The 136714-nt window shown below is 49.4% G+C and overlaps 9 protein-coding genes across 21 annotated transcripts; 5 read left to right on the top strand and 4 right to left on the bottom strand.

Annotated features, from left to right (window-relative positions):
- Positions 1 to 360: 360 nt before the first annotated feature.
- Positions 361 to 24194, bottom strand: CSAD (cysteine sulfinic acid decarboxylase). Of its 5 annotated transcripts, none has more exons than XM_033116786.1 (15): positions 24068 to 24194; positions 12852 to 12988; positions 12481 to 12607; positions 12311 to 12401; positions 11853 to 11959; positions 11306 to 11421; positions 10795 to 10874; positions 10446 to 10500; positions 4131 to 4247; positions 3989 to 4053; positions 3612 to 3693; positions 2985 to 3184; positions 2777 to 2828; positions 2546 to 2635; positions 361 to 1164 (listed from the first exon to the last, which is right to left on the bottom strand). In XM_033116786.1, exons 2-15 carry the CDS (start codon positions 12975 to 12977, stop codon positions 991 to 993), a joined length of 1482 nt encoding a protein of 493 aa, XP_032972677.1. In that variant the 5' UTR covers positions 12978 to 12988; positions 24068 to 24194; the 3' UTR covers positions 361 to 990. The 5 variants fall into 5 exon arrangements, with proteins under 5 accessions (XP_032972677.1, XP_032972676.1, XP_032972678.1 ...); XM_033116785.1 differs by lacking the exon at positions 24068 to 24194 and adding an exon at positions 23740 to 23853; XM_033116787.1 differs by lacking the exon at positions 24068 to 24194 and adding an exon at positions 14246 to 14383.
- ZNF740 (zinc finger protein 740) lies at positions 24035 to 31860 on the top strand. The gene is made up of 7 exons (XM_033116789.1): positions 24035 to 24173; positions 25022 to 25333; positions 27619 to 27768; positions 28107 to 28196; positions 28646 to 28769; positions 29074 to 29192; positions 30170 to 31860. The coding sequence occupies exons 2-7, from the start codon at positions 25325 to 25327 to the stop codon at positions 30257 to 30259; spliced, it is 582 nt and encodes a 193-aa protein (XP_032972680.1). The 5' UTR covers positions 24035 to 24173; positions 25022 to 25324; the 3' UTR covers positions 30260 to 31860.
- Positions 31861 to 33769: 1909 nt separating this feature from the next.
- On the bottom strand, positions 33770 to 47958 carry ITGB7 (integrin subunit beta 7). Of its 5 annotated transcripts, none has more exons than XM_033118624.1 (16): positions 47634 to 47957; positions 46639 to 46702; positions 41926 to 42129; positions 40110 to 40311; positions 39850 to 40020; positions 38937 to 39178; positions 38429 to 38587; positions 38046 to 38141; positions 37797 to 37886; positions 36661 to 36807; positions 36187 to 36380; positions 35638 to 35861; positions 35191 to 35410; positions 34854 to 35062; positions 34358 to 34518; positions 33770 to 34096 (listed from the first exon to the last, which is right to left on the bottom strand). In XM_033118624.1, the coding sequence occupies exons 3-16, from the start codon at positions 42124 to 42126 to the stop codon at positions 34016 to 34018; spliced, it is 2397 nt and encodes a 798-aa protein (XP_032974515.1). In that variant the 5' UTR covers positions 42127 to 42129; positions 46639 to 46702; positions 47634 to 47957; the 3' UTR covers positions 33770 to 34015. The 5 variants fall into 5 exon arrangements, with proteins under 5 accessions (XP_032974515.1, XP_032974514.1, XP_032974517.1 ...); XM_033118623.1 differs by lacking the exon at positions 47634 to 47957 and adding an exon at positions 46996 to 47013; XM_033118626.1 differs by lacking the exon at positions 46639 to 46702 and having other exon boundaries at positions 47714 to 47958.
- Positions 47959 to 48821: 863 nt separating this feature from the next.
- RARG (retinoic acid receptor gamma) lies at positions 48822 to 69405 on the bottom strand. Of its 2 annotated transcripts, XM_033117815.1 has the most exons (10): positions 69131 to 69405; positions 68323 to 68387; positions 64596 to 64936; positions 53613 to 53761; positions 53246 to 53387; positions 52427 to 52587; positions 52065 to 52241; positions 51472 to 51676; positions 50856 to 51014; positions 48822 to 50115 (listed from the first exon to the last, which is right to left on the bottom strand). In XM_033117815.1, exons 3-10 carry the CDS (start codon positions 64777 to 64779, stop codon positions 49916 to 49918), a joined length of 1377 nt encoding a protein of 458 aa, XP_032973706.1. In that variant the 5' UTR covers positions 64780 to 64936; positions 68323 to 68387; positions 69131 to 69405; the 3' UTR covers positions 48822 to 49915. The 2 variants fall into 2 exon arrangements, with proteins under 2 accessions (XP_032973706.1, XP_032973707.1); XM_033117816.1 differs by lacking the exons at positions 64596 to 64936; positions 68323 to 68387; positions 69131 to 69405 and adding an exon at positions 57959 to 58920.
- Positions 69406 to 82399: 12994 nt separating this feature from the next.
- MFSD5 (major facilitator superfamily domain containing 5) lies at positions 82400 to 84779 on the top strand. Of its 2 annotated transcripts, none has more exons than XM_033118670.1 (2): positions 82400 to 82582; positions 83165 to 84779. In XM_033118670.1, exon 2 carries the CDS (start codon positions 83183 to 83185, stop codon positions 84533 to 84535), a length of 1353 nt encoding a protein of 450 aa, XP_032974561.1. In that variant the 5' UTR covers positions 82400 to 82582; positions 83165 to 83182; the 3' UTR covers positions 84536 to 84779. The 2 variants fall into 2 exon arrangements, with proteins under 2 accessions (XP_032974561.1, XP_032974562.1); XM_033118671.1 differs by lacking the exon at positions 82400 to 82582 and adding an exon at positions 82673 to 82796.
- Positions 84780 to 89902: 5123 nt separating this feature from the next.
- ESPL1 (extra spindle pole bodies like 1, separase) lies at positions 89903 to 109590 on the top strand. 2 transcript variants are annotated; one of them, XM_033118668.1, is made up of 31 exons: positions 89903 to 89958; positions 90396 to 90488; positions 90664 to 91719; positions 92008 to 92112; positions 92280 to 92400; positions 94197 to 94333; positions 95355 to 95548; positions 95859 to 96098; positions 96269 to 96413; positions 96524 to 96662; positions 96852 to 96991; positions 97971 to 98105; positions 99917 to 100036; positions 100520 to 100691; positions 101086 to 101214; positions 101337 to 101493; positions 102000 to 102109; positions 103124 to 104112; positions 104537 to 104891; positions 105085 to 105246; positions 105629 to 105842; positions 105941 to 106131; positions 106618 to 106745; positions 106881 to 107003; positions 107491 to 107646; positions 107757 to 107927; positions 108051 to 108155; positions 108313 to 108428; positions 108585 to 108668; positions 108834 to 108998; positions 109268 to 109590. In XM_033118668.1, exons 2-31 carry the CDS (start codon positions 90408 to 90410, stop codon positions 109467 to 109469), a joined length of 6342 nt encoding a protein of 2113 aa, XP_032974559.1. In that variant the 5' UTR covers positions 89903 to 89958; positions 90396 to 90407; the 3' UTR covers positions 109470 to 109590. The 2 variants fall into 2 exon arrangements, with proteins under 2 accessions (XP_032974559.1, XP_032974560.1); XM_033118669.1 differs by having other exon boundaries at positions 89958 to 90038.
- A 730-nt stretch (positions 109591 to 110320) lies between these two features.
- Positions 110321 to 113294, top strand: PFDN5 (prefoldin subunit 5). Its single transcript, XM_033116865.1, has 6 exons — positions 110321 to 110475; positions 110664 to 110766; positions 111071 to 111102; positions 112030 to 112104; positions 112221 to 112326; positions 113119 to 113294. Exons 1-6 carry the CDS (start codon positions 110404 to 110406, stop codon positions 113190 to 113192), a joined length of 462 nt encoding a protein of 153 aa, XP_032972756.1. The 5' UTR covers positions 110321 to 110403; the 3' UTR covers positions 113193 to 113294.
- Positions 113295 to 113502: 208 nt separating this feature from the next.
- Positions 113503 to 122079, top strand: MYG1 (MYG1 exonuclease). 2 transcript variants are annotated; one of them, XM_033116864.1, is made up of 7 exons: positions 113503 to 113777; positions 113940 to 114052; positions 116397 to 116556; positions 118348 to 118500; positions 118634 to 118756; positions 118876 to 119057; positions 121958 to 122079. In XM_033116864.1, the coding sequence occupies exons 1-7, from the start codon at positions 113565 to 113567 to the stop codon at positions 122016 to 122018; spliced, it is 1005 nt and encodes a 334-aa protein (XP_032972755.1). In that variant the 5' UTR covers positions 113503 to 113564; the 3' UTR covers positions 122019 to 122079. The 2 variants fall into 2 exon arrangements, with proteins under 2 accessions (XP_032972755.1, XP_032972754.1); XM_033116863.1 differs by lacking the exon at positions 121958 to 122079 and adding an exon at positions 119185 to 119405.
- AAAS (aladin WD repeat nucleoporin) lies at positions 119702 to 133037 on the bottom strand. The gene is made up of 16 exons (XM_033116862.1): positions 132285 to 133037; positions 131528 to 131655; positions 128532 to 128587; positions 128125 to 128216; positions 127892 to 127938; positions 127536 to 127634; positions 127091 to 127234; positions 122046 to 122166; positions 121442 to 121566; positions 121195 to 121255; positions 120971 to 121061; positions 120676 to 120769; positions 120526 to 120593; positions 120297 to 120378; positions 120100 to 120184; positions 119702 to 119960 (listed from the first exon to the last, which is right to left on the bottom strand). Exons 1-16 carry the CDS (start codon positions 132405 to 132407, stop codon positions 119736 to 119738), a joined length of 1641 nt encoding a protein of 546 aa, XP_032972753.1. The 5' UTR covers positions 132408 to 133037; the 3' UTR covers positions 119702 to 119735.
- Positions 133038 to 136714: the final 3677 nt, after the last annotated feature.

The following is a 136714-nucleotide window of genomic DNA, read 5'->3' on the forward strand; positions in this document are numbered from 1 at the left end:
TGTTTATTTAAGACAGTAACAATAACAGAAGACATGACAGGGACTTGGTTGCTAGTTTGTTTTTGTTTTTGTTTTTTTAAAACTTAGTTTCTGTTTAAATTAGGAAAGGAAAATTCTTTTTCTTTCTCTTTTTTTTGTTGGTAAGGATTTTTCAAGAATAAGTGGATAAGACTCAACGTCACTAAAGTACAATTACTTTTAGAGTGACTCTATTTTTGGTATTTCCCCTCCCACTAAAGTTTTTTGAGAAAAAAAAAGTTCCTATTTTTAGCCTCTTTTCCACCTGCTTTTAAAAAAAATTAATTTGCATTCCCCATTGTTCGGTTGAAAGGTAATAAACTTCAAAGCATACCAAAGTAATACAGTTGAAATTTTAACTTTATTTTTCTATTATAAAAATAATGCATATTCATTACATAATAAAAGGAGGAGCACAAAAGGCATAAAGAAGTTAATTTTTAAATTGCCTATAATCCCATCCCAGGGAAAACTACTAACATTTTGGCATACTTCATCCATTCTTTTCTATATATTTTTTAATATACGATATTACTATATACTGGGGGTGCCAAAAAAATGTATACGCATGTATTTATCTTTTGTTATGGGTATATATTGAGTATTACAATTTTAATACATTTTTTCCTTTCTTAAAATGTGTATACACTTTTTTGGCACCCTCTGTCTAAAGTATTGTATCCAGCTTTTTCAACATCACATTATATTAAAATTATTTTTTCTCTTATCAATAAAATCCTCTTTGTAAACATAATTCTAAAGGCAGAATAATATTCCATCATAAGGATATACTATAGTTCATTTAAACATTCTCCTAATATCAAATATTTAATAGGAGAGTTAGTGGGTCAAAGCATATAAGCGTTACAACCACTGTTTCCTAGAAAGGCTGTTCTTGAGAACACAGGGAGGGAATTAACAGAGCCAATGAAGTGAGGGGGGTGTCAAGGCCAGCAACCAGAAGGAGGAGACTCAGAGGTCCTGCCCGAGCCTTTCCAGCTCGTTGAGGAGGAAGTCCATATCAGCCCGGGTCAGCGCGGGGTTGGCCACGACCATACGGAAAAAGTTGCCCTTGGTCCCATGGGGCTGGTAGCCAATCATCATGGAGCCCTCCTTCACCATGCGTTCCTTGAGTACTGGTGCCACCTATCAAAGGGGTACAGAGAGCATCCAGTTGCAGCCAGGGGTCAGGAGATGGGTGGGGTGGCTTCCTGGCCAGCAAGTTATCCAAGATGCATTTCCCTTCCACCCAGCCGCCTTCCAGAGGTAGCCCTCATTGCTCTGATCCTGACCATAGCCCTAGTTTACCTTTCCCGGCACATCTAACCTGCTTGGCCTTCTCTACCACCTGCTTTAGTCCTCATCCCGCCTATCTCCAGGTCGTCACATGGGCCATTTTCTGCCACATCCTGAGTTTTCCCTGATTCCCAACACTGCTGTAGTCTAACGTCAAGCCTCAGTCATCCTCAACACCTTCTTCTCCCCTCTGAATTCCCATATTTTTTATCTCTACCCTGTAATCTAACATGGATATTACAAGATTGCCTTGAACACAATTGGTTTCAAATAGATTACCCTTGTTTTCTAAATATTACTCCTTAAAGGCAAGAACATTCTTTTTTTTTTACCCCCTTTCTTTTGCCTCCTCCCCCAACCCCCCCGCTCCCCCCCCCCCGCTTCAAGCCGTTGTTTCTCAGTCCAGTTGTGTAGGACACAGCTCCTTGGCCCATGCTGGTATTGTGAGCCTTGCACTCCCCCCGGCTGAGGCAGTCGGTCACTGGTCAGCTGCTCACGGCAGCTCTCGCTGGCTGCCGGCCACTCACGATGGCTGCTGGCCACGGTTGCCCGCAGCAGCCCACGGCAGCTCACGGCAGCCCACAGCAGCTTTCGCCAACCTCTGGCTGCTCACAGCAGCCCAGTTCCAGGGAGAGCCATTGTTCACAATCTTAGCTGTAGAGGGTGCAGCTCACTGGCCCAGGTGGGAATCGAACAGGCAACCTTGGCATTAGGAGCACGGCACTCCAACCACCTGAGCCACCGGGCCAGCCCCAGCAAGAACTTTCTTGTCCTTTCAGATCATATGCAGCACCTAGTACCAATCTATCCTTAATGATCTATGACATATCTCCTTGCCTCTAGGAGGCATGTGTGGACTGGCCTTACCAGGTTGTTCCATCCCCAGTATCAATGACTCTCTTCCGTGATCTTTCTGCCTCACATCTGTCCTGGGTCTGAGTTTCCAGCAGAACTCCCAGCACTGAGATCTATATACTGTACACTGGTGACTTCCCCTATAACGCCCCTCTCTATCTTCTCACTTTCCAGAAACTTATCATATTCCCCAACCCCATCCCCACAGAAATAAGGACCACTTGGTGGTGTTTTCCAGTTCACATCCCCACCTCAGGAGCAAGAGACAAGCAAAGAGACCTGCCATGCCACTCACAGCCAGCAGGGGGCAGAAACGTACCAGCTGCATCAGTTCCCCAAACCGGGTTAAACAGAGCCAGGAAGAGAAGAAACGTACCTTAGCCAGCCTTTCACTGTAATCAGGACTCTCTTGCTTGCCCCGCAGGCTGGGAGGCACGAACCAGAAACAGACATTGACAAATTCAGGCTGGGAAGAATGAGGGAGGGGAGGGGATGAGCTGAGGAAGGGGGCTGTCCCCCTCTCACTGCCCCTCTTCCATTAGGGCTTTGCATGTATGATAGGCTAAAGGGGTACAGGGAGATGCAAAGAGCACAGAGTAGGTCATACCTCCATGACCAACTCAAATCCTTCCCGCTTCTTCATTTCTTTCACCAAGTACCTTCAAACAGAAGTGAAAAATCACAGGTGGAGGAGGAAAGGTAGAGACACAAAAGAAAAGAGACCCAGAGAATGAGCTGGAGAGGCACTGAGAAGAGGAAAGGGGTATGGGAAAAGGACCCAGGGGAGGGGAACTGGACCCGCTCCCTACGCCTACCGGGTAAGGGCAAAGGCCTGGTCGATACGGCACTCCAGCCCTTGCCCGCCCTGGGCCTTCCACATGAGCCACAACTTCAGACAGTCCACACGGCGGCCACACTGCACCACCTTGTCTCCCGTATCCAGGGCCACATCGTAAAACTTGTCTTGCTGGAAGAGGTAGCTGGCCTGGGATCCATGGCAGTGCTTGAGTAGGTTCTGTGGGCGGGCAGGAGGCTGTAAGACTCCACCTTCTCTACCCAGGTTTCTTCCAGCGCTGTACGTATCACAGGATTTCTTAGCTCAGTCCACCCATTCCTTTCCTAAGAACCAGGCAGCACTGATAGGATGGCTGCTGGCTGACAGACCCTGTTCTCTGGATTTTCTCCCAACACCCAGAGTTCTTCCTAAACTTAACCCAGGATTCCTTCAACTACAACTTCAAGTTGTAAAGTTTTTTCTTTGCATGAAGACAGGCCATGGGGGAGTGAGGGAGCCCACTATAGGCAGTTAGGATGGTCTCAGATATTCAGCTTAAGATGGGATGGTAAGGAGAATACAGTAAGCCCAGGCCCCACTAAGGTGGGATAGAAAAAAAGACAGAGGTCCAGGGTGAGAGATGGGGCCAGGCCTGGGGCAGACCCACCGAGGTATCCTGGAGAAGAAGAGCTGAGCACTGCAGGCCTGCTGTGAGGAGTTTGTGGGGATTCCAGGCCACGGAGTCTGCCCTGGGGTGGACACAGCAAATCTGGGTCAGCTGGCTCTTCCTCAAGCTGCCCAACCAAGCCCCCCTCTCTTCCTGGACCTCAGTAAAAGGCCTTTAGTCTCACCCCAGCCCAGCAAGAAGAGGTGCCAGGAAGAACTGCCATGTCTGTCTGACCTCCCAGCCGCAATCAATCATCTCTCCAATCCCCTTCCCACAAACCTCTTTTCCCCACTCCCATCTGAAGCTCCCTAGACCATGAATATTCTGTGGATCAAGGATTTGAAGGGTGGGATTTAGAGAGCAGGGGCCATATGCACCTCTGGATCCCATCCAGGAGATGTCTATGTGTCTGTGACAGCAAAACACTTCCACCCCAGGCAGCCTGTGGGAGCAGAAGGAATAGCATGGGCTTCGCCTCGGCTCAGCCCATCCCCACCTCAAACCCCTAGTCCCACTTACGTCCACATGCATCCACAGCCCGTGACGCTGGCACACATCAGCAATTGCTTCCAGGGGGTCAAAAGCCCCCAGCACAGTAGTGCCAGAGGTGGCAATGACCAGGAAAGGCACAGCACCCTATTGCAAAAATGCAGAGGAAGAAAGAAGTTGTGAAGTCTTCTCAAAAGCAACCGAGATCCTGGTGATAGAGCCTAACTCAAAACTCTTTGCATACCTGACTTGGGCCCTTCAACCTTACATGTTACTCTCCCCTTTAATTTGCAGCTGAGGACACTGAGATTCAGAGGTGTTAAAAAAAAACTTGCCATCAAGCTGAAGCGCCTGAGCCCAGGTCTGTCTGATGGAATCCAAGCCCAGGTATGTCTGATGGTTTATCTCTAAAGCTCATACTATTTCAAAAAAAATTTTTTTAATGTCTTACTGGAAGATCAAAATACTATTTTAAAAATTCTAACAGTACATGGGGGCGGCCAGATGGCTCAGTTGGTTAGAGCATGAGCTCTTAACGGCAGGGTTGCTGGTTCGATTCCTGCATGGGCCAGTGGGCTGCACCCTTCACAACTGGATTGAGGACGGTGAGCTGCCGCTGAGCTGCCAGAGGGGCGGCTGGATGGCTCAGGTGGTTGGAGCGCAAGGTCTCAATGCCCGCATGGGATGGTGGGCTGCACCCCCTGCAACTGAGATTGAGGACAGCGACTGGACTTGGAGCTGAGCTGCGCCCTCCACAACCAGATTGAGGAATGGCGACTTGGAGCTGATGGGCCCTGGAGAAACACACTGTTCCCCAATTAAATAAATAAATAAATAAAAATTCTAATACTACAAAGTTTATAGGAAAATTGAATTAGTATTGAGGGGAAAAAAAGCCACAAAGAAAAGCCCAGGCCCAGATGGCTTCATTGATTAATTCTACCAAACATTTAAAAAAGAACTGATACCAATTCCAAATTTCCAAAAAACAAGAGAAAGGAACACTTCTGAATTCATCCTATGAGGTGAGTATTACCTTGATACTCCAAAACCAGACAAAACATTACAAGAAAACTACAGATAGTATCTCTTATGAAAATAGATATAAAAATCTAAAAAAACACTAGCCAACTGAAATCGGCAACATATAAAAAGAATTATACACCATGACAAACTGGGATTTGTTCCAGGAGTGCAAGCTTGGTTTAATATCCAAAAATCTATTAATGTAATACATCCTATTAATAGAAAAAAAAGGAAGGAAAAAACGCAACTCAATGTGGTCTACTGGTTATCTCAATAGACACAGAAAAACATTTGATAAAAATCCAACACTCCTTCACAATAAACACTCAACAAACTAGGAATTGAAGGGAACTTCCTCAATCTGATATAAGGCAACTGTAAAAAAAAATCCAGCTAACATCGTACAAACTGGTGAAACACTGAAAGCCTTCCCCCTAATATCAGGAATAAGACGAGGATGCCCTCTCTCTCCACTTCTATCCAACATTGTACTGAGGTTCTAGCAGGGCAATAAGGTAAGAAAATAAGAGGCATCCAGATTGAAAAGGAAAAAAAAAGCTCTATTCATAGATAACATGACATTGTATCTAGAAAATTCTAAGGAATCCACTAAAAAACTATTAGAATTAATAAATGGGTTCAGCAATTTTGCAGGGTACAAGATCAATATTAAAAAATCAATTGCATTTCTATACATTAGCAATAAACAATCCAAAAATGGAATTAAGAAAACAACTGCATTTATAAGAACATCAAAAAGAATTAAAATACTTAGGAATAAATTTAACAAAAGAAGTGTAAGACATATACTCTAAAAATTAAAAAGCATTGTTGAAAAAAAATCAAAGACCTAAATAAATGGAAAGATGGTCCATGTTCATGGATCTATAGATTAGACACAATCCCTATCAAAATCCCAGTTGGCTTCTTTGCAGAAATTGACAAGCTGATCCTAAAACTCATGGAAATTTAAGAGACCCACAAAAACCAAAACCATCTGAAAAAAGAACAAAGTTGGAGGATTCACACTTCCTGATTTCAAAACTTACTACAGAGCTACATTAATCAAGACAATGTGGTCTACAGTATAGACGTGCATATCAACGGACTAGAATTGAGAATCCAGGAATACACCCTCACATTTACAGTTAATTGATTTTAAACAAGGATGCCAAGACAATTCATTGGGAAAAGAACAGTTTTTTCATAAATGGTGCTGGGATAACTGGATATCCACATGCAAAAAACAATGACGTTGAACCCCTTTCACATATCATACACAAAAATTAATTCATAATGGATCACAGAATTAAATGTAAGAGCTAAAACTACAAAATTCTAAGATAAAAATATAGGACTACATCTTCATGAGCTTCGGTTAGGCAAAGACTTCCTAGATATGACACCAAAAGCATAAGCAACCAAAGAAAAAATAAATAAGTTGGAATCATCAAAATTTAAAACTTTTGTGCTACAGAAGACACCACCAAGAACGTGAAAAGACAACTTAGAAAATGGAAAATATTTCCAAATCATACATCTGATAAGGGACTTAAATCTAGAATAGAATAGAATAAGCACAGGACAGGATGCTCAACATCATTAGTCATCAAGGAAATGCAAATCAAAACCACAGCAAGAAACCACTTCACACCCACTATGATGGCTATAATTATAATAATTTAAAAAAACAGGTGTCAGTGAGGATGTGGAGAAACTGGAACCCTTATATATATTTCTGGGACTGTAAACTGGTGCAGTCATTTTCAAAAATAGTCTGGTGGTTCCTCAAAGGTTAAATATAGAGTCACCACATGACTCAACAATTCCACTACCAGGTACCTATATAACCAAGAAAAATGAAAAACACATGCTCACATAAAAACTTGTACACAAATGTTCAGAGCACCATTCTTCATAATAGTCCCAAACTGGACACAACTCAAATGTCCAACTGAGAAATTAATAAATAAAATGTGGTATATCATACAGTAGAATATTATTTGGCAATAACAAAGAATGAAGAACCCATACCTATATTGTCATTTAATCTATGACAAAGGGAGCAAGAACATACAATGGGGTAAAGACAGTGTATTCAATAAATGGTGCTGGGAAAGCTGGACAGATACATGCAAAAAAATGAAACTGGACCACCTTTCGACTCCATATTCAAGGATAAACTCAAAAAAAAAAAATGAATAAACTCAAAATGGATTAAAGACTTAAATGTAAGACCCCACACCATAAAACTCCTAGTAGAAAACATAGGCAGTAAATTCTCCGACAGTCCCCTTAGTGATATTTTTTTCTGACATATTTTCTTAGGCAAGGGAAACAAAAGAAAATATAAACAAATTGAATTACATTAAACTAAAAAGTTTTTGCACAGCAAAGGAAACCATCAAGAAAACCAAAAGACATCTTACTGAATGGGAGAAGATATTCACCAATGATATATCTAAAGGGGTTAATATCCAAAATTTATAAAGAACTCATACAACTCAACAAACAAACAAACAATCCAATTAAAAAGTGGGCAGAGGACCTGAATAGATGACATACAGATGGCCAATAGACATATGAAAAGATGCTCAACATCACTAATCACCAGAGAAATGCAAATTAAAACTGCAATGAAATATCACCTCACATCTGTCAAAATAGCTATCAACAATAAATCAAAAAACAAGTGTTGGTGAGGATGTGGAGAAAAGGGAACCCTCATGCATTGTTGGTGAGACTGCAAATTGGTGCAGTCACTATGGAAAACAGTTTGGAGGTTCCTCAAAAAATTAAAAATAGAACTACCTTATGACCCAGCAAGTCTACTTCCAGTTATTTATCTGAAAAAACACTAATTTGAAAAGATATGTGCACCCCTTTGTTCACTGCAGCGCTATTTACAATAGCCAAGATACGGAAGCAACCTAAATGCCCATCAGTAGACGATCAGATAAAGAAGTGGTACATATATACAATGGAGTATTACTCTGCCCTAAAAAGAATGTAATCTTACCATTTCTGACAACATGGATGGATCGACAGGGTATTAGGTAAGTGAAATAAGCCAGACTGAGAAAGACAAATACCATATGATCTCACTTGTATGTGGAATCTAAAGAACAAAATAAACGACCAAACAAAACAGAAACAGACTCATAGATACAGAGAACAAACCAATGGTTACCAGATGAGAGGGTGACTGGGGGGATGAGTGAAAAAGATGAAGGGATTAAGAAGTATAAATTGGTAGTTACAAAATAGTCACAGGGATGTAAAGTACAGTATGGGGAGTATAGTCAATAATATTGTAAAAACTATGTATAGTGCCAGGTGAGTGGAGGACTTACCAGGGGGTATCAGTTCATAAATTATATAAATGTCTAACCACTATGCTGTACACCTAAAACTGATATAAAATAATATTGAATGTCAACTAAAATTGAAAAAAAATAGTCACAGAGACGTCAAGTACAGCATAGGGAATATAGTTAATAATATTGTAATAACTACGAGTATGTACAGTATCAAATGGGTAATAGATTCATTGGGGTGATCACTTTGTGAGGTATATATATGTATGATCACCATGTTGGTTTGTACCCCTGAAACTAATATAATATTGGATGTCAATAGTAATTGAAAAATAATTTTTAAAAATTAAAAAAAAAAAGAAAGGAAGGAGAAAGGAAGAGAAGAAGGGATAAGAAAGGAAAGAAGGAAAGAAGGAACCCAGATCTTGGGATCATTACACTGCACCACTCAGTTTACAGAACTCATTTAGCAATTCTTAGTTTATTTTAAGGAAGTAATTTATAACAACATTGCAAATTAAAAAAAAAAAAAGAAAAAGAAAGATGCTACAACATGGATGAACCTGGTACATGCTACAACATGGACGAACCTTGAAGACACTATGCTAAGTGAAGGAAGTTCATCACAAAGGCGATGTATAATATTATTCCACTTCTATGAAAAATCCAGAATAGGCAAATGCATAGAGACAGCAAGTAGATTAGTTGATTTTTTTGCATGTATCTGTCCAGTTTTGCTAGCACCATTTATTGATTAGTTGTCTAATGGGAAGTATGGAAATATTGGGGAATTGATGGCTAGAGGGTATGGGGTTTCTTTCTGGGGTGATAAAAATATTCTAGTATGTATTATAGTGACAGTTGCACAACTCCGTAAATGTGTTAAAAACCATTGAATTGTACGTTATAGATGGGTGAATTGTAGGGCATGTGAATGGAATTATATGTCAATAAAGCTATTACCCCAAAAAAGTTTACAATGAAAGTAATACTCCACTGTTCTACTTGCCGCTCATACTGCTACTCAGAGGTAACATCCATGTCAATCAATATACATTGTTCTAAATAACAACAGGCTCAAAGTGTCCTTTGTACACTGCAACTTACTACATATTCACACACACTTATATATGTGTGTATATATACTTAAATATATGGTGGGGGTATTTTCATATGTGTATATGTTTCCACCTTATGCTTTTAAATGACTACATAGTACTCCAATAATAACAACAACAATAATGGCACCTAAAATTTATATAGCGTTTCATGGCTCTTAAGTGCTTTACATGCATTAATTCATTTAATGCTTACAGTAATTCTATGTGATAAGTTCTATATCATGCTCATTTCACAAAGAAACTGAGATACACAGATATACCATAATGCTGATGGACATTAAAAAAAACTTTTTTTTATTTTGCACTTTGCTCCAGTGCACAGAATTTTAAGTACTGTGACGATGATTTATAGAATCAATCCTAGCAGTGGGACCTGAATCAGTGGATAGATACATTTAAAATGGATACTGAAGCTGCCAAAACGCCGTCCAAGATGGCGGCAACAGTTCATGTAGCCCACCACTGTGGAGGAGAGTCGGGTGCCTCCACATTGCCCACTGCTCACACAGCCTGCGCTCCTCACCACTGGCCCACACATGTGCCCAAGCTTCTCTCTGCACAGACCCTCCCAGCCCACAGAAATCCTTCACACTACACTTCAGGCCCCAACACCCTCCCTGTGCTGCTGCCTTGAGACTCTCCTCAGTGACTCGGTTCAGTCCTGCTCCTGCCTCTCGGAGTCCAATCCTGCCTGCGGGTCTCAGCAAAGTCCCTGAGGGGACCAGTGTGTCCTTGCCCCTCAGGTTCCCCAGGGATCACTTCAGCCCATAGGGGAGATGGGCACAGAGATCAAGGAGAGGGATGAGGGATGCCTCGAGCAGGGAGAGCCCAAAGAACCCTCCAAGAAAGGGACAGAGGGGTCCTGCCCCTTCCTCACTCACCTCAGCCTCAGCCAGACTGATCTGCCTCTCCAGATCCTCAGGGATCATTTTCCCTCTAGAAAAGAAAACTGAGTGGGTACAGAAGCAATCGGCTTTCTAGGCTAGGAGGCAGAAGTGTTGAGAGCAGGATAAGTGGGGTTAGCAATGCAGAGGCTACAATGTGGACTTCTCCCTAAGAAGGGTAAACAGATCTCAGGGGACAGGGCACCGAGACAGAAGCAACAATTCTGCAGGAACAGAGAGGGGAGAGAAGTGGCCAGGGGTGTGGACCTGTGGCCGGAGCTTCTGACAGAGGGAAGGTACGCAGGCAGCGCCAAGCCAGGTCAGAGCTACATGGACAGGACCTCACCTCTCATCTGCCTTGACCACTCGGACACTGTCGGTGCCAAGGCCCAGAAAAGCAGCTCCCTTCTTGATGGAGTAGTGACACTGTGTAGGAAGGCAAAGGGCACGTTAGTGTGACGATGGGGAGGAGAGAGTCTAGTAAAAGTCAAGTACGAGCTGCAACAGATGAGACCCTGTAGACCAGGGCTTCTCATGTGTGCCTTCGAATCACCGGGGTGTCTGATTAAAATGCAGACTCAGATTCAGTAGGTGTGGGGTAGGGCCTGAGATTCTGCATCTCTAACAAATGCCAGGGTGATACCGACGCTGCTGGTCCATGGACCACACTCCGAGGAGAAAGGGTGTGGCCCATGTCCCTCCCCCACCCGCAGACAGAAGGCAAGGTGAATAGGAGCCCCCTTGATTGGAAGGAAGCACATCCGCTTGGGGGCAGGCAGAGGACCTGACAGGTCTCAGACTCAGCTGGCTAGAGATTAGAATCAGGAGCCCAGGGTAGGTCTGTGCCTCTTCCTGACCTCCTCTGATGTGAAGAGGGCTAGGGGTGGCAATGCCCGGAGGCCCCTCCTCTTGCAATCTGGGTAGCGCTGATAGCGGGCCAGATTCACAGCATACATGTTGGAGATGGAGCCACCTGTCACAGGGAGGGGATGGAGGCAAAAGAGAGGGACAGTGGGTCAAAACTGGGGCTTACCTCCCCTGACCTCGCTGCCCAGAACTGATCAAAGCAGCACAAGTGATCGGCTCCCAGGCCATGAATTCCCAGGGTTCTACAAATGGCATGATGATAACCCAGAACAGCCCCAGGACGCGCAGATCGCCCTGACTACCCGCCTCCACATCCTGGGCTGCCCCCAGCACAGCACCCACACAGAAAAGGCAGCCATCAGAGCACTGATCCCCTGGACTGTTGGGCAAACATGATGCAACAGGGCATTGGGCAGCCTCTCTCTGGTTTGGCCCCAGCCCAGATGGAGAGGAAATAAAGAGGAACCCCCACTGCCTGCCAGCTAGAACGGTGGGAAAGGAAAACCCCTTAAAAAGTCCCCCTTCCTTCTCACATACCAGGACAGAAGACCCCATCCCCAGAGCTCCAGCCCACCAGCGCCCGGAGTTTCTTCAACACTTCTTCTTCCATGAGTACAAACACAGGAGCTATTTCATAAGTGTACCTGCCAGGAGAGGTTAACAATGAGAAAGGGGAAGAGACAGGGAGGGACTCCAGGGGAGACTCTCAGGCCAGTGGGAGAAAGGAGGTGGTGCGAATGAGAAAAGGGTCCCCAGAGAGGGGGAGTTGCTGACAAAGAACCAGGGAAGCAAGCGTGAGGGAGGAGAGGTCAGGACGCAGGAGAAAGCATGGAGAAAGGTGGTCCAACGGGTCCAAAGGGATAGGCTCTGCAGCAGAGATCGCCAGAAAACAGAGAGGGGGACAAAAGCCATTCTCTCCCTTCCCCCTAGTGCACATCTCCCACAAACCCATATCCTTTCGGGGGTGGGGGTGGGGGTCCTTTGGCATGGCTCACTGGCTGGTGTTGAGGCTCTCGGTGATGATGCGCCCAGCCAGAGCATGGGGATCCAAACCTGAGAAGAGCTGGTTGAAGAAGCGTGGGTGACCTGGGGAGGGGGGCAGGGAGCTCAGAGCGGAGCTGGGGACAGACTCCAGACACTCTCCCCACCAGAAGCCAGGACCCACAGGTCTTTACGCTGTAGCGGATCACAGCCCGGCACCGCTCCAGGATCTGCTCCTGAGGCTCTCCCTGGCTCCGCAGCTCCAAATCCAGCAGCTGCTTCAGCTCCTCCGGCTCCTTCCACTCACACACCTAGAAGAAGCGGGCAATTCTGGTGGCCCTTAGCTACTCCATTAACTGGCTACCCAAACTACATCTCAGTACACACCAGATACCACCAACTTGCATTCAAAGCAACAAGTTAGAAAGATTTTCAAAGAAACACATGAATGGGGGTAAATAAACACAGTGAGACAGTGATGAATTCTGGGGAGAAGCATTGGGGAAAGTTCTGAGCCAGGTCTGATGGGCAGAAGAGGAGGGAGAAAGGACCTACCTTCTCAGAGGCACTGGTCCCTTTCCAAATGATCTCATCCACCACAATCCCAAACACATCCCGGAGCAAGGCTTCTGCAGCCATGGGGTCACCATCACGGGAGAGGAGTGGTTTAGAGTCAGCCATCAGGATAAAATCTGTGAGCAGAGCAGGAGATATTCCCTGCTCAGCCTGTGTACCCTACCTAGATCTAACCACTAAAAACCCCAACCCCTTAATGGGCCTAAGGCCCCAGTCCTGCAGCTCACCTCCAGCTTTCACTGTACATACAAGGGCAAGTGAGAGCGTCCAGGAAGAAAGCCAGTAAAAAGAGGTGGGAAAGAAAAAGGCAGTTAGCACAGAGCAGGTGGAATCTAGTGGCCACTGCCCGCCTAAGGCAATGACGAGAGGGTTATCTTTCTGCTCGGTTCTCTGTGAAGGTGAGCTGGAGGTACGGTACACAATTAGCTTTTCAGAATATTAGAACCAGGGAAGCAGAGGGAGCGAAGTCTGGGCAGCAGTCACGAGACCGTGACATCACTCTCACGCCCTTGCCCTGAAAAAAACCATGCAGAGATTTGGGACAGGGACAGGAAGTTGAGATAAGTTCCCTGAATAATCATTAGCTAACATGAAGAAGGGGGAAATGAGATGAAAGGCAAAAACACATGCCACATTAACTTCAGGATTAAGAAGGGTGGGGATAGAGAGCCAGCAGGAAGAGGGGCTTCACACCATGAATCAAAGGGCCCGGGGTGGGGGGTGGGGTCCATGGGGGATATTTGGCAGGGAGGCAAGGGTGGGGGCTGAGGGTGAGGGGGAAGCCCGGCCGGGGGCCTCGGGGCAGGCTTGTGTGTGGGGGGGGTGCAGGTGCAAGAAACTGCTGCAGGTGACCCTGGAGACTGACGAAAGCCTGATGCTGGTAGAGGTGAAATGTTCAGACAGGCCTCAGACGCCAATCTCTATATCCCAACCCGCAGAGTCTTTTCAGTACTGTCCTGCTTTCTAAAGCCCTCTCCCAGAGCAGAAAGGAAAGGACGTTATGCTGAGGAAGCATTTTGTTAAACAGGTGTAACCCTGTGCCTTCAGGTTGACAGCACTCAATGGACAGGGAGTGGCTGCTAGAAGTGAGCACCGGCTGTGCTCATGCCAGGGGCTGGGTACTGAGAAGGCCTCCCTGTCCCCCTGCAAGCACACAGATGCACCTGCAACAGGTGCGGCCCAGGGCCTGGCTGGATGCTGACCCCAAGCGCTATTCAGGAAAAGAGGAGATCGATGAAGGCTGAAGACTGACTGAGGAAGATCTACAGTAGGACTGGAGCTGAATCTTGAAAATGGGCAGGAGAAATGAGATTGATGAAAGGGAGGAAGAGAGGCATGCAGGGGAAGGTGAGGAACGCCATGAGCTTACTTACATTAGGAATGAGTGTGGCTCCTTCTAAGGCTCCTCCAGCTGGCTGGAGGGAGTGTCTACAAGGGGGATACAGGAGCACCGCGGCATGAGATTATGGAGAGATTATGGAGAGCCTGGAGTGCCAGCCAGGCCAAGGAATCTAAATTTTATCCTGAAGAAAATGGGAAGTCACTGAAAGATTCTGTGGCAATGAATAATGTATCACACTGATGCTCTCAGAAGACCAGTGTACAGCAGCAGGATGCAGAAGAATTAACAGGTGTTACTATAAACCAGACAAGAGGTGAATAAAGATCGTGTTGGCAGGAAAGAATAGCGGAATCTGCAGGCTTGGCCACTCACCGGATTACATTCAATTCGACATTTATGGACTCTATGTTGTAGGAGAAGGGGCAGTCAAAGATAACCCTGGGCTTTCAAGCCCGGGTGACTGAAAAATAAAGGTGCCCCTGAAAGAAATTAGGATGCAGAAGGGGAAGCTGGACAGAAAGTAAAATGGTTATTTCTTAGAGATACTCATCCCGGTGGAGGTGTCCCAGGACTACAGACACCCATAGCTCTGATGAGATGCTAGAACGGAAAGCAAAGCAGAGTCAAGAGTCAGGGCGCCGCGGAAGCCTTGTGACAAGTTCCACTCCCCCTGGGAGAAAAGGTTCAGAGAGATGGTCATGGAGAGAGGGGCAAACACCAAGGCTTGGGGAACCCTCAAAATGAGGGGCAAGAGGATCAAGAAAATGTGGAAAGGGGGAAACCTTCCTCCAAGTGGGCTGTTCTGACGTAAGCCACTGTCCACAGCCACTGGACTCCATACTGATTGAAAACACGTCCAAGGGATCCTGGTGGCCCTATCCTTAAACTTTTCCTCAGTAGATTGGGTTTGGAGAAAATAAGGGAGCTGGCCTAGGCCCAGAGAATGAAAGAGTCAATCCTTCATCAGTGCTCACACTGGCTTCCCTGACAGGTGGCAGCAGTGGGGTGTTTAGGAGAGAGGCTAATAAAACTAGGTACCGTTGAAGTACTCACCATACTCTCTACTTAATATGCATTATTCTAATCTTCACAATCATTTAGGGTAAGTGTATTGCCCACATGTGAAGATGAGGACACTGAGATGTCAAAGACACTTTGTATGTAACTTGTCCAGATCACGCAGCCAGTATGTGACCAAGCTGGGTTTGAACACAGGCGTGTTGGGCTCTGAAGCCCCTGCTCCTAACCATCCCACTCACGCGCAGCTCTCTCGGGCACTGAGTTTGCTGTAGTGGGAAAGCCACTGGGCCAGGACACCTCAGGGCTTCAGTTTCTGTAAAATAAGGGGTTTAAAGAGAGACTCTCCAAGGCATCTGCTGGTGTTCATAGGCGCTCAGGCCCTTGGATATGACAAGCAGGCCAGGGGAGACATAACTTTTACAGCAGGAGGAACAGGCTGCAAGGAGGGAATGATAGTGAAGAAAGAGAGACCCCCGAGCTGGAGGGAAGCCTTTCTCAAAGTTCTGAAGAGAGGGTCTGCAGGGAAGACCATGGCTCCGTCCATGTGGCACCTTCTTTATTCATCCCACATCAGTCATCTCTCAGAAATGAAATCTGGAGGTGAGGGCTCTGAACACCCCCCATTTCCTCCTGGGATAAACAGGGAAGTGAGGCATCACTACCCTTATTCCCCACCCAGAATCCTGTCCTGGGTACCTGAGAGAGGGAAGATCCCCTGCTCACAGAGAGTTTTTCTTTTTAAAAGCAAGAAGCAACCCCCTCCTCCTACTTCCAAAGAAACAGGAGGTGTGTTTTTAGAGAAACTGAAACATGGAGACCTAGACTTAGGAACACCTGGCACAGCCAGAGGTAAAGGTGAGGCATTGCCCTGAAGAAAGGAGGGTCAGGAAGTTACATATTGAAGCATTCCTTTCTCCCAGTCAGCATTCAGAACCAACGGCTAGGGGTAAACCCTCCAGGGCCAGGAGACTGGAGGATTCCTCTCTAGAGAAACTGACCGCCATCGCCCCAGAGAAGAAATAACCTACTGAAGCTCTCATTTCAGTCCTGTCCAATCACCTAGTCAGTGATGCCCACCCGTCAATAAGGCCTATCCATGCACTTGCGCCCTCCAATATGCCTCAGTGCCTCGCTCTTCAATGCGTGCGACCAGCCAGCCAAACAACACCACGCACTTGAGAAAAGCCCCTAAACCTGAACCACAGAGGAAAACACAGACAAACTGAAAAAAAGGCATTTGGTGGAAGAAGAGAAATGCAGTGAGCAGAAGAAAGCCTCAAAAATTCAAGAAGCTATTGCATCCATTAAAAAAAAAAAATAGGTTGCTCTCAAAAAGGAATACTGAAAGAAGAAGCTCTAGGATTTTAAAAACATGGCAACTGAAATTAAAACTTAGACATAAAACGAAAATCACACAGAAAAGATAAAAATATAAAGAGCTGGATAACAAAAAAGAATTTTAGAAGATCAATCCAAAAGGCCCAATAGTCAACTAATAGAAGTTTCAGAAAAAGAAGGAAAAAACAGAGGAAAGAAATCAAAAAAAGTTTTACAGAACAGAAGGACAGATTAAAAGGATCTGCTGAATGACCAACACAAAGATAGATTATTATATTGTTTGGGAACAATGGAGGATCCAAATACTTCTGGAGATAAAACAAACAAGTAAGCCAAAACCAGGTCACAGACACAGGACAGACAATAAGACCACATCAAATTTCTCCATCACAGGATAGAGGTAAAGGGAATTCCCAGGACTGTAATGAAGGTAGTAACCATCTTCAGAGTAAAAAAGCAGCAGTGACTGAGCTCCGCTGGACACTCAGTACTGCCTGGCAACATTACTATTTTGCTATTGTCAGCTCTCCAATTCTCTGTAGCAACTATTTCAAAAATTTCCCACACCTCTCAAATTATTGACCTAGCAACCTTCTCCCTGTTTCTCTCATTTCAAATTTCTTAGAGAAAATAAATAAAAGCCATCAAAACTTACTCAACATTTTGTTACCTGCATTCTAGATCCCACCTCCTCCTTTCCTCTCCCTTCCTTCCTTCAATATTTATTCAGTATTTAGTATGTGCCAAGCACTTTGGTGGCTGTTAGAGGTACAAGGTGTGATTAAAAAAAAAAAATACGGTGCATGTTTAAATTTTTAAAATTACAGTAAAAGACACATTGCCATTAAACTCCCCGAAAATACTCACCCTCACTTCGAACACGCTTATCCCATCGTTCTTGCCACTTTCTGAAGCAGTTCTGGAAGTCCTCTTTCAAGAGTGTCTTTAGTTGTGCTGTCGTGGCTGCCTCAATGACCTGAATCAATTCAAAACGTTACTTTCATGGTCATTTTGATTTTGGGGAAAAGCCAGAAGTCACACAGTGCCAGATCTGGTGAATAATGTGGTTGAGGACACACTGTAATGTTTTTATTTGACAGAAACTGCTGCATACCAGAAGAGATGTGTAACACACATCCTTTCTATTGTGATCAAACAATACAGTGAATGCTGCTGTCCAGTGCCATCCAACGGAAAGGCAGGGATCTTCAATATGGGAAGTGGCACATCAAACCAGAAACAGTGTGTGACAAGTTTCAACCTATTTGGTGCAGTCAGTTGGGTGTGAGCTACGGTTGAGAGAGTGTTTTAAAGCGTGCTGTAAATCATCCATCATCATGATAACACTCTGTGTCACACATCACTTCTGGTATATGGCAATTTCTATCAAATAAAAACATTACAGTGTGTCCTTATCCACCTTATTCATCGGATCTGGCCCGTGCAACTTCTGGCTCTTCCCCAAAGTCAAAATGATCCAGGACATCAAGGCAGCCACGACAGCACAACTAAAGATGCTCTCGAAAGAGGACTTCCAGAACTGCTTCAGCAAGTGGCAAGAACGATGGGATAAGTGTGTTTGAAGCGAGGGCAAGTATTTGGAGGAGGATTAATGGCAATGTGTCTTTTACTGCAATCAATTTTTTTTTTATTTTAACATTCATCATATTGTTTGATCACACCTCATACAATGGGAAGCAGAAGACCACAGCCCTGCCCTTATGAAGTCCACAGTCTAAAGCACAGGTCACAAACTAGAGGACGGTGACCCAACTCCTACCCATAGACAAGTTTTGTTTGGATTACACAATACATTTTAAAACTTTTAAAAATAATTGCCAATACTGAAACTTAGCTTCTTGTGAAAAAAGTCAGAAGACCTAGCAACACTGGGCCTGAATTAATATACAGCAATGATCACCTGTAGTTGGAGTTGCCCCTTTATTGTTATTATAGTTTTACATTCATTATATTTTCTTTTCAACTTTTTAATTTTTGATTAAATAATATATTCAGGTAATTCAAAAATCAAAATATATAAAAAATATTAATAGTGAAAAGTCCAATTCCCAAGTCCATATGCCCCATTCCCGTCCCACCCCCACAGGTAACCATTTTTATTATTTTCTTGGGTAGCCTTTCAGAGTTTTTAATGCAAATACTAATAAATGCAAATGTATATTTATTTTCTCCCGTTGCACTCAAAAGATAGCATATAGTCACTGTTGTGCACCTTGCTTTTTTTGTTAACAATATATGGACAATCTTCTATCAGTACATATAGAACTTCCTCGTTCTTTTTTTTAATGTAACAGCTTTTTTGAAATATAATTTACATACCATAAAATATACCCCTTTAATTTGTACAGTTTCAGTGATTTTTCATATAGTAACAAAATTGTGCAACCATCACCACTATCTAATTCCAGAATATTTTCATCACTCCAGAAAGAAACTCATTAGCAGTCATTCCCCATTCTCCCTTCTTCCCAACCCCTGGCAACCACTAATCTATATTCTGCCTCAGTGGATTTGCCTATTCTGTACATTTCATATAAATGTAAACATACAATATGTGATCTTCTGTGACTGGCTTCTTTTACTTAGCATAGTATTTTCAAGGTTCATCTATATTGTAGCTAGCATATATCAGTACTTCATTTCCTTTCCTGGCCAAATAATATTCCATCATATGGATATACCAATTAAATTTCACCAAATGATGGACATTTGGTTTGTTTCCAGTTTTTGGCTGTTGTGAATAATGCTGCTCTGAACATTAATGCACAAGTTTTTGTGTGGGCATATGTTTTCAATTTTATTAGGTACACCTGGTAATGGAACTGCTGGGATCATATAACTCGGTTTAACTTTTTGAGGAATTGCCAAACTGTTTTCCAAAGTGCCTACACCATCTTACATTCCCGTCAGCAATGTATAAGGGTTCCAATTTTTCCACATCCTTGCCAGACTTGTTACTGTCTGTCTTTTTCATTGTCGCCATCTGCAGTTATAATTTTGTTAAAGACTGCCAACATCCTAGAGGTTGCACCAGTGTACGAAAATGCCTGTGTTCTCAGCCTCAAGAGACTTCTTTTTAATTTGAGAAGTAAAAAATGGTATTTTAGTTGAACTCCTGTATTAGTCAGTTTTGCTGTGGTAACTAATGGCTTCAAATTCCCAATGGCTTACAAACAGAGGTTTATTTCTCTTTCATGGTTTACGGTTGTGGTTGGCTATAGCTTTGATCTATGTGCCTTTAGTCCAAGACCCAAGCTGAAGGAACAGCCCCTACTCAGGACACAATGTTCTCGTGGCAGAAGGAAAAGAGAAAAAGGAAGAGGAAACCATGCACCAATTCTTAAAACTTCTGCTCAGACCTGGTGTATGGCACATCTACTCATACCCCCTTTGACCAAAGCAAGCCCTAGGGCAGTGGGGTGAGGATGCATGTTCCTCCCACAAGAGGGCACTAAAAAACGCATGGCAACGGGTGAAGATGTCAAATCCCAGCACAAGATCACTGGACACACGCCCTTAGAATTTTGCACTCTGTTTCACCTCAATCTACACCAGCCCACCTCGCTCATTTGCATTACTTGCTTGGCCCTATAGATATCTGAGTTGAAACCACTGGTCTAAAGGCGTCTCTCCTTCTCTCTCATGGACATCTTTTTGATTATCCCCTCTCATTTCTTCAACTCTCTCTCGTAATACTTCTTACAACATTTTAAACTGTTTAAACCTCTCACAACATGTTCCCACTCCAGCCATCTCCTCTTCACAGCCAATCTTCTTAACAGAGTTGTCTCCACTCCGTCTTCACTTCCTCTCTTCTCACACTTTGTAGCTTCCACCTTCAACATCACCAAGAATTTCCCTGCCTCCAAGTCCCATGGACACATCTTTAATAGAGGCACCAAATTCTCGTTATGTACACAGTGATTTCTCCCCTTCAATATTGTAAATCCCTGGGGGGAGAGGACTAAGTCTTATCCTTCTTTAAGTAAAGCACCAAATACAAAATAGGCACTCCAAAAAATGTAAGTTTTCATCTTCCCCACTCTCCACTCCTGTCCTCCAAGGTGTTGCACAAAGGTATTCAATAACCATTTAGTGAATCAACCAATTATTTTCAGATACAGAAAAATAATACTGTTCTACTTACATTTAATTTGCATAAACCAAAAATCTGTATTAATTATAACTTAGAAGATTTGCAAAGGGTTTTGTTCTTCTTCTCAAAGCCTTCTCATCTATGACTTCATTTGTTCCTCACAGTAGTGCTAGAAATAAGCCTGAAAAGGTATTTATTTATTCATCCTCATTGTCAAATGAGGACTCTTGGGCCAGAGAGAGTGAATTCATTTGTCCCAGATTACAAAGGTGACACGGGAGCAAGCCTGGATCGCTGATTTCTGACTTCTAGGCTAGCTCCTCTGCCACTACATTAATGGTCCCTTTTAAGTATGGCATGTCTCACTACCTCTTACCATACACAAAAATAAACTGCAGGTGAGACAAAGACATAAATTAAAAATATACAACTATAAGAATACCAGAAGGAAATGCAGGGAAATATTTTTATAATCTTGAGTTAGCATGTCACAAAACCCCAAAAGCCACAGGCAGATTTGACTACGCAAAACTTTTAAAATTCTGTGTAAAGAAAGACACCATTAAAGTGGTTAAAGATAACTCATGGCTTTATTTTTCCCCACTCATTTTACCCACTCAATATTTTCCAAAATGGTTTTTCCTCTCCTTGTAATTATTCCTTTCCATGTAAACTTTAAAAATCAGCTTAAGTTCCATGCAAAGTCTTGTTTTAATAAGAATTTAACTTAAAATACAGCAAAAACTTATGTCTCTACTGTATTAAGTCTTCCTATTCATGGACATGGTAAAACTCTCCATGTAACCAACCCCTTTTTGTCTTTCACTAAAATAGTCTGATTTTCTTAATGCCATATAACTTGCAGTTTCCTGTTAAATTTCTAGAAACGTAATACTTTAATTGTGCATGAGATTATTTATTCTATGACATTTTTATGGTTGGTTATATTGTTATATTTTATTATATAATTTTTCTTTGTTAATCTAATATCTGACCATGCTACTGAACTCACCACTAGTTTTACTATTTTGTCAATCGATTGTCTTTGTAGATGAATATATCATATGAAAATAATGAGACTTTTGGGTGGCCAGAAGCTCTAGTAGAATATTAATTTTGATGGTAAATATTCTCGTCTTGTTCCTACCTTTGATAGGAATATTTCAAATATTTTCCCATAGAGCATAACTTTTGCTCTGGAAAAAAAAAGTTGAAAGATAAATGAAAATCTACGAGAAAATACTTTAAATGCATATGATAAATAAGAAGTTAATATAACATAGAGAAGATTTCCACCAGTCAATAAGAAATGATCTACTTTTCTCCGTAATGGGCAAACGATATGAACAGGCAGTTTACAAAAACAATTAAAATGGTCAAAAAACAAGAGATATTCAATTTCACTATTAATGACATGCAAATTAAAACAATGAAATTACTATTTTTCACCTATCAAATTGGCAACTGGATAAAAATTCACAGCATCCATTATTGCCAAGGTTTAGGAAATGGGGACATTAACACATGGTTCTGAGTGAGGGTATAAATGGCTACAAACTTTCGAAACCCAATTTCACAGAATCTATTAAAATTTAAAATATACATATCCGATCTACAAATAGGATAGATAACTATGTAAGATGCTCGTTATGGCACCGTTTATAAAAATAAAAAAAAACCCACTGGAACTCACCTAAATGTTCATCAGGATGGGTCTAGACAGATTAAAGTATAACCATAACTTGGAATACTATGAAACAATTAAGATATGAACTGACTTAGATGTCTAAAACCTACTGTGTGGGGCCGGCAGCATGTCTCAGTTGATTGGAGTTCAAGTTCTCAACAAGGGTGCGGGTTCAATTCCCACATGGGATGGTGGGCTGTGCCCACTGCAACTAAACATTGAAAATGGCAACTGGACTTGGAGCTGAGCTGTGCCCTCCACAACTAGACTGAAGGACAATGACTTGGAGCTCACCGGCCCTGGAGAAACACTGTCCCCCCAATATCCCCCAATAAAATTAAAAAAAAAAAAACCAAAACACTGTGTGGTGCACTGTAGTTGTTCAATAAATATGTTCTGACCGAAAACAAAATTTGTTGTATGAACATAGAAAAGGCCTGGAGGTATATATACCAAACTCATAAAAATGACTACCTTCAGGCACATGGGATAGTAGAGGGGAAAACTAAACATTTTTGCCTTTTATTCTTTTGCGTTGTGTGGATTTGTTAAAATGAGTTACTTTTTTAAAATTAAAGACATTTCTGATGATTCTCTCTTTCCATTTTATCCCAATTTTATGATGAGCCTAAGAGCAGAAGCACTTGCTGTCAGTGGCTCCAACTTGGAAAGCTCAGGAAAATGAAACCTGTGTGAAAAAAAGTGGCTAGGAATTCTTGTCTTCTTTCATAAAGATTTTTTTTCTTTTGGTATCCTTAATTCACAACCTGATAGCACCTACAGCAGAAGCTGGGACCTAAATGGAATGGACATTTCCTTCCACAAAATGCACTTCACATAGTACCTCTTTAGTAGGACCACTCCCTAATTGGCAGCTAAAGTTGCGAGTAGTATTTGAAAAAAGGCTCAAGTTTCCATTTTCCTAATTCGGCCAGGCCCAGGGGCCATCCTGCAGAAGCCAAGTCTCCAAGGAGACTAGTCTACTGAGGGGAGTCCTACGGTATTTTTCAAGCGAGGCTACTGTTAGACGCTGGCGAGCCTAGAATAAACGGGGAAACGGTATAACCAGACCAGCCTCGGCGTGCGTGGAACACCGCTAGGGCACCCATTTCCAGATTGGGGCTGAGTGTACACAGCAAGAGTGTGCAAAGAAAGTTAACTCCTCTCCCAGCTAGCTAACTGGGGACCCCAAAATCTGACGATCTGGGCCTGATGGAAAGCTCCGGTAAAGACAACCTCGGTCGAGTACGAATTGTTCCGGCTCTATTTGGGGCTCCAGGCTCAGAAGCGACAGGGAGAACAGAACGTGCACGAGTTAGGAGAGTGATGGCCCTTTTTCCAAGAGTCTTATTAACTAACTCACATAGGAAAACCTCTCAAACAGCACTCAGCTCACAATCATTTCGGGCCCTTCGTTCCTGCCCTCAGTCAAGATGGCTGCCGGGGCTCGCTTGCACCACGGCGCATGCTCCATACGGCCGCTCCTCCTTTTTCCCCCGTCCTTCCGCGCGACGGCACTGCCCACTCAACTAGCTGTACCCCGCTTCTGGTGTCTTCGGCCTCACCCACTTTCTGGCTGCCCCCGCCCGTCCCGAGCCCGGAAGTGGATATAGCTGCCTGGCGGAGAGGACGAGGGGGAGGGAGAAGTGCTTCCGGGGAAGCGGACCCCGGGTTGGTGTTTGTAAACTTGCCTCGGTCCCGGCGGGGGCAGCGGCAGCCAAGGGGTTGGCACGGTGTGCTGGGGCCTGGAGGAGGCGTCGCGCGGCGGGGGACACAGCGGGAGGCCGTGCCTGGCAGGTAGGAGCACGCCCCAGGGAGCGCAGCGTCGTCCGGGCTGAAGGCAGCGCTTCAGCAGCTCGCAGGCCGTGGGACGCCGCGCGGGAAGGGGGAGGGGAAGGGAGGAGGGGCGCGTGGCGAAAGGAGGGGGCTCGCCGGGGAAGGGAAGGGGCAGCGCGCGCGCACTGCCCCGCGCCCGCGCGCCCGCCGCGTCACCGGCCGGGGAGAGGGGGGCTTGCTTGGAGGGACGCGGACGCGAGCACGCACCTTGCGCGCTTCTCGGCGCTCTCCGGCTCTCCGCAGGGTTTGTGGAGTGGGCTCAGTGGCTGGTTGGCTGGAGGGAGGGAGGGAGGGAACGCGCTGCGCCGGGCTTCGCTTGCCTGCCTTCCACCTCCGCAGCTAGTTTTCGTACCTTCGGGCAGACTCGAAGAACCCGCATATGTGGCCCGAGCCGATGCGCACTGCCAGTCCGGTTTCTGCCTGCTACCCCAGCGCCCAGCGATAGTCCCTGAGCTTTTCTCCTTCCCAGTCCTGACCACCTTAAAAAAGTGCGAGCTTCCCGGGCGGCCCACTGGGGCACAAAAGCCCCGAAAGGCCTCCGCTCCCTTCTTGCATTCCTAAGATGGCAAATATCAAGCAGTTGGCCTGTTGCAGTTCCTCCCTAAGAGACCACCAGTTACTTTTGCTCTTGTTGACTGCCCAAGAGAACAGTTTCTTCTGTTGACCTAGAAAGATCACTCTGCTTGACTAATGTCCTCTTTATGAGCTTCACAGAGAGCTCCTGGCAAAAAAAAAAAAGTTCAGCTCACTACAGGTTGCATGGCCTGAGGATGTGGCACCCAACAGTCCATCTCCCTTTCTGGTTTCAGGTTTCTGAAACAGATCGTGAACTTCATCAAGAGAATCAGTTGGAAAACCAAGACTGGCAGACCCTTTTTCTTCAGACAATAGGCAGGAGCCAGAGTCCAGGGATTCTTGGAACATCAATCTTCCCTTTGGAGCACACTAAGTTATATTCGAAGACAAAGGGAGTTCAATATGGCAGCAGGACTGAAGGGACATGAAGGAGTTGTTACAGTGATTTGGTGACAGTTCTTCAAACAGCAGTGTCTTAAGGAAAGGTGGATCAAGAAACTTCTGAACTTTGGGGTTGCATTGAGTGAGAAATCAGCATGGCTCAGGTAATAAGCTCTGGAGTCCTCCTTCAAGATCGCTGGGAAGCGTGTTTGCAGTTTCACTCTTCAGTGCTGTCTTAGTCAACATATTGACCAGCCCAGTAAGCCAAGCTCTGTATTAAGCAACAGGGGGAGGTCTAGAGGAAGGAAAGGAGACAGGCCACAGCCCCTGCCTTCAGGGAGCTTCCAGTCAGATGAAGGAGGTAGGCTATGCTGCATCAGGCACTGATGAGACATTTGCAGAGCACCCGGGTACTCAGTTTACACTTGGTACACTAAGTGCTGAGGGACGTGAGGGAGGGAACAGTCTTGTAGGTGCTTCATTGGTTTTTTTCCAACAGGAATTTATTGAGTTCCTGTTACATGTAAGACATTGTGCTAGGGATACAAAGTGAATAAGATTGTCCCGGTCCCCAGCAAGTTTCTAGACTAGTTGTGTTAGGATAGGGGGAGCTGGAGAGACGGGGAGATGGAGAGGCCCTTGCATAGTGGCTGACTAGTAGTAGACACTCAGTGAGTCTGTTGAAGGAATAATTGAGGTATGTACATTGCCCAGGAGAGAATGATATTTCTACCTGGTTGTAAAAAGAAGCTTGAAGGATGGCTAGGATTTTGCTAGATGAACAGAACAGGACATTCAGACAGGGAGAGCTGCATGGGCAGAGTAAGGGTGGGATGAGGTTGGGAGCATGTCGTTTGTTAGTTAAGGAGGAAAGGATTTAAGTGGATGCTTAGGAGGATAGGGTAGGTAGTGATGGATGGAAAAGTTAGGGTGAGGGAGTTGTTTCCTGGAGAATTCAGTGGCATAACTAAGGGCCGTTTATGTCTTGCTAAGGAATTAGACTTTATTTTATAGAGAATGGGACCTCTCTGAAGAATGGTAAGCAGCAAAGTGACGTTAGCTCAGTGTGCTTAGAAGGTTATTGTCATTGTGGGTGTACACGATGGATTGGAGAGACAAGATGACCTGATAGGGTATTGTCATCCTCTGGCTTGGAAAGCTGTGTGCACGCATCCCCAGAACTTCTCCCACCTTACTTCCTGGGACCCTCACCTACCAGTCTCACCAGGATGACAACCTGATTAGAGTGTAATTGGCTTTCTTCCAGCTGCATGCATAGCTTCCCCCTTTCCATGCAAAGTAGGAGTCCTTTAGTTTCTTCTTTTGTCTGTTTGCATCCCATTTCACAGCATCATGTTCACGCTTGTTCTGAAAACACTGCTTTGCACCAGTCACTAACTTTGTATTGGGTACTACTAAGCATTTTACATCCTAGTTTAATTCTTAGCAACCCTGTGAAGATAGATACTATGATAAACATTTTGCATTTAAGGAAACTTAGCTATAAAGAGGTGGAGTCATTTGCCCAAGATTATATAATGCAAACAGCAGAGCTAAGTTTTTTTTACCTCCGGACCTTTCAGTCCAAAGTCCTTGAAGGTGAGAGAAGGGGTTCCAAGATACACTGATCACCTAAAAGGAATTTATACATCACCTGTGGAAGTTTGCTGACCACCTATTTTCTAAAAGATTTTCAATAAGAAAAGTATATTCTCTAGTGCTGGCTAAACAAAGTCAGTTTGAAGAATATAACAGCGAAAAGAAGAAATGTTCCTAAATACTCCTTGGTTAACTATTTGTAAACTATGTGTAGAGCAGGGAATGTGAAAAAATATGGAAATGCACACACATAAATGGCCTGGTGGGTCAAGAGAAATTGTATATTCAACTCCAAAATCCTTCCCCGTGGTTTAGTTTTTGTATGTTATAATTAGTAACACTTAGGGAATTTAAAATCTGAAGAGAGAAATGACCTAATTTTACTGATAAACATATTTGTGGGACCTGATAGAATATATATTTGGCATCAGTGAGGTCTGCCCATCACAAATGGGCTCTGTGAAGCTGAGTGTCGTTGAGAAATGAAGACGGAAGTTCCCTTAGAAAACTCCCATTTCAGTGGGTCAGCAGGACGGACCCTCATGCCTACTTACGAGGCCTAGGAATACTTCAGTGTAATATAGATACACACGGTGTACCTAGCACAGTGCTAATGATAAAAGTGTCAGTAAGACTTGATTGTTCACTTGATCCGTATCTAAATGATGGATAACAAAATAACTAGTTTCTAGTAAGATTAGTTCGGGAGCAGGGTTTCAAAGTGAGGAGGGACGCTCCCTAGAGAGAAGCAGTTTGTAGCTGGGTGTAAAAGGTAGTTCGGTAGAGGATGGCAGCCTGTTTTTGCCCTGCCCTGCCAGGTGACCTGACACCTCATCTCCTTTCAACTTAGGCAAGTCTCCTGGCTTGTGAAGGCCTAGCAGGTGTGAGTTTGGTTCCCACTGCAGCCAGCAAGAAGATGATGCTGAGCCAGATTGCCAGCAAGCAGGCCGAGAATGGAGAGCGGGCAGGTAGCCCTGATGTGCTGAGGTGCTCGAGTCAGGTACAGCGCTTGAGTCCATTGCGGCACCTGGGGGTTGGGTAGCCCAAGCTCTCTGCCAGGGGATGCCAAGCTGCAATGCTTCAGTGCTTGTTTAGGGAAGTGGGGAAAAGGGATCCAGCTGGGGAATGAGTGAATATGGGTATTTTAGAGAGCTAAGGAAGGTCTTTACTGTACCTACAGCCCCTGAAGACAGAGTATTTGGAGAAGAGATGGATGAACATGTTTTCTAAACCTTTAGGCAGATGGGTTACTCTCATTAGTTGCCCGAAAGCAGCATTTGGTGTCCTGTCTTGTGTTCTGAGATGGACTGTGAGTTTAGATTTGATTTGTATTCAAAGGGCCACCGAAAAGACAGCGATAAGTCCCGGAGCCGCAAAGATGATGACAGCTTGGCTGAGGCCTCTCATTCAAAAAAGACTGTTAAAAAGGCAGGTAATGGGGTTATCCCAAACTGATACAGTTTAGTAACGGGTTAATCCACTTTCTTCACTATGGCTCAACCTGGAGCTTTCCCTGGATGTTTTGGTCCCTCACAGCCAGTGAGCATGTCACCCTGATTTCCTCCAGAGACCACTTTAATAGTTGATCTGTGCCCTCTGTGGAACATCCTTGCTGAGAGTTAGAGGACCATGTCCCTGTGGCAAAGGGACAGGCAGACTCCCCCTCAGATCCCATTCAAAGTGTTGAGTGGAACAAGGCAGGTAGCTTACCCATCCCAGCTCCTTCCTCAGAGGGTCTCTGAACTCTTAAGGGATATGGGAGATGACAGTATCTGAGGGGCTACTTTGTCCAGCAGCTGGAAATAGACCTTGAGTAGAATAGGGGCAAGAAGGGGGCAGAGAGATAGCCTCGTGACATGCCTGATTGTTGCCCCCAGGTGGTGGTAGTGGAACAAAATGGTTCTTTTCAAGTAAAGATTCCCAAAAATTTTGTTTGTGAGCACTGCTTTGGAGCCTTTAGGAGCAGTTACCACCTCAAGAGGCACATCCTAATTCATACTGGTAAGTCTCTTGCTCGTATTCAAAGCGGGAGAGTAGGTGTGTGTGTGTGTGTGTGTGTGTGTGTGTGTGTAGTTTTTGTTGGGGTTATTTTAAAGGGTAAGTATTAGAAATAGGGTAAGAAGGTCAGTGAATGAGGTAGAGTGCATGGCTCTGTATCTAGTGTCACGGAGACCAGCAACTTTGGGTACCCTTCCCCATTAGGTGTCTACACATTGCTAAAAATTGAAATTTCTGGGAAATACCTAGAATGGGGTCCCTGTCATGTATACGTCCTGACATGAACTTCTCTTTGCACCTGGGCCAGGTGAGAAACCATTTGAATGTGACGTATGTGATATGCGCTTCATCCAGAAGTATCATCTGGAGCGTCACAAGCGTGTGCACAGTGGCGAAAAGCCCTACCAGTGTGAAAGGTGTCATCAGGTAAGCTCACAAGTCATCCGTCCACCCACACACACAGATCTTTCCTTCCCCAAGAACCAGGGCCAGCCCTCACTTCCTGCCTGACAAGGGCTCCCCTCATGTTCCTGGCCATGAGCGAGTTAGTACGTCAAGGTGAGGTGGATCGCTCTGGCCTTATGCAGCTGATCGTGGGGAGGGAGCACTAGGAGGATTGTAATGATAATAGCATCTTTTAAGGTCTTACTCTACGTCAGGTACCGCGAGAGCATACTTGACATAGATTATTTTATTCTCACACTAACTCCATAAGGTGGCTGTGTTGTCCTGATTTCACATATGGGGAAACTGAGGTTCAGAGATGTTAAGCTTCCCAAGGACAAAGCAAATCAAGGGCAGAGCCAGGATTCAGTGGAACTTCAGACCTGGTGCATTTTGGAGGCAGAGATGTAACTTTATGCTGGGGGGGTCAGTATCTGATCTGATGAGAATGTAAGAGCCTCAGGACCAAGACAAGAACGAGATGAGAGATGGTAACAACTACCACCTGGACACTTTGCTAGGGCTCAGGCTTTGCTCAATGCTCTCACACTGAATCTTCACAGCACTAGAATGAAAGCTCCATAAGGCAGCCTTTGTCCCTCTGGTTCTCCGCTCTCTGCAGCCCCAAGAACTGTACCTGCCTTGAGATAGATACTCAATAAATATTTGATGAATGAAGCAGCCACACTGTGAGTAGGTACTTTTAGCTCTGTTCTACAGACGAATGTACAGATTCAGGACTGTTAGATAACTTTCCCAAGATGGCACTGCTGCTTAGTGATAGAGCCAGAATTCAGACTCCAAACCTGCTTGTTCTTACCACTGTGCATTCGTGCCATCTGTGAACGTGCTGAGGTGACATAGAATGGGTCGTGTGCTTCCTGTTGGGGGAAGACAGATCTAGCCAACAGGTAGCTAAGTTTCTCCTCTCAGGCACTTAACCTTCCCTTTCTTCTCAGTGTTTTTCTCGGACAGATCGATTACTCAGACACAAACGGATGTGCCAAGGGTGCCAGTCCAAGACTTCCGACGGGCAGTTTTCTCTATAGGTGCAAGGGGTCCTGGGTGGTGGGAGTGATCAGAAGAACCTACCGAAGAGCGCACCCTCTCTGGTCTGATGGTCCCACCACCAACCCGTGTGTACCTGTCCCCTCCTGGAGGAGTGGACCCAGGAGACCAGAAGAGTGCATCAGGGGACAGTGGCCCCAGAGCCTCAGCTCTGTAAATAATCTGAGACTATGAGTATCTCGGGGAAGTTCCTACAGCATTCCTGGGTAGGGAAGCTAGTCCCTGGACCCTTGGCTGAGGTCATAGATGGGGGACTCAAGTTACAGGACCAAGACTGAAGTGTGGCTCCCACAACCTTGGACTCCAGCTGGCAGCTGAAATGGAAAAGATTGGGGAGAGGGATTTGTTTGTTTGTCCTGTTCTTATTTTTGTTTATCCAAAAGCAATTTCAGCAGGTACACTGTGTATACAGGTAATCTGGAGGCATAGAGTCTTGGTCAGAGGGACTGTGGGTAGTCCAACCTTTCCCCCAAATTGAGTTTTTAGTTGCAATTGATACTCAGTGTTCCACAGCCCTGCCCCTCACCTCCTGTTTGCAGGAGAATAGGATGGGGGGTGGCAGTTGAGCTTACTCTGGCCTCCTTATACACTGTAGGGACAAAAGGAAGAACAGTAGGAGGAGCAGACGAGGGCTGGATCCAAGAAGAGTGGACAGGTACCTCTGATTTCCTCCGGGGAAGAGGAAGAGTTGTGCTCCTGGGTGTGACAGTGGCCCATAACACACTGGTACTGATGGGGTCAGCTCAAGTGCCTTGTGGAGGAAACTTGGGTGAGAGTGGCCGTGAAGCCCTTTCCTTCTCTCTTGGGGCCGTTGGTCTCGGATATAGTGTGTGGCTACCTCGCTGCCATGGACTCCTAAGCCAGACGCGTTGAGTGGGGAGTCATGGATATGAAAGTGGGTTCTCTCTCCTTGTGCCCTCTTAGGAACTACCCAAACCTAGTCCTAAGTTGAGTAACAACTGTTGAAGAAACAAAGGAATTTGGTGTCCCCTGACGTGACTGTTGAGCAGCGTGCGCTGTTCTCCCTGCCCAAGTCCTATCACTGTATTCAGGGAGGAGGTAGGGGTCTGGCCTTGGGTTCCAAAGAACAAGATCTTGGCTTCCTTCTTGATGGCCATCCCTTCCCAACAAATTGGGGGTGAGGGTGCTGGGCGCTGCAGAAAAAGGACTGAGGAAGAAACCTAATGTAGGTTTTATTCTTAACGTATTCTCTGCTCCAACACCACCACCCTATCCAGCCTCACAAAAGTGATCAGGGTGTGCGTGCGTGCGTGCGTGCGAGTGATGTGATGTGAGCATGTTTGTATGCTTGGAGATGGCATATTGAGCCAAGCCCTTCTCTGGCCCCCTCCTCAGGAGGATGAGCATAAAGCCTCTCCCTGCCCCAAACTTGAAGGGTGCTTAAGGTTCCCGCAGGAGCTGAGGAACTCCATTTAGGGGACTGGAGGGCTTTGTTTTCGAGGGGTTTCTCTAGATTGATTCAACAGGATAGCGGTTACAGTGTTTCTAACCCAAGCTAGAGGCTTGTGAACATGAATTTTCTTAAGTGAAATAAACCCTCTTTCTTCCTGCTAAGGAAAGATCCTTATGGGAGGTTCTGGGTTTGTGGCGTGTGTTCTGTCGCCTGCCCGGCGGGGTGCAGAGTAATCGTGGACACTTGGTGAAGCTGACCAGGCTGTCAGTGGGGATCTGAGGTGGCCGCCTCTAGGAAACGTGATTTCATCTCCCAGGAAATAGAGGGGACAGCAGCAGCGAGCGACTGGCTGTTAGCTATTCCCAAGGAGATAACGGGGAAGAGTTGGGGCATCCTCCATACCTCTGAGGTGTGAGGATTGCAGGGAAAGGAAAGAGGCGTGGCACCCTTTAGGTGTTTCCTGATGGCATCTGAGATCCTGGAGGAGACGGGGCACGTTTGCTTCTCGTGCTCTCCTAGCTTTATACTGGCCTTCCGTTGGTTGTAGGACGTAGACCTCAGTCCCAGATCTGCCCTGGGGTCCCCATAAGCAGGGTACCCTTCTGCATGTGAGCCAGCCCCCTTCCTGTGAGATGGCTCTGCTCAGGCTAGAATTGATCTGTCATTCACCTCTGGGAATATATTCAGGAGAGAGAATCACATGAGTGATCTATACCCCTACATGTGTGAATGTGTGTTTAAGTCAGAATGTGCCCTGGTCCCCAGCAAGCCTCAGCTTCCTGCCTGGGTGGGTGGGACAGAGGGAACTGACTGGATGTGCAGAGCCATACCAGACCCACCCCTGCCAAGGATCGGGTATGGGGGAAACTCAGGAGTGGGCATTAGTTTTGTTGTCCAGATGCTGATGTGCTGGGGCCATGGATGTGTAAGCCGAAAGGAGCCAAGAGGTGAAAGGAGTGATTTAGCACCCAGAGGTCCTAGGAGTCCCCTTTCCCCCCAGGGAAACCACAGAAAAGACCACTGCAAAGGCTTCTGGGCCCAAAGCCCCACCCTTCCTTTGCTGGGGGTGTCTAGCACTGGAAAGATGCCTCAGGTGTGTTTGGAGTGAAGGGAAAGGGGGATAGGACCGGCTCTCAAAGACCAGGACGTGGAATTTGGGGACCTGGGAAACAGAGTAATGCCAGTTCCTGGGTGAGCTGCTGTACCAGGCCCTACCAGCCCTGCCCTTCCCAGCACCCAAAGTCTTTTCCATCCACCTCCCAACAGCCTCTTGTCATCACTTAGCTACTGATCGTGCCCCACGGCTTGACATTGGAGGGTTAAATAAGGCTCTGAGTCCCGCCACAACTTTTAACCCTCTCCCCAGACTGCCCTTTGCCTCTGCTGTAGCCCTGGGGCTTTTATCTTAACAATTCCTCCTACCCTTCCTCTACACCCTCTTTTTTTTTTTTTTAATATACTTATTTTGCTATTGGGGGAGGGGAATATCAAATGAACAAGATCACTTTTAAATGGTAGTTTTTATAAGATGTTATAAACTTGTATCTTTTTACCATTCAAGTGCAGTGTATGTTCCTTCGTGATATATTTAGGATATTTAAATAAAAAGAAAGTGGGGCTTTTCTACATACTATCTCCTCTTTGAGAAGAATATCCTTTGGGAAAGCTTTTTCCCTGGGGGTGCCAAAGTGGTCTTCCTTTTTTTTTCTTCCCCAAATATAACCACCCTACGACTTACACTCCCCATAATCTGCCACTTTAAAATTCCCCTTCTCCATGAAGGAGCAGCAGGTAGAAGTAAAAAGAGGTTATCAATTCTGAGCAAGGAGAACAGCTGCACAGCAGGCCAGGCTAAGGGCCAGCATGTGCAGAGCATCTCAGTGGAGTTGTGTCCCTCGCTCAGCGTGCACGCCCTGGGAATGCACTTCACTAGCCCCTCCCAGCCCGGTGCTTCCAGGCAGCCACTTGCTCCCCTGCACGTTCAAGTTTGAGAACCTTTCCCTGCCTTCAGGTGGCAGGAGGTGCCCCCATTTTCACAGCCTGTGATGGCCTTGGGGTAAAACAAATGACAGCTGCAATCTGAAGTAAGACTTTATTGTATGCGTGGGGGGGTGACCCCCACTCCTTGTGAGGTAGGGAAGGAAGGCTGCAGCAGGAACGAGCCCTCTTGGGTGTCACTCAGAGTGAAATAGGTGGTGACCACTCTTCAGCAGTGGATTAGTCCCCTACCAGGCTGCGGCCTGATAGAACCCCCCACCCCCCCACCCCAGTTCCCACCGTACTGCCAGCGAGAAGAGCCCCAGAGTGAATATCCCTACCCCCCTCAGCCAAGGGGACTCTCTGTCCCGTGAAAGTGAGGGTTGATGGTGGTTGTGATGGCACTTTTGTAGAGAGGATTGCTGTCCTGCGGAAAGAGGTCGGAAATGATGAGGAAAAGTCCCAGGACTCCTCCTCTTTATCTAATCCTAATAGCTAAACCTAGAACTTGAGCCAGATCCCAGGAGCTGGTGAAAGTTAGCAGAAGGTTGAGACACAGGAGGCACAGACTTAGGGGAGGGAGCGGGGCCTTTGTTGGAGGGGGCGGGACTGAGGGTGGAATGAGAAAGCAGAGGGGACCTAAGCAAGGAAAGCAAGTAAAACCCAGCACGGTGGGCAGCCTCCTCACCTGCTTCCAGTTGAGATGCTGCCGCTCCTTCTCAAAGCGACTGTATTCTCGGCGGTCATAGATTTCCACTGAGAGCCGATAAGCCAAGACCAGCCCGAGTCCCACTGCCACGATGCCCCCCACGCAGCCTAGCACAATGGCCTGGGTGTGGTCTGCGCGCTCTATGGGGGAGAAACACAGACTTCTGGGGGCTGGGGCAGAGGGATTGATCAGCATTTGCCCACAGTGTGTGTGTCCAGCCCTACACAGCCTCCCCAGCCCTGCCTGTCGTTACAAACAAAGGGAACCCAGCAGAGTCCAAGGTTATTGTCAGCGCTCAGGGCCTTAGCCTGGTCCACCTGGTCTAGCATCTCCACTTTTGCCTGGATTCACAGCTCTGCTTCAGCCCCTAGCCTGGTTTCCCATTCTCTGTACCTCCCCACCTGAGTTCTGAGGCCCTACCCTTTACACTTCCAGGGCCCGCTTTGGCATGTCCACAGCACCCCTGCCCACTTACTCTCGTGGGGTCTCACTCTGAGCACGACCCTGCCTCCAGCTTTATCCTCCACCAGGAAGAAGAATAACTGATTGTCCAGGGTCCTTTCTTTGCACCATCCGTCATCCAGGGTAGGGGCCAAAGCCAGAGTCACGTTGGCATGGGCACAAGCCACGCTGCAGTTGGCGGCCAGGGGACCAGTCCCAAAGGCTCCACACTCTGCACAGTCCCTGTGCAGTGGACTCCAGTAAGTGACTAGTTGGACAGTTGTCACTACACCACATGCAGGAAAGGGTAGGCAGGTGGCAGCGAGTTCCATTACGCCCCTCCTCCCCAAATGCCAGACCTGAGGCCTCACCTGTGTCTCTCGCATGGTGTCTTGCAGCCTGGACACTGATCACATAGGGCACCATAGTAGCCATCCAGGCACTGGCAGCGGTTGCATTTGCAGTGTCCATGTCCACTGCAAAGCTCATCCTCAGGCCCCACACAGCCGTCTGTGTCCCCACTGCACTCGCATGCTCTGCCCGTGCGGTTGGCTTGACAGTGACACACTCCACATTGGCAGCGGCCAAAGCCTGGGACAGAGCCACACACGGTGAGAACCATACTCCCCACACAGTGGACAACACAGTACAGAGAGCTAACCTGTTCATGTGCATCAGGTTCCCTCGAGTATGCCTGACACATGCCCCAACTCACACCAGAATCTTTGATACTTGCGCTCAGTGTTTTGAAGGTCGAGCCTAAATACCCTTGGGAGAGCCCCTCTGAGCCCACCCTTCTCCCAAAAGTCTCCAGGTACCTCCACAGAGGATGCCCTCGTGTCGCTCACAGCTGGCATCGTCACACTCGCACAGGCGCCCAGAACTCTGTCCACTGCAGCTGCAGCGTCCACACTGGCACCGTCCCTTCCCGCTGCATAGGGGCCCTGTCCCATTGGGCGCACGGCACCCAGATTCCAGATCCGGGGAGGACAGCTCAGCCTCAGAGCACTCACAGAGCCGACCCAGGCGGCCAGGGACACAGCTGGAGGCGGAGAGGCAGGGGAGGGAAAGGCGAGTCAGGCAGGGACCACCCCAGGAGCGTCACACAAAAGCTCACAAGAGTCGAGACATGAGGGGCTGAAGGGCTGTGAGTACAGCAAAGCTTCAGGAGTAGAAGAGCAGAGGGAGTCCTGGTGGAGGGGAAGGGCTTGGCATATGTGAGAGACTTCAGGACGTGAACATGGGTGCAGTCTAGGGGTGTCTAGAAGAAAGTTGGGATGCCAGTGGGAGGGTGGAAGGCAAAGGAGGAGTACAGGGGCTGGTCACTCGTGGGGAAACGTGGCTGAAGGGGAGCAGGAGGCCCGCACCTGCACACCCCGCACTGGAGGTGCCCCTGGCCATCACTGCAGTGGGGAGCCTGTTGCTGGCTGTCACTGCAGTTACAATCACACAGTGTATGCAACTCCACAGTCAGCTCTTCTGAGAAGCCAAGGGCTCGCAGCTTCAGGTAATGGGGCTCTTGGAGGCAGTGGGTAGCTTGGAGAGTAACCAGAAAATTCACCTGAGGACAAGATGGGCAGAAATCAGACTAAGGTCAGGCACATGGCCGGTGTGCACTCACACACCAACCAAACCTACTGATGAGAACCCTACTCCTTAGTACATGAAGGAATCGTGCTAACACGAATCTCCTAGCAACACACTTGAGGAGCCACTCACTAAACCCCTTCGGGAAGGATAGATGGAGGACTACCCCATGCCTTTGCATTGTTCTCCGCCTGCTTCAATTTCCCATTCCCACCCCCACTTCCTTCCTTCTGCCTATCTTGGCTGGCTCTCACCGTCTGGTTGATTCGGACGTAGTTGCACTGGCCCCGGTTCCCAGCCTCACCATCCGTCTTCTCAGGACCCCCACACTGAGATTCGTAAGAGATGTGGACCCCAGAAGGGAGCTGAGAGTGTTCAAGGGTCACAGTGGATGACAGGCTCTGTGGAAAGAGAGAGAGTAACAACGTGAAGGCAGGACTCCAACCCCACCTCATGCCCTTTCCAGCCGGTCCAAATTCTGCCAGAACCCTGCCCTCATCCCACTTGGGGCTCCTTCCATTCTGCCTAGTCAGGAGGCATTTCTGAAGGAAGGACCCGTGAGAACCTTGAGAGGAGTATGCGGGGTTCCTGAGACCTGTAACAGCATCTCAGTGCAGCTGCAGTGCAGGCCTGGCTAGGCGCTGTAAACGTGCAGTGCCTATGTTTTCACACCCCAAATCAGGATATAAAACCTGTTTGCATACACGGTCTAAAGGGCAGTTCTCCCAAACTTGGTCCTGGGAAATTTGATACTATCTCAGATTTTCTCACTGGGTTTAGGACATGGTCCTGTCATCAAGAAGCCTACAGTCTAGTTGCAGAGATAAGACCTAAACCCAAAAAACACTTAGGAATTTTTGTGATTCTTTCTGTAAAATTCTATGGTTCCTGTGAAGAATATCTGAATTGTTTATAAGCTTAATGAAAGTAGACTCCGGTTGTCACATTCTTTGGACTAGGAGACAAATCCCAGCCCTTCTGTCTGTTATCTGAGTGACCTTGAGCAGGTCACTTAGCTTCCTTGTGTCTGTAGCCGCATCTCTAAAATAGAGATGGTAACAGTTCCCCAGCAGGGGTTTTAGGGTTACATGAGACAGCAAACACTAGGTGCACTTAGGACAGTGCTTGGTATGTAATGAAAGCTAGTGGGTATTAACTGTTTTTTCTTGCCAGAGCAGGGCTCCATACTCTGCACAAATCAGACACTTAAGATTTATAAATAGAAGAGTGAGTGAACTAATGACAGCCGTATACAAACTACAGGTAGGCGCTGTGGAGTGTTACCCAAAAAGCGATTGTTCCCTTTTAGTTCTGCCACCCTCCGGAGGGCCCCTTCCCACCTTGCCCCAGTGCCCACCCTCACCATCCTTCCCCCACCGCAGCCCCTCACATTATAAGCGTCCATGATGAGCTGGACCACATTGCTGGAGTTCTCACTCAGCTCCCCCACTGCGGACTTGGGAATCAGCTTACTCAGCTCCTGAATTAGGAGGAGTTTCGGAAATGGTGGATCACAGCTCTAGGGAAACGGGTTTCTGGGGGTCTGGGAGGAGGGAATATGAGGGGGGAGGAGAATGGGTCTTTGAGGGACTTGAAAAAGGCTCTGGGTAGGAGGGTCTGGCATTCAGACAGCTCTCACCTGGTAGACAGGCAGTGTGGTGCTGGTGACAGCAAAGATGGGCTGGATGTTTGCTGCAGAGAGAACCTGGGCTACCTGACCCACAGAGGGGTAGTCCTGGGGCAGGGAGAGGGACAAGGTGAACACTACAGGTCCCCCACAACACGAAAGGGGCCCTCAGCCCGGGAAAATCCAGGAACCAGGGTTCCACCAGCTACAGGAGCCCCGGAGGCTTGGCAAGTGAGGGAGGGGCTAGGGAGTGGGGTGACACAGGTTTCTGGCTGAGCAGTGGAGGGACGTGGAGAGAAGTAACGGGGGAAGATGGCAGGGTGGTTACCAGGAGGGAGAATGAGGCTGGGGTGGGGGTCAGGAGGGGAGCACCCTGGGGGCAGGTGCGGACTCACAAACTCTGGGCTGCGACTGTAGAGGCCATTGCTGTCCAAGTGACAGTGCCCATCGCTGGGCATGAAAATGCCACCCAACTTCCCGTCACCAGCTGTGTGGAATGTGTCATCTGAAGTGAACACCAGCAACCGGGACACATTTCTCCAGCCAATCTGCTTCTGGGGTGGGATGGGAGGTGGGTTGTGCCCCAGCCAGTGCTGTGAGCCGACGATTTGGCCAGCTTTGGTCTGAGTCAGCGTATCTATACCCCTGCCTCTAGTTCCCTGCTGCTCCCTAGCCCCGAACGCTGGGTTGCTGCTCGTGGAGGCCTTCTTGTGAATTAGAAAAAACGTGCCTGTTTCCTCAAAGTATTTTACTCCAGTCTACTAGGAAATTGTCAAAATAAATATGCAAACTACAGTGATTATGATATGAATGGCACCCCATAGAATGTGCGCTGCACAGCCAGAGGTGGCAGCCTGGCCCCAGACAGTCCTTCAGATTCAAATCCCCGGCCCAGCTCCTCACCTGGCAGAGTGCAGCCTGCAGAATGGCATCAAAGCCGCCTTCCGGGGAGTCCAGGTTGCCCGACACATTCTGGCGCCCCACCTCCCGCTCAAAGGCCTTGGCGTCCCCCGTTAGGGACAGCACGTGGTGAAAGCTGAAGGGCGGCTGGCAGTGCTCCAGCCGGGTGGGACAGGGGTGGCGAAGCTTGGAGGGCACTGTGCTCACGAAGGGCAGCACCGTTTTGTCCACGAAGGAGCCAAAGCCTGGGGAGGGGAGGCATGAAAGCTGTGCCAGGAGTCGCTGGACAGCAGCAGGAAGGAGGGGGCCCTGCTGAGGACTAGTAAGGGAGGAGTGCAGGGGGGGAGGTGATCCTAGAAGGTGGGGACCCAGCACCTGGCAGGGGCAAAGGGCTGAGACCACCGGTTCAGGGAAGTGGGGGATAGAGGAGATTTAGAGGAGGACACAATGAGGGTCAGACAGCGGTTTCCTAAAGCTGAGGATGAAGGTGTGGTATAGTGTGTAGTAGCAGCATGAAGCAAAGGAGGGCACAGAGAACCGAGAAGAGATGAGTGCAGAATGTGCCCCCAAGGACAGTGGCATTTAGATCTAGTCCAAGAGATACCGGGCATCAGGGCAGTACCCGGGTTGGTAGGTCCAGGGCACTGTCTGACCCCTGGGAGCTGTCTGAACCGTCTCTCCAGACTCTGAGCCTCAGTTCCCACCCCTGTAAAACAAGTGGTCCTACTGGACTGTCTCTTAAATCCCCTCCAGCTCTGACCAAGAAGATGGATGTCTTTGGGGAGAGAGATCAGCAACCAGTGGCCTGTTAAAAACTGAGAGAGGCACGTGGGGGCCCTGGTGCTGGCAGAGGCTAAGGCGGTGGTTGAAGTTAGAGGCAGAGGACTGGCAGGTGTCTGGGCGGCGCTCCACTCACCTATGCGCACTGAATGGGTGACCTCCTGCAGTCGCACCAGCAGGGCGTGCCCAAGCTGGCGCACGAACTCCAGGTCGTCTTTCATGGAGTAGCTCAGGTCCATAAGGTAGTACAGGTCCACAGGGTATCCCTCAGCACGGAGGAAGCGGACCCGGAGCTGCTGGGGCTCCCCTGGGGGCAGGGGTGGGGCAGTGGGGCGTCAGCAGGGCGTGTCGGTTCCCGCCCAGACCTCTGCCGCGACCCCTCCGCCCCTCACTCACCGGGCCGCAGCGTGACTCGCACCCGCTGCGGCGCCAGCTGGGTGGCCCCCTCGCCGCGGACGCCCTGGCTAAGCGGCTCATCCTCCAGCACCTCCTGCCAGCCACGGGGCTCCTCCAGGTCCTCCGGGGGGCAGCCCCGAGCCAGCAGCTCCTCTCGCCTGGCGCAGCGCCGCGCCTCCGCCTCCCCGGACGCTGTGAAGTTCTATGTCGCAAGAGGGGGCGCATCGGAACCCTAGACCCTACAGTCCCCCAGCCCTGCTCCCAGTCTGCGATCCCAGCCACTTCTAACCTCTCCCCCTCAGTCAGCTCCCTGAGCCCCTCGATTCTATCCCCTCCCCTTCCACAGCTACTCCTGAACCCTGACCCTTTCTTCCTTGTCAGAGCCACTTCCTATAGCACCCCTATTCTCCCTTATCTCTACTTCCCCCCTTTACCCAGCCACCTACCTTTACCCTCCCCCTAGCGCCACAGACTTCCTATTGAGAATCTCAGGGACTTCACTACCGCAAAAAAAAGGAGGCTGGCCTCGTCCAACCACCTCTTGATGCTCAGGCTGAAATGGGGATCAAGCTAAGACCCACAGTTCCTGGGAAGGGAAAGGATAGGGACAGAAAAAGAAACCCCTTCCCCCCAATATGTCTGGTACCCCTGGGACTGGCTGGGAAACCGCAGAGGAAGGAAATGGTTAGAGTGATGTCTCAGCTGGCCAGGGTGCCAGCCTATGGTCTAGGGATTGGAGAAGGCAGACATATACCCGACTGTCCCAACAGACTCCACCTGCCACCTCTGCTCTCTGCCTCCTGTAGACTGAGTCTTCCCTTCCAGCCCTCCCAGATTCACTACGTGCCTTTCTCCAGGGCGTGCTTAGCCTCTGTAGCTCTGACTCCTAGTGAGTTTGCCCTCATTCCTTATCTAACTCTCCATCTTCCTGTGAGAGAGTTAGGCCACCTTTATGTTCGCCACTCCATGAACTCTGTCTCCTTTAAGGCATAAACAAAGAACAGCCTTAATTGATTAGCCAGGAAGACACTGGCTCCCCAGCATCCTTTTGGGCCACTAAGGTAGCGCAAGCCTTTCACCCAAAGCCCACAGGCTTCCACTGCCTTCCCTTCTACCCTCTCAGTCACAGGCTGCTACATACCCCTGCCACCCCTCAGCACAGACTCAGAAACCCAAACATACACTTTCTGCTATGGATTAACCCTCAGTATGATGGTATTTGGACATAGGGCCTCTGGGAAGAAATTAGGGTTAGATGAGGTCATAAAGGTAGAACCCTCCTGAGGAGATTAATGTCCTAATGAGAAGAGACACCAGAGAGCTTATCTGCAGCCCATCTACTAAGCCAGGAAAAGAGCTCTCACCAGGAACTGAATCTGCTGACACCCTGACCTTTGCTTTCCTAGTCTCCAGAACTAATAAATTTCTATAGCTTAAGCCACCCACTCTATAGTATTTTGTTATGGCAGCCCGAACTGACAAACTTTCTCATATGTATACATGCATAATAGATCCCTCTACCTATACACAAGCATGTGTTCCAACAAGAACATACTTCCTCCAAATTCAGTCACAAGTCTTGTCCATATATACACAAACACACAGATACACACATAAACATACATGCACAGGGACGTTGCGTGCATGTTTATGCACACATGCAAACACAGTCACACACAGAAGTCCTGTGTGCACAAACTTAGTCACTCACAGGACTGCAGAGTACACCCTGAAAAATCACACATGTGCCCATACAATCACAAACATATATCCAGGCTGCACATACACCTACACATGGCTCATAGGCCATTTTTACCAGTTGCTTGCACCATGCACAGCTTGGATGTGAGAGGATGCACTTCTGGCAGGAAGAGGCTGGTTGGCAGGACCCCGGCAGGGACCGATCAGGATCCCCCCATTCTGTAGCGTCCCCTGGAGATGAGATCTTGGTGTCCAACTCACTCTCACTTCTGCTCAGGACCAGCAGGAAAACAAGGACCATTGACAAAGTCACCATGGTCTATAATAGGATATAAAGGGGAACACATGGGCCATCAGGGAGGACCTCCCCACCCAACTTCTCAGTCCTCTAAACTTAGCCGGTGGTTGTTACTCTCAAAACTCTACCCCAATTCTTTATCTCTCCTCATAGTTTCACTTCCCCTGTGGATTCAGTAGTTTCTTCAAAATGGCAGGAAGGGGTAAGTACCAGGTCATGGAACGGGCCTTGGAGAAGACCCATCCCTTCTGTGTGAAGATTTCAAGAGTCCAGCGTGGGCAAAACGGCCTACCCAAGAGTCTGGGCACTGGGCCTGGAGGCACTGAGGTCTACACACAGGTCTGTTCACCAAGATTCCAAGTCATGGAAGAAATAGATCCAAATGGGAAACAGACCAGGTTCTGGTCCTGCCTCAGTCACTCATTGGCTGTGTGTAAGTCAGACTTTCTCTTTGAGCCTTAGTTTCCACATCTGTAAAGTGAGGGCATTGAATAATCTGACAGCTCTTGTAGCTCTTAAAATCTTGGATTCTATGTAAGGAAAGAGGATCAGAGGCCATAAATAAGGGGGGAAAGTCAGAGAGTAGGAATGAAAAGAAAGAAAGCTGGAGCAGATGAGGGAGTGTGTAAGAGGCAGGGAAGTTTAGCTTGTACTTGATTGACATGGTAGCAAACGGAACAAAGATTAAACCATAAGAAGCACTTTCTAAAAGTCTGGGGTAACTGAGGCAGGAAGGCCAGAGGTTGTAAAATCTTTTCTCTTCCTCTACTTTGTGCAAAGGAAATCTGGAGTAGAGAAAGAGCCAAAAGGCAGGTCATTCCAATTCCTATGACCTCTGGAGAAGACTAGGCAAATTTCTGATTTTTAAAAACTTACTAATTAAAATTTTAAATAGTCAATCCATTACCACATTTCAAAAATTAAAAAGTGAAATCCCAAAGGCCTTTTTTACAGAACTGGAAAGCTGATCCTAAAATTTGTATGGAATTGCATGACTAGCCTAAACAATCTTGAAAAAGAATGAAATAGGGAGACTCACACTTCCTAATTTCACAAGTTACTACAAAGGCCACAGTCATCAAGACAGTGTGGTGCTGGCATAAGGACAGGCTTATAGATCCGTGGAATATAATTGAGAGTGCAGGAATAAATCCATCCATTTATGGCCAATTGATATTTGACAAATGTGCCATACCATTCAATAAGGAAAGAATAGTCTTCAACAAATGGTGCTGGGATGACTTGCTATCCACATGTAAAAGAATGAAGTTGGACTCCTACTTCACAACATACACAAAAATTAACTGAAAATGGATCAAAGATCTAGTGTAAGTACTTAAACTATAAACTGATAGAAGGAAATATAGGGATAAATCTTCACAGTTTTGGACTTGACAATGGATTCTTAGCTATGACATCAAAAGCACAAGCAATAAAAATAAAAATAGATAAATTGGACTTCATCAAAATTTAAAACTTTCGTGCCTCAAAGGACACTATCAAGAGAGTGAAAAGACAGACCACCAAATGGGAGAAAATATTTGCAAATTATGTATCTGCTTAGTATCCAGAATATAGAAAGAACTTACAAATCAGCAACAGAAAGACAACCCAATTTTAAAATGGGCAAAGGACTTACATAGACATTTCTTTAATGAAGATAATTAAATGGCTAACAAGCACGTAAAAAGATGCTCAACACCATTAGTTACCAGGGAAATGAAAATCAAAACCACAATGAGATACCTCTTCATACCTACTAGGGTGGCTATAATTTACAAAAAAGGAAAATAAGTGTTGATGAAGATATGGAGAAAATGGAATTTCCATCGTTGCTGGTGGGAACGTTAAATGGTACAACCACTGTGCAAAACAGTTTGGTGATTGTTCAGTAAGTTAAAGCATAGACTTACCCTATGACCTGACAATTTCCCTCCTAGGTATATTCCTAAAAGAATTGAAATCAGGCGTTTAAAGAAAAACTTGTACATGAGTGTTCATAGCACTGCTACTCACAATAGCTAAAAGGTAGAAACAACCCACTGTCCATCAACTGATGAATGGATAAACAAAAGGAGGCATATCCATACAATGAAATATGATTGGGCCACGAAAAAGAATGAGGTACTGATACATGCTACCACATCAGTGAACCTCGAAAACATACGGCATGAACGAAACCAGTCATAAAAGACTACGTACTGTATGATTCCATTTATATGAAATAGCCCGACTGGACAAATTCATAGAGACAGAAACTAGACTAGTGGTCGCCAGGGGTTGAGGAGGAAAGGAGGGTGGGGAGTGACTGCTTAATGGGCAGTTTCCTTTTGAGGGGAAGAAAAAGTTCTGGAACTAGATAGCGTTTGTGGTTGCGTGGCATTGTGAATGTATTTAATGCCACTGAACTGTGCACTTAAAAATGGTTAAAATGATAAATTTTATGTGTATTTTACTAGAATAAAAAAAGTTACACACAATGGGATTTATAGATGATGTAGTACAGAATTGTACACCTGAAATCTATGTAATTTTACTAACAATTGTCACCCCAATAAATTCAAAAAATAAATAAATAAGTAAATAAAACACACACACACACATATATATATACATTAAAAAAAAAGTTAAATAAGAGAGTGAGAAATCTTCCATTCCTATCCCCCGTCAACCCTAGTTTCTACCCATTCCAAATAAATAATCATCATTTATTATCTTTTGTTGCCTATAGTCTTTCTAGAGATTGTTTTATGTATATACAAACTAATACGACCATATATATGCTTTTCAAATGGTAGAATCAAATAGTAGAACTGTACAAATAGTAGAATACACACAGTTCAGCATCTTACTTTTTTTCTTTGAACTATTTTTCTTGGAGATCCTCCTACCCAAGAAAATAAAGAACTTCCTTCTTCACTTTTACAACCATGTAGTTTTCCATTGCATGGATTTATCATAGTGTAGCTAGTCTCTTATGATGGGGATTTAAATTGTTTCTAATTGTTCGCTATTATAAATAATGCTGCAGTGAAAATTCACATACTTATCATTTCACATGTGTGCAAGTGAAGCTGTAGGATAAATCCCTGGAAGAGGATTTGTAGGGTCCATAAATAGGTGTCATTTGTAAGACTGGTATTGCCAACATAACCTCCTCTGCGACTGTGCCAGCCTTCATCCCTGTCAGTGGGGGATGAGAAAGGCCCCTGAACTCCTGGTCCTGAAGCACCTGCCTCCTCCTCAGCCTACACTCAAATCCAGATGCTCTGCACAGAGTGTGGGAAAGGGGTGGGGTACCAAGTCGTTGACAGCCCCCATCGTGCTCCCCACCACCTGTGTGACCTCAGGCATAGAATGCATCTGTAACGGATGCTCCACCGTCTCTTGAGAGACCAGCCCAGGGCTCCGCCTCAGTGTAACCTCAGCCCTGCTTGCTCTGCACGCTGTGGTCAGGGATGCTGGGGATGTTGCACCTCAAAGCCCACTTTTGACTCATCTCTCACAGGTGGGGCCCCCGTGCCACAGTGGTTTCCCAGATAAGACAAGCCCAGAGAACTCAAGCCCCACTCATCTCCCCTAAGGAGGGCTCTGGGACTCCAGGACAGCCCACTCCAATCCCCTTCTCCCAATTCCCCACTCTCTTCCTGGTTCTGCCCTCTTTGGGGACATGTGACCTGCCACTTGCTTCTCTTAATCTGACTCACTCTCCCCTCCCTAATCAAAAACTGAGGAACATCCTTCTGCGGGTTTTCTCTTCTGTTAGAGGCAGAACAGCGACTGAGACGGGTCAGGCGCCGTGGTTGGTTTGCTCCTTTCCTCCCCTCCAACCCAGGCACCATCATCATCAAAAGTTGTGCCCTCTCCCCACTAGCTCGCATGGGCTCTACCTAATCCCCTTTCTCTTTCCTTGGGGGACTTCTTCATCTTCCCTTCTCTCCCTCCGTGGTTGTCCCATTTGCCTGGACTCAATTCTGACTCCAATACACACCCTACTTGTTCCCTCAGCAACCGAGAAACAGAGCTTCTTCCCAATCCATCCAGACCTTCCCAAGTCAAGCAGAATCCTCTGCTGCCCCCTTGGAATCACAAGGAGGAAACAGAACCGGACCCCTGGGCCACAGTCTCCCAGGAGTGTGGGATCTGTGGCCAAGCTGCCAACTGGAAGGAGGTCTGCACTGAGCACAAGGCATTAGGCAGCAGGAATGGCATCTGGGGAGTAATATTGGGAGAACCCCACCTTGACATAATCCTTGGCACATGGCAGGCACTCAGATGATAGCACTCATATATTCCCCCACCTTCTTTTCCTCCCTCCAGCCCCATTCTTGGGAAACTGATGCATGAGAGGTTGGGGGAGGAAGAGCTTGTGAAACAAGACAGGGGACCTTAGGAATGCAAAAAGGAGTTCAGAGCCTTTCCCAAGTTTCAACTGAAACCTGGGCGTCAGAACCCTCTTCCCGGTGGTTGGGACCAGTTGGGGCCTGGACGAGTAAGGGGAGGCAGGAGGGCTGGTGCCCTGGTACTCACAGGTGCCAGTAGAGCAGCCTTTCCTCCAGCGTCAGCGGCAGCCTTTGTGTACTGATCTGGGAGGCTGCAGAGGAGGAAGTGACACACCCCGGGTGGGGGAGACTTTGGGGTAGTGGGGGTAACTGATCTAGAAAGTGGAGCAGATAGGGGTGGAACTGGGCCAAGGGAGTTGATGATACAGTGATCTACAAAAAGAAAGCGAGGAAGCTCATCTATTGAGCACCTAATAGGTGCTGGGTGTATCATGATGTTAAAATTAATCCTCACAAGAACCTCATGACATAGGTGTTAGTATCTGCCCAGCCCCCTAGTTTTTCACAGATGTTGAGGCTTAGAGGTAAGAAGTAAAAATGTTACCTAAGGTCACATAGCTAGTAGATGGCTAGTCTGGGATTGAAATCCAGGTCTGCCTGCCTCCCGAGTTGATGATCTCTCCACTTCCTCATATAGGAACAAGATAGGAAGAAGTATGGAGGCAGTAAGTACTGTAAGGGGGACATTAATGGTCCATTTGAAAATCCAGTGCCCACAGTATCATAGTAGGTGCTTAACTACGTAGGCTCGGGAGCCAAACTGCCCAGGTTGAAATCCTGGCTCTATCCCTTACTAATAGTGGGACCTTCAGTAAGTTACTTACCCTTCTTGTGGCTGTTTTCTTACCTGTCAAGTAGAACTCATAGGAGTGTTGTGAGAATTAAATAATTCATACAATTAAATAATTCATGAGATAATTCATACAATTGCTTAGAAGAGAACCTGGAACATACTAAGGGCTTGATGAGAGAATCAGTGGATGAGACGTAATGGGGTGAAAAGTGGAGAGGCTTTGTGAAATTCAAGGTCCAGAGAGCTGGGAAGTTAGAGACACAAAGAATGAGACTGGGGGCCAAGGAGCCAAGACAGTAGTGGAGCCTGGGAAAGGGGTGGAGGAGGCCACCTGGGAGAAGCAGAGACTACAGGATGACAGCTGGAGCTGGGGCAAGGATGAAACCTACCTGTAGGGAGACCGGAGTTGTGGAAAGTATTCGCCCCTGGCCCACACCTGACCACAAGGAACCCTGAGAAGGAACTAGACCTGAGCTCTGTGTTCATAGGTCCGTCTCCTCTCCCAGAAGTAGCACTCCTTGCAGGCAGGACTGCCCGAAGCCACAGCACCTAGCAAATCTCATAGCAGGTGCTCATCAAACGGCAGATGGATTACAGAAGTGTAGCTCCTGGGAGGAGCAACCCGGGCGAAGGGGTTCCTTCTCTGGGTGGCCTTCAGTTGGCCTCAGGCTCTGGGCCTTTTTACCCTTCCCCCACCAGCAGAGGTTACTATGGCAATGACCCCTCCTGCCACAGAGTCCCTGTGGTTTCCTTCAGAGCTTCTTTCACTTTCTTCTTCTGCTTTTCCCCACTCTTGTCTCCTCCCTTACTCCCACATCCTCAGCCTCTCTCTCCCATTTGCATAGGTCATCGGTGAAGAAAGCCAGGAACAAGGTAGGCTAGGCACTGTCCCGGGCAAGAAGGTGGACCAGCGCAGAGGGAGGAGCAGAGGGAGGAGGGGGCGGGGTGTGATATTGAAGGGGTGTCACAGAGGGCAAGGGGAGGATGAGTATAGAGCACAGTGGGACTTGTAGGGGCAAGGAGAGAGATTCGAACAGAAAGGAACAGTGGAGTCATGGAGTGAAGAGAGTAAGCTCAGAAGAAACAGAGTGACACATCGATGAGAGCGGGAGAGCTCATGGAGTGAGGTGTTGTTATAAAACAGAAATACTGTAATTTAGATACAGGCCGTGGGTCTTTTCTTCTGGGCCAGAGACCCCACGAGAACCGAATGAAACTTCAATGAACCCTCTCCCTAGAGATTCGCATATGCAAAATGGGGGCGGGAGGGGGGTAGGACAGCTTAAAGACCTCTGAGGTCCAGTCCTGCCTTGCCAGACGCAGGAGTCCATAGGGTTGATAGAAGAATGCACTAGTAGCTGTGGGAGGCCCAGACACTCAGGGTGGGCCCTGTGGGCTCCCTTTCCCCCCACCCTACCAACCCCTCATCCAGACACACTACATCCTATTTCCTTGGTTCCCCTGAGAAAGCTGCAAAATCCAGTAGATTAGGAGCTCCCCTCCTCACTCAGGCCCTCTCCAGGTCAGCTGCTCCTTTCCCCCAATGCAGTCTCCTCCTCCTCAAAGGAGCCACATCCCATGAGTTTCCATCACTTTATTTTGCAAAAATAGAAAACTCAGCAATATGCGATACAGCGGGGTGGAGGGGAGATGTAAACAGAGGGGAGGGACAGCACCCTGACCCCCCAGAGAAAAAGGGGAGCCAGTGGGAATCTTATTTGGCAACTAAATACAAACTGGGGATTGAAGGAAGAAGGGAGGGGTCACAGGGGCCCTGGGCTCCCCCTCCCAAGACCCCTACAGGAAGGGGTCAATTCCAGGGTGTAAACAAAAGCTAATAAATAAATAGAGGCTTCCTCTGGGTCAGGGCGGGATCAGCTAAGCAGCACCCACCCCCCTCTCCCTGGGCCAAGCTGCTCTGGGGGCCAGGGAGGAAGGCACTAGGGGGAGCCGGGTCCCCTGGCCCCTCTGTAGTGTAGGAGGGTCCCTGCCCCGGTGGCTGAGATGGGGGGCAGAGGGAGCCCAAGGCACATGACAGGGCTGGGGCTTATAACGGAGGGCACAAGGTAAACTCTGGGCCCAATCAAAGAGGTGCAGAATGGACCTGCATCTGTCCCTTTCACCCTCTGGCCCCCCACAGAAATGCAGGGCACAGTCTGCCCCCACCCCCAGTCTGGAAAAAGGATGGGGCACAGAGGGCAGCGTGCACCCGGCAGGTGCATTACGCAGCATGAGGCACCAAGGGCAAGGGCAAGAGGGTGGGCTCAGCCCGCCCCCTATGCCCCCCTTTTGGTCTCTAGTGTTCCTGTTTGCTCCCAGAGGCCTAAGCACCTGGCAGAGGAAGAGGCTGTGGAATGGCAGGGTCTTCCTCCTGCCTGGGGGAGCCTGAGACCCTGATGTCTGAGGGCCAGTGCTGAGATTTTAGAGTCTAAACCCAGGCTCACCCCTCTGCCCTCTCTAGTGGGAGCAGGGCAGGCCCCCAAGAATGGAGAGGGAGTCGGTTAGAGCAGGAAGGGGATGAACACAGAGGCACCCCTGGAAACTTTGGCAAAAACAAGGAGCTCGCTGGAAGGAGTGGGGAGAGGGCAGAGCAGGTCCTCCCCCAGTCACTGGTGGTGTCTGGGCGATGGTCAGTCTGCCGCCTGGAACCCCAACCCCACGTCAGGGGAAGTCAGGGGCCCTGGTCAGGCTGGGGGCTTCGGCCTCCTTTACTCTGACCCCCAGGAACCTCATCCTCGCTCGGGGCCTTAGGGTGGGGACCAGTCTGCGAGGAGTCGTCCTCAAACATTTCAGGATTCTCCAGCATCTCTCGGATCAGGGGAGGCATTGGGCCTGGAATCTCCATCTTCAGGGTAATGGCCCTCTCTGCTCCTGCAACAGAGGGGTAGCGTTTCAGGGCAACAGAGGCACATGTCCCTTGAGGCCACCTACCTAACCTCTCTCAACTGCCCTGCTACTCCCCTCTGGGGGCTCCCAGCCCAAGCCTGCCACCTCTCTGCCCCAGCTCACCCTCTCCCTAATTTAGGGTTGCTGGGGTCCACTCCTCTGCCTAGAGCCTCTACCTGTCTGCTCTGCCAAGCTGCTGCAATTCGTCTCATTCTTTCAGGCTATCTTCTCAAAGATCACACCATTCCCCAGCCACACCCCCCTCTGATGCCCACAGCTTGTCAGTTGTCCCTAAGCCTGATCTGCATAACACTAGTAATAACACCTACTATATATCAAACACTATCTACCAGGCAGCCTTCTAAACCAGCACTGTCCTGTAGCATTTTCTGCGACGATGGAAATATCTGCTCTACCCAATGTAGTAGGCGTAGCCACATGTAGCTACTGAAACTGAGGAACTGAGATTTTAATTCAGGGCAGTTCTAAGCCCATTGTGTGTCAACTCATTTAGTCCTCACAATAATGTATGAGGTAAGTATGAGCATCGTTCAGTTTACAAACAGAACAAGGTACAAAAAGTAAAGGAATTTGCCCAAAGTCTCCCCACTAGCATGTGACAGAGCTAGATTCCAGCGCAGACTGCCCGGTCCTCACCCACTCAGTTCCTGTCGCTACCTGCCCAGCACCTCTGGGGAGGGCGGGGAGGCTCCCTCGTGACTCACCCTTGGTGCTGATGCCCCGGAGGTCAGTGATCTTCATGAGCATCCTAGGAAACATGTAGGGCTGGCTGGGCCGCCGCCGCCGCGCATATAGCCTCAGGGCTTCCAGCAGTGGCTCTTGTAGCTTGTCCACTTTTTCCGGTTCCTCCAGGTCCATGCGGTCTATGTAGACAGCGCAGTGGAGTGAGAGAGGAAGAGGTGGGGCAGCCAGTGACAAGTGGCTGATCCCCAACTGGCCCTGCTGTAGGGGCCTCCAGACCCCAAACGTTGTCCCATCAGCCCCTTGCCTATTGGCCCTGAGCCCCACTCAGGCCGTCTCCCCTGGCCCAAGCCCGGTACCTTCTCCCCTTCAGTAAGAGATTTGTTCTGGTAAATCACTCCGGCCCAGACACCTATCTCAGCACCAGTATCTGGAGTCTCCTCGGCTCCCCCTGGCTCTACCCCTTTTAGTCCTATGTTCCAGGCTGCAGGGAGCCTGCGTTGGATCTAAGAAGTCTGTGGATGAGGCCAGACAGAACAATCCCAAGGGGACGGACTCAGGTCTCCAGCCTGGTCAGAGATCAGGTGTGAGGTGTGGTGGGAAAGGAACGCAAGCAGACACCAGGGGGCGCCGTCGCACCTCCGCAGATGAGGCAGATGGCACTGAGCAGCCCGGTCTCTGTGTCATCCATCTCCAGTGGCAGGAGCTGCCCAGCAAAGGCGAAGACGAGGTCTGTGAGGGGCCCGAAGCCAGCGTTGTGCATCTGTGTCCGGTTCAGGGTCAGCCCGTCGGAGAAGGTCATGGTGTCCTGCTCTGGGGTATACCTCGTGCAGATCCGCAGCATCTGGAGGTGCGGGGGTAGGGTTAGTGCTGTCTCTAGAGAGGGGCAAATATGGGGGTGAGGATAAAGAGGGAATGAGGTGCACACAAAAGTGAAGAGGTTAGGTCCAGAAGGAGGGCCACCTGAAGCACTCAGGGAGGAAGGCGGAGAGGAGGGGCGTCTGAAGCTTGGGGAAGGAAGAGAAGTCCGAAGGAGGCAGGGTGTCAGAAGGATAGGATCAGGTTTTAGGGGCCGGGGTTAAGGAAAAAAGGGCTTGAGTTTAGAGGAGATCTGGGGAGTCCCAGATTGGAGGGGGAAGGAGAGAGAATGAAATCTTTGTGTGTACCAATTCCTTGGTCCCATAGGAGGGTCAGGCTGTGGCGGAAGACAGACCATAGGGTTATTAACTTACCAGGATGTCCAGACAGGCAGCCTTGAGCAGAGTGATCTGGTCAGCGATGCTGAGCCCTGTAAAGCCGGGCAGCCGCTTGGCAAACTCCACAATCTTGATGATGCACTTGGTGGCCAGCTCACTGAACTTGTCCCACAGCCCCAGATCCAGCTGCACCCGGTGGTCTGCACTGGAGTTCTACAGGGAGGGCAGGTGAGCATGTAAGCTAAGATCTGCCCTGCAAGCTGTCTTCTTTCTGCCGACACCCCAAAAGCACTCCCCTCGGCATTCTGATGCCCTCCTTATCCTCAGCACCAGACCAAGGGCTCCAACACAACCCCGACCCGTTCCCCAAAGTGAACAGTCCCCTGCCCACTCCTCACCGTGGTGTATTTGCCCAGCTGGCAGAGTGAAGGGAAGGTCTCCTGATGGGCTTTGCTGACCTTGGTGATGAGTTCTTCTAACTGGGGGCTCAGCTCATAGTTGTCAAGCGACCCTTCTTCTTTCACCTCTTTCTTCTTCTTGTTCCGGTCATTCCGCACAGCTTGGGGTGGAGGTGCAAGGAACAAGTCAGGACCCTCAGAAACTCCCTCTGGATATCTCCTCTTGCCCTAATTTAATGCTCAGTCCTAATCATGAACATCTATTCACCCTGAGACCTTAGTCAGTGCCTCAGTTTCCCTATCTCCTACATTAGCTTCCATGTCCAAGCTGGCTCTCCCTAACCCCACCCAGGGCCTACAGCCCCTTCTCCCTCCCCAGGCCATTCGGCTCCATCCTGCCCTTCCTGTCACCCTGCAGGAGCTGGGGGGGAGGGGGGGCAGGATATGCAGGCAGCAGGATATCCACTTATAGCCTTGGCAGCACAATGGTGCAGGGCGGGGGCACCCCAGATCCACCACAGGCTCAGGCCTGGGAACAGGGGAGGGAAGGGACTGGCAAGCCCTCCTCTCACTTCTCCAAGAAATGGGAATGTGAGATGGTAACCCCCATTCACTCATTCAGAGGAAGGGTTAATTAAGCCCTGAGATGGGAGAATGCGGGGGCTTCCTAGGTGAATGGCGCTAATCAAATAGGACTGGCCAGGGAGGAAGCAAGCTAGATCTCAGAGGTCAGGGAAGTAGGGGTAGCCTATGGGAAGAGGGTGGCAACCACAGGCTAGGACAGGAGTGTTCCTGCCCAGGCCAGGGCTAGAGGCCTACCTTCCTTGGACATGCCCACTTCAAAGCACTTCTGTAGCCGGCAGTACTGGCAGCGGTTCCGGGTCACCTTGTTGATGATACAGTTTTTGTCCCGATGACATGTGTACACCATGTTCTTCTGGATGCTGCGTCGGAAGAAGCCCTGGAGTTGGGGATGGGGGGAGTGGAGTGTCAGTGAAGCAGGGTGCTGGGAACATCGGGCCTTGCAGGTTGCCCAGGCCTGACCCAATCTATTAACCACCTATGTGCAAAGCAGGCCCCTCCCACCTCAGAGGGATACCCACTCACACACAGCGTCTTAGCCCTGGTCTCTGATCTCACCAGGTAACTCCAGTTGCCCAACGCATCCACCCCACCACATACACACCTTGCAGCCTTCACAAGAGCTGACCCCATAGTGGTAGCCAGAGGACTTGTCATTGCACACGAAGCACGGCTTGTAGACCCGAGGAGGTGGTGGGGGCGAGGGCGAGCTGGGCACCATCTCCTCCGAGCTAGTGCTCTGTGTCTCCACCGCTGGGGGGCAAGCAGTGTGATATGAGAGTTGGGGGAGAAGGACCCTTCAGATCTCCAGGCAACCTCATCATACACACACACCCATTCCCACTTCTTCCTCCTGCTCAGTAATGACAACACCATCACCACCACAGTGATTTAAAGTCCCAAAAACCATGGACAGCCCCGTAGTAAACATTTCCAGAAACCCCCAAACAACCACGATTACTGCACCTCCTAGTCTGGCCATCTCCCCAACAATAACGCCAGCCCAAAGCTTACATGACACTGTTCAATTCTCCATCTGGAAGCTAACTTCTCTGGGCCTCAGTTTCCCCAGTTATAATGTAGGTAGGTGAAGGGGTTATGGCCCACGGCTCTGAACTCTTTAATCACACCCGCTCACGTTGATTGATCCTTGTCAGATAATCTGCCTCCTACCATCCTCCTCCACATGAGGCAATAGATCTGGGGGTGACAGGCAATTCCAGGCCACCTGTAGCTGGCACCTGGCTAAATGACCTGTTGGGATACCCAGTAGGTAGAACAGGACCTCATTTTCTCTCCAGTAGTACAGGGTAGATAATCCTCTCTTTTCCCTCTCATACTGCCTACCAAATAACCGCCAACGTCCTTTTCCCCAGAAACCATTGAGACAGTGGAGCAAATGGGACACAGGTATCAAGAAAGTAGGTTGCAGGCTATGTAACAGCCTTATTTTACATCTGAAGGAACTGAGGTCAAGAGAGGGAAGTAAGCAGCCCAACGCCACACTGCCCGTTGACAGTGGAGCCAAGGCTCTCAAATCTTCTGACTAGATCTGAGTGGCCTGTGAGGCACAGAAGTTGGGAAAGAGGAGGCTGAGGTATTTGCTCAGATTCTCAGGTCTAGATGCTGTTGGGGGTATAGCAAACCGAGAAGTCAGGTGACACTGGGTAAACAGGGCTGTTGGGGGAGGGGAGCTGTTACTGGACCTTCTCTGGGCCTGTCTTCACTCCTAAGCTTCCCCACAGATACCCACTTGCAGCTCCAAAGGGGTCTCAGCCCACGCCACACAGAGTGTGTGAGGAGGACACCCTTTGTTCAGCAAGCTGCTAAGTAAACGTTTTTTTGGGTGTGTGGTTGATCTTCAGAGGCTGGAAAAATCTGTAAACGATTCAACCTGTAGGACCTGTTCCCCAAAGCTGGAGGGCCCGAGCCATGCAAAACCCTCAGACCCTCCCTAAGGAGTGTCCCACTCACCCACCTCAGGAACATCTTCTTATTTCTAACCGCTGCAGCCCACCTGGTCAGAAGTCGCCCCATGCCCCAGAAGGGCAGAAGGCAGGCCCAGGAACCCTGTCCCAGCTAGCTCCACCCACCCCACAGGAGGGAAGCCCTCCCGCCCCCCAAACACAGGCAGACACTCAATTAACATAAGAATCCTGTTGGAGGGAGAGTCCCCAAAGAAAAAAGGAGAAAGAGGAGTGGAGGAAAGTAGGGTGCCTGCAATCAATTCTGACTGAGGGCGGGAGACTCCTGGAGGGGCTGGGGCTGAGACACGGGCCGGTTGGAATGCCTTTCGGGACCCTTCCTGGTATCCTCTGAGGGTACATGTGCCACTGTGCTGGGTGGTGCTGACTGCTGACACCCTCCCTGCCCGCAGAGCGCTGCCTCATTTCCTCTCTTTCGAAAGGGCCTGGGTGTGGTCAGACTGGCATGGGGCAGTGCCAGCCAATTATAAGACTGGGGACCGAAGGGAAACAGGCCCAGGGGCAGCTTTTCCCTTCTAAGTGGCACTGTCACTCCTTCTCGGCACCCTCTTGCACACCCCCACCCCCTGAACCCTAAGGTGCAGCCCAGTGGGCAAAGGGTGCAAGAAGGTGAATTGGGTCAACTCAGCTCAGATCCCCTTCTCAGACAGAGCCCCCACCTTCAACATGCAGCTCCCAGGCTAGGCTGGGCCCCTGCTGGGGATGAGGGGGTGGGCTCAGGGTTTTTCTCCTTTTAAAGCCCAAATTGCTGAAATTGAGGAAATTCCTGGCCAGGCTAAGCGGAGCTTCAAACAAACTCTTTATAACCGGCTGTAAACGCTCCCAGCTGCGAGGTCCAGGGCTGAGAAGCCCAGACTCCCAATCTGCCACACACCTCCTCGTAGACACACACTCTCACATGTCAACAGGGCACCAAAGTAGACATATCACCAATGGGCTCCTATACCACAACCAGACGGAGGCACAGAACACACAGGCAGTTTAAGGGCACTGACTCCAACCACCCTGTGGAGGTGGATGCACAAGTCATAAAACAGACACAAACACTGAGTGCTCCACTTCACATTTGCAAGCCAGCCGCTCTGCTACCAGACAAACACCCTGGCCTGCCAACGCAGCACCAGGACACAGAGAAGCGCCAAACATGCACACACACACACACACACACACACACACACACACACACCCCACAGGGCCCTTGCCTCAAAGGACCTCTTGCCTTCCCTGATTTGGACACCCAGAACTAGAGACTCTCAGTGAAAGTGTGTGGAGCAGGCATGATGCCCACCAACGTCGTAGAGGCCAAAATTATTGGTTCAAATTGAAATGCAAAAATATACTGCGAGCCAAACACAAGGGATTTTCATGGGCCTGAGAAAAACCGGGGTCCCTGCCCAACCTCCACAAAAACCCGTCCTGGGAGATTCACTACACCTCGACACCCCTCCCGACATGCCCCAAATCTACATCCTATTGGGCAAGGAGAGGAAGGTTAAGAATTCACAAGAATTTGGTGCAAAGCAATAGTTCCATGCTTTCTCCGCCCTTTAAATGCCACACTTTTCATTCTTGTCCACCCCCCCCCCACGTCAAAGTATGGTCTCCTGTTTGCCACCTCCCTCTTCTAGTCTCCCGGTTGTTAAATCTAAGCAACTCTGCCCTGGAACCAATAGACAAAAAAAAAAAAAAAGAAAAAAAAGAAAGAAAAAAAGTCGAACTCGTAAACAGCGCTGCGGAGTGCCAAGGAGCGAGGCGCGTTGGCGGGGGCTCGATGACCCCGCGGGCGCACTCCCCTGGCGCCTGCCGCCCGGTCCTTCCCAGCGTGCCCCCATGCCCCTCGTCCCCCAGCGTCTGCACCCGGCTACGAGCGCGGTCCCAGTCCCCGGTAAATTTGGGGGGTGGGGGTTCCAGGCTCCCCTCCCGGCTCCTCCCCACACCCCACCCCCGCCAGGCACTTGGGCCGAGGCTTCAAAGCCGCCTCTCATCTGGACTTCATTTTTACTGCCTCTCAGTCCCCAGCTTTTTATTACAGCTCTGGAAAGGGGTTCCAGGGCCCCAGACCTGGCATCTCCCATTTCACAGAGAGGGGAAGATGGGTATTTGGGGACCTAGTAGTCGTACTCTCCCCGCCGTTGCTACCTCCAGGCCAACCCCAACCATACACAGACTTTGCTTTAAACTTTTCGCTTCCTACTGAAGTTGTGTTGGAGCCATAGGAAAAAGTCATCTCTCTGAACACAACCCTATTCACATTTCCAAACATTTCTTTTAAAAATGGGGGAGGGGGCGCCAGAGCCCAGCCTTCGCCTGGTTGTGTGCACCACCCCTTCCACCCTGCACGGAGAACACACAGGATGCACGCTGAAACACAGCACTTTCCAAATCCGCCCCCGCAGCCACGCAGGGGCACACGCCCTCCCGGCTTCACGCCACAAACATCCCCACACAGGGCCATGCGGACCTGCCAACGTTGTCGGAGGGCGCCACGGAGTGGAGAGACCCCTTCACCCACACCCACACCACCTAGACAAGACGCTGCACACTCCTGTAATTCACACGCAAATAATATTTTTTACACTCCTAACTTCCCACATGTACTTTACAAACGCCACCCACGGTCCTGGGTTCCATATCTTTCCAGGGCCACAGACCTGCGGGCACAACCTACCAACACACCTCGGTCTCTACCTATCCCCAGGAATTCTGGAGTAGCATCAACCACAGATCCTAGCTAAACACCCACCATAAAAACCACACACACACTCCAAACACTACTGCACACACCCAAAGGAGTCAGTGAGGTCCCCACCTTTAAAGGGCTAGTACCTCTCTTTCCTACACACTCGCCCCTCGCATAGAAAGTCAGAATCTCTACTTGCACCCCAGTTCCACGTTTTACACATGGAAAGAGTGAGCTACTGCCTCTCCTGCACCCCACACCCCATCCCCGGACTCGTATACCTACATTGCAGACTGGCGGGTTGCGGCCAGGCAAAAGACTCAAGTCCGGCGAAACAGGAGCTGCCGGTGGCTCTGCGCAGCAAGCCGGCCCCGGGCCCGACCGCGCCGTACAGCCGTCGCGGACCCGGGGCGAACGTTTCCATGCAGTCGTACATCGCGACCCGGCTTGGAGGGAAGCTGGGTGCTAGGAACACCAAGGACCCGCGGCCGATTCCCCCTCCTCCCCCAGCGGCGCCCCGCTCCTAGAGGGGGGGAGGGGGAGGGCTAGCATAGGGCGCCGGGCTGCATGGAGGGTATGGGGTGGGCGGGGAAGAGGGGGATCCCCAGCAGGGGAAAGGGACTGGGCGGGGCGCAAAGCTGGGGCAGCAGCTTCTGCAGCGGTCCGGCTCACTCTGGGCGCCTCCGCAGCTAGCACTGGGGAGACCTTTTGTAAAAGCAAGGCCCGGAGGGGTGGGGGGTGGGGCTTGGAGAGTGAAGGGGGCCGGGCACCAAGATGAGCAGAGCTGGGAGTGGAGCGCACACACATACACATATACACTTTCGTCCCGCGGCGCGCTTGCTTGCTTAGACACACATCCGTGCATGCATTTATCTTGGCTGGCACCACGATTTGCAAATACGCAATAGTGTACATGCACATCTGCACGCACATAAGATCATAGATGCAAACACGTTTGTGCAAGCACACCTGGCTTGTAAGAATGCCTGCAAGCATTCTCCACACCGGGAGGCTTTTTGCACGCATTTACACTTAGTCGCGCCTGGGATGGGAGAAAGAGTGGAGGAACCAAGCACACGCGTTTCCTTTCGAGTTTTCCCCCTCCCCCAACACTCCCTTTTTCACGCAAGTCAATACAGGCAGGGGTGTCAAGGATGACTGGGGAACGAAGAACAGGAGGTTCCCGGCGCGCGGCAGTTCTCCAGAGCCAGGGGACCTCAACTACCTCCACCCTCTGGTTCCCAGGCCTGGCTCCTCCCTCTCCCTCCTCGCGCGCGCGCCCTTCAGAGCTCAATAGTACATTCCTGCGGCTCAGCGCGCGCACCCTCCTCCTTCCTTCCCGTCCTCCCCGCCCCCGGTCGAAGGGCCAGAGCGCGCTCCCGCCATGAACTCTCCGGGAACCCCCCTCGGGGCTGGTGGCCGGGCGCGCTTACCTCCTCCTGACCCGGCCCCGCCCCACTCCGCCCAGGCAGTCGCCAGCGCCGTCGCTGAGTCCCCCCGCCCCCTCCAGAGCTGCCTGCAGTCTATACCCCTCCTAGCCTGGGCTGTCCTCCCTCCACCGCGTCCCGGGCCGCCTCCCTCCAAGTACCCCAAGCCCCATCCCGCGACAGACACTCCCTAAGCGCCTCCGCTGCCTCTCTCAATGCCCCTTCTCTCGACCCTAATTTCACTTTTAGAGCACAAACCACAACCCCAAACTGTTTCTCCAGTGCCAGCTGCGCCTCAAACGAAACTGCCCTGCTGAGTGCCAACTCCCCTCCCCCAGAGCTTCTGGCATGCTAATTGCCCCAAAGTGCCAGTGCCCCTCTCGGCAATAACTGCGAGTCTGGTCATTAACTGTTCTCATAGCCATTAAATATCCCCACCATTGGCAATAACCGCCCCCTCTCCTCTCAGTGCCACACTTAGTGCCCTTCAGATCTCCAAGAGCCGCCTCCCTGTTCCCTCGGTTGCCCCTACCGGGCACTGAGCGCCCTCGCCCGGCAAAGAAGGGAGTGAGGGGGCGGGGACTTGGCCACGTCAAGAGTTTGCCCTCGTCGGGCCGGGCCGAATGGGGACCCTGGCTCCGGGACAGCGCCAGCGGCGGCGACTCCCGGAAACCGCCCCCTCCTCCGCGCCCCGCCCGCCTCCCGCCCAGCCGCCCGGCGGGCCGGCCCAGCCGGCTCTGTCAGCGCCGCTCTCACGGGGAGCGCCGGGGAAGCGGGAGCGGCGCCCGGTCCGGCCCCTTCCCCGCCTGGCGGCCGTGGCCCGGCCAGGGCGGGACGCGCTTTTCTAAGAATCTGTTGTACCGGTTGGGGGGCGCACTGGGGTGCTGCAGGAGTGGGGCGCCAGTTTGGAAGAATAAAGAGCTGGAAGGGGTGCCAGAGTAGGCGAGGGAAAGGATGGCAGGCTCGGAGGAGGGGCCCGGGTGGCTGCCGGGGACCGAGGGGGGGCAGGGCTGGGAAGGAGGGCCTGGCTTGCTGATGCGAAGGACGCGGGGTGGCCAGGCCGACTGGGGGTCTCGAAACAGGGATAAAGAGGGAATGCAGTGCCCTTTCCAACCCAGCGAGAACTCACTTCTCTTGCCCCCAACCCCAATACCCCACTTCTAATCCAGCCATCCCCCTACTGAAATAGAAAAAAGGATGATAGATTTCTGAATCAGAATCTGACCAGCAGCAAAAAAAATCAAGTCAGTTCAAAATGGGGAGTACCCCAAAAACAAGAGGAAAAGAGCCCTGTTTAGTCAACTCCAGGCTGTCAGTCCCCACCCACTCACCCACCCTTCCCCCTCTGAAATCTGAAAGGTCCCAATTAAGTCAGGCCTGCCTGGTTGGTAATTAGAACCAGAAATGGCCAGGCCACAGAGAGGGGGGTTGAGAGTTGGGCACAGGAGGAGTGGGGGGAGGGCTCCAGGAAGTCATGAGTCCTCAATAGCCCCCCTTTCTCTTCACCAGATGCACCCCACTCCTCATAACCCCATTTGTGTGTGCTTCCCAGGCACTGCAGGCAGAGGGGGCCTTATAAGGGACCAGGTATGAGGGTATCAGGCCCACCTTTCCCATCAACCCCAACCCCCCCATTCTAGACAGTCTTTGTACAACCTTGAGAAGGTAACAGAATGGGGGAATCTAGTGCCCCCTCTTTTCCCCAAAGTCTCCCCAGCCCTTATTGCAGCAATTAGACCCATTAGCCTTCTAGCATTTCATGGGAAACAGATGTTCTCCACCAGCCTGGTGGGAGTATGAGGGGGGGCTGCTGCCTGACTCACCCCCTTCCCTATGATCCCCACCACCACTGCGCACCCCTCCCAACAACAGCCCCACAAAGGCATGGCCCCAGAGGCAAAGAGAAATACACACCTCCCCCACTAACTCGGCCATTAGCACTGGAGTCTTGCATGGTCACCCCTCAGAGCCTTTACCACCCTGGCAAGCTTGAGTTTGGCCAATGAGGGGCTGTGCAGGGAGGGACAGCTAACTCCTAGGCACCCCTCTTTTGCCCCCCTTCCTGCCACCTTCTGGATGGGGCTTGAGGATAACTGGTTCTAAATTCCTCATGCTAAATTCGCCTTTTCTTCCAAAACCTTCCCTCAAAAAAACTGAAGAGGGGGCATTTCAAAGCAAAGAAGGCCCGGCCCAAGGGTAAGTCCTAACAGGAGTCCCACCTGAAGGGCAATGGGAGGGATCTCTGGAGGAGGAGGCAGCAGAAGAATGGGGGGAATAGAGAGGTGTGAATGAGGGATGAGGCCCAAGGCAGGGATGTGAAGAGCACTGGCAGGATGGGGGCTGGGACTGGGTAGGGGGCCAGGAGAGGGGGGGTGCAGCCTGGGCCCCAGTGGCGGCGGCTTGCCCGGCTCCCCCCGCCAGAGAGGTTTCCTGTTGCAATCAAAGCCCCGTTTGTGTCGGCCTGGAGCTGGAGCCCGAGCCTGAGCAGGAGAGACTGGGAGGGGAGGGGAAAGAGGCAGTCGGCTGGGGTTTTTTTCCTGGAGGAGGCCTCGCTGCAGCCTGCTCGCCACCCTTACCAGCCTGCTTGTTCTCCTTGCCTCTCCCAGCATCTGGGTTCTCTCTGTGTCTTAGCCTTTCCGACTGTATAGCTCTCTCTCATCTTGTCTAGGTCTCTGAGTCTCTCTTTTTCAGTTTATTTTAAGTAGAACTCTATTACTTCCTGTGCCAGCCTGCCCTCAGTTTCTCCATGTGGTTTACTGTGGTACAGTCTGGGGTCCTTGCCCCAGGGACACTGTCACCAAGTTCAGAGGACAAAAAGGGCTAGGTCCTGAGGACCACAGAGATAACCTCAAGAGGGAAAGGAGGGCAAGGCTTCCCTTCCCTCCCATCACACTCTGTTCCCTGCAGTCTTGATAAAGCAAACATATAACATACCAGTAGGGACACAGACACCAGGGTTTCATGCACATGTGTGAGCATGCACACCCCCCTCTGCTGTCCCATGCACACAGGCCTGTGCTTGCCTCGGCAGCACATGTTCCCCTTCTCTCTCCCCTTCACCACATAATTCTGAGATGCCTGTCTCACCCTTTCATGCCCCTGGAGAACCCCAAGCGATAGAACAAGACTTCCCTTACCAACAGGATGTCTGCAAGGTGCTAGGGACCCAGCATAGGATCCAGGAGCCAGCCCCAGGGAGAAGTTCCAGACTCTCTCATAGACTACCCTCCCTCCCACAGACAAGAGACAGAGATAGAAAGACTTAAGGTGAGTGTGGCTTTGGCATCGGACTCTGGCCTCTAATCCTTCTCCATTAGATGGCCCCAGCCAAAAAGAGACAGTGGGTCAGAGAAATAAGAGACCACCCTCTTTCACCCTTCAGCTGACCTCCCACTGTCGGAGGTCTCCCGGATTCCAGGATCCCTTCTCCTCCCCTCTGCCTCCCTCCCATTTATTAGGTTGGTGCAAAAGTAATTGCAGTTTAAAAGGTTAAAAATAATTGCAAAAACCGCAATTACTTTTGCACCAACCAAATACCTGAGGTGCTGCATGCCCCACTCCCATTCAAGCTGTCTAGATCCAAGTCTTCCCCTCCTCCCCACCCCACCACTGCCTCCCTGCCCAGGCCTGTGCCCCCCACCAGCCACACCCTCCCCAGCTACCTGCCCTGGTTCTGGCTCCTCCTTTGGATTTCTCCTTTCAGCCCCCCTCCTTCAGAACAGCCTTTGGGGATAAAGCCCAGTTTGACTCTTTCCCCTACCTTGACCTCACTTTGAACCCTGACCTTGATCTCAATGTGTGTGTGGGGGGGGGGCACAGGGGCACAAAGAGAACTTCACTGATGACTCTCTGGCTATGACTCTCAGAATTCCCCCCACTACCAATCTCTCCTCTCCCTCCTTACTCCTGCTCTTTTAGTTGCCTCTCCCAGAAACAGGGAAAATCAGGTCCCAAGGTATTGAGCTGTATGGTCCTCTGTAAGAAGTACATTCATGTGGGGAGGGTGGTTCCTTCCCACCTCCCCAGGCCCCAGGACAGATTCATGGGGTGTAAATGAGGTAGGGGAAGCCCAGCTGAGGTTTCCAAGAAGGGGGGCTTTGTGCTCTCTTGTTCACCTGCACACCACCCAAATAACCCCTGTTGGACTACAGACTTGCCACAGGCAGGGCTCACCAAACACCAGACACACCGTCAGCAGCCCTATTAAATCCCGCCTCACTTCTCACACTGACTCTTTGTTGCACACACTGGAATTCTGTATCGAGCAGAGTCTCAGGGACAGGCTGTGCACACACAACTGCATATGGTCCACACGCGCGTGCGCATGCACACGCGCCTTCGCCAGATGAGCACACTCTTTCCAGTAGAGCTGCCAGCCCCATCTAGTCACCCTTTTACACACACACACACATACACCTTCCAAGTGCCCCCTCCCAAATGCAAGCCCCTTCTCTCCCACCTCTCTCTCTCTCCAAGCTTGTGGAGCTGTAAAGGATGTGTCTTTATTTTTTTGTCTTTTCCTCTTGTGTCTGTTTCTGTCTCTCTGAAACTGCTCCTCTGTCTCTTCTTTCATCACCTCCCCTTCTTTCCAGGTGATGCTTTCTCTATACCAGCTCACATACTGACACTTTATCCCACAAAGCCCAGCATCTCAGCCCTCCAGCTCATGGGCACCCACGCCTATAATGACCTGGTCAGGAAGTACAGCTACCAAGTGAGAGGAGAGGGGATCCAGAAGGAAGAAGACAGGCTGAAGGCTTGCGTGATGTCAGCATACAAAGGCTTAACCCAAACAGGGCAAGCCTGAGGGACAAGTAGGGATCTGCACAGCACGTGGGCACTATGCCAGCCCTAGAAGAAGGGGAGGAGTCCAGAACCCACACAGCTAGAATAGAGGATGCTTCTGGAACACCCCCTCCACTTCCCTGGATTACCTTGGGTGAAAGAGGCACCTTCTTTGCAGCAATTTCTACCCTTTCCAGAACAACAGGAGAGTTTCCTGACCCCACACATCTTTGGGCACCAGATTCCATTCCCCTTTTTGCAGCTTCCCCTAATTCAGAACAATTCCACCTCTTGATCACAGAGTCAGCTGGTTGGCCTCCCAGACTCCTCCACTTCCCGGCCTGGCTCTCTGCACCCCCCACTACATGCCAGCAGCAGCCTCAGACTTTAGCAGAACCCCCCTTTGCTGCCTTTACAAAGGTGTTCTCCCCTGCTAATTGACTTACTCAGGAGGCAAAGTTAGATCCCCAAAATTTAGGCATGCTATTATACTTTCCCATCCTATTTGGGCAGGAGAACTCTCATTTGCAAACACTTCCATTTGCTCCATATCCAAATCCCTTCCTAGCCATCCTTGTCAGCTACTCTATCAGATCAAACCTCCGCCCTGCCTGCCTTCCTAACTAGAGTGCCAATTTTCTATATCACCCACCCTCCAAATGTCCTCCTGTTTCCACTTGCCCTCATCCCCCAAGATCCATGAGACTCACACAGAGAGGCCATCTCCTTGGGGAGGTCAGGCTGGCCCAGGCCTCGGAAGCTAGGGCTCAGCATCTCAAAAGGTGGAGACCCCCTGAGTGCCCCTGGGAAGGCGAAGGGGAAGCCAGCCCCTGGGTAGCCAGATCCAGGCCCCAGGGCACCAGCCGCAAAGAGTCGCTCCTTATTGGTGGCCATGGCAGCTGCGGTGTGGGAGGCTGAATCCCCTGGGGTCTGGGTCTGCAGTGCGCTGGTGAGGTCTTCAGCCACAGCCCCTGCCCATGCCCACTGATGCCCTGGCCTGGGAGGCTCCGTGCCCGCCCTTTCTGGCCTGCCCGCTGTATCTCCAAGGGTCCTAGGAAGAAAGAGAAGAAAAGGAGGGATGAGAGAATGATTACTGACGTTCCAAGCCCATGGCCCTCTCTCAATTGAAATCTCTTGCCTCTGCTGCTAGGGTTTGTACTGTCCTGGCTCAGGCCCCACAGGGGAAGAGGTAGGGCAGATGCTTGGGTAGCCTCAGAGAAACTCTTCAGGCAAGTGTAAACTGAGTTTCCAAGGTGAATGAAGTTTTTAGGAGTCCTGGTAGAGAGGACTCCTAAGCTGACAAGTGACCATTAAGCACCACATTAAGCTAGACACTTAATTTAACCCTCACATCAATCCCATGAAGTAGGAATTATGATTCCCATTTCACAGATGAGAAAACTGAGGTTAAGTGATTGGCTTAAGGTCAGCTTGAGCCAAGACTCAAACTACTATTCTGGAGAAAGCAAACATCTCTCTGTTGTAACTTTGGGGTCCTATACCTCTTTGGAGAGTATAGTGCAATGGTTAAGAACACGGACTTTGGAGTCAGACTACTTGAAATTGGTCCCCACCGCTTACTAACTGCAGGACCTTGGTCATGTTACTTAATCTCTCTGTGCCTCAGTTTCCTCATTTGTCAATTGGGAATAATAACAGGGCCCACTTCCTAAGGTTGTTGTGAAAATTAAACAATTTAACATATGTAAAGTGTTTAGAATAATGCAGGGCACATACTAAATGTTATGTAAGTGTCTCATGTTATTTCTCTTTGTATCTTCTCTTCCTCCACACCTCTCTTTTAATTAGCATTTCCTTCTCTTTCTATCTTCCTTAATACTCCCTCTTCCAGTTTCTCCTCCCAATTCTTTCTCGGTCTCTAGTTATCCCTCACTCCCTAACCATTCTTGCACTCTCTCCTTCAAAGCCATAGTTGTTGATGGGAGCCCCACTGTGAACTAGGTATGATGCCAGAGATCTGCTCTCCTTGTCCTCGGCTTACTTTGCTTCTCCATCTCTTTTTCTCTCTCTTCTCTGAGCCCTCTGTTTCAAAGAAGCCCTCCTCATATCCTCCCCTCCCTCAAATGTAGCCTGCTCCCTGAGATTTTTAACCTGAGTCCAGAGGAGTGGGAGAAAAAACCCAGAGAGACAGGAAATGGGAATCCTAGGGCTAGGCAGGTGGTTTCTCTCCGGATGCTCTAACAAGGGAAAGGTTGGTTTTCCTAGGAGCCCCAGAACCACTGACCTCTCTAGGGAGTTAGGGGTTGGAGAAGGAGAGCCACACCAGCCTGGGTACCTCCTCTACTAGCCAACTAGCCAGAACCATACTGGACTAAAGTGAAAAAGGGTGGAGAAGGATCAAAAGAGAGTGAAATACATAGAGACCACAGGGCAGGCCGGCCCAGAGGTAGCTGATGGATATTTTCGCATCTCTTTCCTTCTAGGGTCAATGTGTTTCAGTCTGTGTACCTCTGACTTCTTTCTTTCTCTTTCTTTCTTTCGTTCTTCCTTCCTTCCTTCCTTCCTTCCTTCCTTCCTTCCTTCCTTCCTTCCTTCCTTCCTTTTCTCTCTCTCTCTTTCTCTCTCTCTTTTCTATCTCTCATCTCCCTTGGCCTTCAAGTTCCTGAAGGTAAACTGTATGGAGGTTACAGGAACTCATACCCCCAATACCACCACCCTTCACTCAGTCTCAATGCATGAAGCAGCCCTGCCCCTCACTAGGCAGCACCCATATCCCTAGCAGCCTCAGACTTTTCAGCCCAGGGTCTCCCCAGGCCCTAAAAGTCTGAGCTCCAAGCCCCAGGGTCCCTCTCGTCTTCCTTTCCCTATTTCCTGAAGCCCTCATCCCTGGTTAAGCCCAGGTGGAGCCAGGAGTCCGGGGCCCCTAAGGCCCCTGGGCCATAGCTCAACAGGCTGGGCCACATTCCAGGTGGATTAACCTCTCCAATGCCAAGGGTGAGAAGCTACTAGAGCCCCCCCACCCCATCTTCCCCAGACTGACTTAGACTGGGACCCACTCAAGGCTCCAGGCCTCACTGTCTGCTTCTCATAGATAGATGGGAACCAGAGACCTGAAGCCGAGGCAGGAGGACTTGGTGGGGGCGGGTGTCACACAGAGAGAGACCTCAGCCTCCTGGTCCTTAGCGAGGAATGAAGCTGTAAGGAGTGAAGGACAGCCCAGCTCTCCCGGGCCTTCCTTCTAGTTTGCCTCAGAGAAAAGACTTGAGAGTTGAGTGAAGACAAGAAGGGGACAGAGATTTTCATCCCCTTTCTGAGCCTTGGTTTCTCTGCCTGGGCTGGGAAGGGAAGGGGAGTTTAAGTCCTGGATGGAGGAGGGGACCAAGGAATGGAAAACAGTGGTACAGAGAGTAAAAGGAATTCCTAAACTGGGGACCCAGGGGCCTTAGTTCTTTTGGGGACCTGTGGAAGGGGGAGAACACTTCTCTCCTCCTGAGATGTCACCTCAGACTGAGGGGGGGCTCACTAGGGGAAAGGGGTCCATACAAAGCTGCTTCTCTTAGAGCTGAGGTGGAGTTGAAGGGAGGGCATGGATGAAGGGGGCTGCCGGATGGAGGTGGGGGTAGGGGGGCGTCTCCCTACTGCCCTACCGGCTCCAGAGTCTGGAACAAAGCTGCTCTTGTCGGCTGCTCTCCACCCACTGCCCCCCTCCCCTCTATATAAACACGACCACCTTTTTCCATGACCCCATCCCCAGCCTGGGCGGAGAACCCAGGCATCCTCTGCTCCAGCCTGGGCCCCCGGCCTGCTCCCCAGGAGGCAGCAGCGGGCTGGGTTTCCCTGGCTTTGTGCCACCCTTGGGGGAGTCCAGACCCTGGAGTCTCCACCTCTCATCCCCAGGTGCCCTCCCTCCACCTCACTGCCCCAGGGAGGGGCAGTTCCCCTGAGGCAGGCGGGCAGGCAATGCCAGTGGAATGTGTGTGGGCATCGAAGGGCACGGGCAGGGTGGGGCAAAGGGGGGAACTGGAGGTGCCAGTTAGGTGGCTTTCGGAGCCAGGGGTGGGGGTGTGCCCGGTGGGGGTGTGTGCCCTGTGCTGCCTAGCAGGCTCTAAGCCACAGTGTGTGTGCCACAGAGTGTGCGTGCGTGCGTGTGTGTGTGTGTGTGTGTGTGTGTGTGTCTCTCTCTCTCTCTCTCTCTCTCTCTCTCTTTGGGATACCCAAGCTCCAGGCACACTACCCCCTGCCCCCTCCCCTGTCTTCTCTCTCCTTGCCTTAAGAATAGGGGACACACTGCCTATGGTCCTCAACCCCCATTCAGCATCGGGGGAGTGACGGTAAGGGCCGGAGCCTCAGACTTGATGATTGGGATTGCAACTGCCTGGACCTGGGACCTAAAGGGGCACAGTCATCTCAGCTTCTTGCCCTGCAGACCCCTCCTCAGGCTCCCCGTCCCTCCCCCCCAACCATGCACATTCTTACCCTTTGGCCACCTGCAGAGATGCCCTCCTACATATTGGGTCAGGTTGAGGGGACTCGGCTGTTAACTGTTAAAGAGAGAGGCAGCGTCAATGGAGCTTCAGATTAGAACTCCTGGGTCCCTGCCCCAGGCTTCCTGCTCTTCCTTTGTTCCTTTTGGGTTCCCTCCAAGAATACACCCAAGGAGCCCCCCACCTTAGCTGGAGGGAGCCAAGACTTAAACCCGCAGCTGGGGATATGAGAGAGGGAATCCTGAACTGTGGTTCAAGGACACTTCACAGACTCCTATCCCATCCACTTGTCTCTCCAAACTCCTGGACCCAGAGGGTCAGGATCAGTGTGTGGGGACCCTTTCCTTACCATGCTGATGTCCAAGCTGTGCCATTCCATTGGGGAAGGAGCAGCTTGGACCAGCTCGGACCAAAACTCTACCCCTCAGACTCCCCAAGGGAAACCAGTGGTCTTTCCCCACAGGAAAGAATCCTGTCTTCCCTCACACTCCAAGCACAAAAGTAGGCTAGAAGACCCCTGGCTGAAGACTCTTTCCTAAATGCTGTCTCCTGCTACTCACCGAAATGAAGGGGCGATAAAGCCCAGCCCAGGCCCAGCTTGTCTCAAATCTTCCCCAATCCTTTCCCACATCAGGGCTGACCCCCAAGTTGGGGCAGGAATCCCCCCTCAAACCGTTCTGACAACCTGACCAACCTGGAAGGGACAGAGCTGGCGTCTTCCTCGGCGCCCCCCCCCCCAGCCCACCTCACTGAAGGACCCAGGCATCGGGCGGGGGAGCCTGCCTCCCAGTCTGACTCACCTGGTGGAGAAGGGAGGAGGAAGGGAGGCCGCGGAGCCCCGAGGTCCCGACGTCCGGCGGTCGCGAGGTTGGAGCGTCGCAGTGTCAGAGGCTCGCCGTAATGGGGGGCTCTTGGAGGGGGGTGCACGGACTCTAGGCTGGGACTGTCCCGGGGCCTCTCGGAGCCCGCCCGCCCACGTGACCGCCCCAAAATATCCGACACATTTTCTCCCAAACCGCACACTGACTCTGCAGGCGGGGACACGGAAAATATTTTCTTTCTTTTTCTCCCTCCCCACCCCCCCACCTCCCTCCCAACCCGGCTCCCTCCTCCCCCTCCCGCCCTCGCTCCTCCCTCCCCAGCCGTCTGCCCCTGCCCGGCTCCCTCCTCGGTGCCCTGGGGCTGGGGGGTGGGGGGTGGGGGTGGGAGGGGGACTGGGCGGAGCGGCCCCGGACGCTTGGGTCTCTGCCCCTCCCATTTGCTGGGTTTCCGTGGCTCCATCCCCCGGAGGCCAGGCAAAGCTGGCAGAAGCGGTCAGTGTCCCAGGCCCATGATGCCACCCTTTCTCTCTGGCACTTTCCTCCATCTGCCATCTGGGGGGACTGGTTGAGTTGTCTGGCCAGGCTGTGGTTCTGGGAGGCCAGTCTCTGGTACCTCCCCAGGGTAGGCAATGGGAGCTCTATCCCGGCGCTCTCAGTGTTGGAGTGATGGGGCAGGGGTATGCCAGAGCAGATGCCACAGTCTTTGCCCTTTGCGTAGCCTTTGCCTGCAGGTCAAAGCAGTCTCTACTTCCCCTTGCCTACTCCAGACAGTCCTTTGGTCCCCTGAGTAAACGGGTTCAACTAATGGGCATTGTGGGGGGTTGCTGAGACCTGGGCTCAAACATCTCCTCCCTTTCACCCTGCCTTGAGTAAGCTCCGGGAGTTCGGGCACCTGGGTTCCTGGCTGCCAATGTTATCCTCACCTTTAGGCTTGGATCTGGAGGAGGAAAAGCTGGGGAGGAGGGCGAGAGGAACTGTGCTGGGAGTGGGAGGAGCCTCGGGCTGGGTGTGAGGGAGAAAGCCTAAGCTGAGGGTGTGTGTCTGTGCCTTAACCAGCGCCTGCCTGCCTGCCTGGAAGATGCACCACGAATGTGGTTGACTCGTGTGTGTGTGTGTGTGTGTGTGTGTTTGCGCGCGCACACATGCTTGCTCAGCCAGAGTCAGTGTCAGCGTCTGACAGGGACATTCTCTGACTTCATCCTGACCACCATATACTCTCTCAGTCCGAGAGTGGGAACCCAGGGGATCAGTCTCCATTCTACTGAAGACAGAGCAAGAGAAAAGAAAGGGTCTGAACTCCAAGCTCTGTGCATGGACCCGAGGCACTCCCACAGGGATTAGAAGTGGAAGTGAGAAAGTGGAGAAGGAGAACAGTAGCAGGGGCTGGCTAGGCTGGAGAAACGCACCCAAAGGACCTTTCTGGCAACAATCCCTGAGTGGCCAGCAATAGGGACAGGGACTCCTGGTCACGTCACATTTTCCAAACTGGAATTACTTGGCTCTGTCCTCACTGCCACCCTGGGGGCCAGGTGTCCTCCCTCCTGGGAAAGGCCACTTTTGGTAGCCAGAGTCAGAGGAAGGAGAGGAAGAAAGAAGGGGCATGCTGCGGCTATCTCTAGAGAACAGGAGACATCAATGGAGGTGCTGACAGGCCCTCCCTTTCACTCTGGGGCCGGGAAGAGCTGGGAATAGATACTCCAGGGTCCCGTCCCCAGGTGGCCTAGCTGCTGTTGACTTTGCTCGGTTACCCTGGGAGCAGCTCTCAGCAGTGTGGGAGGGGCAGGTGTCAGGGAGTTGGACCCAGGCGTCCATGCTGGGGTGGGATGGCACCCCGCCTGTGGTAGGGATCTTGCCAGGAGGCTGCAAAGTTAACCCCTCCTGCTCTGGGAGTGGTGGCTGTAGGGTGGGCCCAGCTGTGGTTGGTGAATGTGGCCCTGATACCCCCCTGCTCCCCCCACCCCTGGCACATCTGTACTTGGTATATAGTGAATGAGGCTCCTGTCCTCAAGGACCAGGCGATGGCACCACTCCCTCCAGGGCCCTTGGCTGGGCATCCTGACACAGAACCAGGCGCCACCCCCATGACGCTTTCCCTGCTGGGTCTCTCCTCTCTGGACTCTTCCCCTTCTTTTTCTTAGAGGGGCTCAGGGGTGGGTCCCTAGGCCAAGAGCTCTGAGATTGTGCAATTGGGGTAGCAGATGGAGACAGGGAAGCTAAAACAGGGGACAAAGCACTTGGAGTAGCCTGGAAAGAGAGAACAGGTCTGGAATTCCATCTGTCTTTGCCCTCCTCTTTGTCCTGGTTTGTCTGTCTGTCTGCCCCCGTCGTTGTCGTCGGTGGGTGTTTGAACATCCACCCGTCTTGGTAACTGTGGCTCCGCCCTTCTGGTAGCCTCCTCCGTCCCCAGCCAGGGACAGCAGCCAGGGGGCGATGCCCAGGAAGAACCGCCCTATACCAGCCCCGCCCCTCAGGGTCGCCACGCCTCCCCACGACCCAGTGATTGGGGTCTGTCTGGCGGCTGTAGCAGTTCCGAAGTCAAACTAAAGAGCTAAAACAGGACTGGGGAACAAGGAAGAGGGATATTCGGAGGGATTCAGATTCTTCTTCTCTCCATCTTGCAATGGAGCCAGTCTTCTATCCAGGGATTCCAGGAGGAAACTTGGGAAGAGGGCCTCCCATCCTGAAAACGGGTGGAGAGAGCTCCCTTCATTTCTCTTTCTCGAGTCATCCCTATTTCTAGGCTTTGCTCTGTTTGCGATGGCTCCACTTGGTCACCCTGTCAACTTAGAGAAATGGTATGGTAGGGGCCCTAGGACCAGACTTCCTTTGCTCCCCTCATCACAAAGACCAGAAGGAGAGCTCCTGAGAGGGAAAGGATCCAGAATCTGTCCCGCCTGCCTTGACTTTGTTATATTGCCCCACCCCAAATTTTCACCCTCACCCTCTCCACACCAGCATCAGGACACTGAACAAGTAATTTTCCCATGCCCAGTGTGGAACTGGAGGGGATGACCTATGCCATGCTCAGAGGTGGCTAGCAGATGTCTGCAGGAGGTTAGAGGAGCTCTGTTACAACCCCCAAGGACATCATTAAGGCACGGAAGTGCCATTGGGGCTTGGAGACCAGGGCACCCGGGGAGAATGTGATGAAAACATGTTTTGTACAACACGTGTCTTCTCCTTTCCCTCCCTCCCCTCCTTTCCCACCTCCTTCCCTAGGCCTGCTCTGTGCCAAGGCTGGTGCCTGCCGTGCCCGGGGTACTTGCTCAATTCCACCCCTTATACCAGGCTTATTCTGCTGCTTGCCAGTTTGCTGACTCTCTTGGTGAATGAGTTTGTGTGTGGAAGGTCCTTACCAGCCTGTGTTGCCCAGATCCTGACATAGAACAAGGCCTTGATTTTGAAACACAAGATTTTAGAACTAGCATAAACAATGCTAGGAATTTCTTCCCTAAACATGCACCTTTCATGAATTCAACAAATCTTTATTAAGCATCCACTATATGCCAAGCACTGTGCTGGGCCTGGGGAATACCCAGGTATGGTTCCTGTCCTTGCAGGCCCGGAGTCTGGGGGAGGAGTCAGATGTTAACCAATAATCCACAAAATTGCCAGTGATAACCACTGTGGAAAAGTGTAAGGTACGATAAAAATGGGTAGTTGCAGGATATCCCCCCAGCCAAGGAGAGCAAGAAAGGCTTCTGGGAAAGAGTGAGGGGGAGAGAGAAGGGAGGGCAGCAGAAGAGTATGTGTGAAGGCCCTGGAATCAAGGTCCTGGCTCCCAGCCACCCTGCTCCCCCAGAAAAAGGAGGGACCCTCTATTCCTGCTCCCCACCTAGCCTTGGATATGCTACAAAGGAGGGATGGTAAGCACCTCCTACTGCCCAAAGCAGGACCGTGCAACACCTAGGAAACTTGCCCTGAAATGATTCCACCCCTCCCTTCATCTACTCCTCCAGAAAGGGAAACAGAGGCAAATATAGAGAAGAGGAATCCATAGGTTTAGGTCTGAGATTATACACGGAAAACAGGGCCCCATGTTTTTGGCATAGCCCTCAAAGTGAGGGATGCTTGCATTTGCCCAGTTGGAGTCTCAGCAGAGGCTCCTCCGAGCTGTTCTACCATGCACTCACCCCCCCTCAGATCCAGCCCTGACCTGTCCTGCTCCTGGAACTAGATCGTGTCTGTCTGCCTCCACGGTTGCCTAGAGTGTATCTGAGGTGAGAGATCCAGGTGTCTGCTAGTCACCATGTGGGTGGGTGCAGCAGTCTTTTTTGTACAAAACCTCCACTCAGGGCTTAGGGGGTTATCTCTCCTCTGTCCGCTGGGGGGCTTCCAGTTCCTCCTGTCCAGGTCCCAAGGTTTCAAGGTTCTTCCTTTCTGAAGAAAAGGAATTAAGGACCCGTTGGAGGAGGGAGCAGACTTCTTTGTGACTACACCTCCTCTGGAGCTGGCAAAGAGGTCATGGGACCAATGGGGCTAAGTTCCAGCCCTGCTCTGACCCACTTTCCTCCCTGTGCCCACATCCCCTGGGGCCAGGGTATTGGGTGGGGCCGCCCTGGCACTTGTGTACCCACACCCGGGACTTCCCCTGGATGGAAACTCCCAGACCCTGCTGTCTTACCTCCCTTGCCAACTCCCACTAACTGCCTGGATCTGTTCAGCTTCAGTTGGATCTTTCTGTCTACAGCTCTTGACCAGACTACATCTCAGCCTTAGTTAGCCGCAAGGGGCCCTGAGGATGTGGGCCCACACTCTGGGATGGTCTTTGATCTCTGATTGCCCCTTCTAGCGGACTCCTTTGAAGAGATGTGGGGCTGGGGGGGGGGGGTTGGGCAGCTATCCTTTGCTGAGTACCCAAATGTTCCAGGCATTGTGTTAGGCATGTACATTATTCACTTAATCCCCACAGCAGTCCAGAGAAGTAGCAGTTATCACCTGCATTTCACAGAAGAGGGAGCTGAGAACCAGAGAGGTTAAGCAACTTGACCAATATCACACAGCTAGGAAGTGGCAGAGCTAAGATGGGAACCCACGTGTTGGTGATACTGAGCTCTATTCATCACAGCAGGCTTCCTCCTCTTCTTTAGCGGGCCACCTCTCTGTGGGATGAGAGCCTTGGGGGAATTCAACTCAATCCAGTTCAGCAAATAGTTATTGAGCATCTACTAAATACCAGACAATGACAGGTGCCAGAAATACAGGGAAGGTTTCTGTCCTCGAGGTCTGGTAGGAAAGATGTATGAACTAGGAATATCTAACTTCAACATAATGATTTGAATGAGGCAGCATGGAGCAGAAAAGAAGTGGTACTTTAATTTTCTCTTTCTGAAAGAGTATATAAACATATTATGAACAGTGTACAGAATAAATTGGAATAAAACAAATACCTATTCAACTGCTACCCAGGTCAAGAAAAAGTATTTCTTACATCCTAGAAGCTCCCATGTATCCCTTTCATAATTCCATCCCTCCCCTAGGAAGGAACCACCATCCTGACTTTTGTGGTTATTATTTCCCAGTTTTTCTTTATAGTTTTAGCACCTACATATGCATCCCCAAATAATATTGCTTAACATTGCCTGTTTTTGAGGTTATATACATGAAATGATACTGTATTAATAACTCTTTTGTGTCTTACTTATTTTGTTTGTGAGATTTATCCACGTTGTTGCATATAACTGTCTTTTTCATTGTTGCATAATATTCAGTTACATGAATATACCACAGTTTATTTTTTTACTCTACTGTTGGTGGATGTTTGAGTTGTTTTCAGTTTGGGCTCTCATTATGCTGCTAAGAACATTCTTGTACAGGTTTCCCAGTACACACATGTAAGAGATTTGCGAGGCTATAAAACTAAGCGTCAAAATGTATGTGCAGGAGATTTCAACTTTATCAGATAAGGCCAAACTGTTTTCCAGAATGGTTGTACCAATTCCACAGGAAGCAAAACATTCCAACCAGAGGCAGGCGTAGAACCAAGAAGCCCCATACACTTTCTTGCCTAAAACCTTCTGTGGTTTTCCCTTTTTCTTGGAATAAGTTCCAAGTCCCTCCTGTGGGTCCCAAGGCCTCTGCCTTGCTCTCTACCTCTGCCATTATCATTCCTCTTTGCTCTTTGTACTTGCTGTTCCCCCTCTCTGGAATGTTCTTCCACTAGATATCTACATGACTCACCCCCTCACTTTCTTCAGGGCTTTGCCAAAAGGTTACTTCTCAGTGGCACTTTCCCTGGTAACTGAATTTTAGATTTCAACCTCCTTGATTTAAGCTCCTTATTCCCTTCGCAGCTTTATTTCTCTCCACAGCTCAGTCACCTGGGTTCTATTCAGCTTCCAGCAGCTTTCCCCTGGTCTGCCAGGGCTTGACAGACTGTATCTCCCCTCAAAACCCTTAATGGCTGTCCTACCTGACTGTAGTGGGGCTTTGATGGATCCACTTTACTAAGGCACTTTTTCTCACATTGCCCGGTTTTTCTTATTGCCATTTGCATGCTCTGAAATAAGCTAATGTATTTGTTTGTTTACCTCTTTGATTGTGGTCCCCATCCACACCACCTGTCACGCGGGGTGTCCGGCGGGGTCTCTGGTCCCGTTCCCCACACAAGAACGCAGGATATGGCTAGGCCAAAAAGGAACACCCACGGAGCCATAGGTAGGGAAGTCATACCACTATGGTCTCACTGGGTTTACACGACGTGCGACCTGCTGTCCGCTTTGCTGCCAACCGACCGACTCTCCTCCACTCTCCTCCACTCTCCTTCAGTCTCCTCCTCTCTCCTCCTCTCTCCTCGACTTCCCTCCATAGCCGCAGCAGTTATATTAGTAGTGGCCAATGACTCAATGGCTACAGCTGACGGCCAACCAGCCACAGCTGATGGCCATTTACTACCTGAGCCAGCACCTTTCCACATGAGGCCGAGAGCCTGGAAACTGCTTTCTGGGGCTCTGTCCCCACACTACCCCTCACTTTTGTCGGAGCTCCATAAGAGAGGAAACTTAGCTGTCTCGTCCAGGCTGGTTGTCAGTCTCCCACAGGCAGCTGGGCATCCCCACCCCCACACCTGGGACTTGCCCTGTCTGGAAACACCCAGAACCCAGACATCCTCCCTCAGCTGCCAGCTCCCACCAGTATCCCTGGCTCAGTCTCCGAGCACTGCTGCGGCTGCTTCCCTAAGTCCCAGCTGGGGGCTGCTGGGGAGCATAAAGCAGCCATTCTGGTCATCAGGGCTGGAGAGTGAAGGGCTGGGTCCTTACCCAAGCAGGTGTCAGGTGCCTGAAGCCCAAGGAATACTTTTTGATTGAATAAAAGGTAAGACTTCAGAGACTATAGGACCTCGCCAGGTGGAGAAAAGAGAAAAGGCACTCCAAACAGAAGGAACAGAGTGAACAAAGGACTGAAGGCATGAAAGTGCACGTCATATTTGAAGAACGTGTTCTGGTCTGGTGCAGTTGGAGGGTTTTCAGTGGAGAGGAGGGTGGCCGAGGGAGTACTGCCGGGCAGGCCCGCAAGAGGAGGGCTGGATGGGGAGGCCTGAACTCTCTGAAGGCTCAGCAAGGCTCAGCAGTGTCTTAGGTTTAATCCTGCCGAACACTCCGCCCCTTTGACTCCCCCCTTGCCCTCCCCTTCACCCAACCCCCAGCCTGGCTGCTCCTGCGGCTTAATGGACTTCTCTCTGGGCTTACGTTTGGGGCCTCGGAACAAGAAGGCCACCCACCAACAGCCTCCTGCACCCTCTGGGCACGGCCCACCAGCTGCCTCTCCTTGCCTGTCCTGTTCCCCCTCTGCCTGTGCTTGCCCCTGCCCTGGCTGCCCCCCTCCCACCTGCTCCTCCACTGCCTATCCCTCTAACTCAGCTACCTGCCCCTCCTGTCCCAGTTTCCCTGGCCCACCCTGCACCTGCTCCTGCCCTCCCTATCCTGCCTCTCCTCCCTTGACTTGTCCTCACAGCTCCTGTGTCCTGTGCTCTGGTCCATATTTGACCTGCTGTCACCCCTCTCCTTGCTCCATTTACACTTGCTCCAAGGGTCAAGCTGCCTGTGGGAGCTCCTGCTTGGGCTACAGTGACAGCTGCAGCTGCAGGCGAGGGCCTGTCTGGGGACCTCCAACCTCCACTGGCCATTGCAGCTGCTGTTTCAGGGGACAACGCACCTCTCAGGGACGCTGTCTGATAGTCTAGGTAGGCTGCCCCCCGCCCCCCCAGGGATCATCTATTCTGGAGCACTTCTGTAGCTGCCTTCTCAGGCAGGAGGCAGAAGCTCTGGGTGGAGTGAGAGGGTTAACCTGGACCCCTCCCCCAGGCAGGTAAAGGCAGCAGGCTGCTGAGAGCCATACCCCCACCCCCCAAACCCCCCCCCCCATCCTCCTCAGTCCTGGGGGTGAGAGCTGGCATCTACTTTGAAGTTACTTTCTGGGTATGTTCCTGCTGGTTCCAGAACCTCCTCTTCTGCAACTTCTGGAATGGAAACTGTTCTTCTCAGAGCCTCCTCCATGGCCCCTGAAGGTGAGCAAGTTGGCCATTTTCCCCCTCTAGTCAGCCTCCCCTGGAGACCCTTCTTGGCTCTACTCCTTTGCGATTCACATATAGATAAGATAGATTCTTCCTCTAGAGGTGGCAGGGGAATCCTTTGTCCAGGGGCCATTTCTTGCCCCTTGGACCTCTGGCCATATCCTGACTGACCCAAGAGTCTCTGGAGCCTTTACCGCTCATCTTGAGTCAGGCACAGATGGTCGGTCAGTGGCTCTTGTACCAGAAAAGGAGGCTGAGCAGAGGGTTTCTGGTTCCTCCCTCCCCTTGGATGTCATGGCATCTTACACGGTCATTTGCTTCTAGGAACCTGGTGCTTTCTGCCTGGATGTCTTGTCTTTCAAACCTCTGAGTGCTTGCCCAGCTTTATGACCTCAGTCTTCCAGGATTAATCCCATCTGTGACATCTACGCTTATCGGGCATGGGGATGAGGGAAGCTGGGAACATGACTCAGCTGCCGGTGCTCCCATCCACACATAGCTAGTCATACATCCCCTGCCCCTGGCGGCGGAACTGGGAGTTTGGAGAAGCCACCATGAGGAAGCTGGAAGTGAGAGACCCAGGTATTTGCCCAGGACTGGATCCTAAGCTGAGAGTACCTGAGCACCCCCTCCACATTTCTCAAGTTCTTTGACACTAGTCTTTCTCAGCCTTCTCTGTCCCAGCCTTCTTCTCTGGGACCCTTTCTTTGGTATTTATTGATTTATCTATCTATCTATCTATTTATTTATCTATTTATTTATTTATTGTATTATAATAGGTCCTCATGTTCTTTCTTTTTTATCTCTTTATCTTTCAGTTTGTCTTTTCTTCATCTTTCTGTGACACTCTCTCCATTTCTGTTTCCTTCTTTCTCTGTCACCTCTGTCACAAGGCATTCTGCCTTCACCTAAGTTGTGTCTTGACATCTGTTTCCCCCACTCTCTGCCCCTCTAATTCTCCCTTCCTCTATTTCCCCTTCTAATTTAAATTTTACTAAACATATATGTCTTTTTCTTCCTCCTTCCGTCTCAGTTGATGTCTTCATGTCTATTTCTTCCTTGGTATTTTCATCCATCTCATATCTATGCTTTTCTGTCCTATTCTGCTTCTGGGTGCATTTCATTCATGATCTCTCATTTCTGTTCCCTTTCTGTGTATCTCTCTTCCTAGCATCTGTGTCTAGCTGTTTTTTCACTTCCTCTCTCTCTTTCTCTCTCTCTCTTTCTCTCCCCTGCAGCTGCCTGCATACTAGGCCTGTCTCATGACCATCCCATTTCTGTCCAAGGACACCAAGTCCTCTAATATCTGTCTGTCCCCCCCATACCCCATGTCTTGGAGTGAGCAAGGGCTGGACACAGCTACCAGAATAGTCCCTCCTTTACCCACCCACTGTCCAGGCCATCCATCCCAAACTTTTTGAAAAACAATGCTTCTCCCAACTTCTTATTCTGAAAATTAGCAATTAGAAAAAAATGAATTAAGCATGTATTCTGCCTCTCCTATGTAAACTATATTTCACGGTAGCCACATAGCTGTAGGTGGTAGAGAAAACCTCTTATTTACAGAAGAATTCCAGCTAATATTGAAGGAATATGGAATAAGAAAAATTACCATTTTGCAACCTTTAATGCAATAATTGATCAAAGTATCTTCAGTGGATGAAACCAAGGATGATGGTTGATGGAGAACTTTATAATGGAAGAATCAAGCTGTTACCACCTGGACCCTTGATGAATCTTAGCATCATTAAAAGCAGCACAACCACAGCGTGTACCTCTTGATGTGAGGGCCTCAGATCACAGTCTGAGGGGTTCAGCTCCACCTATGAAGGACTCTTGCCAAACAAAAACACTGAACGTGATACTAATCAAAACTCTAAAGTTAACCTCCATTTACTAGGCAATACCGGGGGGTGGAAGAACAAATTCAATGACACAACAAGGAAGTCAGAAGACACATCAAGAATGTGGGACATTCTGAAGGAAATCTGACTGCATTTTTTCAACTAGTCAATGGCTGGGGGGAAAAGGTGAGAGGGGACATAAAAAGACAACTACAACATGGAACAGGAGGACCTTGTTTGGTTCCTGATTTGTAAAACCCAAATGTTAAAAAGGATATTTTCAGACAGTTGGGGACAGTTAATGATGGCGTAGGTATTTACTATGCCAAGGAATCAGTGTTGATTTTGTTAGATGTAAAAATGACTTTGTTAGATGTAAAATTAAGAAAAAAGTCCTTATTTTCTAGAGATGCATACTGACTTATGGAGTGAAGTGACATATGTAATTTTAAATATTTTGGCAATAAAAAAGGACAGAAAAAAAGGAGTAGAGGGAACAAAGTGACAAAATGAATATTGCTGAATTAAGTATATAGAGGTTCACAGAACTATGCTCTCTACCTTTGCGTATGTTTGAACATGTTTATAATAAAAGTTTTAAATAATGCTCCTTTGGTAAGCATACTTCCTAGGAACTCCCAGAGCATCTTCCCCACCTACCCTGAAAGCCAAGAATTCCTCTGTGTTACTCCCCACACACAGACCCCAGCCCTCCCTGTCCTCTACTAGAAGCATGTCCCAGAGATGGATTGCACTCACAGGCTGTCCTTTATCTTCTCCAGTCCTCTGCTGGCACATTCCCCACATTTAGGTACTTTCCCAGCGTGCCTTACAGCTCTGAGGGGCCAGTGGGACCTTAAAGAGAAAACATATTTTGAATAGGTCCTAAAATAAACAAAAATAATCCAAAATAATGTAACCTTCCTTTAAGTTTCTCTCTATCAGGTGCTTCTGAACAAAATGCAACTCAATAATGAGAGAAAATTGGCCTCCGTCCTGAAAAACAGAAGGCAAGAAATGTAAGGCCATTCTGTCCCACTCCCTGCTTTCATTCAGAATGACCTCCATTCCCAAAGAAAAAAACCACCAAGAACTGAGAGACTGGGAGTCATGAGTTCAGGGGCTTCAGCCCAGGACTGGGATGGAGGGCATTTGGGTCAGCAATGCCCTCACTCACTGAATGAATGACCTTGGGGAAATCATGATTTTTTGAGTTTTAGTGTTTCTAGATGAGTACATGGGAACCACTGACCCTTTCTACTTTCTAGAAGTTTGCCCGTTAGGGATGAAGGCACTTTGGAGCTTGGATATAAATCTCAGCTGTTTCCTTTATCATAAGAAAGTATTTTTCTAGATGTAATCCCAGAAACTCCTGCCCCCCGCCACTTTAATATAAAGAAAACCAACATTTACTAATTACCTGTGCAGCCAGGTGAAGTCATTTATGCTTTTCGGAAACCACATGAGCATGGAATTGGAAAGATCTGGGTCCCAGTTCTGACTCTGGACATGTTACCTAATCTTCCCAATTCTAGGGGATAATAATAGTACCTACCTTATGGGTTTTTGTGACAGTTAAATGAGATAATTCACCTATAGTTGTTGGCCCAGGATTTCTTAAAATAGAGCTTAGGCATATAATAACTGTTTGATAAGTGTTAACAGCTAATATGGGCCAGTGCTTTTTAGAGTAATTTACATGGATTAATTTACTCATTTACTTATTTATCAAATATTTATTGATTTTTTTTATGCACCGGTAACTGTTTAAATACTAGAAATACAAGTGAACAAAATATCAATATCTATAGGGAGAAGAGATAGTAAACAAGTAAAATATATAGTATGCCAGATGGTGTTAAATGCTATGGAGAAAACGCAGCAAAGGAGAATAGAGAATTGGAAGGAAAGCAGGTCGATTACCGTGGAAGAGGTAGCGTTGTTGCTATTTTAAACAGGATGGCCAAGGAAGGCCTCTCTGATGAGGTGACATTTGAACAGAGAACTAGAGGTGCTGAGGAGGGGAACCATGTGGATGTCTGGGAGAACCAGAATTTTACAGGGCACAGTGTGCAAAGGCCCTGGTGGTAACCAGTATAGATGGAGCAGGAGTAGGAGGGAGAATGGTAGATGAGGTCAGGGAAGTAGCAGAGAACAGAGCACAGAGGGGTTTGTTAGCCATTAAGAAGATTTTGGCTTTTATGCTTAGTGAGATGGGAAGACATTGGAGGGTTTCAAAGCAATCATATTAAGGCTGGAGAGAAGTTAAATAACTTTTCCAAGGTAATACAGTTCGTAAGTGGCAGAAAGTGGGCGTTCAGCTCCATGGCTGAAGTTCTTAACCCTATGCTGCCGCTGAACTTTAGCCTTTTTATTTGAGCACTGCTCTCCTATGACTTCAGACGAAGAAATTGGGACACTGAGAAGTTATGTGGCTTGCCGGAGGCCAGACAGCTGGTAAGTGACAGGGTTGGGATTTGAGCCTTTGTCTGCAGCCGAGTCCACGTCCTTTACACCACACTGCCTCCCTCAGGTGTCAGGGCCTTACTGACTTCTGGCCTGGAGGGCACTACAGTGGGAGAGGGGAGAACAGAGGAGCCCCTCTCGGCTTAGGGCAGCGGTATTCCCTGGGAAGCTCCAACGCCGCGCTCTGCGTGACTGTGGGCATCTTCCCGGGCACAGCCGCGCTCTCTAACCCACAACACGGAGGAAGAGAGAGAAAATGGGCCTTTATTTCGGGGTGGCCCCGAAGGTATCCCGAGCCTCAGGAGCTGGTGTCACGGGAGGCAGCGGACGTGGCCAGACCCAGAACAGCAAACCTTGCTCGCCTCTAGTACTCCACAAGCAGGCGTCCGGAGTCCCGCCAGAAGGCAAAGAGGGGCGGGGCTTGAGTGCCGCGCCCCCGTCACGTGACAGGACCATCATGGCGGCGGCCGGAGGCCTACCCGGTTCCCGGAAGCAGGCTGTGAGGGGCGGGCGCGCTGCTGGAACAGGAGCCGGAGCCGGAGAGGCTAGGGCGGCCGGGCGGCCTGGAGCCGGACGTGTCCGGAGCGTCCCCGCAGACCGGGGCAGCAGGTGACACAGGGTCTGGGCGAGGCGCGAGCGGGTGTGGTGGCTCTGGACCGGGGCTAGGGGGCGCAGGGGGGTGACCGTGACCTGGAGGATGGGGAATCTTAGATGCACGCGCGTGACCCTGAAGCAACTTGAGAGGCCCGCGCAGGGGGGAGGGATGCCCGGGACAGATGACGAGACTTTGAGGGCGAAATGAGCTCCCCAGAGAGGATGAAAGGTAATAGAAGGAAGTATGCAGAAGCTGTTGTGGAAGAGGGCAGCAGCCCCTTAACTTGCGGGGCTGGGATTACTGAAGGGACTCCCTCTTTGATATGCCAGGCAAGGGTGGGGCGAAGGCATAGTCTTCTCCGCTCTCCTCTTACCCCTCCCTGCCCCACAGTGTCCTAAGAGACCGCTCTGGCGGGCCACTCCTCCCACCCACCCAACTGGTCCCTCCGGTCTGAGCTCAGAGGGAGTGGAGGTGAGGGGTGGGAAAGAGCATTTGGCAGGGGGGTAGGGTGGAGCTGCCGTCTGCTTAGACACCCAGCCCCTTGACAGTGCTGCCTGGGCAATGGATGTGACTCCGAAACCCCCTTCTTTCCCCAGGTCGTCCGGGGGCCCGCCATGCTGGTGACTGCCTACCTTGTTTTTGTGGTCCTCCTGGCCTCCTGCCTGGGGTTGGAGCTGTCAAGATGCCGGGCTAAGCCCCCTGGAAGGGCCTGCAGCAATCCCTCCTTCCTTCGATTTCAACTGGACTTCTATCAGGTCTATTTCCTGGCCCTGGCAGCTGACTGGCTTCAGGCCCCCTACCTCTATAAACTCTATCAGCATTACCACTTCCTGGAGGGTCAAATTGCCATCCTCTATGTCTGTGGCCTTGCCTCCACAGTCCTCTTTGGACTGGTGGCCTCCTCCCTTGTGGATTGGCTGGGTCGCAAGAAGTCTTGTGTCCTCTTCTCCCTCACTTACTCTCTGTGTTGCTTAACCAAACTATCTCTGGACTACTTTGTGTTGCTGGTGGGCCGAGCACTTGGTGGGTTGTCCACCGCCCTGCTCTTCTCCGCCTTCGAGGCCTGGTACATCCATGAGCACGTGGAGCGGCATGACTTCCCTGCTGAGTGGATCCCAGCTACCTTTGCCCGAGCTGCCTTCTGGAACCATGTGCTAGCTGTAGTGGCAGGTGTGGCAGCTGAGGCTGTGGCCTGCTGGATGGGGCTGGGGCCTGTAGCGCCCTTTGTGGCCGCTATCCCTCTCTTGGCTCTTGCTGGGGCCTTGGCCCTTCACAACTGGGGAGAGAACTATGATCGGCAGCGTGCCTTCTCAAGGACCTGTGCTGGGGGCCTGCGCTGCCTCCTGTCGGACCGCCGTGTGCTGCTGCTTGGTACCATACAGGCCCTGTTTGAGAGTGTCATCTTCATCTTTGTCTTCCTCTGGACACCTGTGCTGGACCCACATGGGGCCCCACTGGGCATCATCTTCTCCAGCTTCATGGCTGCCAGCCTGCTCGGCTCTTCCTTATACCGCATCGCTACCTCCAAGAGGTACCACCTTCAGCCTATGCACCTACTCTCCCTTGCTGTCCTCATCGTCGTCTTCTCCCTCTTCATGTTGACTTTCTCCACCAGCCCCGGCCAGGAGAGTCCAGTGGAGTCCTTCATAGCCTTCCTACTTATCGAATTGGCCTGTGGGCTGTACTTTCCTAGCATGAGCTTCCTGCGGAGAAAGGTGATCCCTGAGACAGAGCAAGCTGGTGTACTCAACTGGTTCCGGGTACCCCTGCACTTACTGGCCTGCCTGGGGCTCCTAGTCCTCCATGACAGTGATCGCAAAACAGGCACTCGGAACATGTTCAGCATCTGCTCTGCTGTCATGGTGATGGCTCTGCTGGCAGTGGTGGGGCTCTTCACCGTGGTAAGGCACGATGCTGAACTGCAAGTGCCCTCACCCTCTGGGGAGCCTTATGCCCCTGAGCTCTAACCCTGTTCCCGGACAAGAGGGCTGGGACAGACTCTTGAATCCCACCTCTCCATGGTTGTACAGATCTCTCTGTGACTGACTTTGTGACTATCTGGCCCCTCAGCCTGTCCTGGGGGCCCCTCTTGCCAGTGCTTTGTGTTGGGGAGCACATGGGGGTGATGGCCTGGAAAGAAGATGCCAAAAGTTGCCTCTGTGTTACTCCCTTTCCCCTTTCCACTTAAAAATAAATACTTTTAACTGGTCATTGATTTGATTTACTCATCCTCACCTGTACCCACCTTAGTAGTTTCTGGTGTGTGGGCAGCTGGAGGTTTTAATGGTAGAGGTGGGGTTACTAACAGAAGGTTTGTATTTCTAGGCTTTCTAAGACTGTCTCCAACTTAAAGTGAGAGCTGTGGCATTGCCTCTCAGCAGAAATGGATGGGCAATGCCTGAGGCTCCTAGGTCCTCCATATCCTGTTACCCTGGGAACAGGCACCCTCCCCAGTTGCCAAGCAAAACCTTTGCTCCACATCCAGGGTGAGATGATCTGTGGAGCATGTGGAGCAAACCAGTAGCTTGGGCTACTTCTATGACTACCCCTTGGGGCAAATCTTGGGCCTTCCTACAGGAAGAAGCTTGTTGCTCAGCACATACACGCTACCTGCCTTCAGCCTCTGTGGCTATGAATGTACCATTTGTCCAGCATTAATTACTTGGGCCTACCAGGTTCCGTATCCTTGCTTGAAAGCTAACTGAAGGGCTCCCAAGGGCAGAGAGCAGTGAATGACTGATGGACTGGGACATCTTGTCTGTACCTGACTCTTCCCCACCCAGACTGAGTGAGGGTGAGGGAGCCATTGGGGCAGGAAACAGTACTAGTGGGAACACCAGTTCTGTGGGCCCCTCCCTGCCTCACCTCTGATGATATCTGCCTTTCCTCCTCCCACCAGCACCTGGGCTTCTCAGGGGAAGCAGAGCCAGCTCTAAGACGGGTGGGGATAGAGGGAGGGTAGGCTCAAGGGTGTGTCCTGGAATGTGCTTGAGATGGGCATGGGGGAACCACTGTTCTGGAAAGGGATTGATGACCTTTCCTTGGGTCCCAGACTGCTTCCTAGACAGGAAGATGCAAGATGTTTCAAGACCTGCAAGTCCCTACCTGCGTGGAGAGATACCATCAACTGGTGCTGGAGGAATGCAGTATGGATGGGATTCTGCAGGGTGAGGCTGAGGTGGTCTCAGGTCCCTACTCAGAATAGAAAAACAAGACATGCCTCGCCAGTCCCCATCTCTAGGCTGCAGGGAATAGAAGTTGAGGTTAAATACGAAAAGCAGATACCTTTGCCTTCCCTATCTTGAGGCTAAGACAGAGTCTATTACAATAACTCCACTTCCTCTTTCTGCCCTGTTGAGCTGGACCTAGATGTATTTTATAGTTATTTGTAGCCTTTCTGTCTCTCTTTACTATACTTGAGGACAGGAAGAAATTGTGTCTTATTTGCCTTTGTCCCCCTATATATGCACACAAGTGAGCGCTTTGCCCATGGCTGTACTCGGTAAATGTCTGGAGAGGAGATGGGCTAGATCACACCTGGCTTTTCAAGAGCTGCCCATTTGGCAACTGTCTATTAGACTAGAATCTAGAGCCTAGTTAATGATTTGTTGTTCTGGATGACAGTAATTATTTACTGATGTAAGTATGAGGGGGCCCCACATTCCTAAGTGATAAGGAAATTGGGGGGTAGAGAAGACAGACTAATGAGTTCCTTTGACTTTGTCACTGCTGAGTTTTCTTCAAAGGGGCTGGTGGCAGATGGAGTGGGGCAGATTCTTTCCTGTCAGGCTCACAGGGTGTTGGGAGCTTACAGGCATCTTAGACATTGTCCATTCAGACTTAAATATATTTTTATCAGGCACCTACTATATGTCATGCATTGCATTACTACTAGGTGCTGGTGACTTTCTTTTCCCCAAAAGGAAAATCCCCTTAAAGAAAGGGCATGTAGCAAGTGAATGCCAAAGCCGAGGCTAAACCTTGTCTCTTGCTGTCTGCCCAGTGCCCCTTCTATGACATGTATTTCCTGTATCTCCTGGGCCTTCATCTACTTGCCTTTCCCTCTCTAGCCCTGCTCCCTCATCCCAAGCCCTATCCCTGGGGAAGGACCAGAGAGTGGGAGCAGTTAGCGTTGGCCATTTGGTCCACTTTGGGGTATCTGCCTACATAGGTCAAATAAAGGATTGGTTCAGCAGGTAAACACTGCCTGCAAAATATTACTCACGATACTCTGCTAAGCAGCAGCAGAGGGAACTGGTTAAGAGCATGGAACCAGAGCCCGACCACCTGGGTTCAAATTTGTGCCTCAGTTTCCTCATCTGTAAAATGGGGATGATAGTGTCCTTTCTACCCCATAGGGCGCTTGTGAAGATTAAATGCATTACTAAATTTAAATGCTTAGCCTAATACTTAGCCTACAGTGTAAGCACTGCATAAGTGTTTGCTTTTATATTTTATTTTTCAACTTTTCAATCCAGCTGAGGCTATCCAGATTTGGGTGTGAAAATGAGTGGCTGGGGCTGTAATGGGGTGTAGAACTTTCCAACACATCCCAGAGGTTGGGTGAGTTCCAGCAATGTTTATGCTTGGTGCAGGTCCAAACAGAAGTATCCAGCTATCTGACAGGCCTTCTACTTTGGGGTATGTGAGCTGCTGAGTAGGGTGTCAGTACATTCCACTTGAACTCATTTCCTCTTCCTCAAGTGGGAAGGTCAATTTGGTGTCAGACTTGATACATACCACCATCTTTCACGAAGAGCCTCCTGATTTTTTGAATTTCCATCCAGCTGGTCACATGATTATTTGATTTGGAGCTTTTAAGTGATCCTGAGGAGAGCAGAAACATCCCAAGGAACCAGGAGCCAATGGATAAGAAGGCAGGAGAATTGGGGCGTGAGGACAGTACTGGGTTCTGAGGCTTGGAGGACGACCTCTTCCTGGAAATTCAGTCCTTGCTTAGGGAAGGGAGGGGGCTGTTCCCAGCTAATGGCCATGGCCTTTTGGCTGGGTCTAGGTTCCACTCCCTACTCTTCTAACCCCAATCCTGTGGTTCTCCTTGTCCCTTTTATTATTTTTGCCACCACTACCCCACACAACCACAGAATAGAATTATAAAGCAAACAAAAGTTTGTCATGTTTGGGATCAGATCTAATGTTATAAAAATACTTCCCATTTGGTTTAAGGTTTTGTTTTGTTTACAATACAAAAGTTATATGGGCTCATTGTAAAATAGTCAAATGCAAATACAGAACTACATATTTAACATGACTATGTGAATGTAAATCTGTTTACTTAATGTTATATTACAATACATATATTTATATTGATACATAAATACCGGGGTGCCAAAAAAATGTACACATGACGTATCCATCTTTTGTTATCGATATATGTTGAGTATTACAATTTTAATACATTTTTTTTCCTTTCTTAAAATGTGTATACTTTTTTTGGCACCCTCTGTATATTACAAATATAAATACATATAGAAATATAAGACATCAAAAATGACAGGCTCGCTTAATCCCACTCTTCATACCACTGTTAAACAATATGATTTAATATTAGTTTTTTGTTTCTTTAATAAAAATTGAATCATACCATTCATGCTATTCTGCAACTTTGTTTTTTGTAATGTAACACTATGTCTTGTTTTTCTGTTTAAAACAATTAAAATCCACAGGAAAACTGTAACAATCATTCATGTATCTCTGACATCTTTATATGTCAGTACATACAAGACATGCTTTTTAATGACTGCAAAGCATTGTTCAGGCCTTTGGAAAGCATTTCAAGGCTATTCTATTTGAGGCTGGTAGAAGCCCTGGGAGGTAGTGAGGTTTGATGTTACTTCTCCATTTCACAGATTAATAATAAATTTGACTGGAATCAGAATCCAGTTCCTCAGTTCAGAATCAAATTCAAAGCTCTTTCCACCATTCTGTGCTCTTTTTTACTTTATTTATTTATTTATTTATTTATTTATTTATTTATTTTTAAGGAGGGCGCAGCTCGCAGTGCCCCATGGGGGGAGCGAGCTGGCAATCTTGGTGTTATTAGCACCACGCTCTAACCAACTGAGCTAACTGGCCACCCCCATCCTGTGCTCTATAAACTTGAGATTCAGGTAAGGGATTGAATTATGTGACTCAAGTTCATATTGATCGGCTTTTATTCATCTTTTGATACTTAAAGAATTTCCTACTTATAAGAAGTGGAAGAGGAATAAAAAAGAATAAGTTCTCTGCCCTTGAGGCATTTAGAATCAAGTAGATACAATAAATACATAGGAAAAAAGTCCCAGAACACTTGCTATACAACCTGTAAATGAGCACTGATTGCTCAGGTGTAAGCAAGAGGAACTGAGAGAATTGATGTATTTATTGTTTATGAATACCTCCTCTCTGCTGGGTCCATCACCTTGCAAGAAATATGTGTGTAATGTCTACAACACACAGCACCTGCATTATTACCATTCTAACACTGAGATTCTTTAGAGATGTTGTCTTTGTTTTAAACAGTCTTCCGTAGTAGATATTCACCTCACAAAAGAGCTTGATGATGAAGAAAGAGGATGATAGAGAAAGATGAGTTATCCAATAGAGTTCATCAGAAAAAAGCTAACTGGAAGACCAGAGTTTTGAACTGAATTTTTTGGTGGAGGAAGGAAAGACCAGCAGAGCCAACAGAATCTGTGTTTAGGGAAGTAGTTAATACTTACCAAACATGTCATTAGAAACTGTGAAATATCCGGGTAAATGAATTTTCCTAATTCTTCCTGTCACTCACAATCCCTATGCCATCCCCCACCCTTCATCCCCCATCAAGGAGGGCTAGATCCTCTGTCTTCCTCACATAATCCAATTGATGGAAGGAGCAAAGCTGGAAGGCAGAGAGAGAGCTGGAAATCCCGACGGTACTCATGTCAGCGCCCCGCAAAAACTATACGTATTTTAAAAGAATTCCATGAAAGAATATGCCCTTTTGTTCCTGGTAACCCCAACCTTGTGAATTCCCAGTAAGTTCTTTTTGTTGTCTAGCGTATTTCTCTTGAAATTTAAACTCTTTCTGAGCTCTGAAGATAAAGGGGAGAGGAAGCATGGGGCTGGCCTTCTTGATAGCGGCTAAGCGATGGGTAGCTGAGGAACTCTCCCCTGACTGGAAAACTCGTGCCCGCTATAGGCCTTAATGCCTGGAGCACCACCACCCGGCATGCCGGCGTCACGTGAAGATGCAGCACAGCAAATAAACTACAACTCCCAGTGCGCCGCGCGGCCCACCGGCGTTACGAAGCTCTCGCTGATTGGTCGCTGGGGATATTTGAAAGGAGGGGCTGGCGCGTAAACGAAGGTTACATTTTGGATTCTTGAGGAGTAATACGTCTGGCGGGTAAGTCTTAGACCCGGGAAGGTGGAGACTCCTCTGGATCTAAGGACCGAAGGGACTTGTGAGCGTGTGTACAAATTGAGGTGAATGGGGTCCCAAACGCTGACTTGAGGAAGAGTCGGGGACGACTCTGCAAGGGAGTGTCGGGAGACCTCGGGACATCCTGGTAGTCGCTGAAGAGCTCGTCGGAGGCCTCCCTGTGGGGCGTTGGGGTGATGGTATGGGTAGTGAGGCCGGGGATCGGCCGGGAGGAAGAAAAAGCGGAAGCGTCGGTTTCTAATGGGAGCCTTGGCATCTGGCCTGGGCTTTTTCCCGATAGGATTTTTGACGAATTTTTTGTCCTGTTCTTCCGCGGCCTTCAAGCCCTTCACCCGTCCTTCATTTAACCCCATTACGAATCTTCTCTGCCCTCTCTAATCCGTCTCTTTTCTTTCCCCTAGCCCTCGGGCGCCATGAGGAGCTTCAAAGGAGTCAACTTTGGGACTCTGCTGAGCAGCCCGAAGGAGGCTGAAGCGTTGCTGCCTGACTTGAAGGTGGGGAGTGCTGTCTGCCTCGGGATGCACCTGAGCTGGTTTTTTTGTTTTTTTGTTTTTTTGCCTTATTTGAAGAGCCAGATGAATAGATCTCCTGAGCAACCTCATGTCTAGTTTCTTACCCTATCTCGTTCCCTCTTTTGGTAGCCCTGTTCACATCTTTCTCTTCTCTTAGGAGTTCCTGTCCATGCTTCCAGCTGGTTCTCCCAGCTGCCGATTTGATGCTGAGAGGAGACAAGCTTGTGATGCCATCCTGAGGGCTTGCAACCAGCAGCTGACTGCCAAACTGGATTGCCCTAGGCACCTGGGAAGCCTGCTGGAGCTGGCAGAGCTGGCCTGCAATGGCTACCTGGTGTCCAACCCCCAGCGCCCACCCCTCTACCTAGAGCGAATTCTCTTCATCTTTCTGCGGAATGTGGCCGCACAGGGAATCCCAGAGGCCACACTCCGGCTTGCTCAGCCCCTCCATGCCTGCTTGGTGCAGTGTTCTCACCAAGCTGCTTCCCAGGACTATGAGGCTGTGGCTCAGGGCAGTTTTTCTCTGCTTTGGAAGGCGGCAGAAGCTCTGGTGGAGCGGCGAGCTGCACACTCTGCTCGGCTGAAGGCCTTGAGCTTTCTAGTACTTTTGGAGGATGAAAGGACCCCTTGTGAGCTTCCCCACTTTGCTTCTCCAACAGCCTGTCGAGTGGTAGCTGCCCATCAGCTGTTTGACGCCAGTGGGCATGGTCTGAATGAAGCAGATGCTGATTTCCTAGATGACCTGCTCTCCAGGCATGTGATCAGAGCCTTGGTGGGTGAAGGGGACTCGCCTGGTCCTCTTTCTCCACCAAAGGCCCTCTGTCTCTTGGAGCTCACCCTGGAACACTGCCGTCGCCTCTGCTGGAGCCGCCTCTACGCCAAGGCCACCAGGGCAGTAGAGAAGGCCCAAGATTACCTAAGGAAAACCAGCCTGGCTCCCAGCCTCCAGCTATGCCAGCTGGGGGTAAAACTGCTGCAGGTCCAGGAGGGAGGACCTCAGGTGGTGGCCAAGCTTCTGATCAAGGCATCAGCTGTCCTGAACAGCAGTATGGAGACACCATCCCCCCCACTGCGGGCATTGTATGACAGCTGCCAGTTCTTCCTCTCAGGCCTGGAGCGGAGCACCAAGAGGCGCTATGGACCTGATGCCATTCGGGGCCTCTTTGCTTTCCTTGGCGGGTACTGCTCCCTCATTCGGCAGCTGCAGGATGGTGTGAGTGAAGGACCTAGAGGTAGTATGGGAATGTGGTTCTGTGCACTATCAGGCTAGGGTCCTTGGTAAGACCTGGAAGCCCTGGCTCCCTCCTTGGTAAGCTGCTCTCTGGACTCTGCCTGATGAGCCAGCAAGTAGCCTAGTCTATCCTGAGAGGGCAGTGGCCCCTCCTGATGTCCTTCCTACTCTCTGGGCTTTGTCAGCTTTCCAGGACTCTGAGCCAGTCTTTAGCTTTGAGCTCATGCTTTATCTCTGTCCCTCAAACCAACCTTCCCCTTCCTTCCTCAGATCTGTGGGGACTCCTCCAAGCAGCAGCAGTCTTTTGTTCAGATGCGATTTCAGGGACTTCACCTCTACACTGTGGTGGTTTATGACTTTGCCCAAGGCTGTCAGGTACCGTCTGGGAATCAAAAATCTTAGACATGTTCTAGGGTCAGGGGTTGCTTGACTGCCTTCTGTAGGGCTTTGGGGTTGCTTTGGCTATGGGTATGGAGTGGGGTGGATGTCACTTTGGACCTATTATGTCTCCTCTCACCCACAAGCCCTTTTTGTCCCTTCAGGAAACTGGTTTGGCTGACCTGGCCCAGCTAGCGGACAGTTGCAAATCTACTGTTGTCTGGATGCTAGAGAACTTACAGGATCTGTCAGGCCAAGAGCTGACTGACTACCTGGGGATGACTGGTTAGTGCCCTGGGGCCCAGATAACAGGGTTCTTGAGAGGGTCACCACTCATTAGGCAGGCAAACAGCACTTGCTGGATGGTTATGACCACCAGAGGGGCTCCTTATGGTTTAAGGAGCCAACGGAAAAGAAGTTTGTAAGTATCAGTTACTCTATATTTAACAGCAGAAGAGAAGTAATGAGGCTAACTTACAATAGCGGACACAAATTTTTTCTCATTGATTTTGAAATCTGAGTTGGTATTTGTGTCTGATGTGCAACTTTATTACTTTTCTATGTATTTAAATTTTAAAGAACATTTGTAACTTACATTTTTTTTTAAAACTAGGTAAAACATTCACAGGGTTCAAAATTCAAATTGCACAAAAGGGCAGATACTGTGAAAAGCCTCTCTCCCTCCTGATCCTCGTCACCCAGGTTGACCTCTATAGTGGCAACTAACGTGGTTAATTTCTTATGTATCCTTCTGGAAATATGCAATGTATCTATAAACCAACAGCATATACATCTCCCGACCCTTTTTATTGAACTATACATACAGAAAAGTACTCACATCATAAGTGTACAGCTTGATGGATTTTTTTACAAAGTGTACCTACTTTGTATTCAACATCTAGGCAAGTAACAGAACATGACTTAACCCTGGAAAATCCCTCCTTGTAACCCCTACTAGTCACCACTCCCCAACAGCAACCACTATCCTACCAGCATAGTTTTGCCTATTTTTGTATTTCATGATAAATTTCCCCTTCATTTTACAAAAAGCATGGCCCTTTAGTTTATGTCATATAAACTTAATGAGTTCAGTCATTGGAAGGTTTTGGAGAACTTGTCATATTCATATTTTCAGTGGTCATAGAGATGGAAGTATCACCAGAAGTCATAAGAATTATTAGTATGAAAATTCTTTGCACAGAATATGGAAGACTGACTTTTTTTTTTCTCAACCATCTGTGTTGATATCCAAGAAGCTGCGTAAACTAAAATTTAGTAAAATTTTATTCAACAAATATTTATTGGGTAACTATGTGCTAAGCACTATTCTGAGTACTTGGATTTGTCAGTAAACAAAACCAAAGATTCCTGCTCTCTTGGAACCACATCCTGGTTGGGGGAGAAAGATAATAAACAATAGAATAATTGAATTACCAACATGTTAGTGGTAAGAAGTATGGGGGAAAGGAAAATTAGAGCAGGATGAGAAGGGGAATTAGGAGTTCAGGATGGGTGAGGGTGGGCAAGTTACCATTTAAAGCAATAGGGTTGTCAAGGTAGACCTCATTGAAGGGTGACATGAGCAAAACTTGGAGGATGTGAGGGAATTGGCTATGTAGGCACCTGGCAAAGGACATCCTTGGCAGAGGAAACAGCCAGTGCCAAGGTCTCAAGGTAGGAGGGGGTCTGGTGTGTTCAAGGAATAGCAGGGAGGCTATGCGGCCTCAGCAGGATGAGGGAAGGAGAGGGAGGGAAGGGACAGGCCGAGTGTTCCTCTAAGATCCTGACCTTTGGAGCAAGATGAAGATAGATGGGCCCTGCGTGGGAAAGAGGACTCGGCTCTTGTGAAACGAGTGCAGAGTGGCTGGTTGGGGTGGGTCTACCTAATGGAATGGGGGTCCTGGGCTGACCGGCAGCAGGAAGGGGAGTGCCGTTCCTTTCTCATTCCCTAGCAATAGGAGTTCCTGTCTGATCTGGAAGCTGGTGAGCTGACTGTAGGTTGAGCTTCTCTCTACTGCTTCCAACAGGAGAGGGCAGTGGGAACCATTCCTGTGGTCAACGGTCCTTTCTCTCCCTTGCAGCCTCTTACACCAGTAACTTGGCCTACAGTTTCTATAGTCACAAGCTCTATGCCGAGGCCTGTGCCATTTCCGAACCCCTCTGTCAGCACCTGGGCTTGGCGAAGCCAGGTACCTATCCTGAGGTGTCTCCTGAGAAGGTATGAGGGCTGGAGGGGAGGTTATGTTGGGGGAAGGAGAGAGCTTGAGGAGCATGAAAAGGCTTGGCCAGGACCCTGTCTTAGAGGAGGGTGTTAGGAACTACGTGTTCCTAACGTGTTGGCAACAGTACCTGAGGCAGTGTTTTCCCAGATCTCACCTGTACTGTTATTTACTTAATTTTTTGATTGACTCACGTTTTATATTTAGCTTTTCCCAAGCCAGTGGTTCTCAACCTGGCTGCACATTAGAATCACCTGAGTGATTAAAAAAATTTCTAATGCCTGCCCTAAGCTAATTGCATCAGACTGCATCAGAATCTCTGGCACTGGAGCCTGGACATCTGGATATTTAAAGTGTTCCCCTAGGTGGTCCTTTGGACAACCAGGTGAGAACCACAGTCTTAAAGCAAGAATACCTGTGAAATGAGCAGTTGGCTGGATTGGCAGGCAAGGTGGGTTGTAGAGGGCTTTGGGTTTCATCGTGAGGGAGATTGATGATGTAAATGGAGACATGATAGCAGATTGCCATCCTGGGTTTCTCTGACATCACTGTGGCGAATGAATAGAGTGCAAGGACAACAGTGGGCATCCAGGCTGCCTTAGCAGGAAAGGGTTGGTTTCTGAATTGAGGCAGCTTCTCAAGGGATAGAAAGAGCTGATGGGTGCAAGAAGTCAAGGATCAACCTGGTAAGTGACTGGCTATGAGGGAGGGAAAAGGAAGAGTCTAGGATGGCCTCACATTTCTGATTCCGGTGATTTGTTGAGAGAAGGATGACAGGAAGAAGAGTAGGTTTTCAAGGGTATGGAAGATGAATATGTGGGTAGGATGGATTCAAGCCTCAGGTTGAGAGTACCCAGGGTATTTAGTTGTTAGGTACCTCCTGCCTTGGGGCAGGGGTGGTGGCTGCAGGACCCCTGCCCCCACCAAGTGGTATATGTACCTGTGCACCCAGGTCTTCTCCTACTATACAGACTCATTGGTTCCTCCTTCCAGTTTTGTCTGTTCCCTTTCTCTGGTCAGTTGCACAGGTGCTTCCGGCTACAAGTAGAGAGTTTGAAGAAACTGGGTAAACAGGCCGAGGGTTGCAAGATGGTGACTTTGTGGCTGGCAGCCCTGCAGCCCTGTGGCCCCAAACACATGGCTGAGCCAGTCACCTTCTGGGTCCGAGTCAAGATGGATGCAGCCAGAGCTGGAGACAAGGAGCTACAGCTGAGGTGAGTCGGCAGGAGGTGGGATAACCATGTTTACCCCATGGCGAGGGCTGGCTTTTTGTACTCATGGTCACGTTCGTCCTTATATCTGAAAAAGTCACTGATTCCTCCATTCATCGTTATTGACTAAGTGCCTACTGTATGCCAGCCGCTGTGCTGGGTACTGGGGGAACAGTGGTGACAGGCAGTGTTCTTGCTTTCATGCCTAGAAACTTACGGAGCTCTCAGCAAGCCAAGGCTGGGACTCCTTGGCAGAGGGGCAGAGGCTCCGTGCTTGATGGGCTCCCCTGGTGCTGAGTCCATCCTCTTTCAGGACTCTTCGAGACAGCCTGAGTGGCTGGGACGCAGAGACCCTGGCCCACCTGCTCAGGGAGGAGCTGCAGGCCTACAAGGCAGTGCGGGCTGACACGGGGCAGGAACGGTTCAACGTTATCTGTGACCTGCTGGAGCTGATCCCCGAGGAGACACCGGCTGGGGCCTGGGCTCGAGCTACCCACCTGGTGGAATTGGCTCAGGTGCTTTGCTACCATGACTTTGCCCAGCAGACCGACTGGTAAGGAGGAAAGGCGGGGAGGTCACTCTTGCTTCTTGCCCTAGGTCCTCTGACCCTTTGCAGAGCCTGTTTCCCTCTCCATGTTCCTGACCAGCCCCTTCCGTTTGTGATCATGGGTGAGACCGGCTGTCCTGCAGAAAGCCGTGTTTAAGTGCATCCTGTCCCTACAGCTCTGCCCTGGATGCTATCCAGGAAGCCCTACAGCTTTTGGAGTCTGTGAAACCTGAGGCCCAGGCCGAGGATCAGCTTCTGGATGATAAAGCACAGGCCCTGCTGTGGCTCTACATCTGTACCCTGGAGGCCAAGATGCAAGAAGTGAGTGTGGCTGCCGTGGGGCTGAGCAGCACTAGGTACAGGGATTGTTCTCCCCGGGCCCCCAGTCAGCTGGCACCAGCCCTGTTTTTCACCCTGATCTCCCCATCCAGGGAATTGAGCGGGATCGGAGAGCCCAGGCCCCTAGTAACCTGGAGGAATTTGAAGTCAATGACCTGAACTATGAAGATAAACTCCAGGAAGATCGTTTCCTGTCCAGTAACATTGCCTTCAACCTGGCTGCAGATGCTGGTGAGGGCTGTGGACAGTATGGTGGGGTAGTCTCTCTATGGCTTCCTAAGAGCCCAATGGGGACCCCAGGTGTGAGGGAGGCTGGGAGGTGGGTGGGCACAAATGGCAGAGGGTGTTATGGAGAAGGCAGCATTCTTTCGAGATGGCCCATGCTGAGAGAATGGCTGGTCCTTTCCATCTGACTTACAGCTCAATCTAAATGCCTGGACCAAGCTGTGGCCCTGTGGAAGAAAGTGCTTACAAAGGGGCAGGCCCCCGCTGTAAGGTGTCTCCAACAGACAGCAGCCTCGCTACAGATCCTAGCAGCCCTCTATCAGCTGGTGGCAAAGGTAATGAGGCAGGGCATCGTCACAGACCACAAACCTCACAGCTTTTCCTTTGGCCTGTGTACCTGCTGAGAAGCCCAGTAACCCGTGTGGGCTCTATCACCAGCCTCTATGAGTTTAAATCCAAGCTCTACCATTTATTAGTACATGGCCTTAGGCAAGTTACTTAACCTTCTAAGGCCAAGTTTCCTTATCTAAAATGAAGGTAATAAAAATACTACCTCAGAGCGTTGTCCGCATTTGATGAGATAATGCATGGACGATGTTGTACATAAAAAGGATACTCAAATGTAAACCATAATTATTATATTAATTATTAGATAATTTGAGACCTATGTGCTCAGAAAAATGTAAAAGTGCCTATAGACACAGTTCTACGTGTTGACATGCAATGTCATGATGTTTCATAGACTCCCTGAAGCTCTTCCCTGAACTCCACATTTAGAAACGTGGGCCCCACATTAGAAACCAGAAAAGAACATTGCACATAAAGGATCTTTGTTACTGTGGGCCATTAGGCTGTATTTTTACCACAAGGAGCCTGGGAAGCTGCCTCAGCCCTAGATTTGAGTCTTGGCTCTACCACGTACCTATTATGTGAACTTAGACAAGCAACTTACACTATGTGATTCTTAGTTTCCTCATCTGTAAAACTGGGATTAGAGTTGCTGTGAAGATAAAAGAAGCTGATGCATGTAAACCTCTTGACACAGTGCCTGGCACATAGTAAGCACTCAGTCCATCCTGACTGTTGATGATGACTGATATCTGGGCTTTCATACAGAACGGGGTAGCGTGGTTTGTAGGCTCCCTCATTGCTCTCATCTCAGACTCCCTGAGGATGGCTACTGGTTACTCTGTCTGGGTAGCCACATTCCAGCAGGCCCAGAGGTCAGACGAAAGTCCCAAAGGGCTAGGGAGCAGAGGGTAGAAATGGAGGCTTGAGAGGTGCTGGATAAACTTCCTCCTCCTGGCCAACCAGCCCCTGCAGGCTCTGGAGGTCCTCCTACTTGTACGGATCGTCTCCCAGAAACTGGAGGACCACGCAAAGGCAGCTGGCTCCTCCTGCCATGTCACCCAGCTCCTCCTGACACTCGGCTGTCCCAGCTATGCCCAGGTGAGTGCCCAGCCAGTCCAGCCTGGGGCTGCCGGGGGTACCTGGCTGTAGTGACCCATCTTTTCTCTGAAAAGACAGCATACCGAAGGGAGGCAGCTTCTCTGCCTCCTACTGCCACATTCTGCTGGAGGATTGTTAAGTGTGGAATGATTGAGAAGCAGGTGTGGGAAGAGGAAGTGTCTTTCTCCTTCTCACTGCAAAATCAATTGTTTATGAAGTCTGAGAGATTCTTCTCCAGTCATATGCTGCCAATGCTGTATTTCCCACCCATTTCTGTTGCCCTAGTTGATGCTTCTTTGCTCACTTTAGGACTATTATGATGTCTCCTAACTGGTCTCCTTCCTTCCTGTTTCTCCGTTTTCCAATTCATCTTAGCGTGGTCTTTTTAGGCATAGATCTGATCTTATCTCTTGCCTGCTTAAAGGATTTCATTGGCTTCTCCATTTCCTGAGGGATATTGTCCAGACCCTTTACTTTGTATTTCATCCTTTAAAAAAAAAAAAAATTTTTATATTAATTTCACATGCACAAAACAACATAATGATTAGACATTTATATCCCTCACAATGTGATAACCCCCTCCAAGCTTATTACCCCTCTGACATCGTATATAGCTGTTACTATACCATTGACTACATTCCCTATGCGTAGTTTATATGCCGTGAATATATATGTATACACACAATATTTAATTATAGTTGACATTCAATATTACTCTGCATACCTTCAATATTATTCTAGTTCACGCTTTTTCTTGTCACTCCCCACCATGAACCTTATGCCAATCTGTCCCAGTTACTTGATATTCCTTTTATTGTGCATCTCTGTCTTTGGTGTTAGTTCCTCCAGCCTAAATACACCCTTTCTCCCCCCCGCCCTTTTTCTCATTCAGTAAACCTGTACTTTCTTTTCAAAGCCAAGATCAATGATCTTTTCAAGATCAATAGTTCCCTCCTTCATAAAGCATTTTTTTTTTAAAGATTTTTTTTTTAATTGGGGAAGGGGAACAGGACTTTATTGGGGAACAGTGTGTACTTCCAGGCCTTTTTTTCCAAGTCAAGTTGTTCTTTCAATCTTAGTTGTGGAGGGTGCGGTTCAGTTTCAAGTTGTTGTCCTTTCAGTCTTAGTTGTGGAAGGTGCAGCTCAGCTCCAGGTCCAGTTGCCATTTCTAGTTGCAGGGGGCGCAGCCCACCATCCCTTGCGGGAGTCCAACAGGCAATCTTGTGGTTGAGAGGACGTGCTCCAACCAACTGAGCCATCTGGAGCTCAGCAGCAGCTCAGCTCAAGGTGCCGTGTTCAATCTTAGTTTCAGGGGGCAGAGCCCACCATCCCTTGCGGGACTTGAGGAATCGAACTGGCAACCTTGTGGTTGAGAGCCCAGTGGCCCATGTGGGAATCGAACTGGCAGCCTTCGGAGTTAGGAGCATGGAGCTCTAACCGCCTGAGCCACCGGGCCAGCCCCATAAAGCATTTTTTATGTCCTCTTCTTCAAGGGCAGACTCAACCACTTTCTCTGTGTCCCCGTAGCACTAATGGCATTGTATCATGATTACACAGGTATGCCTGCATCCCCACTGCATTGCAAGATATTGGTTGAAAGGTCCTGCTTACTCCTTATTCTGCTTTGTCTTTCTAGCATAGTGTTTAACTGAAAGGTACTCGATGAACATTTTAGTGAGTGAGTGAATAACTCCTGTGCAGATTATAATATTTGACATAATATTTAATTGGATGTGGTCAGCATTTTGCTTGTGAATGCTTTAATGTCGCTCTTCACCTCATGCTCACACACCCCCTGATTGCTCCCTTAGTTACACCTGGAAGAGGCAGAATCAAGTCTGAAGTTTCTGGATCATACTACTGACGTATACCTGCTCCTTTCCTTGACCTGTGACCTACTGAGAAGTCAGCTCTACTATGCTTTGCACAAGGTATTTCTCACTTTCTTATACCCGAAGATCCTAGTTATTGGAAGGATTTTAGGATTTTCTAGATATTTGTCTGCCTTCTGAGATTTCCTTGGAGCTAAAAAGAATATTCCTGACCCTGAGAAGCAGTGCTATTTCCTAGCCTTGCCCTCCAATGAATTGTTCACCAGTGTTCCTCTAGTAGAGATACTTTCCTTTTCATTGTTTTCCAGTTTCCTGAGGGGCTCGGGGGAAAGTCTCCCTGAATAGAAACTGGGACGACACTGGAGCTTTAGACTGGAAATCCAGTGGGATCAAAAGCCCTGAGTTTTCTCACAAAATAGCTGAGTGACTTGGCCAAGTCTTGTGCCCTCTCTGTTCTAGTTTTCTCTACAGGTTTTATCATTGTTAAAAGCAGGGCATTGGGCCAGATGATCTCCAGGGGCCCCTCGCACTCTAAATAGCCTATGACCTCACTGCTCTGCTCTGGCCCCCTCGCTCTTCCAGGTGACGGAGGGTGCCTCTCTGTTGCTGTCTGTGCTTCGGGACCCTGCTCTCCAGAGGTCATCCAAGGCCTGGTACTTGCTGCGTGTCCAGGCCCTGCAGCTGGTGGCAGTCTATCTCAGCCTCTCATCAGACATCCTCTCAGCCTCCCTGTGGGAGCAGCTCTGTGCCCAAGGTGAAAGCATAGGGTGGATAGCCTTCCTTGGTTGATGTGTGCGGTTTGTCCACTATCAGCTCTTGTCAGCCTTTGTCCCTTCTGCTGTCCAACTGCGTGAATGAGCCTAACTAGAGGCTACCCAGAGTAGGCCCAGGATAGCAGATGATTTTCAGTTCACCCACTGACGCTAATCGATTGTCTAGTGACTGCCTGGCATACTATCCCAACAAGGATTCTGAGACCCCTTGTGCTCTCGGGGAAAGAGTTCTGTGATTGATTGGTTCTGTCTGCCTTAGGTGCAGAAGGAAAAGAATGGCAGCATGCTTTGCATTTGTTATCTTAGTAGTTGAAGGTGGTGGATATTCTGGCCACATCATCTCTCTCCTTGTCCTGCCCTCCCTCGCCTGCACAGGCTGGCAGACACCTGAGATAGCCCTCATCGACTCCCATAAGCTCCTGCGAAGCATCATCCTCCTGCTCATGGGCAGCGATGTGCTCTCGATTCATAAAACAGCCGTGGAGACACCGTTTCTAGACTATGGTGAGTCTGAGGAGAGGAAGGCCCTGTGGGAACAAACAGGCTAGATGGTGGGGCTGGCAGTTTTGTCTCCAGAGGATCCAGGCTACGAGCAATGATGGTCTGGTCTCTCTCCTTTGCTACAGGTGAAAATCTAGTACAAAAATGGCAGGTGCTGACAGAGGTGCTGAGCTGCTCAGAGAAGCTGGTCTCCCGCCTGGGCCGCCTGGGTAGTGTGAGCGAAGCCAAGGCCTTTTGCTTGGAGGCCCTGAAACTTACAACGAAGCTACAGCTACCTCGCCAGTGAGTACAGGGCCCAAGAAGGTACTGATTCTGGAATGTGAGTGCCTGTGCCTTGACCATGGGCTCCCAAATTATTCCACAGGTTAACATGTTATGTTTGGAGGGGTTAGTCGAAGAATGTATTCCATGGCTAAATAAGTGGGAAGTGCTGAGTTAAACAACGTTAGACATTTTTATTTCCTGTAGGACTTCTCATGTCCTCCAATATGTTAATACACATTGTAAATATGTAAAAAGGAGATTTGTTTCCCTAAATCTCTTTGCCCACAGGGCCCTTTTTTTTGAGGAATGCAGTTTGGGAAATCCTTTCCTTATGCACAAGGATGAGTTGGTTTGAGTCAGTAGTATAGAGGGTTTTCTCCAGGGAGCAGTGAAGTTAACTTTAGGAAGTAAAAGCCTTTTGGAGGCTGGAAAAGACTGATGGCTCTGCCTGGGAAAGGGGCAAAAAGACTCTCCAGGAAAACAAATGATTCCACTAATTATTTGTCATCTCCTCTCCCCACAAGGTGTGCCCTGTTCCTGGTGCTGAAGGGGGAGCTGGAGCTGGCACGCAATGACATTGACCTCTGTCAATCGGACCTGCGGCAGGTTCTGTTCTTGCTCGAGTCTTGCACAGGTGAGCAGCCATGCCCCCGTGCCCATGGGCAGTGGTGAGAGTGACACATACACTGTATAGCACATCTTTATATGGCAAGGTTTGGTTCCCTACTTCTGATTCCAGGGCAAAGCTCCCTTTACTTCAATCAGACCATTGATGTCTCTCCTTCAGATAGCCTGTCCAGAACTAACCCTACCTGGTTCTAGTTTTCCGTGCTAATACATTTTGGTTATTTAAATTTAAACAGGATTTAAAGTTCCGTTTCTCAGTCACTCGCCACGTTTCATATGTTCAGTAGCCACGTGTGGCTACTAGTAGCTATTGTATTGGACAACACAAATGTAGTGTCCTCAGGAGGCTTAAGCTCAGAATAAAATACTGCATTTATGGTGCATTTTTTCTTAGCAACCATATCTCTAGAATTTCATTTGACCCACATAAAATCTTGGGAAGTCAAGTGGGAACATAGATTTATTTTTTTTTTTCATTTGTAAAATGAGAAAGTTGAGAAATTCACTGTTTTGGGCCAGAATCACAGGGCTAATCAGGGGCAGAAGCCAGGATTAAGACTTGGTCCTCTTGGTACTGGCCTGCTTTCCTGAGCCATGCATGCATCCTTCTGAGCTGCAGATATGGGGGCTTTGTGGGCTGTGTTGGTCCATTGTTGGAAAGGAAGAAAACATTAGGGATTTTATTGAAAAAAATAAGCCACTAATACTTAGTGTGTTAGTACAGTAATATATATATATGAGTGACTAGTAGGTAAATTACACTTATATTAGGGAGTTGGGCCCTGGGGTAGCTCAGGAAGTTCTTGGTATCATTTCTCCCAGTTTTGTAATTCCTTTTTTTCCCCCGTCCCCCCCCAACTCCGATTCAAGCTGTTGTTCTCAGTCTAGTTGTGGAGGGCGCAGCTCTCTGGCCCATGTGGGAATCGAACCATTGACCTCGGCATTAGGAGCTCAGCACTCTAACTGCCTGAGCCATCTGGCCGCTCCCAGTTTTGTAATTCTTCTTCTGCTCTTTCCTCAGAGTTTTGTGGACTAGCCCAGCACCCAGACTCTGTGAAGAAGGTCCACTTGCAGAAGGGGAAGCAGCAGGCCTGGGTCCCCTGTCCTCCAGAACTCCCAGAAGAGGAGCTCTTCATAAGAGGCCCTGCTCTGGAACTGGTGGCCACTCTGTCCAAGGAGCCTGGTCCCATAGCACCTGCTACTAACTCCTCCCCAATCCTGAAAACAAAGCCCCAGCCCAGCCCTGGCTTCCTGACCCATTTGCCCACCTGTGACTGCTCGCTCTGTGCTAGCCCTGTCCTCTCGGCAGTCTGTCTACGCTGGGTGTTGGTCACAGCACGGGTGAGACTAGCCATGGGTCATCAGGCCCAGAGTCTGGATCTGCTGCAGGTTGTCCTGAAGGGTTGCCCTGCAGCCACTGAGCGCCTCACCCAAGCTCTACAAGATTCCCTGAATCACAAGGCAACCACCTCCCCCATCCCGAGCCTCTTCGATGAGATCTTGGCTCAGGCATATACACAGCTGGCACAGGAGGGGCTGAGCCAGCCATCAAACAAGAGCCTGGAGAAAGTCCTGAAGTCAGGGTTGAAGTTTGTGGCAGCACGGATACCCCACCTGGAGCCCTGGCGAGCCAGCCTGCTCTTGATTCAGGCCCTTGCAAAGCTGGCTGGCCTCAGCTGCTGCACTACGCAGCTTTTTGCAAACTCCTGGGGCTGGCAGCCACCATCAGTAAAGCCCCGCCCAGGCTCAGAGTCCTCTAAGCTTCGGAACCAAAAACCTTCTGGACGAGGGCGCCAGCAAGTGGTCTCTGCTACCCTGCCCCTCCATAATACCTCTCTGAAAGGTCTGGAAGGTGGAGGACCACCCTGTACACCTAAGCCCCCAGGCCGGCTTAGGCAGGCTGGCCCTTGTGTCCCTTTCACCGTGTTTGAGGAAGTCTCCCCTACAAAGAACAAGCCTGAGATTCCCAAGGCCCCTAAAGTACAACAGAGGATCCAGACCCGCCTGAAGGTGAGGTAGGACTGGCTGGGTGGTGCTGGTGTTGGGTGGTCCTGGAGAAGAGTTCCGCAGCGCAGGTGTCTGTGGAGCAGCTTCCCAGGGACTGATGGGACCTTGAGCTCTCCTGTTATCCTGCAGGATCCCTACATCTTCCACAGCAAGACCTGCTTCCAAGTCTACCTTTGTTTCAGACAGAAGGCACTTTCCCTAACTCTACGCTTCCTTTCCCCTTTCATCCCTCCTCATCTTCTGGTCCCTTCTCCTCTCCCTCCTTCAGCACCCAGGAGTTACTGCCCCTGGTTGAGTGTGGCAGTCTGTGTGGGAGGTTCTGAAATTTTCCCCAAAGGCTTCTGTGCTGGTGCCTCCACAGCGCCACCTGCTGTCGGATGATATCACTGAAGGCCCCGCGGCCCTTCTCCCTTCCCGCCCATCGCAGGTAATCTTCAGTGATGACAGTGACTTGGAAGACCCAGTTGAGGCACGGCTGGCAGAGGGCGCCCAGAGACGGGGCGCTGCTCCCCGGGGCCGGGGCCGGGGCCGAGGCCGAGGCCGGGGCCAGGCTCGGAAGGGCCCAAGCTGGAAGACTGATGCAGTGACTGCCCCAGGCGGTACCCCTGGGCACTCGGGCCTCAGTGGCAGGAGCCGGAGGCCCAAGAAGGTGGCGTCTGGGCATCGTGAGGAGCGAAGCCCTGAGATTAGGAGGACCATCCCTGAGGAGGAGCTGACTGACAACCAGATGGAAATGAGCTTTGAGATCCTCAGGGGCTCTGACGGGGAAGAGTTAACGTCAGGTATGAGGGCAGGGGTGGAAGGCAGAAGGTACATATGTTTTCAGGGGGCTGCCCTGGGACCAACGCACAAGACATAACCGGTGCCAAAGACAGTGCAGAAAGTTCTCTTGCTGACTCTGGACTGGATACGGCAGGGAGAACAAGGGATGGCAGAAGGAGGTTGTTCCACAGAAAAGTCATCTTCTCTCCCCAGGTGGGAAGACAGCAGCTCCAGGGCCTGACGCAGCCATAGGAGAATGTGAGGTGTTGAGACGGGATTCCAGCAAAGAGGAGCTGCCCGTCTTGTGCCCAGATAAAGAGCGCGACCAGGGTCTCCGTCCTCGGCTGCAGCGCCCCTCCGCCCCGGTACCCATTGGTGAGGTCTGGTCACCTGGAGAGGGCTGCGCCGCTGGGTCTCTTGATCCCAATGCTTTTCCGGTCTGTCTTGGTTCTGGCTTTAGATCCCCACCTGGATCTGCAGCCTTTGATTCTAGTTTAAATTCTAGTCCTCTGCTACCTATTTGCAAGTCACTCAACCTCTCTGAGCTTCTATTGACTTAACTGTAAAGTGGGGTTTGGGGAGGACAGCAAAGTGATGCATGTAAGGTGCACAGCACCCTACTTGGCACATTGCCCTTCGTAAGTGGTGGCTGCTACTTTCCAAGTGGGAGACGAGATAGGGACCCCTTCTTGGCAAGTTCCTATCAGCTAGAAAATGGGGGATTCATCTATAGCCAAGTATCTTGACCTCTCTCTAGGTGTCTCTACGCTGGATTCCATCTATGACTCACTGAGCGTTGCTTTCCGTGGGGTCAGTCACTGCCCTCCTAGCGGGCTCTATGCTCACCTCTGCCGCTTCCTGGCCTTGTGTCTGGGACAGCAGGATCCCTATGCCACTGCCTTCCTCATCACTGAGTCTGTCTCCATCACCTGTCGCCACCAGCTGCTCACCCACCTCCACAGGCAGCTAAGGTGAGTGCCCACCATTCCTAAGGTTTGTCCTGGGCAGACTGGACAGAGGGTCCAGATTTTGAAGGAGGGAGAACTCACCCCTTCTGTGTTGCCTGCAGCAAGGCCCAGAAGCACCGAGGATCACTCGAAATAGCAGAGCAGCTCCAGGGGCTGAGCCTCCAGCCGAGGCCTGGAGATGTCCCCCTGACCCGCATCCAGCGCCTCTTTTCCTTCAGGACGTCAGGGTCTGGCCATTTCCCCCAGCCCGAGAAGGAGAGTTTCCGGGAGCGCCTGGCTCTGATCCCCAGGGGTATGGTAGCTGGCTTTGGCTGGTTCTCCTGGCCTTTTATTCATCTTCTTACTGAAGAGTTGGGTGAAGGTGTTTAAGGTACTAGTTAGCTCACATAGATTTGTGATCCTTATGAAAAGACATGTCCTACCTTTTCATTGATTAGTCATTTTGTGATTCTCACCAAACAGGCACACCCTAAATCTAGTCTTTTTTTTTTAACCTCAACTTTGAGTTACCAGTAAATTCAATGTCTTTCTCCACGGATAAGTTCAGGTGTCCAGGGTCTCCCTACGCTAACATGAAACACATGATTTGAGTGCTTCCTTCTGTGCAGCACCCTTTGTTCATTTCTGTGAGGGACACAAAGAAGTACAAGACATGGTCTGTGTCCCCAGGGAGCTGTGAGAACACCTTGAAATCCAGTGAGCAGGAAAGGCTTCTTAGAGTTGTCTAGGGCATTCCTTGTAACAGCTGAAATGATTCTGGGTTTGTTCTGTGTGTCAGGGGTGACTGTGTGTGTGTTGGCCTTGGCCACCCTCCAGCCTGGAACAGTGGGTGACACCCTCCTGCTGACCCGGCTGGAAAAAGAGAGTCCCCCGGTCACTGTGCAGATCCCCACTGCCCAGAGCAAGGTAGGTCTCCGGGTCTAGGGAGCAAAGTTGGGCTGGGATAGGCCTCTGGTCAAGCTGCTCATATTTCTGTGGCGGTCGACAGAGAGATGGGGCTCACGTGAACAGGTAGAAATCTCACAATCCCATCTCCCAAAGCTTCCTCTGAGTTCGGCCCTCAAAGAGTTTGATGCCATCCAGAAGGAACAGAAAGAGAACAGCAGCTGTACTGACAAGCGAGAATGGTGGACAGGGCGGCTAGAACTGGACCACAGGATGGAGGTGTGTGCTCCCAGGGTGGGGTGGGGTCATGCCTACCCTAGGAATGACCTGTGCGTGCCTGGGGGCTTCTCTGAAGGGTGCCAGGTCAGTGCTGAGCTACCTCAAGTCCTTTCTGGAAGTGGAGGCCTAAATAAAAAATTCTGTTACTTGGGAAGGACTTTAAACAAAGGCCCAAAACTTGAAGGTTATGGCAATGGAATGTTTAAAGGTACATACAAGAAAAAGGATTTAAGCCCAAGTATCAGCTTCCTGGCTTTACCTTTCATTGCCCACCTGTTCATAGTTGCTAAAACATAGTGATATGTAACAAATCATCTTACCTACACTCCCCCAGGGTCTCAGCGAATGAAAAATGTTTCCACTTCTTGCCTTTTATGGCAAACCTATTTACTGGAAAACCCATTTCCTCATCTCTAAAATGTTGGTGTCTGCGGGGAGAGAAACTCAGCTTCCTCTCTGACTGGAGGTGCGGTTCTTCTTCATTCAGGCCCTCATCACTTCCCTAGAGAAGCATGTGTTGGGCTGCTGGAGGGGGCTGTTGCTGCCATCCAGTGAGGACCCTGGCCCCTCCCAGGAGGCCAACCACCTGCAAGAGTTGCTGCAGGAATGTGGCTGGAAATATCCTGACCCCACTCTGCTGAAAGTGAGTTGAGAAATCAGGGAAGGGGAGGAAGCTAGACAGTTCTTTCCCACCTGCCATTGTGAGTGGCGATGGGGGAGCTATGGCACTCACTGACCACTGTTCCCCTTCAGGTCATGCTAAGTGGTGCCAGCAGACTCACCCCTCAGGACATTCAGGCCCTAGCCTACGGGCTGTGCCCTGCCCGGCCAGAGCGAGCCCAAGAGCTCCTGAGTGAGGCAGTAGGACGTCTACAGGGGCAGAAAGTACCAAGCAATAGGCACCTTGTCTTAGTGCTGGACAAGGTAAGGAGCTAGGAGGCAGAGGGGCAGCGTCTGGTGGGCAGTGGGCACCAACGCATCCCCACGCCCCTTCTCACTTCTGCATATACCCGGCTCGGGACAAACCTCTGAGTGCTTTTTGCCCAGGACCTGCAGAAGCTGCCATGGGAAAGCATGCCCAGCCTCCGGGCACTGCCTGTCACTCGGTTGCCCTCCTTTCGCTTCCTACTCAGCTACGCCATCACCAAAGAGGTGGGATTCAAGGAGTGGGGACTGGGGATGATTGGCAATTGGGGGAAGATAGGAGAGTGTCCTAGGAGTGGATGAGCCGTGGGACGGGGCTTGCAGTTTGTTGGAGCTTGGGCATCTGGCTGGACCAGGATCATAATCACCAGTGTCTCCTCCTCAGTCTGGGGCCTCGTCAGTGCTGAGCCAAGGGGTGGATCCACGCAGTACCTTCTACGTTCTAAACCCTCACAACAACCTTTCAAGCACAGAGGAGCAATTTCGAGCCAATTTTAGCAGGTCAGGAGGATAAGAGTAAGAAAGCGGGTGGGGAAGGGTAGAGACAATGTATAGGGGCAACATGTCCTTTTCTCTAGAATCAGATGTTGCAGCCCACCTTCTCCCGCCCTCTTTCTTAACTACATGACCCTTATTCTTACTACTTTTTCCCTGCAGTGAAGCTGGCTGGAAAGGGGTGATTGGGGAGGTGCCAAGCCCAGAACAGGTGCAGGCGGCCCTGACGGAGCATGACTTATATATGTGAGTGCTTAGGGCCGGGAGGTGGGGGCAGGGGCAGTCCCAGAGGAGGGTATCACTTGGGTTTGCTTTGGGGCTTAAAGCTCCTGGCTGACTCAGGATGCCTTTGGAGACAAGCAGAGGCCTAGTACAGCTAGGTCAGACTCATCTCAGCTTCTTCTGCCTTAGCTATGCAGGGCATGGGGCCGGTGCCCGCTTTCTGGATGGGCAGGCTGTCCTGAGGCTGAGCTGCCGGGCGGTGGCCCTGCTGTTTGGCTGCAGCAGTGCAGCCCTAGCTGTGCATGGAAACCTGGAGGGCGCTGGCATCGTGCTCAAGTATATCATGGCTGGCTGGTGAGTCTCGAGGGGCAAAGCCCATCCTAGGTCCCAACCCCAGGTTCTTTCCAGGTCTGAACCCTAAATCCTTCCCCTTGTGCCCCACCTTCCTCCCATCCTAGTTCCCTGACATGCCTGGGCCCTTGTGCCATCTTCTCTCCTAGAACTATGGGCCAAGGGACTTCCTCATTGGCTCAGTCCTCTACTCACCCACCACCACCATCAATCGTGTTTTCCTATATATTCTGTCTTAGAGCCCTTTGTACTTCTTCCTTCTTTTTTCCCAGTCCCCTGTTTCTAGGTAACCTCTGGGATGTGACCGACCGTGACATCGACCGCTACACAGAGGCACTGCTGCAGAGCTGGCTTGGAGCAGGCCCAGGAGCCCCCCTTCTCTACTATGTCAACCAGGCCCGCCAGGCTCCCCGACTCAAGTATCTTATTGGGGCTGCACCTGTAGCCTATGGCTTGCCTGTCTCCCTGCGGTGACTCCTTGGAGCTGTCCTATTGCTGATAGAAGCCGTATGACTGTTCTACCTCCCATACTTCGATTTAACCCTTAGGATAAATATTTTAAGTGATTTCCCCCAGTGTTTTATATGAAACATTATCTTTTAATTTAACTTTAATATAATAAAGACATATTACTTAAACCTTGTTTTGTGTAGTTCATCTGAAAACATTTGAATATGACGGGTGCCTCTCCACTCTCCTCCCACTATGTGGTATTGTAAACGGAACAGTTTGCAGTTCAAGTCTGAGAGTATTGGGAAGAAGGGCAAAACCACAGGACAAAGCTGGGCCTGGTTTGGCCTCAGATTCTGTGGTCTGCTGCTTATGTGTGACTTTTCGCTCCCCAATTAAATTGTTAATCTCAGAAGCACTGATCGAACACATTCATGTATCCCTCACATCTAGCACATGGTAAAACATTGTATTTACTAATAAACCTCGTGCTGTAGTTGGTTGATAACTTGCCTCCTTATTGTTCTCTTCACCAACAGACTCTCCTGCTTCATCTTCCCAAAGCACCACTGTCCCGATGCTACTTACTCCCCTTGACCCAAGAACTTCACAGGCGTCTTCCTTGCCTGTCAGTCACTGGGTTTATACCGCCCACGTGGAGTAGCAAGCATTGCTCTGCAATATTGTGGTTACAGCCTGAGTACTTTTAAGATTTTTAAGTTCCTTGAAGGCAGGAGTCCTGTTTACTACAACTTGACTACGCCAGGCTTGGGATGTTTTATGAAAAGAACGTGCGGCTATCTTCTCTAATCCAAGGCGAGATTCCATTTCGGGACGGAGGATCATAGAGATGTTTGGCGCAGCGACGCCTCCAGGCACAGCCATCGAGATGCGCAGAGGGACAGCTAGAGCGTCGCTCGCGAAGCCGGCTTCCGCTTTCTGAGTCTTCCTTCCCAATATGGCGCAGTCGGTTAACATCACCGAGCTGAATCTACCGCAGCTGGAAATGCTCAAGAACCAGCTGGACCAGGTGGGGACGGGCCCCAGAGATACTCCTTTCCCGCCTCACATCCCTCCTGTCCACGCGTACGCCCTCTCCCCCCCCATTCCTCCCCACTTTGGAAGGCTTCTCTTCCCCTGCGAAACCCCCACCCCTTCTCTGGCGGTGCCCCCCCCCCCTCCAGTCCCTGCACTGACCCTCTTTCCTGAACTCTGTAGGAAGTGGAATTCTTGTCTACGTCCATTGCCCAGCTCAAGGTGGTACAGACCAAGTATGTGGAAGCCAAGGATTGTCTGAACGTGCTGAACAAGCACAACGAGGGTATGGGGTAGGCGCGCGAAGGCAACCTGGGGGATGTGGTGAGCCGGCTTCTCTCGTCCCGCCCCTTACTCCAGTCTTCCTTATGTGAGACGAGAAAACAATTCATTACGTATTATGTACTGCAGCGTGAGCCCTTTGCATGTTACCTATCCAGAATTGAAATGTACGGGACATTCCTCTGCTCTTGCCGCCCGTTTCTGTTCTTTTCATACTATCTGCGCTGTGCCATATAGGAACTCCCTTCAACCTCTTAAGGTTGGAGCTGCCAACCTTCCCCAGATGTTTGTCTTAATTGTTTTCACAGGGAAAGAATTACTCGTCCCCCTGACGAGTTCTGTATCCTTTCTACAGGAACTCCCTGCCCTTTCCTTTCTCCCTCACCCCTGCTCCGCAAAAAAGGCGTGTAGTTTTGATGACTCCAGAGTGCCCCCATGATTCTGAGAACACTTACTATATGCCCAGCTCTCCTATTTATGTATAACCTGGGGCCGACATGCAGCTAATGCCTTGTGAGCACCAAAGAGCATGTAGAATTGAGGTGTGATTATTTCCCTTTGCTGTTTGAGGATATAATCTAACATGGAGATAAAACTGGTGGTTTACGCTTTTACTAATAACTTAGAAGACATAAGCCATAGAAGGGTAGAATATAGGAACAAGGGAGTTGGCTCTGTTTATTAATCCTCAATTCAGCGTAATTGTGGCTCTTAATTCCTAAACTGTTACTAAGAAACCTGGATTGTGGCTACCTGTTGATTGTTTTACTTGAATGATCAGGTTACCACAGTACAGCACCTGCAGTCTGAGAACTGACAAGCTAAAACAGAAACACGGAAATAGCAATGTAGTAGGGATTGGCTAACTAATGAACATTAAATCCATCAGGAATTAACTAGTTCATGGTTGGGGGTGTTGAGGGGAAGTGAGACCGGCTTTTCACTTTTACTACTCTACTTACAGTAGGAAAATACTGTAGTCTCTCTGGAGGGACTAATGGGAAGAATTGTAAACACTGCTTGGAGGGTGGGGGATGGGATCAGGGCAAGAGAGTAGTTCAGTGTATGTCGTTTTCTCCATAAGGAACCAACTTCTCTGTCTCTCCACATTTGGAGTTTATAGATGTTGTTCTAAGGCCTCCAGATTATTCAGTCCCTGTGCCTTGTAGCTTTTTAGCAAAAGAGGTTCTTAGGAGGCCAAGCAGGCTTGCTGATAAGGAATCATGACTCATGCTGGGCTAGTTTTTCCTTAATCCTTGCTTCTCAGATGTATGTCCCTGGGAAGCTACATGATGTGGAACACGTGCTCATCGATGTGGGAACTGGCTACTATGTAGAGAAGGTGAGTGGAAAGAAGCATGTGGATGCCCCTCTAAGCAGGGAAAGGGAGTTTAGGGGAAGATTTAGAATGCAGCATGGGGTGTCCTGTTAACCCCTCATCCACCTCTGACCTTTTAGACAGCTGAGGATGCTAAGGACTTCTTCAAGAGGAAGATAGACTTTCTCACGAAGCAAATGGAGAAAATCCAGCCAGCTCTGCAGGAGAAGCATGCCATGAAACAGGGTAAGCTTGGTATGGGCACCTCTTGACCCTTTCTGCCTCCATGATAGACAACATGAATTGCCTTGAGAACCACGGGGGTGTCCCCTTTGCTGGATTAAAACCATGTCTTTCTCTTTGGTGTCTTGATGTGTTGTTCTCTAGATTCTGTGCATTACATACCCACTATTTGTAGATACTTGGGTTGGGTGCTTGAGAAATTTAGAGGAAGGAATTCATGCCTGTGTTCTTGCAGAGTTCCTATTTCATGGGGATGGAGTGAGGGAGGAGATCCATGTAAATGAACGCACAAGAAATAAATATAGCCCTAAGTACTAGCAATTGCAACCTGGCTGTACATTAGAATCACTCAAGGAGTTTAAAAAGCCTGGGCCCACTCCAAACCAACTAAGTCAACCTGGGTGGTGGTGGTGGGGTTGAGGGCAGGCAGGGTTTCCAGGGTTCAGTTTTTTTCAAAAAAAAAAAAACACAAAAAACTCCCCAGGTGATTCTTTCCACAGTCAGGATTGAGAACCATTGTCCCAAAGGCAAAAATCTTTCCCACGTTATAATTTTCTGGTTATGTCTGATTCATTTAATACTGCATTTTGTTCATTTTTATATCCCAGTAGTTGTCATATTTACTGACACATTGTAGACTCTAAATTTGTGTGTGTGTACCCCACAGTGGATCACTGTTCAAAGTTTTATTAATTGTAGTTGGTCGTCTACCTGTCCTTAAAACTTCACTGTCATTTTTCTTTAACTCTGGGTTCTCCCCTTTAGCACCTGACCAGGGTCTTTTTTTCCCCACAGCTGTCATGGAGATGATGAGCCAGAAGATTCAGCAGCTCACAGCCCTGGGAGTGACTCAGGCTGCCAAAGCCTGAGAGCTTGTTTCAGAAATGGGGCAGAGGGACCTGGGACTTTTTTGGAGGGAAGAGAAGGGCTTTGGATGTTTAATGCTAATAAATGTTCCACCTGGGCAGAAATGTTGGTCTTTTCTTGCATTAAGCCAGGGACTGGTGAAGAGCTGGGAGGGCAGTGGTGGAGGGGGTGTGCCTGTCCCCAGAGCCTGAGGCAGCGCTTATTTTGGAGGCTCCATTCGGACCCCTGGAGGAGCGGGAGAGAAAGCCTGCGCTGCGTACCCTGCCCGGCCTGCGGGGCCGGTTGCTGTGGGAACGGCCGCTAAGCGGAAGTGGGGCTGTGCGGCCGCTTCCCTTTCCGGGTCGGTGCCCCCGCCTGCGCGCGGGGGAAGCTGCATGGACCGCGGAGTTCTGCGCGGTCTCCTCTCGCTGCTACCTCCGCCACTCCACCAGGTGCGGCCTCGCATGCTGAACCCGGAGTCCGTGCCGCCCTCCAAGCGACCCCGCAGCCGCCTCATGGCTGCGCCCCGAATCGGAACGCACAACGGCACCTTCCACTGCGATGAGGCCCTGGCGTGCGCATTGCTGCGTCTCCTGCCGCAGTACCGGGTACAGCCTGCCAAAAACGCTGGGGCTGCCCGCCTTTCCTAACGGGGTCCTGGGGTAGCTCGGGCGGGCGGCCTGAGCACTCCTACCCTCCCCGGCTCCCGTGGGAACCTCACATTAACCCCCGCTGCTCTTGGCAGCCCCCTCACCTGTGTTCCCCTGCAGGATGCGGAGATTGTACGGACCCGGGACCCCAAAAAACTAGCTGCTTGCGACATCGTGGTGGACGTGGGTGGCGAATACGACCCCAAGAGACACCGATATGACCATCACCAGAGGTGGGTTCCCAGATACCTTTTCTTCACGTCAGGTTTTCTCAGTGCTCCAATGCAGCCGTCCGTGTCAGCAAAGGGACTGCCTCATCCTAGACAGCAAACTCTTGTGTCCCCTGAGGCTGCAGCCCTCCATCCTTCTAGCTCTCCGCCTGCTCTGCGCCCATCCACCTGTCCTTGGACCTCCCTGAACCCTTGCATCTGCCCGGGCCGCCCTTGGCTCCCAGTCAGTCCGTAGGCTCCTCACGGCTCACCTCCTTCCTTGGCTCAGACTTTTCTCCCACCAGCACCGTCGTCAGGCCAATTAATACCCCAGCTGGGACTAATCCATTCATGTGCCTTTGCTGCCCCGGTTCAGACTGCTGCGCCCACGTGATTGTGGTGGTTGGTGGTAGTTGGTGTGTGTGGTCTTCGCTTTATTTACACTCTTCCCTCGGGAAATCTGTCTTTTCCAAGGGTACCCCATTATCCACACTGCCATGCCAATTCTTTTCTCCTCATGTCCCTACCTCATCAAAATCCCTCAGCGAGTCACCCTGCCTCTTACTTTTCCAAGGAAATTTAGTTCCTCCTACATGCATGTCCTGTTTCCCACTCTCAAACATCCTCAGCTCCCTCCTTCCAGTTCAGGAAACACTGTTCCCTTGTTTGCCCCCTTTCCAATCTATTACTTTCTCCTCTTGGACTTCACAACGCAAGTCTCCCACCAGTGTTTCTACTTCTCCTTGCTGGCAGCTTAAAACTCCGCTCAGGCATCTCGCATCTTAAAAACAAAGGAACAAATCAAAAAAAAATTCTCCCTCATGTATACCTCATTGTTTACAGTGGTTATCTCTGAGGAATTATGAAGATAAATTATTTTGTTTGAAGTCTTACGTATTTTCCTCCCTCTTTTGTTTAAGTGTACATATTATTTTCATAAATGATGTTGGGAGAGAACCCTCCAGGTATTTACAACCTAATCTCTCACCCTCACTTCTCAGTCAGTCTTCAAAAGAAGAGCTGACCCTAGCTCCACATCCCTTCAATTCATACCATTCATTCCTTGGTTTATTCATTCAGCTGGTTCTCTCCCAATCTCTCCATTAGACATACTCAAGGAAAGGGCACCAGTGACCTCAAAACCAAACTCAGGTTGCTGGCCGAACATTTCTGGACTATAAAACATAAAATGAACACTGGTGAACCAATGTCCCTACCTAAGATCTGTAACATTCCCGTTACCTTTGCGTCCGCACCTTTCCATGTGCTTCTTCCCTATCCTACCCCCCCGCACGCCTCCCCCAGAAGTAAGCAATATTCTGAATTGTGTGTTCATCATACCCTTGTTGTGTATAGTTTAGCACGTCTGTTGCCAGCAACAATTTATTTGGTTTTGCTTCTGTTTGAACCTTATCTGGGGGAGTTTTTGTTATGAGTCTCTCTATATATACCTTATGAATATTTTATAATTCTTTTTGTATTTACTCAGTTTTTAACAATAAAGATCATTACAACAAAAAAATAAGCTCCCTAGGTGATTCTGATGGACTGGCATTTAGAAATTACAGCTATAATTTCTACTTCCCTAACAACTGTCATACCTTTTTCCTATTCTCTATCCCATTACTATGCAAAGTCCTGCCTTTCTCGCATACCTGGACCACTACAGGTATTCTCCTTGCATCTGTTCACCATGCTGGCTGGCACAATACTTTTTCTAACATGCACTTGCCTGCTTAAAAGTCTTTCAGTGGCTCCCATTACCTGCAGATGAAGTCCAAACTCCAAAATATCGCATACAAGGCCTGCCATGATTTGGCCCCTGCTTACCCTTCCACTTTCTTTTGCTACTCAACCCTCAAACCCAAGCTGCCTTTCTTGCAATTCCATGGAGACCTGTCTCTTAGCCATTGTACATGTTATTCCTTCTACCTGGAATACCTTTTCTCCTTCACCCACTAATTCATCTTTCAGGAATGACCTGCAAGTTCTCCTCCTGAACCCTTCCTCACCCCCTTTCTGTTTATAACCTAGCTAGAGCATTCGCTTGGCTGTTTGTGTGTCTGTCTGCCTCTAGTAGATGAACTTGAACAGTATCTTATTCATTTTTTATCCCCAATGTCTAAACACAAAGCCTGGCATGCAGTGAGCATTGAGTTAACCATTGTCAAATGAATGCATGGAGACTCCAAGCCGAGGTCCATGTTGACCCCTAAGGAAAATCCAAAGCCTCCCCAGCTGGGCTTTCTCTTCCCAACTCCTGCAGTATTCCCCAGTCTTCCCACCCCCACTTGTGCCTGCACATGCATGCACACTGTGGGTTAACTAGGGCAGCTCCGCCTCAGCGCCATCTCCCTGTGCTCCTCAGGTCTTTCACAGAGACCATGAGCTCCCTGTGCCCTGGAAAGCCATGGCAGACCAAGCTGAGCAGTGCGGGACTCATCTATCTGCACTTCGGGCACAAGCTGCTGGCCCAGTTGCTGGGCACTAATGAAGAAGACAGCATGGTGGGCACTCTCTATGACAAGGTGGGGACACAAGGACAGAGATGCCTCATACATGCATCTCCACCAGGCCGCTGGGAGTCACATTCACGCCGCACTCAGGACTGGGCCTCAGGTTAGGGTTCCTGGCCCATAGCTAGCCTACCACCATCTTCCTCAGGCTCATCTTACTGATCTCCTGCCTCCATCCTGGGGTGGTGGTGAGAAGTGGAGGAGGTAACATACGGGGATGGGCTTTGAAAACCATAAAGCAGTGCTTCCCAGTGTTTTTCTTGACCTGACACTTTAAAAAATGATTGTTCAACAACTTGCTTATGTTTGGAAGCATGTGCTTCGGAGGGTCTGGATGCCCTGAAGTGGGAAGGGAGCACATGTCAGGCACCACTAGAATTCACCAGATACACGAGTTGGGAAGCTCGGTGGGGAAGGGTCTGACTGAGAAAATATCTTTAGGTCCCACCAGCATCCCCTAAAAGCAACTCACAGCAGGCTCCTGCTGCTGGAGAAGGAACAGGGCTAGTGGCCCTGGCATTCATGTTGGCTCAAACAGTGACTCTGGACACCTTGACCCTACTCCTGTGAAGTGCACAAGTCACACTGAAGATTCAGTCAGCTTCATTGTTTGCAGACAGGCTGTTGAGTTCATGTCTTTATCTCCGCTTACCTGTCTTGTGTCCCTATGACAGCATTACTATGATCCAAACAAGTGAAGAAATGTCAATGGTTCAGTTGGAGCTTTTGGAATTCTAAGGTGGTAGCCTGCCTGGGTCAGTTTGCGCTCTGCTGAGGGGTTTCTAAGCAATTGAACTAAATTACACCCGAGATTTAACTGAGTATCAGGTTGGGGTCCAGACCTAGAGGTGCTGAGCATGGGAGTTTCTTTCTCGGCCGCCCTGAGAGTAGCACTTGGTGTACATACCACAGAGGTGTTGATATGGAGGTCTATTTTGTGTGGCAATTTTGCATTAAACACTGATATTCTGTATCATTTCTGCCTCCAAACTCTTGAGGCATTGTCCTGCCATCTCTCTAGGCTCAGGAGATGCAACAACTACTGGTGCCACATGGCACATTGTGGGTTTCTCTGGGATCACATGCCCATGCTTGACGTCTAACCAGCTCCCTTCCCTCCCACGTGACTAGTGTGCTTGGCTAGACCCTCCTTGACTTCATTAACCGGTCACTGAATAGCCCACTCAGCCCCTCTGGCGATTTGCCCTCCCTCAGCCTAGGGATCCACTCTCACAGCGCCCCTCGTGGAATTTGAGATCTTGTTCAGAAGTCAGCAGCCCCTACCCCATACATGCTGGTCTTGGCTCGGGCTTTGTGTGGAATAGAGTGAACACTGGATTAGAAATCAGACGATCTGAGTTCCAGCCCTGCCACTCACTACCATGTTTCCCCAAAAATAAGACCTAGCCAGACAATCAGCTCTAATGCATCTTTTGGAGCAAAAATTCATGTAAGACCCGGTCTTCTTTGAATATAAGACTGGGTCAATATAATAAACATAATACCGGGTCTAACATAAGATCAGGTATAATATAATATATAATTAATATAATACCAGGTCTTATATTAATTTTTGCTCCAAAAGATGCATTACAGCTGATTGTCCAGCTAGGTCGTATTTTTGGGGAAACATGGTATTAGCTCTCCGACCTTAAGCACTCGCTAATTCCCACTTTCCTCATCCAGTTGATACTGAGATCCTCACAGGGCTATTGTAAAGATTAAATGAAAGAGTGTGTGTGAAACCTGTAAAACTATGCAAATGGTAGGTACCCTCCAGCATTTCTCCTGCTGCTGCCTCAGATGTATGAGAACTTCGTGGAGGAAGTGGATGCAGTGGACAATGGGATCTCCCAGTGGGAGGAGGGAGAACCTCGATATGCACTGACCACTACGCTGAGTGCCCGAGTTGCCCGGCTTAATCCCACCTGGAACCAGCCTGACCAAGATACAGAGGTAAGGAGGGCCTCAGGGGAAGAGACCGTGTGGCATGTAAGAACCTCGGGAGGAAATGGGAGTGGTTACCCCCTCATCCTAGCAAAGTCAAAAGTTTGGGCCAGCACCATTGTTCTGATTCCAATGATTCCAGGCTGGGTTCAAACGTGCAATGGATCTGGTTCGAGAGGAGTTTCTGCAGAGACTAGACTTCTACCAGCATAGCTGGCTACCAGCCCGGACTTTGGTAGAAGAAGCCCTAGCCCAGCGATTCCAGGTACAGGCCTGGGAGGAGGCATTGTGGCCCAGGGATTAGTGACTGCTGGCAGGCTGCTGGTCAACAGGGACTCCTGCTTCCACCCTAAACCTTCCAGCCATGCCCCGCTTTGCTTTCAGGTGGACCCAAGTGGGGAGATAATAGAACTGGCAAAAGGTGGATGCCCCTGGAAGGAGCACCTCTACCAGCTGGAATCTGGACTGTCGCCACCGGCGACCATCATCTTTGTTATCTACACGGACCTGGCTGGACAGTGGCGGGTACAGTGTGTGCCCAAGGAGCTCCATTCATTCCAGAGCAGGTGAGGCCCTGGGGGACTGCCCTGTTACAGCCCTATCAGGTGGCCCTGGCCTCTGCTGTGCTCCCTCTCGCAGTACCTCAAGGCCTGCATTTGCTCCCACCAACACCCTCTTTCTACTCATTTGTAGGCTGCCCCTGCCAGAGCCATGGCGGGGTCTTCGGGATGAGGCCCTGGACCAAGTCACTGGGATTCCTGGCTGCGTCTTTGTCCATGCCAGTGGCTTCATTGGTGGGCACTGCACCCGAGAGGGTGCCTTGAGCCTGGCTCGTGCCACCTTGGCCCAGCGCCCAGCACCTACGTCTCCTACAAATCCCCTTGTCCAATAAAACTTTTTGCATCTCAAACTGACCAAGTCTTTGCCACACTTACTGCCCCACACCATTCTTGGAACTTGCTGAAACTTGGGAGAAGTGAAACATTTATTATGTGTACCAGCGCCTATACTAGACCTTCAGGCCTGTTGGTATTTTCTCAGCTTTGCTTTCCTAATCATTTGAAAACCATCCAGTTACTAAGGATAATAACTTGGCCAAATTCACAAAAAGTGGCTAAGAGGGACAGAACCAAGATCTTAACCCAAAGTCCATGCCTTTTTTTCTTCTTCACTACACCCCAATGCAACTCCCTTGAAAAGTCTTTCGTAATTGACTGGAAGACAAAGAAGGAAATTTATTATTATTAGAAGTGGGAGTGAGGGGAGTGGGGCCGAGCAGACGGTGGCCCTGGCAGAGGGTCCCAGGGAGCAGAGGTTGGGGATGTCTCAGTAAAGAGAGGCAGATCATGAATACAACCTACGCCGCCAACGAGAGGCTCCTGGGTTCGGCCAAGCACTGGGCTAAAACGTGGAAACTGGACATTGACGAAGTATAAAGGGATGTGGGCGATTCGGCCTGTGGACCAGCACTGCAGAGGGGAAGGAAAAGCCAATCAGATGGGGATCAAAGGCTATAATGCAGAGGCACACAGCAGCAGACACACAGCAGCTGAGGACTTGAGCTCCTCCACCCCACTCCCCAAAACCCCAGCAGCCTGGCCTACTCACCACACTGAGCAGAGCCCCTTTGTTGAAGGAAGGATGGAAAGTGATGAGCTGGGCCTGGGCTCCTGGCTCCCCCTGGATAATACCACTAGGGAAAGAAGAAAAGGTAAGCAGGCAACCAGAGGCAGATGTAGTGGGATGTGGATTTGGTGTGTGAAGGCTGGTGAGGAGCCCAGCCCAATGGCTTGCCCAGCACTTACCAAGGAAGTAATTCAAACACGGGGCTGTTTCGAGTGCGGAAAAGGAGGACAACTGGCTTACCATCCTGGACCCGTGGATTTCCTAGAAGAAACGGATTCAGGGGCAGGAAGGACCTCTGGAGGCCGAATCCCAGGGCAGGGCGGAGAAGAACTTCAGCCAGAGCATGGACACAATGAATGGGAATAGATGGCTGTGGCCTGAGCAAAGGCCTTCCTCCCCACCTCTTACCTTTCATGAGCACAGCCAGACGCTCCCCGCTGGGGTCCCAGACCATGGAGTGAGCCTCTCCCCCAAGTCTAAGGGTCAGAACAGTAGGTTGGGAGGGTTCAGCATGGCCCCTCCCACCTTCCTTTCACTGCCTCTCCCTCACCCACTCACCTTTCCTCTCCCTGTGGTGTCTGTATTGTTGTCTCAGACAGGTCTGCCACAATCGTTGCTGATTTTGCACCTCCAACGCGCCCCTTTCCCTCACCTGTGGATCAGGGCAGCAGCTCTTAAGAAATGGTTCTCTCCCTGGTTCCCTGCCTCCTTTCCATCACAGGCATAAACACCTCTCCAATCTCCCAAACTGCTTTACTTCCCTTTATCCTGCAGAGTAGCATGTTCAGAGGGTTCCTGCCTCCCTCTGACTACCCTAGATATTCTGCATCCTGAAGTGTTTTCCCTAACTCACCACAATGTTCTGGGAAGGACAAGGAGTAAATCAGTGGCTCTCCCAATACAGTGAACAGCAGTCGGTTTCCATCTGGGCTCCAGCAGCCAGTCTGGGGTCAGGAAGCAAAAGGCAGGGGAAAGGGGGTCTATAAGGGAATGTAGAAGGAAAAGAAATAGAGGAGGTGGGGAGACAAGCTTGGGGGACCAGGGGACCACCTCCTCCCCAGCTTCTGTGAGTCTTACCTGACATCTCCCTGAGAGCGTAGGCCACCTCTCGCAAGTCCACAGCTGGGCCTCCCAGACTCTGCACCAAAGGCAGATCGCAGCTTAGTACCTCCAGGTTCCAAAATCTGGATTTCCCTCCCTCTGTCAGCCCGTGTCAGGTCAAAGAATGGGAATGGGAACAGAAGGTTCTGTCTGCTGGAAATTCCAGAAGCAAAGTGCCTTTCTCAGGTCGTTCTTGCTCTCCCTCTGTCCTCCTCCCACTCACCGAAATACAGCTGAGGGAGTGGTAGCCAGGACTTTGCTGCCATCCGGGGACCAGAGCAGGTTGGTGACCCCACCTCCCCGAAACCAGGGAAGGGGAACACAGGTCTCTGTTGAGATATCCCATACCTAGGAGAATGGGGGCAAGAGAGTGAGACGGAGGAAACTCAAGCACCCCTATCATGTCATAGGGGTCTCCTTTTTTTAATTAAAGTTTATTGAGGTGACAATTGTTAGTAAAGTTACATAGATTTCAGGTGTACAATTCTGTAATACATTATCTCACATTGTGTGTTCACCACCCAGAGTCGGATCTCTTTCCATCACCATATATTAGGGGACTCTCTTTTTTTAAGAGACAAAGAACCAGAAAGGGAGGAAGTAGGAAAAAGACTGTTAAAATTGGAGGAAATAGGTTTTATGCTTACAATTACAGTGGGCAGAATTTTAAATCTGTGAGTGGCTCCTTCCCTGGGTAAGTTTAAAACTGAATGGACAATTATCCCTCTCCTTTCCACAGGTTATTTTCCACCACCAGACCAAGAATGCTCTTTCCTCAATCTGAGGGGTGGCTGAAATGACCGAAAAAAGGGTGGAGACCAACTCACCAGGATAGCAGCATCCACAGGTGAAGCTGAGAGCAGCCGCCCCCCACTGGGAGCCCAGGCCAAGCTGGTGACAGGTGTGTGCCCAGGGTGGGACAGTACTTGTGCACAGCCAGAAGAGGGTCTACCAAGGGGAAACAGGATATGGAGTCAGAAGAAGAAAGCCCCATGATTCTATTTCCTTGCCTCCCACTAAAACTTCCAAATCCCAGTGGTCCCTTGGAGCTCAAATCCAGGTTAGGGAAAATGAATTAAGGATCATGGAAGTTAAAAAATAAAGAAGGAAGGGCAATGTCACTACCAGTAGGTTCATAGAGGAAAATGGGTGAAAGGGAGTAAGCTTTCACTGGGTCTCAAGGGGACAAAAATTTCTGACCAGTAAAGCTAAAAGGTGTTGAGCTGGGGAGATGTCATGCTCTGCCCTAGGTGACAGCTCTCTCCCCACGGGACCATCCTACCTGGGGCCTGGGATAATCCATGATGTCACCTCAAGGGTCTAATCTCTTCGCTTTCCAGTCATCTGCCACTCCCCAGAACTCAGCCTGTGCTCCAAAACCTGTCTTTCTGCCTTTCCTTGTCAGAATTAGTCTCCCTTTTCTGCTCGTCAAAAAAATGCAGCCTGTGGGTTGGCCTCCATCACTAGGCTGGGAACTACCTGAGGGCACCACTGTGTCTTAGCTTTGCAGCTCCCAAGCCACATATTTGGCCTGACAGGTACAGGCTACTGCCTGAATGAGTGCCACCCTCTCCTTTTTCCACCTAACTAACCACATTTAGCTTCAATGAGGTCTCAGGCGACCAATCTACAACTTTAACTCTGGAGTAAATCATACTCATCTTTTCAGGTCCGTTCATAGAGACCTATCTTTTTTCCAGTGGCTCCACTGAATAGATAACTATAATTGATTTAGTCATGCCTCCACAAATGGACATTTCAGTTGTGTGTAATTTGTTTTTACTACAAACAGTGCTGCAAAACATATTCTCTATATTATGTACTCATGTCGTGATTTGTGTAGATAGAATGTTAAACTGGAATTGGAGGTATAAAAGGCTGCACCTTTAACAAATAAATATGCCAACAAATTATTTTCTGAGAAGTTTGTACCACAATATACTCTCACCAACTGTGTATAAAAGCACCTGTTTTCCTACTCTTGCTAGTACTGGATATTATCAAACATCTTAATTTTAATAATAATATCATTCTGAATGAGCAAAAAAATATTCTATATTTTCTTCTAGTCCTTTTATTTCTACATTTATTCTTTTGTCTGCTTGGTATTTATTTGTATATAAAGTGTGAAGGACTATTGTTTTCTAAATGGATAGCCAATTATCCCAACACCACTAAAAAAAGAAACCTAAACTTCTTCATTGCAGTGAAAAGCCACATTATCGTATTAAATCTCCATATATTCTTAGATCTGTTCCTGAATGTTATTCTGCTACATTGATGTTTGTCTGTTCTTATGCCAATAGCTTTCATAACTTTCTATTACTGTAACTTCATAAAATATTTTAATACCTGGTAGTGCAAATCTCTCAGTATTCTTCCTTTTCAAACTTTTTTTCTTGGTAATTCTTCCACATTCTTTCATTAAAACTCTAAACATAACCTTGTGCATTTCACAAAAACAATACCCAGCAGAATTCTAACTGGAAATACACTTAATTTGACATCTTTGTGATTAAATCTTCCTATCCAGGAATATAGCTTGTCTCCATTTATTCAATTCTTGTTTACTACTCTTCAACAACTTTCTTCAGCTGTCTAATAGATTAAATAAATTTAACAGTTTACTCCCGTAATTTAGTAATTATCTATTATAAATAGAATATTTTTTCCATTTCAATGTCTCAACTGATTACCAGGAAAGAAAAGCTGTTACATTTTCAGTGTCTTGGATCCAGTCACCTTATTACATTTAAATTTCTTATTAGATCAAATTGCTTTTTTTAGGGGCGGCCAGTTAGCTCAGTTGATTAGAGTGTGATACTCTTAACACCAGGGTTGCCGGTTCGATCCCTGCATGGGCCAGTGTGAGCTGCGCCCTCCACACAACTAGATTGAAACAACTACTTGACTTGGAACTGATGGGTCCTGGAAAAACACACTTAAATAAATAAGAGTTTAAAAAAAAAGGGTTTTTTTAAACACCTTTTTTTATTGACTCTCCTGTGTTATCTAGCATACCATCTTCAAATATTAATAATTTTCTTTTTCAAGACTTTACATTTCTTTTTCTTATCTTACTGTACTCAATAGAACCTCCAAAAATAATGTTGATTAATAATGATGACAATAATTCTGTCTTTATCTTAAGATTAGTGGAAATACCTTTAGTATTTTGTATTTCAGTTTAATATGGTAGCCACTAAGTTTGAGTCAATCCTCTTATGTTTAGGTTGTCTCTTTGTATTCCAATTTTAGTTTGTGTTTTCAAATGGAATGTCTGCTTTCTGAGACGGACATTTATTGATATAAGCATTTATCTCCATTAACTTGCTAATGTAATAAATCGTGTGAATAGATTTCCTAATGATGAATAGTCTTTAATTTCTGGAAAATCCTACTTGGTTAAAATTTCTGAATATACTTTTGGACTCTATTTGCTAATACTTTATTTAGGATTTTTTATTAGTTTCAGGTGTACAAAACAATGCAATAGTTAGACATATCACCCCTCACAAAGTGGTAACTACCCTCTCCCAATCTATTGCCCCTCTGACATCGTATATATCTATTATAATTCCATTGACTCTATTTCCTATGCTATACTCCATATCCTGTGACTATATATATATTAAGTTATAGTTGACATACAATATTATTCAGCTTCAGCTTCAGGTGTACAGTGCAGTGGTCAGATATCTACATTGCCCATGAAGTCATCTCCCTAGTAAGAAATGTGCCCATCTGACACCCTGCAAAATCTTTACAACATTATTGATATTCCCCAAATTGTCTTTCATATCCTCATGGCAATATTGTCGTTACCAATTTATGGTGTCTAATCCCTTCCCCTTCTCCCTCATCCCCCCCCACTTCTAGCAACCATCAGTTTTTCCTCTATATCTGAGACTATTTCTGTTTACTTTGCTCATTTATTCAGTTCTATAGATTCCACATATAAGAGAGATCAAATGGTATTTGTCTTTCTCCGACTGACTTATTTCACTTAGCATAATGTATTTAGGATTTTTTAATCTATGCTCAAATATTTACTTTCTTGTACTAACTATTGTCAGGTTTAGGTTTTTTTTTTTTTTTTAAGATTTTATTGGGGAAGGGGAACAGGACTTTATTGGGGAACAGTGTGTACTTCCAGGACTTTTTTCCAAGTCAAGTTGTTGTCCTTTCAATCTTAGCTGTGGAGGGTGCCGTTCAGCCAATTTGTTGTCCTTTCAGTCTTAGTTGTGGAGGGCGCAGCTCAGCTCCAGGTCCAGTTGCCGTTGCTAGTTGCAGGGGGCACAGCCCACCATCCCTTGCGGGAGTCGAAACCGGCAACCTTGTGGTTGAGAGGACGCGCTCCAACCAACTGAGCCATCCGGGAGCTCAGCGGCAGCTCAGCTCAAGGTGCCCTGTTCAATTTTAGTTGCAGGGTGCGGAGCCTGCCATCCCTTGTGGGACTTGAGGAATTGAACTGGCAGCCTTGTGGTTGAGAGCCCACTGGCCCATGTGGGAATCGAACCGGCAGCCTTTGGAGTTAGGAGCATGGAGCTCTAACCGCCTGAGCCACCAGGCTGGCCCAGGTTTAGGTTTTTGGGTTACATTAGTTTTATAAAAATAAATCAGGGGGCGGCCAGATGGCTCAGTTGGTTAGAACGCGAGCTCTGAACAACATTCGATTCCCACATGGGCCAGTGAGCTGTGCCCTCCACAACTAGACTGAAGACAACAAGCTGCCTCTGAGCTGCTGGAAGGATGGCTGGATGGCTCATTTGGTTAGAGCGCGAGCTCTTAACAAGGTTGTCAGTTCAATTCCCACATGGGATGATGGGCTGCGCCCCCTGCAACTAAAGATTGAAAACGGTGACTGAACTTGGAGCCGAGCTGCGCCCTCCACAACCCGACTGAAGGACAACGACTTGACTTGGAGCTGATGGGCCCTGGAGAAACACACTGTTCCCCAATATTCCCCAATAAAATTTTAAAAAAATTAAAATTAAAATAATAAATCAGGATGGATCCTGGACATTAATGAAAAAAATGGTGGAATCTGAACAAAGTCTAGAGTTCAGTTGTACAAATGCCAATTTCTTAGTTTTGACAAATTTAATATGGTAATATAAGATGTTAAAAATGGGGGAACTGATAAAGGCTTATATACTAAAACTACTACTTTTGCAACTTTTCTAAAAATCTAAAATTATACAAAAATAAAATGTATTAAAAGGAAATAAATAAATCAGGAGGCTTTCCAATTTTTTCTATGATCTGAATTAGTTCAAATAACATGAAGATTATCTTTTTGACAATTAGATAGAATTCTCATAAAACCATATCAGCCTGACATCTTTTTTAGTGGTAGAGCTCATCCCTTTTAATTTCTTCTACAGTCCACTTTGGTAACTTATATTTTGCTAGAAAATTAAACACTTCCTTTAGATTTTCAAATTTGTTGGTCTAAACTTGTATATAGTGTTCTCTAATAATTATTCTATTTTCTTCCACATCTGTGGTTCTCTCTCTTTTCCCATTCTGAAAGTAGTGTGCTTTGATTTTCTCTTTTACCTTAATAAGGCTGGCTAAAAGGTTTTCATTTATAATTTAAAGAACCAGTTTCCAGTTTTATATGTAATTAGTTTTCCTAAAGATTCTTTCTCCAGTTTCATTGGTTTCAACTTATAGCCTTATTAATTCCCTTCCTGCCTTCCGTTAAGCCCCTAGTTCTGTTCCTTTCTCTAGATTATTCTCAGCACCTCCACCTTGACCTTAGGTCTGCTTCTCCCATAGGAAGTGCTGTGAAGACAAAGAACTCCTTCCAAACCTCCTTACCACCCCTAGCATGGCCACAGGTAAGACAGAGGCTGCTGGGACTCACCTGGTAGACAAGGAGGTGGGGTCCAGGGTCCAGATGAGAATGCAGCTCTGGCAGGCCACAGCCAAGACAGAGGCGCTGAGGGGCTTCCAGGCCAGAGCTGCCACATTTCGCTGCAGCCGGTGCTTCAGAGAGGGGACTATAGTGCTAGAGAGAAAGGGTAGGGGATGGAGGTAAAGCAAGGACGCTGAGGCTCAGGGGACCTAAGTACAGTTGAAAAGCAAATCCACAGACCAGACAGCTGATCATCCACGGCCCAGGGGTATTGTGGGACAAAAGGGTAGGATAAAGGTTAGATCTGGATAGAGGACACATCCAGTTCTGGAAGGAGCCCTGTGGACCAGGCCCAGGAACTGCAGGACTCCCCTGGGACCAAGGCTGGAGAGGGAAGGGGAGAATAACCTATGGAGACTGAAGAGTCAGAGCCTGCCCAGTAGGCCCCACATACCTGTTGGCATTATATACACGGACTGAGTCATCTAGCAGGGCCACTGCAAACTTGTTGGTATGGGGGTGCCACGCAAAGACCCGCAAGCAGCAGCTGGACCTGGGGCAGGAGTAAGCATGAAGAATCTGAACCTGCACCTACCCATACCCCAGCCTAGTAGCTCAGATTCCCTTCCATATGAGAACATTATTGTTTTCCACTTTTTCTTGCATTTTTTTTTTTTTGGAATGTAGGAGAATGTGGCAGCACTCATGAAAAGAGTGGAAGGAGTATATGCCTTGACTTCCCTCTCCCCTAAAGAAGTTTCAAGGTTCAGGACTTCCTTCCCACAGAAGTCCCAGAGCTTGTACACTCACCAATTTGTGACTTGGGCAAATTCAGCAATCAGATCTTCACTCCTGAGCTGTAACATCAAAGTGGATAGGGGACACACCGCACCAGGGCAAAGGGAGCTTATCCCCTCAATGTTCCCACAAGGGAGCTGGACCACTCCCACTCTACAGTCTTCCCACTCCACCCTGCCCTTAAAGGATAGGAAATGGAGAGGGGGGCCGTAGTGGAGAGGGTGAGGGGAGAAAGCCAAACTTACAGACAGATGGGGGAACAGGGACCCATGGAGGGAGGAGGCCCATCGACAGAGTGCCAGGGCCCAGCTGGACGCCGTCTTCACCCATTCAAACACTGTGGGGTTGAGGAAGTAGCTCTGATTAAACCATTCACAGGGCTTTCACTGGGCACCCCGTTAGGTGAAGGAGGAGCAAGCACGAGTACTCCCCAAATCCTTCCGCCCAACAAGTGTTCTGGACACCCACTCTGGGGTATGCGGGGTAGGTAAAGGGGACAAGTGAAAATGGTACCAACTAGACAACTGGGCCAGGGAAAATAGGGTGAAAGGGAAAGGGGCTGGGCCAACAGGTGATTGGGATGAGTTAGGGAGCTTATGGAGGGGAGATGCCAACTGCAAAAGCAGAAAAGACTAGAGTGGAAAATACTCACCCTCCTCCTCCGAGTTTGCAATTTCATTCAGCACCCCAAACAGGCCCATGTCACGCCTGATGAGAGAAAGCTGTGACTCAAATTACTCTGATCCCTTCAGTCCCCCCTCTATAAGTTTCATTAAGTCAGTTAATAAACATGTATTAAAAATAAGAGCACTCACATTTAATCAGTGGCAACAATGTGCCATGAACTTTGTATATTGTTCTTTCATTTATTATCACACTAAAATGGGCATTCTGCCTCTTTTAACTACGCGGCAACTAAGGCTCAGAGGTCCTTCAGGACTTTGTGAGCAGGCCGAGGAGTAAAGACTTGCCCTAAGACAGTGAATGGAAAGCCAGGGGACGTTTTTAAGCAGGAGAATAAACTTATCACATTGGCATTTTAGAAAGATTAGTCTGGCTGCAGATTTGAGGGGTACAAGAATAGAGAGAAGAACCTAGAGAACATTATGCTAAGTGAAATAAGCCAGTCAGAGAAAGACAAATATATGATCTCACTTACATGTGGAATCTATAGAACTGAATAAATGAGCAAAGTAAACAGAAATAGTCTTAGAGATATAGAGGAAAAACTGATGGTTGCTAGAAGGGAGGGGGATGGAGATGAGGGAGAAGGGGAAGGGATTAGACAGCATAAATTGGTAACGACAATATTGCCATGAGGATATGAAAGACAGTTTGGGGAATATAATTAATCATGTTGTAAAGATTTTGTGGGGTGTCAGATGGACACATGTCTTATTAGGGAGGCCACTTCATGGACAGCGTAGATGCTTGACCACTGCACTGTACACCTGAAGCTGAAGCTGAATAATACTGTATGTCAACTATAATTTAATATATATGGGCCGGCCTGGTGGCTCAGGCTGTTGGAGCTCCGTGCTCCTAACGTCGAAGGCTGTCGGTTCGATTCCCACATGGGCCAGTAGGCTCTCAACCACAAGGTTGCCGATTCAACTCCTTGACTCTCACAAAGACTGGTGGGCTGCGCCCCCTGCAACTAACAATGGCAACTGGACCTGGAGCTGAGCTGCACCCTCTGCAACTAAGATTGAAAGGACAGTAACTTGACTTGGAAAAAAAGTCCTGGAAATACACACTGTTCCCCAATAAAGTCCTGTTCCCCTTCCCTAATAAAATCTTTAAAAATAATAATAGTAACAATAATAATAATATATATATAGAGAGAGAGAGAGAGATATATACGATGTCAGAGGGGCAAGATTGGGGGTAAGGGGTTATCACTTTATGAGGGGTGAAATATTTAACTATTGCATTGTTTTATACACCTGAAACTAATAATAATAAAAAAAACAACTTCCATTTAAAAAAAAAAAGAAGAAGAAGAATGGAGAGAAGAAGTTGGGTTACTTCAGTTATCTCGAAAAAGGCCAAAGTAGCCTGAACCATGGGGCATGGAGAAAAGTAGATAGATTTGAAAGCTTGAAGAAGTAGAATGGACAGGATCTGAGGACCAATTAGACATTAGTAAGGAAAAGAGTACTATCAAGGGAAACACCTAGGTATTAATTACAGCAGATAATATTGCTTCCCGTGTGCCAGGGCTCGGCTAGATGCTTCACGCTCATCATCTAAGTTAGCCGTTATCACAACCCTACAAAATACGTATTGTTATCTGCATTTTTAGAGAGAACAGAAAGCATGAAGAAGTTAGTTATCAAGGTGATCTAGGAAGTAGCAAAGCCAGGATTTAACCTGTCTGCCCTGGAGCCTGCACTCACACCACTTGCTCCTGAATAAATACTGTTTCCCCGAAAATAAGACCGGGTCTTATATTAATTTTTGCTCCAAAAGATGCATTAGGTCTTATGTTCAGGGGATGTCATCCTGAAAAATCATGCTAGGGCTTATTTTCCAGTTAGGTCTTATTTTGGGGGAAACACGGTAGCAGTGCCATTCCTTGAGATGAAAAACACAAAGAAGAAATTGGTTTGGAGAGGGAAATGAAGAGATCAGTTTTGAACAGGCTAAGTGTGAGAAGCTTGTGGAATATCCAACTGGGGGTGTTTGGCAGACAAGTGAACACCCAAGTGTGAAGCATCAATTACAAGTCCAGCCCAGGACACCAACATTTAAGGGACATTAGGAAGAAGAGAAGCAGCAGCAGCCAGAAAGGAAGTGAGAAAGAACCCAGGATTAAATAGCTTTCAGACAATGAATTGATGTTTAACTTCACTCAAAGAGACAAGCAAATTAAAGCATACTGCAATACCAAATACTGAAGTTTCATAATGCATGTGTTGGGAAACAGGCACTCTCATTCTCATACATTGCTGGTAGTACTGAGGGCTATTTGGCAACAGCTCATGAAATTACAACTGAACTTAATTCTTTGATCCCAGCTACTTCATTTGTAGAAATTCATCCTACACGATAATAACAGCTAAGCCTTGAAGGGATTAAGATGGGCCAGGTACTGTTCTCTAACTGCTTTACATATACTAACTCACTTAATCATCACTACAACCTTGTAAGATAGGTTCCATTTTACAGATGGAAAAACTGCAGGACAGTGTAACTTGCCCAAAAAAACTTGCCCAAAAAAACTGCAGGACAAGTAACTTGCCCAAGGTCACACAGCTAAAAAATAGCACAGCCAGGAATTGAATCCAGGCAGTATGGCTCCACTCCTACATGTGCAAAATGAATACGTACAAGATTATTCACTGCAACTTTATACCAAACCTTGCTGAGCTTCACAGGCAAAGGCTCAAAAAGTGCTAATAACATGAGGTGGCGGTAGGGAGCAGGTTCACATAATCAAACCAGAAAGCAAGGCAAGTCATTGGAGATTAAATGGAAATACTGTTGCGCAGCCTTGAGTTCCAGCATAAGAACTGATAATCTGATATACTGAACGACATACAGCTCTGAACTAGAGAGCCTGGCAGCCCGAGGCAGAGGGGTAGTGACCTCATTTGCTCCAGGATCTGCAGACCATGGTCCAGGAGACCCTTTGCCATGTCTCACCAAATATTGATGCATCTCTTCCACACTTGCTCCCGATGATGGAGGAAAGCAGTTCTTGTGCCATGGTCCAGCCTCCCAGGGGTCTTCAGGGGATCCTTCGTCAGATTTAGGACAGGAAGATTGACCCACTATAGCCCAGAAGTGAGAGGTGTGACAGTAAGTCGGCCTCTTCCCCAGATCTCTGCTGAACTCCCTGCCATCTCCAACCCATGGCTAGGCTATGGGTAAGAGGCTCCAGGGAACTGTTTCCCATTTCCACAAATAGAACACTTGGGAGACTGGGAAACAGGTCTTAGCTCCCTTATGTGTAAAACTTCAGTATTTCATAGGGTTGCTGTAATTATTTAATCTTACAACATTGATGGAACACTTGACTCAGAGCCTCCTTACACAGCAAAGCTCAATAAATGTCAGTTTCCTTCCTTTTCCTTCCCAGCAACACCACGGAAAAATGCGCTCTAAGTTGTGCTTTCCCAGTTCTCCTAGACACGATCCCCAACTTTTCAGTACTTCTCCTACACCCTCACATCGCCTAGATTCGTCTTCATTCTCTCCACACCCTCTAGGCCTGCCCCACAGCTCTTCAGCATCCCTCATCCTCCAATCCCAGCCCTTCTATTCTCCTCCAGCCCGAGCCAAGCGGTTACCAGTCCAGAGTGGGGACCGCGACCCCGCCCCCATCACGTTGCCTTGGGTCCCCGGTTCTCCCTGACTCCGCCCCATCCCTGTGGGTCCCCTCCCTTCTCGCCCAGGCCACCTGGCCCCGGAAGTCAGGAGGCGGACTCTCATAGGTATTGCCCGTCACCAGCTCGTTATTGTGCTCGTATAGGGTGACTTGACCCCTAGGCGGCGGCGGAGGGAACAACCCCAGGGAGCACATCTTGCCGGTCCCCAGGACGTCCGGAATCAGCAAACTCGCGAATCCCGCTCCTCTGACTCTTAGTTCCCGGGCTAGTTTCGGATGCGTACGGGTAGCCGCCTGGGACAAGCGCCGATGCAACGCTCAACGGAAGTGAAGGGAGCAATAACGGAGAAGGATGCGTGCGCAGTCCCGGGAGAGAGTTCCGGAGCTTCCTCGCGCACCACCTAGCGGCTGGAGGGGGAGCGGCCTGGACACGTCCGCAGGGCCAACCCCTAGTTAAGAGTCGAAGTGGTTTTTGTTTTGGGGGGGTTTTCTTCCGGTGAGACTGATGTTTTTCTCAGTTCCGAATTCCCCAGCAGTCTCCCACTCTCTGAGCGCTGGGAAAGCCCAAAATAAAGCCATGTTCAGGGAGGTACCTAAACCTTCCCAGGACTGTGGATCGCCCTGAGAAAAATAGAGATTGTGTCACCCGCAGCTGGCTGGAAAGCCTCCGGGAGGAGGAAAGTCCGAGGAGACCTTGGGAGCGAGAGTGCTGCCACGGCCGGAACCTAGGGCCCACAGGGTTAGGCATCCTGGAAGGAAAAGCGGGAAGTTTGAAAACTAACATTTCCTGAGCACTTATTATTAAGAGCACTTGTATAATCTTTACAACAACCCCCCATGTTATATCACCATGAGGAGAGTGAAGCACAGAGAAATTTCACCTCAAAATACCAAAACAGGCATTCTGACATAGGAGTAAAAATGAAGTTGATCTTATTCTAATTCCCAAGGATGGGACCAGAACTGGAGTCCAATGCAGAATGGGTGCTCCTCTGCTTACATCTGTGTGACTGAAAATATTGAATTCTTTGAGCCTCCTCATCTGCAGTGTCCTAATTATTTCACGTGGTTGTTTCCCATTCAAAACAATGGAAAAGAAGCCGTTGAATAAATTGTAAGTGCTAAACAGATATCAAAAATGATTAGCCATAACTGCCACAAACTAAGTGACCTTGGGCATTGGTTCATTCATTTACCATGCCCTCTGGACAGAGAAATATGTAAGGCATAGTACCCACTCCCAAGAGCTGCTAGTCTCACGGGCATCTCTAGGGGGCATTGTAGTTTAGCATTCTTGGATTTTGTATCTGCCCCTCCCTCCTATATGAAAAGTTCTCCCCAAGTGAGTTATTCCCTGGTCAGAAGCTCCAGAATGTTAATGGCAATAGGACTCACCTGAATATCTTGCTGAAACAGATTCTGGGTGGAGCTCTGAAGCTGAATTTCCAAAAAGCCCCCAGGTGATACTGCACAGACCACACTTTAAGTAGCCCCCTGTGGGGACAGAGCCAGGAGTGCAGTTTCCAGGCTCTCGTCCTCACGTGGAAAGGTGCTCACTCAGGTAGTAAATGGCCATCAACTGTGATTGGATGGCCATCAGCTGTGGCCAGTTGGCCGTCAGCTGTAACGAGTGAGCCATTGGCCACTAATATAACTGCTGTGGCTACACTAGCAGCAAATGGGGGCTACCAAGAAGATGGTGGCTGAGCTAGCAAGCACGGATTGCAGTTAGCAGGGCGGATTGCAGCTAGCAAGTGGGGTTGGTTGGCAGAGACGCGGATGGCAGGTTGCAGGTCGTGTGGTTCCTGCTTCCTGTGTCTCCAACCCAGCCGCCAGGGAGACTATAGTAGTATGACACCCTTTTAATTTGCTGTCACTTGGGAAATCACAGGAGGCTTAAACAGCATAATGTAAAAACTCTTTTGGGGAAATTGGCTGGGAAAGCTCTCCTTGAGAAGGGGAAGCAGGGGCCAGCTTGGTGGCTCAGCTGAGGTTGCCGGTTCGATTCCCACTTGGGCCAGTGAGCTGCACCCTCTATAGCTAAGAACAAAGGCTCTCGCTGGAGCTGGGCTGCTATGGGCTACTGTGTGCTGCCATGACAGGCCGATGGCAAGCGTGAGTGGCCAGCGGCCAGCGTGAGTGGCCGGCAGCCAGGGAGAGCTGCTGTGAGCAGCCGACTGCCTCAGCCAGGGAGAGTGCAAGGCTCATAACACCAGCATGGGCCAGGGAGCTGTGTCCTTCACAACTAGACTGAGAAACAACCCAGCTTGAACTGGAGGTGGGGGGAGGCAACAGGGGGCGTAAATAAAAATAAAGTCAAGGAATTCATTTTTAAAAAGGGGGGGAAGCAGGACAGGTTTGAAGGAAAAGAGGGAGTCTGTGACTGAAAGATGAGTGAAGAGCACAAGTTAGGACACCATCCAACTCCAGACATTTCGAAGAAATCACTAGGGTTGCGCCTGCAACTTCCACGTCCATTTGATGAAGCCTGATTATCATCAACAGGTTGTGTTATAATTATTGGGTGGGTGCTTACCTCTAACTCTGTAATGTGAACTGGAGAGGAGGAACAGTGCTATGTGTATTCACATTCTGCCACCACCTCCCCCATACTGCTTATTTAACGTTCGTTGAATGGTTTTCACAATTTGCAGATTCTGGGGAGGCTGAAGTCCAGGCCTAGCGCACTCTCTACTAACTTCACCAGGGGGCGCGACGGCCCCGGCGACACGGCGATCGTGACCCACCGGCCTAAGGGCTCGGAGCGCTTAGCGGGCGGTCTCCACTGGCTCCTCCTTATGACCTGGGCGGGAAACCGAGGCAGCGCCCGAGCCCCTGCCCGAGACTTCTAAGATGGGTCCCCCACTTTGGGAGGTGGGAACCATCACCGGAACTTGGGTGCCTGGAGATCGGCCCGCCGCCCCTTACCGGGCGCCCTGGCAGGGGACGGTAACTAGGCGGCAGAGGACGGTAACCAGGCGCACATGGCCCGCCGGGCCCTGTTTGTTCTGGCGACGCGCCGCCGCTATTTGAGGCGGTTTTTATCTCCCAGAAACCAGCAAAACCCCAAGCGGAGTCTAGAGAAGATGAAAGGAGCCGAGGGGCCGGGAAGGGGAGGACCGCGGAGCTGCGGCGGGCGGGAGCTGGCACCGGACAGGCGGAGGCCGGGAGGCGAGAGGGCCAGACCTTGGGGGGTCCTGAGGAGCCTGCCGAGCGGGCGGGAAGCGGGGGTCCACTCGGGGCCGCCTCCTCTCGCAGGCCAGCTCCCAGGCGTCCCCCGCCCTCAGCCGCCCAACCCCCTTGCCCACGTCCGCCTCCCGCCATTGCCCTCAGCCCACTAGAGATGTCCTCGGAATGCGGATTTCTTCAAAGCTCCTTTGAAGCCGCGCCCCGCCGGAGGGCAGGAGATTTCGCACCTGGCCAGGCGCGGGAGGGTGGCAGAGTGGGGAGGGGGCTAGCTCCCCGAGTCCGCGCGGCTCGCCGCCTCGGACCCGCCGCCCCCTTTTCCCGGCTCTGGCGCCGCAGCGCCGCTCCCGAGCCCGCGAGGGGGACCGTGGGCCGAGGCGCCGCAGGCAGTTGGGCCCAGGTCGGGGTGGGGGGGGGCTGGTGCGCCCCCTCAGCCCAGCGGGGGAGCTCTAGGGGGCAGGGGCCGCACAAAGCCCTATTGTGGCTAGGGGATGGCCGCCACAGAGTGGCTTTTGTTCCTCCGCTAACTCCGTGGCGGGCACGACTGATTGCAGGCCCGGGCAGGGGGCGGGTTACGTGCCAGGCTGGGGCCGCCCGCGGGGAGCCGCCCCTCGCCGGGTTTAGAACCGCGGAGTACTCTGCGCTGCGTCCGCGGGGCCGGCGCTCCAACCTGGTCCGCTAGGGTCCGTCGGTGCGGAATCGGAGAAAGCCAGGGAAGAAACCTGTCTTCCCAACTCTGCAGAGAGCTCTACGCGGTCGAAAACTGAACTCCGCTGGAGGGCCTGGCCCAGGAAGTATTCTACCGCGGACATGATGTGCAAACGGGCATGCCCATGGGGAGTCTCCAGTTTGCCAATGAAAATCCCTGTGGCTCACCCTTCTCCCTTCCTCTTCCCATTTTCTCACCAGGACAGAGTTTAAAATCGAACTTTTATTTATTAAATTAAAAAAAAAGACTCCATGAGGGCATGATCCCTTTCCTTCCATAATATTACCCTCTCCCCAAGCCCCAGCGGCTTTAACCCTTTAACTTGAGGCCTCGAGGGAGCAGGAGACAGAAAAGGAGGATCCAAAGTCACAGGAAAGGCATTCAAAGGCACGAAGCGGCTTTAAAAGTCACTGGAGGTGGAGTTGGGAGCATCGGAATTCCCAGGTTGGGGGCCTGTATATGCACCCAAATCAGCTTGGGGACCTCTGTCCTCCTAGCTCTATAAATTCTTTCTCATGGCTTATAGGCACCAGCCTTGCACAGTGCCTTGCCCAGAGTAGGCACTCAATAAATACTTGATTTATTTGAATCTGATCCCAGAGCCTTC

This window comes from Rhinolophus ferrumequinum, chromosome 10, assembly GCF_004115265.2.
Source record: "Rhinolophus ferrumequinum isolate MPI-CBG mRhiFer1 chromosome 10, mRhiFer1_v1.p, whole genome shotgun sequence".
Taxonomy (NCBI): domain Eukaryota; kingdom Metazoa; phylum Chordata; class Mammalia; order Chiroptera; family Rhinolophidae; genus Rhinolophus; species Rhinolophus ferrumequinum.

Bases quoted from the DNA above. Each gene is read 5' to 3' on its own strand.
- CSAD (XM_033116786.1), bottom strand. From the start codon at position 12,977: ATGGCTGACTCTAAACCACTCCTCTCCCGTGATGGTGACCCCATGGCT. The intron at 12,608-12,851 runs GTAGGTCCTTTC...CGCTTCTTCTAG, and splicing joins GGACCAGTGCCTCTGAGAAG to GTGTGTGAGTGGAAGGAGCC. The intron at 12,402-12,480 runs GTGGGTCCTGGC...CCCCCTCCCCAG, and splicing joins CCGCTACAGCGTAAAGACCT to GTCACCCACGCTTCTTCAAC.
- ZNF740 (XM_033116789.1), top strand. The intron at 28,770-29,073 runs GTAAGTCTCTTG...CACCTGGGCCAG, and splicing joins GCACATCCTAATTCATACTG to GTGAGAAACCATTTGAATGT. The intron at 29,193-30,169 runs GTAAGCTCACAA...CTTTCTTCTCAG, and splicing joins AGTGTGAAAGGTGTCATCAG to TGTTTTTCTCGGACAGATCG.
- ITGB7 (XM_033118626.1), bottom strand. From the start codon at position 42,126: ATGGTGACTTTGTCAATGGTCCTTGTTTTCCTGCTGGTCCTGAGCAGA. The intron at 37,887-38,045 runs GTGAGAGCTGTC...CTCCTAATTCAG, and splicing joins CCACACTGCCTGTCTACCAG to GAGCTGAGTAAGCTGATTCC. The intron at 36,808-37,796 runs GTGAGGGGCTGC...CTCTTTCCACAG, and splicing joins TCATCATGGACGCTTATAAT to AGCCTGTCATCCACTGTGAC.
- RARG (XM_033117815.1), bottom strand. From the start codon at position 64,779: ATGGCCACCAATAAGGAGCGACTCTTTGCGGCTGGTGCCCTGGGGCCT. The intron at 53,762-64,595 runs GTGAGTCTCATG...CTTGCCCCCCAG, and splicing joins CAAGGAGATGGCCTCTCTGT to CGGTGGAGACACAGAGCACT. The intron at 51,015-51,471 runs GTGCGACGGCGC...CTGTCTACATAG, and splicing joins CATCTGCCTCATCTGCGGAG to ACCGCATGGACCTGGAGGAA.
- MFSD5 (XM_033118670.1), top strand. From the start codon at position 83,183: ATGCTGGTGACTGCCTACCTTGTTTTTGTGGTCCTCCTGGCCTCCTGC.
- ESPL1 (XM_033118668.1), top strand. From the start codon at position 90,408: ATGAGGAGCTTCAAAGGAGTCAACTTTGGGACTCTGCTGAGCAGCCCG. The intron at 96,099-96,268 runs GTAAGGAGGAAA...CTGTCCCTACAG, and splicing joins TTTGCCCAGCAGACCGACTG to CTCTGCCCTGGATGCTATCC. The intron at 104,892-105,084 runs GTATGAGGGCAG...TTCTCTCCCCAG, and splicing joins CGGGGAAGAGTTAACGTCAG to GTGGGAAGACAGCAGCTCCA.
- PFDN5 (XM_033116865.1), top strand. From the start codon at position 110,404: ATGGCGCAGTCGGTTAACATCACCGAGCTGAATCTACCGCAGCTGGAA. The intron at 110,476-110,663 runs GTGGGGACGGGC...TGAACTCTGTAG, and splicing joins TCAAGAACCAGCTGGACCAG to GAAGTGGAATTCTTGTCTAC. The intron at 112,327-113,118 runs GTAAGCTTGGTA...TTTTCCCCACAG, and splicing joins GAAGCATGCCATGAAACAGG to CTGTCATGGAGATGATGAGC.
- MYG1 (XM_033116863.1), top strand. From the start codon at position 113,565: ATGGACCGCGGAGTTCTGCGCGGTCTCCTCTCGCTGCTACCTCCGCCA. The intron at 114,053-116,396 runs GTGGGTTCCCAG...TGTGCTCCTCAG, and splicing joins CGATATGACCATCACCAGAG to GTCTTTCACAGAGACCATGA. The intron at 118,757-118,875 runs GTACAGGCCTGG...CTTTGCTTTCAG, and splicing joins CCCTAGCCCAGCGATTCCAG to GTGGACCCAAGTGGGGAGAT.
- AAAS (XM_033116862.1), bottom strand. From the start codon at position 132,407: ATGTGCTCCCTGGGGTTGTTCCCTCCGCCGCCGCCTAGGGGTCAAGTC. The intron at 131,656-132,284 runs GTGGCCTGGGCG...TCTGGGCTATAG, and splicing joins CTCCTGACTTCCGGGGCCAG to TGGGTCAATCTTCCTGTCCT. The intron at 121,256-121,441 runs GTGAGTGGGAGG...CCTTTGGTGCAG, and splicing joins ACTCCCTCAGCTGTATTTCG to AGTCTGGGAGGCCCAGCTGT.